This window comes from Vanellus vanellus, assembly GCF_965231255.1.
Source record: "Vanellus vanellus genome assembly, chromosome: 28".
Taxonomy (NCBI): Eukaryota; Metazoa; Chordata; class Aves; order Charadriiformes; family Charadriidae; genus Vanellus; species Vanellus vanellus.
Window position 1 is genome coordinate 338,757 of NC_138933.1, and position 134,876 is coordinate 473,632.

The 134,876-nt window shown below is 56.3% G+C and overlaps 10 protein-coding genes across 16 annotated transcripts in view; 8 read left to right on the forward strand and 2 right to left on the reverse strand.

Moving 5' to 3' along the window:
• Positions 1–12,497: 12,497 nt before the first annotated feature.
• On the forward strand, positions 12,498–25,434 carry GALNT6 (polypeptide N-acetylgalactosaminyltransferase 6; the record flags this gene model as incomplete). Its single annotated transcript, XM_082496417.1, has 11 exons — positions 12,498–12,637; positions 18,475–19,085; positions 19,949–20,121; positions 21,123–21,272; positions 21,362–21,596; positions 22,935–23,052; positions 23,141–23,341; positions 23,821–23,952; positions 24,739–24,840; positions 25,006–25,158; positions 25,321–25,434. The coding sequence occupies exons 2-11, from the start codon at positions 18,598–18,600 to the stop codon at positions 25,432–25,434; spliced, it is 1,866 nt and encodes a 621-aa protein (XP_082352543.1). The 5' UTR covers positions 12,498–12,637; positions 18,475–18,597.
• A 3,113-nt stretch (positions 25,435–28,547) lies between these two features.
• Positions 28,548–30,355, forward strand: CELA1 (chymotrypsin like elastase 1; the record flags this gene model as incomplete). The annotated part of the gene is made up of 8 exons (XM_082496474.1): positions 28,548–28,590; positions 28,692–28,774; positions 28,876–28,976; positions 29,233–29,358; positions 29,444–29,580; positions 29,842–29,987; positions 30,074–30,223; positions 30,338–30,355. The coding sequence occupies 8 exons, from the start codon at positions 28,548–28,550 to the stop codon at positions 30,353–30,355; spliced, it is 804 nt and encodes a 267-aa protein (XP_082352600.1).
• Positions 30,356–31,202: 847 nt separating this feature from the next.
• BIN2 (bridging integrator 2) lies at positions 31,203–36,748 on the forward strand. 2 transcript variants are annotated; one of them, XM_082496420.1, is made up of 12 exons: positions 31,203–31,293; positions 32,419–32,499; positions 32,660–32,714; positions 32,985–33,079; positions 33,256–33,351; positions 33,431–33,538; positions 33,630–33,715; positions 34,420–34,495; positions 34,722–34,804; positions 35,103–35,853; positions 36,050–36,130; positions 36,250–36,748. In XM_082496420.1, the coding sequence occupies exons 1-12, from the start codon at positions 31,216–31,218 to the stop codon at positions 36,349–36,351; spliced, it is 1,692 nt and encodes a 563-aa protein (XP_082352546.1). In that variant the 5' UTR covers positions 31,203–31,215; the 3' UTR covers positions 36,352–36,748. The 2 variants fall into 2 exon arrangements, with proteins under 2 accessions (XP_082352546.1, XP_082352547.1); XM_082496421.1 differs by having other exon boundaries at positions 35,106–35,853.
• A 2,780-nt stretch (positions 36,749–39,528) lies between these two features.
• Positions 39,529–40,779, forward strand: SMAGP (small cell adhesion glycoprotein). The gene is made up of 3 exons (XM_082496443.1): positions 39,529–39,652; positions 40,366–40,443; positions 40,540–40,779. The coding sequence occupies exons 1-3, from the start codon at positions 39,622–39,624 to the stop codon at positions 40,710–40,712; spliced, it is 282 nt and encodes a 93-aa protein (XP_082352569.1). The 5' UTR covers positions 39,529–39,621; the 3' UTR covers positions 40,713–40,779.
• A 712-nt stretch (positions 40,780–41,491) lies between these two features.
• Positions 41,492–46,322, reverse strand: DAZAP2 (DAZ associated protein 2). The gene is made up of 4 exons (XM_082496442.1): positions 46,244–46,322; positions 44,831–44,943; positions 43,652–43,894; positions 41,492–42,921 (listed from the first exon to the last, which is right to left on the reverse strand). Exons 1-4 carry the CDS (start codon positions 46,254–46,256, stop codon positions 42,793–42,795), a joined length of 498 nt encoding a protein of 165 aa, XP_082352568.1. The 5' UTR covers positions 46,257–46,322; the 3' UTR covers positions 41,492–42,792.
• A 14,758-nt stretch (positions 46,323–61,080) lies between these two features.
• On the forward strand, positions 61,081–73,224 carry POU6F1 (POU class 6 homeobox 1). Its single transcript, XM_082496444.1, has 11 exons — positions 61,081–61,279; positions 64,019–64,115; positions 64,940–65,138; positions 66,984–67,105; positions 67,582–67,807; positions 68,560–68,795; positions 69,182–69,310; positions 69,482–69,700; positions 70,901–71,039; positions 71,455–71,629; positions 72,128–73,224. Exons 2-11 carry the CDS (start codon positions 64,062–64,064, stop codon positions 72,471–72,473), a joined length of 1,845 nt encoding a protein of 614 aa, XP_082352570.1. The 5' UTR covers positions 61,081–61,279; positions 64,019–64,061; the 3' UTR covers positions 72,474–73,224.
• A 1,006-nt stretch (positions 73,225–74,230) lies between these two features.
• Positions 74,231–93,534, forward strand: TFCP2 (transcription factor CP2). Of its 4 annotated transcripts, XR_014270111.1 has the most exons (16): positions 74,231–74,637; positions 80,980–81,131; positions 81,767–81,843; positions 82,286–82,391; positions 82,609–82,715; positions 83,392–83,544; positions 85,933–86,043; positions 86,838–86,926; positions 87,434–87,512; positions 87,973–88,066; positions 88,712–88,802; positions 89,778–89,884; positions 91,178–91,320; positions 91,949–92,000; positions 92,132–93,257; positions 93,387–93,534. XR_014270111.1 is itself a non-coding variant. In XM_082496428.1 (15 exons), the coding sequence occupies exons 1-15, from the start codon at positions 74,516–74,518 to the stop codon at positions 92,167–92,169; spliced, it is 1,521 nt and encodes a 506-aa protein (XP_082352554.1). In that variant the 5' UTR covers positions 74,231–74,515; the 3' UTR covers positions 92,170–93,534. The 4 variants fall into 4 exon arrangements, 3 of the variants coding, with proteins under 3 accessions (XP_082352554.1, XP_082352555.1, XP_082352556.1); XM_082496428.1 differs by having other exon boundaries at positions 92,132–93,534; XM_082496429.1 differs by having other exon boundaries at positions 87,434–87,482; positions 92,132–93,534.
• Positions 93,535–102,368: 8,834 nt separating this feature from the next.
• CSRNP2 (cysteine and serine rich nuclear protein 2) lies at positions 102,369–106,365 on the forward strand. 2 transcript variants are annotated; one of them, XM_082496424.1, is made up of 4 exons: positions 102,369–102,810; positions 103,479–103,649; positions 104,861–105,157; positions 105,415–106,365. In XM_082496424.1, exons 1-4 carry the CDS (start codon positions 102,553–102,555, stop codon positions 106,258–106,260), a joined length of 1,572 nt encoding a protein of 523 aa, XP_082352550.1. In that variant the 5' UTR covers positions 102,369–102,552; the 3' UTR covers positions 106,261–106,365. The 2 variants fall into 2 exon arrangements, with proteins under 2 accessions (XP_082352550.1, XP_082352551.1); XM_082496425.1 differs by having other exon boundaries at positions 102,601–102,810; positions 103,390–103,649.
• A 2,535-nt stretch (positions 106,366–108,900) lies between these two features.
• LETMD1 (LETM1 domain containing 1) lies at positions 108,901–116,223 on the reverse strand (the record flags this gene model as incomplete). The annotated part of the gene is made up of 9 exons (XM_082496435.1): positions 108,901–109,938; positions 110,074–110,170; positions 110,470–110,622; positions 111,722–111,823; positions 111,946–112,132; positions 113,969–114,051; positions 114,287–114,402; positions 114,555–114,706; positions 116,123–116,223. The coding sequence occupies 9 exons, from the start codon at positions 116,221–116,223 to the stop codon at positions 109,868–109,870; spliced, it is 1,062 nt and encodes a 353-aa protein (XP_082352561.1). The 3' UTR covers positions 108,901–109,867.
• A 9,767-nt stretch (positions 116,224–125,990) lies between these two features.
• The window catches only part of SLC11A2 (solute carrier family 11 member 2), a 16,535-nt gene continuing 7,649 nt past the window's right edge, over positions 125,991–134,876 (forward strand). For both annotated transcript variants that reach the window (XR_014270110.1, XM_082496419.1), the window contains exons 1-14: positions 125,991–126,072; positions 127,278–127,417; positions 128,143–128,268; positions 129,092–129,211; positions 130,298–130,404; positions 131,078–131,148; positions 131,232–131,299; positions 131,712–131,867; positions 132,373–132,531; positions 132,853–132,939; positions 133,441–133,560; positions 133,802–133,951; positions 134,283–134,356; positions 134,515–134,668. Coding sequence is in view for 1 of the 2 variants with exons in the window: in XM_082496419.1 (XP_082352545.1) it covers positions 126,036–126,072; positions 127,278–127,417; positions 128,143–128,268; positions 129,092–129,211; positions 130,298–130,404; positions 131,078–131,148; positions 131,232–131,299; positions 131,712–131,867; positions 132,373–132,531; positions 132,853–132,939; positions 133,441–133,560; positions 133,802–133,951; positions 134,283–134,356; positions 134,515–134,668 (1,569 nt within the window). In the remaining variant the exon portion in view is untranslated. The remainder of the gene's footprint in view (positions 126,073–127,277; positions 127,418–128,142; positions 128,269–129,091; positions 129,212–130,297; positions 130,405–131,077; positions 131,149–131,231; positions 131,300–131,711; positions 131,868–132,372; positions 132,532–132,852; positions 132,940–133,440; positions 133,561–133,801; positions 133,952–134,282; positions 134,357–134,514; positions 134,669–134,876) is intronic.

Genomic DNA, 134,876 nt, shown 5'->3' on the forward strand with positions numbered 1-134,876 from the left:
CCTTCCTTGCCTGCACGGACAGTAACCGACCCAAGAAAACCGAAATCTGCATGCGAAGGAAAACTCCGCAATGCCCAAACGCCCTTTAGTTTTCATGGGGTTTCAAATTATTCCTTTATTAAAGCCACAAAGGGGACTATCGAATTGCTGAGCTTTGTCTTTGCAAACCCATTGCCGTCATCAGAGTGACCAAAAACTGTTCAAAGAAAAATTCCAACCAAAATTCCAATTTTCAAGTAAAACTTCAAATGCCGCACTGCCCACTGTACTAATAACGATGCATTAACCGCGAAGGCTTATTAAAAAAATCAAGAATAACTAACTTAATATGATTTAAACTGCAAACGCAAAAGGGAAGTCTGCTTTTTATCCCCCAAATTCCTGCTTCGACTGAATAGTATGACCTGCCGCCGCGCGACAGCGACACTCGGGGAAGCGCACGCCTCCCCTTCACCAGTTAATTTAAGGAGCAAAAGGAACGAACGTTCCCATCTGGGAATGAGTTTTTTCTGGTCCCCGAGTACTAATTTCAAAGTCGACTTGTTGCGACCTCCCCGCCACCTCCCGGCACTCGCCCGCGTCACCCGGCAGCCGGATTATCACGCGCCTGTGGCTTTCCCGTCCTCTCTCCGACACCGACCTCCGCCACCCTCCGTCCCTTCTTAGCAACATGTCCTGCTCCCCTCCGGATTTACCGGAAAAAAAAAAAAAAAAAAAGAAAAAACCAACCCAAGCCCAACCTCAGAAAAGGCACGAAAAGGGCTTAATCAAATTGCTTTAAACAGCAATTTAAGTAAAATCGCCACCTAAATACGACCTCAATTTGAATTAAATCGCCATTTAAATAAAATCGCAACTTAGATACAATCCCAATTGAAATAAAATCGCAAATTAAATACAACGGCAAGCTTGAGTGTGTTACAGGGATGTCAGAGTGGGAATAAACGGAGTGATTTGGGCATCACAGCTCCCCAAATCCCCCCCCGGGCAACACAGGGAAAGTCTCCTTCTTTCTTAGAAACCGTTTTGGCTCTGTGCTCCCACCCGCGACACTAAACCTGCCCCCGGCAGGGCACAAAGCATCCTCCCCCCTGCGTCCTTCTCTGCTCTGGCGAAACACCGGTGGGATTTTGGGGAGTTTTCCCCCCTTTTTGGGGAATGTGCCTTTTTGGGGGATGCGCAGCCCCTCGGCACAGCCCTCCCACCTGTAACTCTTCCAGAAGTGTCATTTTGGGACCTCCATCCCAGTTCATCCTCAAGACGGTTACTGGTTTGGGGGGAAAACTGAGCCTCCAGATCAATCAGGGGACCAAACCCTCTGACCGCAGCCCAGTGGCTCCCAGTCTGCACCAACTCCGGTACACAAACAGCGACCGTTGATGGGATCAGACTGTTCAGTGCGACCCTGGAAGTTATTTAAAGCCATGCACCCCCACTACTTTTCCCGCTTGGAAAACTTAGTGGATGGGGAGAAACCAGCTCTATTTTGAGAAAAAAACTATCCAGAATAGATAAATGGGGTGGAAACGCCACATCTCGACAGGATGAAAGGCATTAAACAGCATTTGGGTGTATTTGAAAGCCCAAACTGCCAAAATACCACGTGAGGCGCAAACCATCGGGGAAACGCCCGTTATGGGGCAGCCCTAATTTTCATCAAAATTTCCTGCATAAAATCAGGGCGTTTCAGGGAGGTCTCCCTTCGGCACGGCCTCCGTCCCTTCGCGGCTTCCATAAACCCTCGTTAGCAGGACCAAGTCCTACCGCTGTACGGAAATGTCCAGATAAGCCCCATTTTTTACTCTCCTCGCTTCCTCCAGCTATCTCCAGCCCTACTTTATTTTCCAAGCTGAGCTAATCCGTCATTTCCAGCCTACAGATTCATTTGCTGTAATGAACTTCCTCCCCGGCGCCGCTCGGCACAAAGGTTAACTGCCCCGGCTCGCCCTGAAAGGCGACACGGGGTGTAAAATAACACGGCGAAGGAAGGTGACACCGAGGTCTAATCAGTTAAAATCCCATCAGGATCCAAGCTCGGATCCCCGCTGCTTTTTTATTATTTAGTATTCAAGCTTCAGGCACAAATACAGGAGGAAAGAGGCCAAGTGGGTCCACGGCAAGATGCTCCAAGCATCCAATCGCCCTTCCCGGTCATCGCAGCATCCCCAAAATTGCAGCAAATCTCACACAGAGATGCCACCGAAGGAAAAGGCCCCACTCAAACCCCTCTTTTTCCCGGTTAAGCCACTCAAACCGACTCGAAGAGGTTATTTCATTGAGGAAATCGCTGGAGGATTTAAGGATTTAATAAGCCTATGGGATTTGTGGATCCGTGGGCTTGGGATGGGACGGAGCAGGATGGAGAGATGCATCCAGAAAGTGAATTATCCCATCCCAGGATGGGTACCAGCACTCGCAGATGCTTCGCATTCCCTCTTTGTCCTTCGCCGCCGCTGCCAGGCGCCTGGAAAACATCAAATCATCGAAACTGGGCTGGGAAAGGGGACGGCGAGCTCACATTTGAGTTTGGGAGCAGAGAGTGTTGTTCCACTTCACTATTTTCTAAGCGCAAGGCTCCGGCTGGCTGCTTCGAAGCCGGTTTTGCTTGGGAGGCTGAAAGCAATTATTGCTTGTAAAAATGAAATCAGAAATCGCTGGAGCAAAGGAGAAAAACCCGTTTCGACACGGCTGCGGTGAACCCCTTCGTGTCACGAGCTCAGTGCATCCTCTCCCCTCATCCATCTCAAGAAAACGTCTCCAAATTATTATTTTGCTGCAGGGTTTTTTTGTCCCAGCAGGAGAGAGAGGGATTTTTGACTGTCCTGCCTCAGTTTACCTGTCTCAGTGCAATTCCTCCGGTTAAGGAAGAAAAATCTTTCCCTGGGGAAGCTTTGGTGTAATTGAGGATGAGGAAAAGCACAAAGCAGAGGTTCAGGTCCAGTTTCAAGTCCTCCCGGTGCCGGGGAAAGCCGAAAGCATCACACAAGCAGGCAAAACTCCCACCTCGGCTCCCTCGTCCCGTCACACGCAAGCTGGACTGGCCACCAGCAGCAGGAGGGAGGATTTATGTAATTAACCTTGCTCAAAGTGTAATTAATAACACTGATCCCGGTGTTATAATGGAATGAGGGGCCAAACTGGGCGAACTGCTCTGGTGGCGGAGCAGGAGACCCCCCCTCCTCGCCCCTCTCCATCTCCATCCCACCCAGACGAAGCCACCGGCCCTGTGGCTCCCTCCTTTGCTATCGTGGGGGTCAGCACCGTCGCCCCACGGGGACCCCTCTGGATCCTGAGCCAGGATTAGGGCTGTGACGGGGACTGGACCCAGGAGAGGACACATCTCCGGAGCCCCAAAGTGGGTCTGCGAGGGCGGGGGGGGAACGCAGGTCACAGCTGAGCATCACCAGGACGTGACCGTCATCCCTTGCTGGCGGAGATGTAAATTCCTTTCACTCTTTCCCGTGAGCTGTAATTTCAGGGCAGATTAATTAATTCCCCACCTCTTGTTTGCCCCCGAGAACAGATCCTCCAGCCAGGTCCTATGGGTGCAGTGGGGGGGTGGACAGGCCCCCCCCCGGGCCACGGAGATGCTGGAAGAAGGGGGGACCACCCAGCCGCCTCCCGCCTGCACCCCGACACCGGGCGCATCCGCGCAAGCGCCCGGTGGGGACAATAGCTGAGGTGACCGGGTGGCGTGGGGCTCTGCGGGGACAGTGGCCTTTGTGCCCCCCCTGCGAAGGGCCGCAGCATCACCAGGGGGTCACATCGAGATGCGGAGGAGGGGACAAGGAGGGGGGGTCTGGTGGGGAGACCCCCAACAGGCATCGCCCGGGTGCCTTCCTCCCCTCCTCGCATCCCTCCCGCACCCACCTTGGGTACCCCTCGGCCCCCGCTTTGCGCCCCCACCCCTCCGCCTTGCAGATGCCTTGCTGATGCCTTACACCCCCCCCTTCAGCAGCCTGTTCCCCCCCCCCTCCTTGCACACCCCCACCACCCCATTTTAGACACCTACCACCCTCCTTACCCCCCCCAACCTTGCAGATGCCCTTCACCCCCCCTTTCCACGGCCCTCATAGCCCCCCCCCGCGCAGATGCTTTGCCTCCCCCATGCACCCCCACCCCCTGCTCCCACTGCCCCCCTCCCCCCCCCCCTCCCGCCATCGGAAATGCCGCAGTGAGCAGCCACGGAGCATCCTCCGGCCGCACCGGCGGCACGGCCCGCCCGGGGGTACCGGGCATCCCCCCCCGCCCCCCGCCCCGGTACCGCTGCCCCCCACCTGATAGCTGAGGATCCCATCGGGCTCGTTGCTGCCGGCGGGCATGGCGGGGCCGGGGGGGCCGGGGGGACCCGGGCTCCCCCCCGGGGCTGGGGCCAGGGGGGGCCGCGGCGGGCTGCAGCCCCGGTGCCGCTCACACCGGCTCCACCATCTCCCGGAGCCGGGGCCAAACCCCGCCCCGGGCCGGGAGGAGGCGGCGGGCGGAGGGAGGAGGCAGAGCCGGGGGGGGGGGGGGGGGGGGTCGGAGGGGGTCGGGGAGGATGGGGGGGCGCTGGGGGGCAGCGCCCGGCGAGGGAACTGCGGTCCCGCTTCGGCAGCTCCCCCCCCCGCTCCGGGCCCCCGCCAGCAGCATCATCCCCCGGCTTCCTCCAGCATCATCCCTTTATCTCCCTCCAGCAGCACCCCTTGATCCCCTCCAGCATCTCCCCCCTTATCCCCCTCCAATAGCACCCCCCAGCAGCTCCCCCCAACTCCCCTCCAGCATCCCCCCAGTTCCCCCCCAGCATCACACTCCCTTATCCCCCCCCAGCATCCTCCCAGTTCCCCCCCCAGCATCACACTCCCTTATCCCCCCCCAGCATCCCCCCCAGTTCCCCCCCGCAGCATCACACCCCCTTATCCCCCCCCCCAGCATCCCCCCTGCCCTCCTCCAGCACCCTCCCACCCAAACCCACCACCCCCAGCTGCAGCCAGCACTGGTCCCCATCCCCCCTCCACTCCGGGTGAGGGCTTTGCTCCCCTAAAGACCCCATTGCCCCCGCAGGAAAGGGGCAGAAAAAGGGGGGGGGGGGGGGGGGGGGGGGAATGGACGTTTCCCCTTCCAACGGGCATTTTCCAAAAGTCTCAGCAAACCCTCAAAACACTGCTGTGCCCTGAGCGGTTGAGGGCTCTGGACAGGGTCAGCCGCTCCAATTTTGTGTCCTCTACAACCCTAAAAGAATTTAATATTTCGAGAGAAACTGAGCTCAAATCCCCCCCTCCCTTCAATCACTCAGGTGGGGGGTCGGCAGCAAGGCTCCCCCCACTGCAGCCATCGCCCCCTTCGCCCTTCCCACTAACCCCAGTTGCCTGTTTTTTTTCCCCGAGAAGGGCTTTCAGCAAAAATCTTAAATGATATGTAAAATCCCCTCCCAAAACCATCGGCCCAAGATACCACTGTCAGCTAAAACTCTTCTAGTGACAATACTTGTAAAATCAGTGAATTGCCCGAAAATGGGCATTCTTTGCTCCATCCTCCAGTTTTAGCCTCCTTGAGCTCACGGCCCAATGCAACGGGATCAAGAAACACTTCTCTTCCATCAATGAGAGATGAAAATAGAGGGTCAGTTATCAATTAACTGATCCATTAGCCATTCCCCACCCTTGCGGGTGGCACAGATGGGTTCCTGCCGCAGGTAGGGGGGACACATGATCCTCCTTTCCCTTATTTCCGATGGCAATTTCTAGAACAATCAAGAGACTGGGGACAACCACAGGAGCCAGAGAGAGCTTTTCCTTCGAGAAATATTGTTCTTGCCACAGAAAATGGAAATTTTTTCATCGCTCTCCCATTAGAGGGATTAAATCTCCCCCTCCTGACCCGTTTCTTCTGGCTCCTCGGAAAACGTGGCTCCAAAAGAGTTTGGGGGTGTTCACACGCGGTTTGGTGTGCTGGTACGTGCGCGCACACGTGTGTGAACACTCTCAGGACACCCATGCTCCCCCCAGCACTGGGACAGCCCCTTCTTCCTCCCCATATCTCAAGCTCCTTAATTAGAAAACTCAATGACTGAACATTTTCCACCCAAATCTGGGTTTCAGCCGCATTTTTGCTGGTTTGGGTCCCACTAGGAGCGTTATCACCCGCTCCAGCTCTCTCAAGCCTTGGTTTGAAAACAAGAGCCGAGGGAGGACATGCATAATTCCTGTGTTTGCCCAATGCATACGCCAGCAGCGAGAATTAAAGCGGGTTTAATCCAGTCTCGATTTTCCAATTTCTCCTTACGGGAAAATGCCCTCGCCCAGCTCCTGCCTTTTCCCAAACGACACCCACCAGTGAGCCGAACCTGGGCAAAAACAATAACATCCCACCCACTCTCCGTGGCTGAGAGAAGCACCCTGTATTTAAGGTTATTTAGGAAGCAGAGGCGCGTTCACGCCAATGGAAAGTGCCGGATTAAAAAAAGAAGCTCCTGTGTCACTGTGGACCATCTGGCTGGGAAGGGGGTGACTAATTGCACCGTACAAGGCGACATCTAAAAATATAACGAAGCGCGTCTTGAGAAAGGCCAAGAAGCGAAGATTATTGAACTTCAACTTCTCGACCATCCCGAGTCACCAGGGATGGAGCATCAGGCCGAAATGTCAGTACGGGTGACCCCAAACACGCCCGGTGTGATTTTTCCCATGGTTTCGGGCAATCCGGTGCCTCGGCCAGTGCAGCTGCCTCGGTGCGGCCGCTTGTGGAAACCAGCGCTGCGCCACGGTTGCTTTGAATCTTGAGGAAAGCCATCTGTACTTGCGATTTTTAAATTAAATTTACCGGCCATGCTCTCAAAGCAAGAAGGACTGGGCTGGTTTTCTTCCTTCCGGCGAATTCTGGATGGCTGTTACAATTTTATACCAAATAAATTTACAGTTCTTCTTGCTCCAGTTCGCTTTCTGATCTGGCGTTTCCAGTAACTCAGCACGCTGGGAAATGTTATTTTCTTCCAGGCCCTATAGAAGAGCACAAAACACTATAAAATCATCCCACCGCCTAATTAATCTGAGCAGCCACAGGAGGAAACCCGGAGCAGGAGATGCTGGTGGGAAAGCTGCACCGTGACAGCGGGAAAACCCACTTTGACCTTCAGTGAAATAAAGGTCCTGATTCCACCCAGGGCAGAAAGCAGCTCCAATATCCACATGAATAGAGGAACCAAGCTCAAAGCTGGGGCTCTAAAGAAAGATGTTGTAGGATTTGTCTCAGAAAACAATCCTTGGAGAAACGGCTTCTCTGCCTGCGAAGCCCAGGTCAGCCAGGGACCACGGTGCTGTCATCCCAGCGCCACATCTTGTCTGGAAGGCCGAGATCCTCGGGACACGCAGATGTTTGTCATCAGCTCCGTCGCGGTCACAGCAAATTCATAAACGCATCTCCAGTTCTGGGAAGAGACTTGAGTCACAACTATTATCCGCGCTGCTAAAGATGAGATGCTGGAGCTGGAGATGGCAATTAGCCCTGATCCGTGGAAGCAGAGGAGAATCTGGCTATGGATTTCAATGCCAGTTCCCCCAAAGTCAGGATGCCAAATCCATTCTAGAAGCAACTTGCAAAACGCAAAGGCCTGAGTGAGTTTTTTTTTTAAAAAAAGAAAAGAAAAAAAAAGGCCTGTTTGGGGATTTGAAGCTAATCTCTGCTTCGTGCCTCAGTTTCCCCTCACCTGCAGGTGAATTCCTTTGCGAAACACATGGATGGGAGAGAACTGTGTAACAGCCCAACTACAGGCGCTGTTAATGAACTAATATAATCTTAATTCTAGTCGCATGGATGGCACCCTCACATGCAATCACTTGCTCCTATTATTCAGGACAAAAAACCCTTGCTCGAGGGCAAACCACAGCCCGGCGAGGTTCACCCAGGCTCTGGTGAAGGACCTCTGCACCCTTTGCATCCCTCCCATCCCACCTGCCCACTGCCTCCCAAAAAGGTTTGTTCAAAAGACGTTTTCCCCAAGAGACTTGATAGAAAGAGGGGACAGTAACACACGTGTCAGTCACCTCCCTGCACTGGAGGAGCCCCTTCTGCTCCGCTGCTCTCTAAACACACCGGGAGCTGAGCCAGGAGAGCTGACCCCACGCTGATGGGTGCTGATAAGCCTCTTCCCACCTGGAGAGGGACTCCCGTAAGTCACTGAGCTGGAGCTGATGAGGTTTTAACAGGAGTGAGAAGAGCTCTCTGTTATGCCCTTCCAGGGACCACACTTGGAAGGTGCGATCCGGTGCCCGTCATCACGCCGCCGAGCCTCTCTCAAAAGGCCAATTCAGGTCTAGCGACTATGAAAACCTTGCAATTCTCCCACCAAACCTTCCATGTTCTTGGAAAAAGTCAATATGACTTTTCAAACATCCCTATCTATTTATGGAAAATTCATTTCCACTCAGTTAAAGGTGAATTTTGATAAATTTCTGCTTCCCATTGTGACCGCACCCCTGCTCAGCCCCACACGAGGACAGAAGCTGCTTTGATATTCACAAAGCTCAACAAGCCAAAACACACCCAGAGCCCCCAACTGGTCCATCAAGCAGCACACCAGGGATCAAGTTTGGGAACGTGCTGGATTACACGGAAGAGGACTGCCACCTGAGCTGGCCCCGCTCAAAGCCAGCGGCAGGATCTCGTGAGGGTCCAGAGCCCATCATGTCAGTTGAGGTGCAAATATGCGGATTTCCAATGGTGAAGACAAGTCCTACTTCATATGGGCTAAGACGTGCTTTAAATAGTCTGCTTGGCCCGCCGTGTCTGATGGGAAAATCTCCTGGCAAATGTCACAAGCCTGAGCATCCTCGGAGGCAAGGACAGCACCTTGCCCGAGCGTACTGTCCTCCAGCATCCAGCCCGGCGTCCAGGACATCTGTGAGGAGCAAAGAGGAAAAGCGGTCAGTGGGAACAGCAGAGGCAGCCTCTTTTCATGCGCCCAGCTGTGTCCAGCCACCATCCTGGGGTCTGCCACACCGAAGTGCAGCCACCAAACGAAGACACCATGTTTTTGTGCCCACAGAAAGGTTGGGCTAAGGGCTGCTTCCCCATGCCAGAGTCCCTCCTCGCTCCATCCTCGCCAAAGTCCGTTGGATGATCCTGTCTCCGTACGGCACCTGAGCATCTACCATCGCCCATCGCTTATCCCTCAGCAGTTACAATCACCACCCAAGCCAGAACATGAGAAAAGTGCTTTTGTAAGAAGCAAACTGGAGTGCATTTGTAATTTCCTTTTTGTGCCATTATCATTTAAGTGCTGATAAGGCACATTAGGGCTTTACCAGACAGACACCGCTTCCATTTCTTTCTTTCTTCTCCTTATTCTTAAAAAGAAACTAGCTTCTAAACATAGCCAAGGCTGAAAATCAATAGCTTTCCCCATGAATATGTAGCCATGGCAGTCATGAAATAATTTTTAAGGGCCTCATTTGGAAGAAGAAATGAAAGGAAATGGGCTTGGCATTACGGGGACCCCCACTGGTAAGTCCAGGGTTGGTGTCCCACCCATAACACACACTGTGAAGGCTTACCGGAAAGACTGAGGGGCCAGAGTTTAGGATGTCTTTAGAAATCACCCTTTTGGGGGCATATAAATCAGAAAGAATAAAGGAAATATTTAAGAGCTCATTTAATTTGCAGATCCAAAGGAGGTCAATACAGTTTTTCCCTCCGAGACTGGATCGACTGCTTCAAGGGTTCCTCCATGCCTCGGAAAGGATAGCAGGAGGGATTTCTCCCAAAGTGCATCAGCTGCTGCTTGGCAGCCAGATCCCAGAGGCTTTTATGTACCCAATTCCCCTGGGAAATGGAGAATTAGGTGCCTAGAGACCTTTACAGGATATAACTCTAAGCCTCCACTCTGTCACAGCTGCCCACATGTTACAGCAGGGCTGATGGAGAGGATGCTGAAGATTGACATATGCCATTACACCGGGAAGAGGACACAAAAGTCGCAGACAAAAATCCCCGTCAGCCTCACAATTTACCTTCACAGGTCCTCGGATCTCTACTGGGACTTTAGCCTCAGCAGGCAGAGCGCTTTCGCTGGGAGCATCTTCCCTCTGGAGGGTTTCTGGGGCTTCATAGAGGTCCAGAAGAGTCAGGAAGGAGTCCCCAACAACTGGGTTTGGTGCTGCGAACTCCTGCGGGCTGCAGCAAGCTCTCACTTCTTCTTTGGGTACTTTCACGGTAGGAAGCATCCTACAGGTTTTCAACCACGTGTCTACATCCACCTTCTCTCTCCTCTCCATCTTGTTGCTGCCAAAAGCTATGGCAAGAGCTGCTCCTCCAGTTCCACCGCCGAAGATGCTGCTGTTTGCGGCGCTTGGCTGGTACTTGCCATCAAAGGCGGGCAGCATGCTGGCAGCATGTGGTTGAGCCAGTGGATAAGCAGAGCTCTCCAGGTTGGAGGTGGCAGATGCCGGGACCTCAGAGCATTTCTGGTGACTGCCCGGTGGCCTTTCCCCTTCCTCCGTGACCATATCCTCCGTGCACTGGATGGGCAGCGACACGGGGATATCTTTGAAAGAAAGCAAGCCAGAGTGGTCATTCCTGGGACTTGAACAGCATTTGTGTTTTCCCTTCCCATTGCCTCGTTTTCCTTTTGCGCTTGAGAAACAACTGGGTGCTACCTCCTTGCTGGCAAAGCTCGCCTGTCCCCATCGCTCGATTAAATATGACGAGGCTGGACCAGCGAAGAAAGGGCTTCTGAGGACAGTCAGAGAGGGCTGAGAGTCAGAGGAGCATTAGCTACCTTAGGAGATGTTGAGACATCACTGCGTCCCCAAAAGCTGGGCTGATCCCAGTCATGGCTTTGGTTTGGGTCTTGTTTGGAGACATTTATTTGCGCACAAGCCCCAGGAAAGACACAGAGACAGTGGAGCTGTAGGGAAAGGAGGCAAATGCAGGGGTGGGGAGCATGAGAGCCTGCCCGGCAGCTGGTTTTGCAGCACATGGCAAGTCGTTTGCCTAAGCCAGTCCCTCCTGACCACAGAAAACACCCTGCGGGAGTGATGTGACTGCTTGGGGGGACAGACGAGTGCGCAGATCACGGCCAGGGGACCAGGAGGGAGATTTCTTTGAAAACCAGACAGGCTACTGGGAAGGCAAGAACATTTCCCTGGGTGGTTTCCAGGCTACAGAAGCTCCACTGCCACCCCTGCTTCCCAAAACTGCTCTAGGCAATGGGTACCATCTGCCCCACGCTCCTTCCCCCTCTCCCCAGGGGGCAAGACGTGTGAATAAGCAGTGGCACGCCGGCAGCGGTTTTAACATAACTCTAAGCAGACACACGCACATGTTACTCCACCTTTGATGGAGAAGGCGAAGCCAAAAAGCCACAACAGCCAGCATGGGTTGCAGAGCACGTTTCTGCCTTAAACCAGCTTCACTTTACCCCCATTTTCCACAGCAAACTTCTTGCCAGCATCAGGACAAAGGTTCAAATTACACTTGTCAGTCTGGATCTGTAGTTTCAGCACACCCTCCCTGGCCCCGCTGCTTACCGAGGACGGGTCCCTTCCTGGCGGTCAGCTTCTGGAGGAGCTTGCCCTGCTTGGTGCACAGGTCCTGCAGTCTAGCCACCTCCTTGCAGAGCTGGAGGAATATTTCTTCCATCTCCACCATGCCTGATCAGGAGAAAAGCCAGAGGAAATGACCAGCTGTGTGTTATCCAAAGGCAGCAAGGAGCCACCGAGGTCACCCCAAGCTGGTGGGATGGGGAGGATCAGACTCGGTGGTGCTGCAAGACCTGTGGAGATCCCACGTGCTCACGACCGCAGGACTGCAAAGAAAGAAGCACTCCCAGTTCTCTTACAATTTACACTGAAAAAAAAACTGAAAAGGGAAGTGATTCTGCCCAAGTCAGGGGATAACTGAACGGCCAAGTTGGGCTTTTCCACCCCTCAGCCCACAGCTACCATGAGCTTAGCTCTGACCAACCAAAAAGTCCCATTTATTGAAAAATCTACCTGGAAAAGGTTGCATTTCCCATCCACTTAATACCAAGGGATCTAATTTTTCTGTACAGTGGCCTGAAAGCAAACTCCCAACAACAAACCCATAAAGGGAACAATGTCCAAGCATGGGGGCACAATTCCCCATTCTTGAGGAGCTCAGCCCCGAGCTGCCCCATCTGCTCTCCAAAATACCCGGCAAATTAAAATCTAGCTCATGCCCACACGGTATGCGTTAACCAAATATTGTTACTACAAAGAAAAATCTCTCTGCATTGTGTTCAACACATTTCTCCTTGCTTTAACAGCTGTATTGTGGATTAGACTTTCCCGTTTTACCATATTGCACCAATTATTACCAGTCTGAAAGATAATAAATAAAACCAAAGCTCGATACAAATCTGCAAACCATCTGCAAAGTACGTTTTAATTTGAAAGATTCGTACGATCTCGATTAGCATAAATATGCAAATCGGCTTTGCTTCCTGTCATATTTTCCAGGTTCACTGCTGCTCAGCGCTGCAAATTTAAGCTCCGGCTCTGTAATTAGGGGCTCGACTGATCAGTTTGATGGAGCCTCCTCTGACGCTCAGGAGGATGTGGATTCCCTGGTAGGGGAGAAGGGCAGAAATCCCGACCGGCCCGAAGGAAACACACCCGGCACAAGGAAAACTGCAGACAAAATGGTAAGGTTCGCTTCCAGTGCAGGTATTTCTGCGCTTCTCACACCACTAACAAGCCATAACCATAACTGCATCATATTTTTGGCTGTTTGGGTCCCACTGATTCTTAAAATCCAAGGATAAACATTTTGCACCCTCCAAAGCAGCTAACTCCATAGCTAACATATCAAATTAAAGATTAAGAGGATATATTTTGTCTGAGAGTTATATATAACTATGCCAATTAATTATTAAGAAGTGTGTGATTTGGAGCTGTCATTTCCAAGCGAGCCTGTATTGATTTTGTACGATCCCTGCTGTTTTTTTCAGTAGTTGACTGCTTCTTCATTTCCCCCAAATTACTTTTGTGACACTAGGAGGACGGTTCACCAGGAGATTTTAATCTCCTGCGTAACCTGAAAAGCCTTTCACAAATTGCAATTAAAGGAAGCAATCTGAGAAAACAAAAATTCTGGGGAAATCAGATGCTCAGCGTTCACCGAGCAACTCAGAGGGGCAGGACCTGCCTTCAGCCACGTTCTCCCTCGGTGCCAGGGAACAGGGCTGGTTTAACACAGTGAAAAGCTCGTCCCCACCCCATCCCCTGCGACACAGCCCGGCGTGGACCCTGTGAAGCCAAAAAAGCTCTGTTTTCCTCAAAAACGCACTTACTCTGGCGGGGGGCCCTCCTTCCCCCGGCCGGGCAGCCGCGGTGCGACATCAGGCTCGGCGAGTTGCAGCTGAAAAAAAGTTCAGCAGCAGCAAACTTTGGGGTAGGGAATTTCCCCTTCAGTTTTTGTGCTAAGACCGAAACCTCTGCATGGCGGCGAGGCAGGAAACAAAGCGGCAGTGAATTACAGGCAGCCGCTGAGCAAACCCAGGGCTTAAATTTAGCTCTGAAAAGCACAGGAGATTATTATGAAGGCCAAGGGTGGCCTCATGGCAGGTGAGTGCTGGCTTCTTTCTGCGCCACGCTGGGTGAGGCAGGTGCCTTTTCTGTGACTCAGTTTCCCCCCACCTTTCTCTAGCGACTCGTTAGTGCTGTAACATGGAGGCTGCTGGGTATTTGTGTGTCTGCAGTGCCCTGGAGCCCTGCCTGACTTATCCCCTGTAAGGAGGCTAATATTCAAGCTAATATCCCAATAATCCAAATTAATACTCACTCTGCCTCAGGTCAAATCCCCCAAATCCTCCATACAGCGCAGAAGCCAAGGCAAAATCCTCAGCTGGGTGATTAAAACCTGCCCAGGGTTCGTTCCTCTGGGATTCCGGAGAAGCCGTTGGGGTTTTCCCCGTCGCCCTCCTGTGTGTCTCAACCGCAGCCTCTCCTGGGGTGCGCAGGGGGATTGGGGGCTGCTGATGCCCTTCCTTGCAGGCGCAGAAATCCCCTGCTGAAGGGCTCGTAGCTGTCACATCACCCCTGAAGGGGCTTTGAGTGGCTCTTTCACACCACCAATATCTCACCTGGCTTTTCCAGGGAGTTTTTGTGCGGTGTCTAGCAGCTGCTGATCCTCAGGCTGTAGCTTCATGAAGATACCACCATCTAGTGTTAAATACGGGTCTTGAGGAGACGGGAAATGGGGTGCTGGGAGAGGGGGGCTCGCCCTCTGAGGTTGCGTCCTGGTTTGCCACCGCGTCACACACACAGCGGGGGGGATCACACCCTGTCCCCAAGCATGGGCTCCAGGCGCTGGTGGAGAGCAGCATCTGGTGCAATCGGCAGGTCGCCGGGAAGATCCAGGCTAATAAGGGATGACACAGAGGGATGGCAATAATTAGCAAGTTCCCGTGTTGATAGTCTATTTATAGCGACCGATGTGCTCACAAAAATTATCATTGCATCCTGGTAAAACCGATGGTAAATAAACTCCCAGCCTCGGTGAACCACTGCCCCCGAGGCAGGAAGCTCAGGATGCTCTGCCACACTTGCGCAATAATTAATAAATAAGAATAACAACAATAAACGTGGCACGAAATGAGGGACGGGCATGGGGATGAAGGGCATTTGCACCATGCTGGTGCCTCTCTCTTGCTGTCCAGCAGTCAGGCAGTATAGCATCTATATCTCCCGGCAGCACCCCAGTGCCAGGCCTTTACTGGACCCCAGCACACTTGGGGGCAGGCCCCTATGGCCTCTATAGGCCTCTGTGGCTCCTGACACCCCCAGAGCCAGGCCCTTGTAGCCGCTATGGCCTCTATAGGCCTCGGTGGCTTCTGACACCCCCAGTGCCTGGCCCCTGTAGTCTTTAAAGCTCTCTATAAGCCCCTGTGACTCCCACCACCCCCAGAGCCAAGCCCTTGTAGCCCTTACAGCCTCTATAAGCCCCTGTGGCTTGTGACACTGCCAAAGCCAGGCCTTTACAGGTCCCCAGCACACCTGGGCGCAGGCCCCTATGGCCTCTATAGGCCCTGTGGCTCCCAGCACCCCTGGTGCCTGGCCCCTGTAGCCTTTATAAGCCCCTGTAGCTCCCACCACCCCCAGAACCAGGCCCTTGTAGCCCCTATGGCTCCTGACACCACCAGTGCCGTGCCCTTGTAGCCTTTATAGCCTCTATAGGCCCCTGTGGCTCCCAGCACGCCCAGAGCACAGCTAGGCCCTTGTAGCCCCTATGGCCCCTCTAGGCCCCTGTGGCTCCCTGCCTGCGCCCCAGGTGTCAGGCCCCTATAGCCTCTATAGGCCCCTGCCACTCACGGCACCCCCCGTGCCCACAGCCCCTTTAGACCCCCGTCCCCGCCGGTACCCCGCTCTCAGGCCGCCGTCGCCCCGTCCATGGAGAGGCCGGCGCGGGTCCGGCGGGCGGCGCTAGGACCGCGGCGTGGCTCGCCCCGGGGGTCGGCGCTAGGACCGCAGCGGCACCGCCCCATGCACCTGTACCCCGGGGCGGCGGCAGGTGGCGGCGGTGGCTCCGCCCCTCCTGCCCGCGCGCCAGCCCCGCCCCGCCCCTCCCCGCCCCGCCGGGACGGCACCTGCGGCCCCGCGCGCGCGCCGCCGCCACCGTCGCTGCCGCCGCCGCTGCTGAGTTCGGTGAGCGGGACCGGGACGGGGCAGGGGCAGGGGCAGGGGCAGGGGCAGGGGCAGGGGCAGGGGGGGTGCTCCGGCCCGGTCCCGGTGTAGAGCCCGTGCACCGGGCGTGCCCGTGCGCACTAGGGAAGGGGCTGCTCCGGAGCACCGCGCCCCCCGCCCCGGGGGAAGTGAGTCCGGGTGTCCCGGTACGGAGCACCCCCCGGGGGAAGGGAGTCCGGGGGGTCCCGGTGTGAAACCCCTCCGGGGAAACGGGATCGGGGGTCCCGGTGCTCCGGGGGAAGGGGGTCCGGGGGGTCCCGGTGCAGAGCCCCAACCCCATGGGAAAGGGGTTTGGGGGAGTCCCGGTGCAGAGCCCCAACCCCGGGAGAAGGGGGTCCGGGGGATCCCGGTGTGGAACACCCCACCCCCACCCCCCTAAGTAAGGGGCAGTCGGGGGGTCGCGGTGCAGAGGTCCTCCAGGGAAGATGCCACGGGCACCGGTGTGAAGTCCCCCGGGGAAGGGTCTGGGGTCCCGGGATGGAGCCCCCTCAGGGAAAGGGGTCCAGGCTGGACCCCCCGGGGGCTGCATGGCTCCGTGCACTGCGCCGAGCAGGATCCGGCCCCCTTCCATCCCCATGGGGCATCCCGGCACCCAGCCCATCTCCGGGGTTCCTGGCACCCCATCACCAGGAGTGGCTCAAGGACCCCAAGGGCTCATCCCAAGTGGGGTGAGGCCACTGGTTTGATAGCGGGAGCCCCATGGGACCCCCCACCTTCCCCTTGTGCCCCCCGGCATCACCGGTTCCTAAAACCAGAGCCGTGCCGTGCTCCTCTGGCATGAGGAGCCGAATCCCACCGGCAGTGCCAACCATTTCTCGGCACCACCGGGAAGGAACGCGGCTTTGCCCCCGGCCCAGCCGGCGGAGGGGTTGGGGAGGGGGGGGGTGCAGGATGGCACCCCACTTCCTGTGCTTGGCTTTTTGCCATCCCGACCTCTTCTGACATCGCAGTCGTGGCCGCCGGCTCGCGGCCACGTGGAGCACGCGGCCACGTTGACGGCAGCCGCCCTGTTTGCTCCCGGTGTCGTGTCGGTGTTGATTTGCTTTTATAGTATTTATTTTCCCCCACCTTTCCCCCCCCTCCCCAACCCCCCCCCCCCTGCTGGGGGAGCGCCTCTTGATTTCCACCTCACCCCACCATTCCTTCCTCCCGCGCCACAGAGGATGCCACCAAATTCCCACCAAAACCCCTTTTTCCAAACCCGATGGGCTCCACGGGATGATTTTTGGCATTTTGGGGGGCTGGGTTGAGTGGGAGGGAGCGTCATCGGTTCCTGGGTTTGCTGGGCTGGGAGCGCAGAGCATAAACGCGCCGGGAGCTCGCGCCGCACCTCGGTGCAAAATCCACCCCGGCACTTTTTGGGGGGATTTTTTTTTTTATGGGGGATGGGATATTTTGCTTTTTGGTTTTATTGGGGCGGGGGTTTGGGGTCGGAGCCCCCCCCACCCCCCAGGAGCTTGAGTGTTGCTGTTGTGCATAAACCCGTACCTGCCTGCCGCCCTGGGGTTTATTAGCATCGCATGCTAACGAGCGAGCTTCGTTAGGTTGTTGCGTTGGTCACGGCAATGTGGCAGGAAGGAGACTCTCGGAGAGATGTGGAGATAGTAGAAACGGCGTTTTCCTCCCCAAAATGGGTTGCTCTTCACCACTCGCCTCCTCGCACGGCGGTGGCTCGCACCGTGCACCGAAAGCATCGGGGCTCAGGGGCACAAGTGGGGTGGAGCATCTTTGCCGGGATACGAGCAGAAATTGAAGTGGTTTTATTTCTTTTGTTATTTTTTTTTTTTTTCCTTAATTCTGCTCTTCCTCGTGGAGCCGGTGCTGCCGTGGCTCGGGAACGGGCGGCCTTGGCAGTGAAGCGTGGTCCGGCCATCGGCTTTGATCCCCACAGCTCTGAAAGCGGTGACCCCGGGGACCACCTCATCCCTCCTCCTTTACGAGCCGGAGCTTCCTCGCCCTTGAAGTTGTTGGCAGGTGCCCTTCTCCGCTCCGGGGCCGCACCATTTCCAAGGCGATAAAAAGAAAAGGAGGGAAAAGAAAAAAAAAAAAAAAAAAAAAAAAAAAAAGAAATAAAGGAGGAGGGGGGGACCCCGAAGTGGAGGAGGAGGAGATGCCGGTGAATGGCTCCCGCGGAGCTTCTCCATGCTCCGGCGGCAGCGGTTCACAAAGAGCAGCCGCGGGAGGTTTGCTCGCGGTGGGAAAGCTCAGCCGGTCACAGTGCTTTCGTCGGGTCCCGGCGGAGACTTTGCAGCCGGTGCTGAGCTCTCGGTGGCCGCCGCACCAGTCAGGGCACCAGCCACCGAATCTGCTGCTCCGATTCCGCCGAAACCGAAGCGCCACGGGGTCTTGCGCATGTTTTCCTTCCCAGCGTGGCTGCAGGCAGGGAAAATACTTTTGGGAAAAGCTTTTTCCATACAGCCAAAAATATTTCGGCACATTTTGCGGCTTTATTTTAGCTTGGTTCCACTGGTCCCGGCGTGCACGGGGGGGGTGGGGGGGGGGGGGTAATGCGGCAGCTGTCTCGGCAGCAGGAGAAAGAAACTGTTTGGGATGTCCCACGCTCGCGGTGACCACATCCAGCACGTCTCGCAGCATCTTGCGAACCTCTCTTTTTCCTGGTGTTTTATTTTCAGCGCGAATTTACAGGTCGGAGGGGAGAGTATTGCAGGGGTCTCGCTTGCTCCGTAGCAGGGAATGAACTTTGTATTAATATATAATTAATATTCATTTCAAGGGGATGCACCTGAAGTGCATCCAGTCCGTGCATTAACCTGCGGGTGTTCCTCCTTCTCCCCAGGTCAGCAGAGTGGAGCGGGTCATCATGAAGCACCCTGAGACCTCACATCCCTGAAACGCCCATCACCGCAGGGAGGACCCTCCCGAAACCACACAGGGGGAAAAGAAAAAAAAAAAAAAAAAAATGAGGCTTTTCCGGAGACGTTACAGCCCCTTGAAGGTGGCTTTGGCGGGTGCCGTCTTCGTCATCTTCCTCTTCATCCTGCAGAAGGACGTGGGGAACAAGGACCCGGGCGAGGAACCCTGGTTGAAGAACATCGTCCAGGGGAAGGACCAAGTCCTTGACCTCATGCTGGGGGCAGTCAACAACATCCGGGACTCGATGCCGAAGCTGCAGATCGGCGCTCCGGTTCGGCAGGAGGAACCACCGCCCGACGCTCGCTCCTGCCTGCCCGGCGTCTACACGGCGGCGGAGCTTCGGCCGCTGATGGAGAGACCCCCCCAAGACCCCGCCAGCCCCGGAGCAGACGGCAAAGCCTTCAAGAAGGAGCGATGGACGCCGGAGGAGACGAAGGAGAAGGAGCGAGGATACGAGAAGCATTGCTTCAACGCCTTCGCCAGTGACCGCATCTCCCTCCAGCGAGCGCTGGGACCCGACAGCCGCCCGCCGGAGTAAGAGCCCTCACCCGGAGCCGTGCGGGTCCGTTTGCTCCTGGAGGGGGGAGACAAGTTCAAGGGGTAACAAAAGCAGATCGGGAGCGGGACGTCACCGAGCGTTGGCAGAGAATTGAAAAGAAGGAGGGCTGAAAAAAATCCGTACATTTATTTTATATTTTTTTCCCTAATTATTGTCCTCTTGGGGTTGGTTTTTAACAGCAACGGGCAAAAGCCAGCGGCGGCTCTTTGTGTCTGTGCGTACCTGCTCGCGGCCGGGTGGCTCCGGCATCTTCCCCCCCACCCCTTCCTCCTTCTTTCCCTCCTCTCCCTCTTTTATTTCAGCCGGCTCCAGTAATCGGACTTTTTCTTTTCTTAGCCGAGTGGAACAGCCTCAGACCCCGCTGGGGTCGGGAGAGGGGGGTGAAGGAAGCAGCATAAACTGGAGAGATTTCCTCGCCTGCCTGCCGGCCGCGGGCTGCCAGATTAAAGCATGGCCCCCCCGACCCCTGCCTGCCCCAGGGGGGGTGGGCTGGGGATTTTGGGCTGGGGAGGAAAAAAAGGCTTGAATAGGAGGTAGAAACCCAGCCCTGGCATGGAAACCAGTTCCCCCCGTGCCGGCAGGCGATTATCCGTGCTTAGCAGGTGTAGCGGTGACAATGGGGGGGACACGGGGTGGCAGGAATGCGATTCACTCAACCGGCGGTGGGGGGAGAGGTAGAAATCAATCGAAATCAAAGCGGTGATGAGCTGAGAGCCGCCGGGGCCGGGAGCCGCTCTGCTGCCGTGGGGTCTGGGGGGGGGGGGCCGACAAGGGGTGTTTCGCTTCTGCCGTGCCCCCCTCCCCGCCTTGCTTAGCCCACTGCTTTTCTCTCTCGGAGGTGCATCGACCAGAAATTCAAGCGGTGCCCCCCTCTGCCCACCACCAGCGTTGTCATCGTCTTCCATAACGAAGCTTGGTCGACGCTGCTGCGGACGGTGTACAGCGTCCTGCACGCCTCCCCGGCCCTCCTGCTGAAGGAGATCATCCTGGTGGACGATGCCAGCACCGACGGTGGGTGGGAGCCGGAGGGATGCGGGAGCCGTGACGGGAATGCAGGAGCTGGAGGGATGCAGGGAGATGCTGAGCATCTTTCCATTCCCGGGAGCAACGGTTCTGAGCCACTCAGAGGAGAAGCAGCTCGTGCCGTCTCCGAGCGGCTCCGGATGCATTCGGCAACTCTTCCACGTTTTTTTCGCATCCGCCCAGGAGCGCCCTTGGGGATTTTCCCTTCTCCGGCGCTGCCGTTAAACCCAGCCCTGGAGAAAAAGCGGGCACTCCTCCAGCATCCTGCAAACACCTCATCTGCTGGCCGCCTTGCCTGCCAGGCTCCAATCCTCATTAGTTACACCCAGAGCAAATTAACGATGCGGTTCAGCGTCGGGACGCTGGAGAGGAGCGGACTTTGTCCTTGACCCAGAGATAGACGCTCCCCGTCCACCCGCGGTGTCTGCACGGGCTCCCAAGGAGCAGAAACCCCGGGGTGGTGCGGGGCTTTATCACCCGTGAGCTTGGCTCCCGCTGCGGTGGGGACACGGGTCGGATGCTCCTCAGACTTAGGACGGCTCTTGGGACATCTCAGCTCTCGCTTGGCTGTTCCCAGCTCTTGGCTTGGCCACATCTGCCAAGGAAGGAGAGAAATCCCAATTTGCCAGGGTGGCACCTTGTCCTCTGACCCTTCCCTCGGTGACAGCTCGGTCCTGGTGACGCTTTAGCCGTGGGGCGCGAGACTTTGTCACCCCGTCCTTCCTCTGATCCCTCTTTGGTGGGGGATTGGACGGGGTGGGTGGCCACCTCCTTGGCAAACCCCGCTTTCTTTAGCCAAAAATGCTTTTGGGGTTTGGGGAAAGGAGGTTCTGTGTGTCCCCGGATCAGCACGCGGGTGTGGGGGCTGAGCAGCGGGTCCTGCGGGGGGCAGGGATGGGGTGGGGGCGGCAGGATGGGCTGGTGGGGCGTAGGGACCTCCCTCTCCCCCTCTCCGACGGAACCGGTTGCTCTTTCTCCCCCCTTCCCAGACTACCTGAAGGACGAGCTGGATCGCTACGTGGAGCAGCTCCAGATTGTGCGCGTCGTGCGGCAGGAGGAGCGGAAAGGGCTGATCACGGCGCGGCTGCTGGGGGCCAGCGTGGCCAGCGGGGAGGTCCTCACCTTCCTGGACGCCCACTGTGAGTACCCACCACCTCCCGCGGTCCCCGGGCAGCCGCGAGGGTGAAGTCGTCTCCGCTCAATGCCCAAACCCTTCCCCGCATCCCAGGTGAGTGTTTCCACGGTTGGCTGGAGCCCCTCTTATCCCGCATTGCCGAAGAGCCCACGGCCGTTGTAAGCCCCGACATTGCCACCATCGATCTCAACACCTTCGAGTTCTCCAAACCCGTCCAGAATGGCAAACAGCACAGTCGGGGCAACTTCGACTGGAGCCTGACTTTCGGCTGGGAGGTCATCCCGCCCCGGGAGAGGCAGCGGAGGAAGGACGAGACCTTCCCCATCAAGTAAGCCATTGCGCGGGGGGTGGGGATTTTTATCTGCTTCGGAGCTGCTGTGATGGGAGCAGAGGTTGGACGAGCCCTGGGAATGCCACCTCCGGACCCAAAGTCTGCCAAATGACCCGGCTGAGCGTGCTTTGGGAGGGACAGCTGGGGGTGACAAAGAGCTGGGCGCCCTGTGCTGCGAAACTACCCCTTCCTCCCATTGTTTTTGCTCTTTTTTTTCCAACAAATTAGGGTTTTCCCTGTTGGTTTTGGTGCCTCCAGGCAGGTGATGCTGTCCCTTCCCAGCAGAGTTTCCCCCGTGGCTCTCGGGTGATTTGTGCCTGGGAGAGGCACAGGCAGAGCTGAAACCATCACTGGGGTTTGGCGAATATGAACCTTTTGCAAAAACACCTTTGAGTTGCCCTCGGCCATCTCTCCGCTCCCACAAAATCTCTCGTTAAGGGGTTAATTGCTGTCTTGCATCTTCTCCCTCTCGGATACCCGGCTACCTGCGCACAGGATGGGCACCTTGCGCTGGCCCAGCAGCAAGAAGATGTCACCTCTCAGATCGGACTGCACCAAACCCCCCTTTTTTTACCCCTTATTTTGCACGCGGAGAAAACCCTGAATGGTTTTTACCACTGCACCTTTCCGACGGTGCCCCACGATAAGCCGGGTGATCCCACCGGGAGATACCGGACACCCCGCCTGGCCCCGGCCGCATCCCGTCCCCTGGCCGGCGGCCGGGCTGGCTTTGTGCAGAGGTCACCCGGGAGACGTCCCCGTCCCAATAAAGGTCCCTTTTTACCACGAGCCGGCGGTTTGGCTCCTGGCAGCATCTCATCTCCGCTCGGCAGGAACGCAGCGGCTCAGAGAATCCTTTTCTTTTTTTTTTTTTTTTTTTTTTTTTTTTCTTTTTTTTGTATTTTTCCTGAATAAAAGCAAGTTTCTGTTCCAGCCTCTTCTAAAGATCAGATGGGAAAGATTAGAGAAGCCGGAGCAGTGAATGGGGCGCCGGCCGCTGCGCTCTAATCCCGCCTCCCCCCCCCCTTCTTTTCGGCGATAGGTTTTTGGTAACAATATCCCCCTTTCGCTTTGAGTGGCGAGCCAGCGGTGAGGCCCCTCGGTGTCACGCTGCCACCGCTGCCTCCGTCCCCTCCTGGCAGCCAGGTCTGGCCTTTCTGCTAAAGCCACCACATCTGGGGCACAGCTGGATGGAGCAGGGAGATGGGGGGGACGACACAGCTGCAAAGTGCTCACACCCATCGGGAGGGCCATGATGTCCCCAAAACTCAGATTCCTGCTTTTCTATTTTTTATTTTAACCCTATTTTGCCCCCCCCTTCTCCCTCTCCTGTAGGTCCCCGACCTTTGCCGGTGGCCTCTTTGCCATCTCCCGGTCCTACTTCGAGCACATCGGCTCCTACGACGATCAGATGGAGATCTGGGGGGGTGAGAACGTGGAGATGTCCTTCAGGGTAAGGATGGATCGGCGCCGTCTTCAAAGGGGGTCTTCAGGGATGCTCCTTGTTGGGGGGGCACATCTCAGGTGTCGCCTCCCCGTAGGTTTGGCAGTGCGGGGGTCAAGTTGAGATCATCCCTTGTTCCGTGGTGGGTCACGTCTTCCGCTCCAAGAGCCCCCACACCTTCCCCAAAGGCACCCAGGTCATCTCCAGGAACCAGGTCCGCCTGGCCGAGGTCTGGATGGATGAATACAAGGAGATCTTCTACAGGAGGAACCAGCAAGCTGCGCAGATGGCCAGAGAGGTACCGGGCATGCTGGAGGGCCAGAAGGCCCTCCTGGGGATAGGGGGGGTCTGATCCTGTTTGGAGCTCAGAGCCTGAGCAGAGGGAGGAGGTGGGCTCCACCTGGAGGTGGGAAAGTAAATGCAGGTGGAAAGATGGAGCCAAAAAGCTATTATTATTTTTTTTCTATTTGGCCGTAACGTTTCCTAGTAGAAAAACATCAATTTTTTTTAAAAATAAAATGAAAATGTTTTTTTACACTGGAACATTGTGCTCTGACACCAAAATGTCCCAACCCTCTCGGTGAGCGGCCGGAGCCTGAGGGTACGTGCTGGGGGCTGGGGATGTCTCGCAAGACCCCACCGCTGTCTCTGTGAGGGACGATGACAAAGCCAAGAGGAACCCTCAGCTCTGAGCCCCGGCTCGGGAGGGGGTTTTGGGGTTTTTTCCTTCCCGGCTTTGGAGGTTAGTTTAATTTTCTCACGTGACTTTGTCGATAGAAGACGTATGGTGACATTACAGACCGGCGCAAGCTGAGGGAGCAGCTCCACTGCAAGAACTTCACCTGGTACCTCCAGACCATCTACCCGGAGATGTTCGTTCCCGACCTGACTCCAACTTTTTACGGAGCAGTGAGTACGGGGGAGCGTCCTGCTGGGCTCAGTCTTTGGCTAGAAATAGCCACAGCAGTGAAGTCCCCAAAAGGTTGAGTTTGGGGTTTTTTTGCATTTAAACCAGCGTGCTGGAGGAAGGTTTTGGTGCAGCCACGTCTGTCACCGGCCGGCAGGGCCGGTTGGGGCTCTGACTCACAGCGAGAGAGCTGGAATCCGGCAGAGCTGGTTTGGGGCAAGTTGCGGGGTGGGGGATCCGCGGGGCCGTGGGGTTGGGTTAAATTGGGCGAAAGAGCTGAAAGCTTTCAGGAGCCCCGCGCCCGGCGCTTGGCACGCACCGGGTGGACTTGAAAAACCGAGCTGGGGACGGGCAGGATGCAGAGCGTCGGCTCCATCCCTGGGGATGGAGCTGCCAAAAATGAAAAGAAGAGGGGAAAAAAAAAAAAAAAGGCGCTTTTCCTCCGAGTTGGGGTCCAAGTCCGACCCTCCTCGGCCGGGGCGAGGTGAGAGCAGCCGTTGGATGCGGCGAGGGCCGGGCGCTGGCTCCCCGCCGGGTTTTCATTCACCTTTGTTTCCTGAAACCTCCTCCCGGCGGCTCTCACCTTTGCCTCGGTGGGACGGAGGCGTTGGCACGGGCGTTCCTCGTGTCCTGGAAAGGACAAGTGACCCGGACACAGCACCTAGTACCGGGATCGTGTTTGTACAGCGATAATTAATTGCCCCGCGAAGCCCAAACCCAGGGCGGGTCCCCATCCCGGACCCTCGGAGCCCAGCTCACCCCTCTGCCCCTTTTTCTCCCCTCCGCAGATAAAAAACGAGGGCACCAAGAGCTGCCTGGACGTCGGTGAGAACAACCACGGTGGGAAACCGCTCATCATGTACCCCTGCCACGGGATGGGGGGCAACCAGGTGGGCACCCATCAATCCCCAGTGCTTCCCCTTCCTGCAGCCCCCCCCCCCCCTCCCCCCTCCCGGGGGTCACTTTCTCGGGGTGCAGCAGCGTAACGTCCCCTCTGTGGTCTTTGTGTGTGTGTGTCCTGTCCCGTCCCCCCCCGTCCCCCTCCCTCCCCCCAGTATTTTGAGTACACGAGCCAGCGGGAGCTGCGGCACAACATCGGGAAGGAGCTCTGCCTGCGGGCGGGCTCGGGCTCAGCCGAGCTGGGCGAGTGCCAGTACCGAGGGAAGCCCGGGCGCGTGCCGGCCAGCGAGGAGTGGGACCTGGCGCAGGTGAGGAGATGCGTCTCCATCCCGGGAATCACCCAAGGGGATGGTGGCATCATCCCCCCCCTCCCTCCATGCTGATGCTTCTCTGCTCCTTCCCCTCTGTCACATCCTGAAGTTGTCCACCCCCGTCATCGCTGAGCTGGTGCCGTCTTTATTTTTTGGCAGGACCGGCTCATTAAAAACTCAGCCTCTGGTACGTGCTTGACGGCACGAGGGAAGCACCCGGCGATGGTTCCCTGCGACCCAGCGGACCCCCACCAGCTCTGGTCCTTCACCTAAGGGAGGAGCAGAGCCCGAGCCCCCGGCCGTGCCCAACTGCGCTCAGGAAACCAGATTCCAAAAAAACAACTTTCCCCCGCCCTTTTTTTTTTTTTTTTTTAATTTTTTTTTTATTTAAGAAGCGGAAGCCTTAAATATGCTGCATTTCACGGTTGCCTTGAACTCAGTCCCGTGCCTCCGGAGCGGGAAAGCTCGGGGAGCCGGGCTCGGCCGGCTGTGCCCCACAGAGCCCGAAACACGGCGGCTGTTGAGGTGCCCGAGGATGCTCTTCGGTACCCGTCTGCTGCTCTTCCGTCCCCTCCCCGGTTCCGGCCAGAGACTCTTAAACTCATACTGGGCATTGAAAACCACGGCCGTGCCACCTCGCACATGAAAGTCAGGTGGGAAACTCCGACCAGCGAGGAGGAGGACGGTGACCGGCCGTGGGGCTCATCCCGCAGGAGGGTGGGTCATGGTTTGTGGTGGTCCCCTGAGGGGCGAGGGGATCCATCCCCCTTGCCCCGATACTGCCATGGGGCTGCCAAGATGCGGCGCTCGCCCACTGCGGGTGTCGTGCATCGCCGCTGCTGGGCGGGAGAAGTTGGGCTGTCTGCCTTAGGTGTCAGGCTTGATTGGGGGGGGAAGTTAGATGATTTTTTTTCTTTTTTATGATGATGATGACAATTCCTTGGTGCGATTCTGCTCGTGCTGACCTGGAGGAAGGTTTTTCCCAGACAGCATCACTCGAACGCACTGCGGCATCCTCCCGGAGAGGCTCTCACCGGCTCCCGGGAGCAAAAACTCGTCTCTCCCCTGGTTTTCTTCAAGCCTGGCTACTGTAGCTGCCACTTTCATTGCCATTTCGTTCATAGTGAGGGGGGAAACCCCTCCTGGAAGTGGTGTGGAGGTGGGAGAACCAGTCTTTGGATACACAACCTCAAATAAAAAGATGATTTATTTTACAGACATCCCATCTCTGGTGTCCTCCGAGCTCCCGCCCCTCCTCTGATTGAATTTCCCTCCCTCTTCTTGCCCTGGAAACTCCCTTTTGCAGCCCCAAAGTGGATTTAAAGCCACTTTTGCAATGAGGTGTCAAATTTGGGGTGGTTCAAATTTGAGTTGGGGGGTCCTCATGCCGAGGCAGAGGCTTTGCTGCTGTCCCTCACGGTGTTCCCTTCTGCAGTGATAAAGCAAATAAGTGATTATTTGTAGACCATTTTACCCATGAAATCTCATGTTTTCCTTGGAGATAAGAGCAGAAATGCAACAGGTGTGTTCTTTCGCTATTTTTTTTTTTTTTTGAACTGGTTGAATCCATAATCACCACCGTCACAAATGCTGTTTTCCAGTTGTTTTTCATGAGTGGAGCGAAAACCTTCCTGCTGCAGGTTCACCCCCCAGAACGCCCTCCACTTCTTTTTAAAAGGGGGGAAAAAAATAAAACTGGTTTGGCCGCAAATCAGGTTTTTCTTACAAAACAGCTTGGTGTTTCATTTAATCTCAAAATGCCCCATGTAGGTCTCATCCAGTCCCCACTCCGGTGCCCTCTGTCCCAGGTGGGCTGGATTTTTTTGGAGGTGGTGAAGGTCTTGCCTTGTGTTTGCCTCAATTTCTCCATCCCAGGGGTGATGCGGGGAATCATAGACTCATGGAATGCTTTAGGTTGGAAGGGACCTTGAAGATCATGCAGTTCCAACCCCCTGCCCTGGGCAGGGACACCTCCCCCCAGCCCAGGTTGCTCCAAGCCCCGTCCAACCTGACCTTGAACACCTCCAGGGATGGGGCAGCCACAGCTTCTCGGGGCAACCTGCGCCAGGGGCTCACCGCCCTCACAGGAAAGAATTTCTTCCTCGTAACTCATCTAAGTCTCCCCTCTTTCAGTGTAAAACCATTCCCCCTCATCCCATCACTCCCCTCCCTGATCCAGAGTCCCTCCCCACCTCTCCTAGAGCCCCTTTAGGCACTGGAAGGGGCTCTAAGGTCTCCCCAGAGCCTTCTCTTCTCCAGGCTGAACCCCCCCACCTCTCCCCTCCTGTCCTCCCAGCAGAGGGGCTCCAGCCCTCCCAGCATCTCCAGGGCCTCCTCTGGCCCCGCTCCAACAGGTCTGTGTCTCTCCTGTGCTGAAGCCCCTGAGCTTCACTGCAGCACTGCGGGGGGGTCTCCCCAGAGCAGACCAGAGGGGCACAATCCCCCCCTCACCCTGCTGGCCATGCTGCTGGGGATGCAGCCCAGGATACGGTCAGCCTTCTGGGCTGCGATCGCACACTGCCGGCTCATATTGAGCTTCTCATCAATCAGCACCCCCAGGGCCTTCTCCTCAGGGCTGCTCCCCAGCCATTCCCCTCCCAGCCTGGAGTTGTGCTTGGGATTGCCCCGACCCAGGTGTAGGACCTTGCACTTGGCCTGGTTGAACTTCATGAGGTTCGCACAGGCCCACCTCTCCAGCCTGTCCAGGTCCCTCTGGATTGCATCCCTCCCCTCCAGCGTGTCTACCTCGCCAAACAGCTCGGTGTCATCAGCAAACTTGCTGAGGGTGCCCTCCACCCCACTGTCCATGTCTCCAACAAAGATGTTGAACAGTACAGGTCCCAGTACCATCCCCTGAGGAACACCACTCATCGCTGGTCTCCACTTGGACATGGAGCCATTGACCACAACTCTTAGAGTGCGACTGTCCAGCCAGTTCTTTATCCACCGAGTGGTCCATCTGTCGAATCCATGTCTCTCCAATTTAGAGACCAGGATATCGTGTGGGACAGTGTTCCCATGTTGGATAAAACTCTTGGAAGCATCCCGCGGATCAACGCGCTGCGAGAGCCGCAGCTGGGCCGTCTGTGGGGCTTTGACACCAGGATAAACTCATGACAGTGTTGCCCGAGATGTGCAGAAGAGGGAGGTGCAGGGCATCGTCACCATGGGGAGCCAGGCTGCCTGCCCAAATCCAAGGGGAACTTGGGGTGCACCCAGGGTTTTCAGCCCTGACCTTTGGGGCCCTGTGTGTTTTGGAAGAGGGACCAAGGCTGCTCGATAAGGCCGTGTCACCTGGGTTTTTTTCCCGTCCCTCCTACCCCGTCCCCTTTAAAGCCACCAGCGGCGCAGCCACCGCTGCAGACGAAGCGTCGCCGTGATCCAGGATGATGCTGCAGCTCGTGCTCCTCGCCGCCCTCGCCCTCTGCGGTGCGTCCTCCGCGGGAAGCCGTCGGCCTCGTTAGCTGGTGACGCCCCCCCGGGGTGAGTTAGTGATTCACTCTCCCCTCTCCCCATCCTCTCTCCCGCAGGTCACTGCTCTGAGCAGGAACTCAATGGAGTGCAGCGGGTGGTTGGTGGGACGGAGGCGCGCTCGCACGCCTGGCCCTCCCAGGTGGGTCCTTCCCCGGGGCAGCCGGTAAATCCCATGGGGGTCTCATCCTCCCGGGACCATGTGGTGAGAGCTCCTCGCGTCTCACTTTCCGCCCTCCCCAGATCTCCCTCCAGTATTACTCCGGTGGCAGCTGGCATCACACCTGCGGAGGGTCCCTCATCCAGAGAAACTGGGTGATGACGGCAGCCCACTGCGTGGATCGGTGAGCAGCCACGGTGACCCCCACCTTCCCTCCATGGAAAAGCTGTTTTCCACCAAAATCCTTTCCAAGGAGAAATTTTGGCTGCCCCAACCCAGAGAGCAAAGGTCCTTTAAGGTCTTTGCTGATCCTCCATCAAGGGGGTTACACGGCCCATCTTTGGGAGCATCTTCTTGCGCTGATCCTTTCCATATCAACTCACTCGTGAAATAATCATAACTCTGGGCTTGATCCTGTGTTTTTTTCACCTTCCCGGCAGTAACATGAACTTCCGCGTCGTGGCTGGTGAACACAACCTCAACATGAACGACGGCAGCGAGCAGATCTTGGGCGTGAGCCGGATCATCATCCATCCCTACTGGAACAGCAACAACGTCGCCGGGGGGTAACGCACGCGGGGAGGGGGATTTGGGGGGAGCGTCACTGGGAATGGGGGCGTTTCTTGTGACATTCTCTCCTCCTTTTGCCAGCTACGACATTGCCCTGATCCGCCTGTCCAGCTACGCCACCCTGAACTCCTCCGTGCAGCTGGCGGTCCTGCCCCGGGAGGGATCCGTCCTGCCCAACAACTACCCCTGCTACATCACAGGCTGGGGTCTCACCCGCAGTGAGTGCTGCCGGCTCGCCCCGGCCCTAAATCACCCAAAATCCATGGGAAAAGTGGGGAGCAGAATGATATTTTTAAGCCCTTTTTGGATCCCAGGAGGTATCATGTAGGGCTTTGCTCAGAGCATGGAGTTGCCCAAGGTTGGGTGGGGTCGTGCCGAGCTTTAAGGGGGATTTTATGTGGGAAAAGGGGCTCGGGGGTGGCTGTGGGTCTCACAGGTCTTTGCCGGCACGGCATTAACCGGCGCTCGGTTGCGTGCAGCCAACGGGCAGCTCTCCAGCGTCCTGATGCAGGCGTACCTCCCCGTGGTGGACTACCAGATCTGCTCCAGCTCCTCCTACTGGGGCTCCACCGTGAAGCCCACCATGGTCTGTGCCGGTGGTGACGGCATACGCTCCGGCTGCCAGGTATGGCCCCGGCATCCCATTTTCCCCCTGGCATCCCACCGGCATCCCCATTCCTCCCATCTCATACGGGTTCCTCGGTCCGGCAGGGTGATTCGGGCGGTCCCCTCCACTGCGCGGTGAATGGGCAGTACCAGGTCCACGGCGTCACCAGCTTCGTCTCCGGTTTGGGCTGCAACGTCCAGGGCAAACCCACCGTCTTCACCCGTGTCTCTGCCTACAACTCCTGGATCATGAACGTAAGGCAACAGCAGGGCTTGGGCAGCTGGGGGCTGAGACCTGGCGCAATCACTGCACCGATGCACCGGCTCCATCCCTTCTTGACTCAACTGTTGCCCTTCTTCTCCTTCTAGGTGATAGCCCAGAACTGAGCAGTGGCAGAAGAGCCCAGTCCCCGGCTCGGGTGATGGACATCATCTTGCCCCACGTTTCCATCGGGGGGGTTGAAAACCTGTAGCCGGTGTCAATAAAATCTATTCCTCAATCCAGCGTGCTGTGGATGTTTTCTCCTCCAGCCCTCTGCATCCTTTTCCCCTCCTGTATTCCAGAGCATGCCTTCAGCTGCGTCCCTCCTCTTCCTCGCACCTTAAGAAAGAGCCGCGGGGGAAAAGCAACCAACCCCACGCTCTCGGGGCAGCCGGAAAGTCCTTGGGATAATGGGAAAGGGGAAAATGCTGCGAATCCCCTGAGCGGGCAGCGACGCAGCCTTTGGAGGGACTGGGGGGATCCGGGGGGATCCGTTTGGGATTTTTCCCTGCCGCTAGCTCCATTTCTCTTCCAAAACTGACCTTTAAATGAGAGACGTCGGATTCGGTGGCTGTCACCGCCTCACCCCGCGGCTGCATCCCGGAGGAGCCGGCTGTGCCGCAATCCCACCTGGCAAAGCACACCAGCACCGAAATTGCACCAAAAGCCAAATTTCAACCCCAGACGAGATGCCGGTGGAAGAACTAAGAGGCGGGCGCAGGTTCTCCATCACCTGTTTCACGGAATCGCGGAATTTTCAGAGTTGGAAGGGACCTCTAGAGATCATCTAGTCCAACTCCCAACTCCCATTTGGTTCACCCATGTCTCTGGGTGCACTTTCCGGGGGGCAGGGGGGGGGGGTGGTGAGCATGGCGGGGGGTGCCCGGGTGCTCGGCGGATGCCGGCAGCTGCCTCGCCTCGAACTTCCTCCGTAGCAAACATCAAACCGCAGCGCGCGGCCCCGAGCAGGAACCGAGCTGCAGCCATGGCAGAGGGCAAGACCGGGGGAGCCGGGCTCTTCGCCAAGCAGGTCCAGAAACGCTTCAGCCGGGCGCAGGAGAAGGTACGGAGTGACACCCAGCCACCCCACCCCCACCCCACCCCCCCACCCCCCCAAAAAAAAAAAAATCCCTTATTTTATCTTATTCTTGATTTTTTCTTCCACTGCGGCGCTGAGGGGGTGGCACGACAGGCACCGCTCAGCACCCGTGGGTGCTCGCAGGGTGTTAATTGGGGCTCATCTGGGTCAACGTCGGGGTTGCTCCAAGGCTTTGGGCTTGATGGCATCTCCCCAAAGTCCCTCAAGCTGCTTTGGCAGCCCATGAGTTCTCTAAAAGTGGTGGTTTTCCACCCAAAACACCTTCCGGAGGTTACGGGGGGACCGTGTGCTGCTGGTGCGGGGTCTGTTGGGCTGGTGGGAGGTGATGGTCCCCAGTGGGACCTGGCGTGGGGATGGTACTGGGAACGCCGGCGTAGCCCGCACCGGCCACGCAGGAAGCGAGGGGGAAGGGCTCCGGAAGCGGGCAGTAAACGGGGCAATTCTCAGCTGTTTTGGGGCGGTTTGGGGGTGTCGCTTTCCCTTTCTCTCCCCAAAAAAGCAGGTGGTGATTCCTATTTTGGGGGTGATGTGAAGCTCCCCCCTTCCTCCCCAACCCCACACGGGTTTCCTGGCTGGGGTTTGGTGCTAAATTCGGCTCTCCTGCGGCTGTATCAGCCCAGGCCAGGCTCTGTCCGCTTCCTGGGGGGAGTCAACCTCTTCCCAGACACCCCAAAACTCCCTCCCACACAGTCCCGGCCTCGCCACGCTCCTGCGATGGTGGCTCTGGAGGCCACAGACCATCCTCATCCTCGGCACAGTGTCACCGGTGCCCGGCGAGGCAGCACCCAGGGTTTCTCCTGCACCCGTAATCGCGTGCACGGATGCTTTGGGGCCCATAGGGCTGCACCTATAGGTTTTTATAAGGTAGGGTGCTGAGTTAGCACCCAAAAAAGTCCCCGTTTTCCTATAAAAAATAAAAGCACAGAGGGATACGCCGAAATTTTGCAGACTCCATCCAAATTCCCAGTCAGCTTTGGCTCCACCGGCTCCTCAGCATCCCCCGAAAGGGGCTTTCACCGGCGCTGGCCCCACAGCGCCCAGCTCGGGGCTGACGGCTTTTCCCCACAGCTCCATCTCTCTCCGTCTCAGGTGTTGCAAAAATTGGGCAAAACGGTGGAAACCAAAGACGAGCAGTTCGAGCAGAGCGCGTACAACTTCCAGCTGCAGCAGGTCGCACCGGGGAGCGGGGAAGATGGGGGGCGGCGGGACGGGGACACCCCTACACCAACCCTTGGCCCCGCTGCCTCCCGGGGTCCCTCCATCCCCACCAGGCTGGTGGGAATCACCCGGGGACGGCCCTGACCTGTCCCCTCGCCGCGTTGCTTTGCAGAACGAAGGCAATAAACTCTACAAAGACCTCAAGGCTTTCCTCGGCGCGGTGAAAGGTACGGCCGGGGGGGTCCCTGTAAATATGCTGGGAAAACCCCATGGGCACCACGGAGGAGCCGGGAGGGGATTGAGCATCACTGTGTTTTCTTACCCAGGATAATAAATAATAATAAATAATAATAAATAATAAATAAATAATAATAAGGAATAATAAGGAATAATAAATAATAATAAGTAATAATAAATAATGATTAATAATAAGGAATAATAAATAATAATAATGAATAATAAAAATAATAATAAATCATTTTTTTGCTGGGCCGCAGTGATGCACGAGAGCTCCCGGAAAGTGGCCGAAACGCTGCAGGAGATTTACAGCACCGACTGGGACGGTCACGAGGAGCTGAAAGCCATCGCAGATGTGAGCCCCTGGATGTGCCCCTGCTGTCCCCAAGGGTCCCCTTTGACCAACGGGGGGGCCAGCAAGCTGACCCAGGGGGGTCCCTGGGGATGCAGCCCGGCACGTACAGCCAGAGAGGAGGTTGGGGGGGCAATCCGGACGTTATAACCCCGTCCCCCCCTTTTTCCACCCCGCAGAGCAATGACCTCCTGTGGGATGACTACGAGGCGAAGCTGGCCGACCAAGCCCTGCGGTTGATGGAGAACTACCTGGCTCAGTTCGGGGACTTTAAGGTACCCCCCGTGCACGGTGTCAGGGTGGGGGAACAGGGACGGGGGGTCGGATCCTGGCTCACCGTGCCCCCCTGGGCAGGAGCGCATCGCCAAGCGGGGCCGTAAGCTGGTGGACTACGACAGCGCCCGGCATCATCTGGAAGCTCTGCAAAGCTCCAAGAAGAAGGACGAGGCAAAAATCGCCAAGGTCGAGCTTCCCACGGGACCCCCGCCCGCCGCAGCCCCCCCATGCTCCGGCTGTGTCGGCAAAGCCACGGCCCCCCCTTCCCTCCCCGCAGGCCGAGGAGGAGTTTAATAAAGCCCAAGCGGTGTTTGAAGACCTGAATAGGGACCTTCGGGAGGAGCTGCCGGTTCTGTATGGCAGGTACCGGGGGTGTCACGGGGGCTGGGGGACATTGTGGGGCTGGGGGATGTCACAGGGGCTGGGGGTGTCACAGGGGCTGGGGGACATCGCAGGGCTGGGAGACATTGTGGGGTTGGGGGATGTCACAGGGGCTGCGGCACACCATGGGGCTGGGGGACATTGCAGGACAGGGGATGTCACCCGGGCTGGGGGACATCGCGGGGCTGGGGCAGACAGGTGGCCCCGGGGGACAATCCTGCCCAGAGGCCGATGGCATCCGTAGCCCCCCCATTTGTAAGGGGGGAGGCAAAGGCCACCCCCCCCCCCGACCCCTGTGGGTCCCCTCGAAAAGCACCATCTGAGCCAAAGGTCCCCAAAAAGCCGGTGGCTGAGCCCCTGGATGGCTCTGGGCGCGGGTGGGGGCTGTTTCCCCCGTGGTGGGGAAGAAATGGGGTTTTGTCCCGAAAGGCCACGGGGGTGACACCGCGGTGGCCCTGAGGGACATCAGCCACAGGCGGCTGTGACAGCCGGGAGGTGGCAGCACCGTGGCTGCAGCGGGGTGGCCGTGGGGACAAATGTCCAGGGCCACTTTGTCCTCACCCCGAGGGTCGGATCACCGTTCCCCATCTCTGTGGGGTCCCTGGGGGACGGGTCCTCACTGGATGGGTACTCAGCACCCCCGAATCCCCCCACCATCACCTCCCGCCGTGTTTTCCCTCCCGCAGCCGCATCGCCTGCTACGTCACCATCTTCCAGAACATCTCCAACCTCCGTGACGTCTTCTACAAGGAGATGAGCAAGGTGGCACCCCAAAACACCCCTCCCCTCGCATTGCCCCCCCTCCCCAGCACCCTCGTCACCATCCCCAGGTGCTCCGGCCACACTGATGCCGGCTCCTCGCTGCTCTTTGTTTAATTTAATAATTTAGAGCAGCTTAAGGATGGTGGTGGTGGTGCCGGGTGATGGGGGGCATTGGGGGGGTCCCCTGATGGGTTTCTCTCCCCCTCCCTCCGCCTCCTCCTCACAGCTCAACCGCGACCTCTACGAGGTGATGAGCAAACTGGACAAGCAGCACTCCAGCAAAGTCTTCATCGTTAAAGGCGTCGCCAGGTAAACGAGCGGCCGAGCTCCGACGAGGGTCAAGGGGGGGCTTCAAGTGGCCAAATCACACCCCCATACCCCAAAAAGCAACCCCCAGTCCTGCGATGGGCGAGCATCTCCCGACGTTGGGTTGAGGGCTCTTCGGTGGTGCTGGGTTAATTAATTTGGGTCATTTGCCGATGCTGCCTGATGGGGAAGCATCACCTGCCAAGCCGGGGCGGTGACGCTGTGGTGCCACGTGTCCCCAAGCATGATGCTTGTGGGACCGGCCGAAGCGGGGCTTAACCCCCTCTGTCCTCCCCCCAAGCAGCAACCGGCGCTCGCTGGTCATCTCCTCGCCGGTGAGCCCCCCAGCCATGTTCCCCTGCCCGGGGAAGTCACCCGACTGGCAGCCCGTGGTGGAAGCGGAGGCGACGGCGGCGTTCCCCGGGGTGGGCAGCGGTGCCACCGACGCCGTCTCCAACGGGGAGCTGGGGGCTGCTGTCCCTGGCCCGCCACCGGCTTCGCCCGCCAGCTGTGGGTCCCTATCGGAGACAGCGTCGGTCTCCAGCGAGGAGTCCCCAGAGCCCATCTCCGGCCCCGAAGCTCCATCCCACGAGCAGGGGACATCGGTGGCAGCTGTGGAGCTGAGCACCGGCTCCCCCGGGATCGTGGAAAGCCAAGGTCCGGAGCCGGTGGGGGCTGCCAGCGGGGCGCAGACGGGGGCCGAGGGCATTGCCACCTCCCTGGCATCGCTGATTTTATCCGAGGCGGTCGCCCAGGCTGCCGGCACCGTGCCACCGGAGCCAGATAAAGCCACAACCAGGCTGGAGGTGAGCGAAGCCCCAGCCACCGCAGGTGACCACTATCATTTGGATGGCACGGCCAGCAACGGTGAGGGTCGGGCATGTCGCGGGGAGCCACCGTCCCCATCCTCAGCTGTCCCCCGCGGCGTCCCCGGTCCCACGGTGGAGTCACCGGCGTGTCCGTCCCCGGGTGGCGGTGCCGCGGGTGAGCACAGCGACTCCGAGGAGAGCGTGGAGGTGATGGATGTGGAGCCAAAGGTGGCCAAAACTCAGGTGAGAAAGTCCTGGTGCCAGGAGGGGGGGACGCCGTGGTGGGGGTGGCATCCGTGCCCCACGGTGGCACAGGGGGTGCCCGGCTTGTTCGGAGACCCAACCCGTGCTGGGGGGCAGCCGGTGGGGATGCGGGGACACGGGGCCGGGGGGGTCCATGGGACAAATCCAGCCCGGTGCAACGCTCCTCTGCTGGCAGATGGGGCTGAATCCGACCTTCAACGTGGCGTCAAGCGACTGCATCGGGGATGGCCGCCCCCCCTCCAGCTCCCCAACCGAGGTGGGTACAACAACGCGTGTTGGGGAGATGCTGACCCAGCTCCTCCTGCCGGACTCAGTCCTTCTCAGGTCCAATTCTCCACCTCACCCAGTTCAGCATCACCCCCGTGTCTCTCCCAGGAACAAGGCTGTCCCGCGATGCCGGAGCAGGACACGAGCCAGGACCCCCCACCAGCAGCAACACCCCCCCAGGACCCCACCGAGACCCTCACCTCCCTGTGAGCCCGACGCCCCGCATGGAAAACGGGTGTTTTATGGTGCCACGGGCAGACAATTTTGTTTCACCGTAACCGTACCGCGCTTCCCACCCCCCCATCCCACCCAAAATAAAGGCAGAGGGCAAAAATGGTGTCAAGAGAGGGGCAAAGATGCCGGCGAGGGCCAAATCTCCATCCTGCACCTTCCCATCACCAGGATGGGGGGGGGCACCGTAAGCACCAGGGGGGGTTCCTGCCTACGGCCGAAGCCGGGTGCCAGAGGGATTTGTCATCCTGTTCTGCCCCAGCACCCAACGCCGCTGCCTCGGCGCCTTGCCCTGACTCAAGAAAAAGGCGTCGAGCCGGTTTCTCCGGCTCTGGGAAAATGTGCCCGCCGTGCAAAAAAAAAAAAAAAAAAACCCAAAAAAGCCAACAACCCCCCCAATTTTACCCCGCCGTGCTGCAAAATTGCTCCTCTCCCCCCAATATCGAAGCAAAACCCCGGTGCCGATTGTCGCCCCGGCGCGTCGGTGGTCCGATGCCGGGTGCTGGGCTCTGCCCAGCGAGCGAGGGGTTAACGGAGGAGGGTTTTTCTGGGGTTTTATCATCATCACAGCCAAACTGGAAAGGTGAGGCAGGAAAAGGGCTACGCCTTCGCCGGGGCGAGACTCTCAGCTGCACATGGTGCCGGCAACCGGTCGCCCCGGCACAGCGGGCGCAGGTAAGAGCCGGGATGGGGGGGGACACACAGCTTTTGGGGTGACCCCCCCCCAAAAAAAGTCACCATCCCCAGGAGGTTCGGAGGGGTTCAGCTGCGTCGGGCGTGTGGATTTGTACCGGAGTCCTGCCATGAGGAATGCTGGAGCGCGGCTGGGTTTTTGGGGGAGAAGGCGAAATGTCGGCTGTCGGTCTGGTGTTTTCCGGTGGGATTTCAGGCGGGCGGGAAGGGGAAAGGCCCGATCCTGCTACGGCGAGAAAATCCAGCGGGAACGCTGAGCGGAGCGCGGGGGAGAACGGAACGGCAGCCACAGGGTGACGGAGGGGGTTTGCTCATCCCATCCTCCATCTGCCGGGAATGGGAATGGGAGTGGGAATGGGACTGGGAAAGGGAAAGGGAATAGGACTGGGAAAGGGAATGGGAATGGGAACAGAGCTCTGCCGACGGCAGACTGCGCTTGGAGGAGCTTTTTGGGAGCAAAGCCGTGGGGTGGGGAGGGTCGCGCTGCGAGAACGGCTCTTGAGCAACTTGGCCCCAGAGCAAGAAGGAGGAAGATTATGGGGTTTGTTGGTTTTTTTTTGTTTTTGTTTTTGTTTTTGTTTTTTCTCACAATCCCTGATCCGTAGGGATCCGGGGAAGTGAGTCATCCCCCACCCTCAGCCCCCACCCCCCCAGCGCAGCCCCTGCGGATGCCCGCAGGCTGGATCCCGGCCCAGCGACGGAACCCCACAAAATCGCCGCCGGTTTTCCGTGCCGCGATGAGGCGGCTCCTTCCCGGTCCGTTTTGGATAGTTCCTTCCCACCACCCCCCCGACGGGAGCGGTGAGGGGGTACCCGAGAGGAGCATCGCCCCGGCCCCGGAGAGCTTCGCTTTCCTGACCGCTGACGTTTTGATGCTGAGATCAGGCTTTCCCCCACCCTAAATTTTGGGTGAAACCTTCGGACGGTGCCAGGACCCCATTTCACGGGTGCTGTGAGCACGAAACCAGTTTGTGTTTCCCACTGGCAACGCCAACGGCTTCCCGATCTCCGAGGCACCCGCCTTGCGTCGGCTCCCATTCCATCCAGCGCCACCTTTTCCTCTTTTCCCTTAAATCCCAATCTTAAATTTTTTTTTGGAGCGGGGGGGGAATTTTACCCATTTATTACCCCGAAGCCACCCAAGTTGCAGCTGCTGCTCTGCGGGAAGGTCGCGGTTGGGTTCGGTGCAGCTCCCCAAGGCCCGGACATCGCTGCCGGAGGAGCCCGATGGGCTCGAAAGCAAAGCTGGGTTTAAAGAAAAACCCTATTTAATGCAAGGCTGGGTGTAAACAAAAACCATATGTAATGCAAAGTTGAGTTTAAAGCAAAACCAGGTTTGATGCCAAGCTGGGTTTAAAGCAAAACCATATTTAATGCAAAGCTGCATTTAAAAAAAGAGCATATATAATGCAAAGCTGGGTTTAAAAAAAAAAAAAAAAGCATATTTAATGCAAAGCTGCGTTTAAAAAACCACATTTAATGCAAAGCTGGGTTTAAAGCAAAACCCTGTTTAATGCAAAGCCGGGTTTAAAGCCAAGCTGGGTTTAACGAGTTGGTGGTTCACACCAGCCTGAGCTTGAGCCCGCGGGAAAGGGGTCATGTTCGGGGGGAGCTGCCGGAGGGTCGAGGTCCCGGTGCCTGGGGAGTGGGAGATGTGTCCCATGACCGTCCGTCAACACTGCCGGGAAGGGGGAAAATTGTTTTCGCAAACTCCCATGACTCTGTAAGGCGGCAGGTTTGCACTCTGGTAGCACTCGAAAGCAAAACCTGCTGGTGTAAGGGATGTTTTGCAAACACCCGGCAGCGCTGTGAGTCACAAGGGCACGGTGGGACAACCGGGGCAGGGCCAGATCCCGAGAAATTCAGAAATTCATCCCGCTTTCCAAACTCCGGGAGGTCGCCGGCAAGGTTAGCATCACCCCGTCCTTGCGAGATGCATCCTGTCGGTGCGGCGCGGCGCGGCGCGGCACGGCACGGCCGCGCTCCTGGCCCGTATCCACGCTCCCGCGATTAAATTTCCTCTTTTCTTGAAAAAAGAAAAAAAGATATATAAATTAAATTTTATTTGCTCCTGACATCTAGTGGCACTTCTCCGCAGAGCCGCTGAGTCACTTGTGCCCGCGCACCGGAGCCATTGCAGAATATAATTTGTCTTTTTTGGGGGGGTTTACAAAGGTTTCCAGCCGCTTCGGGCAGCGCCACCGTGGTCGGTTTAGCGGCTGCTGGTCCGGCTGTGTCGTCAACCCCGGGACCCTGATGGGAGGATTTGCAAGGATTTATGAGCAATTTGAAGCTCTCAAAGTTTGAGAGGGAATCGCAGAGTCGGTGGCTGGCTTTTCCCTGCCTTCCCGCCAGCCCGGCATGCCCCAGCCCGCTCCTCGCCATCAGCCCGAATAAAACCCCGGCTGCGTCACCGCCGGCAGCCCCCCTCCTGGCTGCGCCTTTCGGGGTGTTGTGTGTGAATTTATCCCTTTTATTCCTTTTTTTTTTTCTTTTTTTTTTTCTTTTGGGCAGTTCTGAAGGACTCCAACCCTTCTGCTGGAAGGAGCCGATGCCATGGAAGGAGATCAGCCCCCTCTGGCTGCAGGTGAGCGCCCCGGGACGGCTTTGCCATAGAATCGTAGACTCATAGAACGGTTTAGGTTGGAAGGGACTTTGAAGATCACCTCATTCCAACCCCCCGCCCTGGGCAGGGACACCTCCCCCCAGCCCAGGTTGCTCCAAGCCCTGTCCAGCCTGGCCTTGAACACCTCCAGGGATGGGGCAGCCACAGCTTCTCGGGGCACCCTGTGCCAGGGGCTCACCGCCCGCACACTCAACAATTTCTCCCCAATATCTCATCTCAATCTCCCCTCTGCCAGTGTAAAACCGTTCTCCCTCGTCCTATCACTCCATGCCCTTGTCAAAAGTCCCTCCCCACTCTCCTGGAGCCCCTTTAGGCACTGGAAGGGGCTCTGAGGTCTCCCCAGAGCGTTCTCTTCTCCAGGCTGCCCCCCTCCACCACTCCCAGCCTGTCCTCCCAGCAGAGGGGCTCCAGCCCTCCCAGCATCTCCAGGGCCTCCTCTGGCCCCGCTCCAACAGCTCCGTGTCCTTCTGCTGTTGGCACCCCCCCGAGCTGGAGGCAGTACTCCAGGTGGGGTCTCCCCAGAGCAGAGCAGAGGGGCAGAATCCCCTCCCTAACCCTTGGCGAGTCCTTGCCCGGGGCCACCGCATGCCCCATCCGGCTAAGCCTAGCTCGGAGCTGTTCAGAACCAGCCTTACTCACCTTCTCCTCTCTCCTTCTCTCTCGGTTTGATGAAGAAGAGCTAACAACCCCCTCCCTGAAGAAGGCTCACACCCCACCTCTCCATGAGGACGCCAACACCGTGGTCATTGCAGGTGGGGGCTCTCCTTGCCTGATTCACCCCCTTTACCCGCTCGGTACCACCTGCTCGGGGCTAAACACTGCTCCTCTCTCTGCCTTCCCCCTGGCAGTTGTCATCACCCTGGTGTTCCTCACCCTGCTGACCGTCTTGGTGGTGATCATCGTCTACCTGTACAGAAACAAAGGCAGCTACCTCACCTACGAGCAGCCGGCGGCAGAGACCGACGTCTCAGTGCAGATGGAAGATGCTCCATCCAAGGAGAAGGAGGAGTATTTTATCTAAGCCACCCGGCCCAGCACACACCTGACATGCTCAGGTCCAAGTTACCTGAATTTCCTGGAGCCAAGGATCTACAAGCTGCTTTTTTTTTTTGTTCTTCTTGTTGTTTTCCTTAATTTATTAAGCCAACCGTGGAAGGGAAAATAAAGAGGTGTGTGGCGGAGCTTTGCCCATCGCTGCCCAGCGCGGAGCAAGGCCGGGGAGTACGTCAGCTCGGCGGAGAGGGGAAACCCACCACATCTCCCCCCTTCGCCGCTTCCTAATACAGCCCCCAACAAATGCTCAAAGAGTCGCCGTTTTCCTTATCTCACAAAAAACAATTAAGTTATTCTGCCGATGATTTAGGGGTGGGGTAATCAGCACGGCTAATCCGGAGGCTAAGGTTACGCGTGCATGGAAAATAGACGGAGGGACCGCGCGAGTTACAGAAAGCCCCATTGTAGCTGCCAACCGCGGGGCAGCTCATCCCTGCCCCGAGAGGCGCCTGACCTGGCAGGGCTCGGGGACGTCAGGAGCAGAGCGGGTTCCCTTCATCGGCAGAGCTGCCGTTAGCACCGACACAGGGGCCGGTGGAGGCACAGGCAGTAGTTTTCCTCCGTTTTGGGGCGAGGAGCGGCTCCAGCCACCCCTCCTCTGCTCCCTTCGCAAAGGCAGGTCCTACTCTAAATCAAAACCAAGAAAAAAAAAAAAAAAAAACAACACCCAAAAGGAGGAAGTTCACAAAACAGCAGCGAAGAGGAAATAAGCGGAGAAACCCTAAGGCTTGCGATGGGCAGGAGCCAAGGGGTTTTATTTGAGGTCTAATGCAAATTTGCTGCTTTATTCAAATTTTCAAAATAGTCTTTATTCTACTTTTTTTTTTTTTTAGTATAAAAAAATCCACAAGTTAAGTGCACCACAGTGTATACAGAGAGAGACATAATGCTGAACTTTCATAACAGTCAGTTGTATGGTTAAACACAACATATACAAGACACAGATTTAGATTAAACTGAAACCTCAAGATAAAATATATTTGAATCTGATATTTTTCTTCATAAAACAAAACAAAAACCAAAACATTGAGGATCCCTGAAATATTCTTCTTAACCCTACTAAGACTTCATCATACCCAGGTCATTTTTAAAGTATGCATTCATGAAACAACCCATTAACCAAGCTAATTTGTGTGTTGATTGACGGTTGCCACACACCCTCGGACAGATGGTAACCAGCCTCTCTGTTTGAACAACAGCCGTAAGGAGTTTTGGTGTGAAGACACCAGGTTGAGTTGAAAAAAAAAAAAAAATCAGAAGTTTGTTTAATAAGCATCATTCTATAAAGCCTAGTTAGCATTGAATGAAATGTTCAAACATGAGTTGCATTGTGTTTCTGGCACCAAAGCATGGCTTTGATTAGCTCTAATGTGCAAAGAAATCCAAGATTACTTGGAGTGTATAAAAAAAAATCCCATGATACACGCCAGCTGCATACCTTCCTGGAGGAAAAGGACGGGCGAATGTGAGCACGGAGTGCTTCAAGGGCTCCCTCCGAGGGTGAGGGCGGGAAGAAAGAAGCGCCAAGGTGCCCTCCCGGCTGCCAGGAAGCGGGGTTTGCTTCGCTTCGCTACCCAGTGCCTTCGCTGGGGAAACCTGGGTGGTTTGTGGGTCTGGATCCAGCGGACCGGCACGACCGCGAAGGGAAAGTGCAACCGGACCCGCTCCCTCGCCCGCCCCAAAGCCAGCGTGCAGGGAGCCTGTTACCAAAAGCTCAGCGCTGCGGTGTTACTCCAGTGAAAGGAAAGGAAGAGGCAGAGCTGCTGAGCTCACATTCATTTTGGCGAATTAATCCCCCCCCGCCCCCCCCTTCCCCGTTTGAACAGAGGCACCGCTATCGTTAACGGGGTTTCTCGCTTCGCTTTAAAGTGCCTGTAGGGCCGGGCACCGAAGCAGGACGACACCTCGCCGCCCTGCGTCTAATCTGCAACTTCAGGTTAATATGGACTAAAGCAGTTACATCGTGAGAAGTGCTGACAGTATGTGATGTTTCTTTCCTTACACAAATGTAGCCCCCCCCATCTCCCCCCTCCCTTCCCCTTCCTTCTTCACCAGATAGTGTAGCCGCCATCTGAGCCTCCCAGGAAGAAGTTTCCCTTCCGTTGCGTCATCAAGACGTTGGCTCCTTGCATCACGGCCAGCTGGGCGGCGTTGGGGGGACAGCCAGGCGGGGGGGGCTGGAAGACAGAGAAAGGAGGGGTGGGAGGATTAGCTGAGGTCAGTGGCACGGCGGGAGCCGGCACGAAGCCACCGCAGGCTGCGGAGGCACCCCAGAAACCTCCCAGTCGATGTCCCCTGTCGCTTGCTACCGAGCAAAGACTTGAGCGTCAGAGCCCCCAGGAGCTGATGGCAAACGTTTGGTTCCTCATCCATGCACTTGCCCGGTCTTTTTGGAGGCCACAGCCCATGCGGCTGACCCCAGGGCTTTCTGCCCACGCAGAGGAGCCTGCAAGCCGTGGAACAACATCTTCCCATGGCCACAAGCCACGGGGGGAACGTCCGGGGGAGCAGGAACCTCCCACAGCTCCACCGTAGCGTGGAAAGAGGCCAAACCTGTGTTTGGGGCCAGGAAAAGGCAGGTCGCTAACGCAGCCCTACTGGCTTGCCTCCCCCCCCCCGAAGCGCATCACATCACGGCCCCCAGGCCGAATCGCGGCTAGCACTGGCCATGCCATGGTTTTGTTGCGAGCCACAACCACCTGCGAGCCTAACGTGGCTCCAGAGCCGCAGGTTGGCCAGAGGCAGCAAACCGTCAGCATGAAGTAAGAGCCTACTGTTCTCCCAAATGACGGATCAGGGAAGAAATATGTTTTTTCTCAGAAAACAAAGGACCTTTTCTCCTCCACTACCATCTGCAAATCCCTAACGCTGAAGCACGCAGGGTTTTGAGGATACATTTATACTTACAGGGATGCTGGCTGTTCCACCAGCCCCAAACCTCGCTCCAGCATCAAAGCCACCTTCAATGAGGACTGTCGAGCCTGGAGGATAAACCGGTCCCACGGGGTAATATGCCATGGGGACCGACGAGCCAATTGGCCCCACGGCCACAGACTGGGCCATGGGCAGGAAGACGGAAGCGCCAGGATACGCTGCAGACATGGTAGGTACGGTGGCAGCCCCCAGAGGCACGAAGCTGGGACGGTAAAGCTGGGAAGAAAAATAGCCGTGAGAGCAAGTTTAGAGACTTGGACACGAGGCTGTTGGAGAGGGGCCAGAGGAGGCCCTGGAGATGCTGGGAGGGCTGGAGCCCCTCTGCTGGGAGGACAGGAGGGGAGAGTTGGGGGTGTTCAGCCTGGAGAAGAGAAGGCTCCGGGGAGACCTCAGAGCCCCTTCCAGTGCCTAATGGGGCTCCAGGAGAGCTGGGGAGGGACTTGATCAGGGAGGGGAGCGATGGGATGAGGGGGGATGGTTTTACACTGAAAGAGGGGAGATTTAGGTGAGATATGAGGAAGAAATTCTTTCCTGTGCGGGTGGTGAGCCCCTGGCACAGGTTGTCCCGAGAAGCTGTGGCTGCCCCATCCCTGGAGGTGTTCAAGGCCAGGTTGGACGGGGCTGGGAGCAACCTGGGCTGGTGGGAGGTGTCCCTGCCCAGGGCAGGGGGGAAACTGGATGAGCTTTAACTTCCCTCCCAACCCAAACCACTCTGTGATTCTTTAACTTGTCACTCCCCACGCCCAGCTGTTTGCTCAGCTGTGCTGTCAAAGCACGAGCACCGACACAGACTTTCACCCTCCCGCTCACGCACGGGAACCCCCTTCCCTTGGGGTTTACTGTGGGCTGGGGCAAAAGGACATTCTTCCCCACCGTAGAGACAGTTTCCCCCCCGCTGCCTGCAAGAATACAACTAAGAGAGATGATGGTAGATGCGCTTTACAGCTACAAGTGAGCTAAATTTGTCATCTTAACTCGAGGGGAAGCTCGGAAATGTTTATCACTTTGAGTGGATGATTCAGATCTCGTAGAAGAGAAACCGGGGACTGACCGGCGCCCAGTGACACCAGCAGCAAACACAGTCCTCCAGGCAAAATAATAATTAATAATAATATTGCAGCTATAAAACCTTCGGAGAAGCATCCCGCCTACCTCGGAATAAGCAGGAGGTGCGTCTGTGTACGGCGGCGGCTGCGGGAGGGGCAGAGTCTGTGGGTAGACAGCGGGGGACTGGACGGGGTAGGACGGCTGTGGGGGGAACTGTCCTGCAAGAAATAAGGGGGGGATTGAGCCCGAGGCAGGAACCGCACCGGACGGGATGCTGGCGATTTATTTTTATTTTTTTTTTAGAAAACCCCGTTTCTTAATTATCCCGTGAGCAGAAGGGGGTATCGGTGACTGCGCAGGACGGCCTGGGCCATCCCCCCCCGCCCGGACTTCGGCACTTCTGGGCCGTGGCGAAAGCAAAACTGGGAGTGAAAATATCATTTTCCGGAACTGGGAGCAACGGGAAGGCAGGAAGCTCGGCAAAGCGAAAAAAAAAAATATAATAATAATAAACCAAATCATCCCGGGGGGCGGCCCCTGCTCAGAATCGCAAACTCTTAACCCGAATTCGGCCCCTTTCCTCCAGGGTCGGGAGGAGCTCCTGGGGTCCCCCCGCCCACCCCCCAGCCCCCCCCGCTGCCGGGACGGGCCCGTTCGACCACAGCAGCCACCTCCCACCCCCCCAAACCGAGGCCTTTTGGGGGGTCTCAACCCCCTCAGCTGCACCCCTCGGGGTCCCCCCTCACCCCCCCACCCCCGTCCTCCCCCTTACGTCACCCAGGGGGTCCTCAGTGTCACCCAGGGGGTCCCCGGTGTCACCCAAGGGGTGTGTCCCCCCCTCCGATCCCCCCCCCCAGGCCGCGGCCCCCCCCCGTGGTGCAGGGGCTCTCCCCCACCCCCCATTACGTCACCCTGGGGGTATCTCCAGCACCCTGCCATAAAATAGGGTCCCTTCTGACGTCATCTGGGGCATCCCTTACGTCAGCGGGGGGGGTCTCCATCTCCTCAGCGCCCCCCCCCCCCCATCTAATGGGGTCCCCCTTGCGTCACGCGGGGGGGTCCCTCTCACTCCAGCTCCCTCCCGGCCACCTGCTGGGGTCCCTCTTACGTCACCCGGGGATCCCCTACGTCATCCCGGGGGGGGGGGGGGGTGGTGTCTCCCCCACCTCAGCTCGTCCTCCAAGCATGGAATGGGGGACGTCACGCGTGGGCAGCACGCCCCCCCTACTACGTCACGGCGGGGGGGGGGGGAGGGTGGGCACTCGGCACTCACAGGGTTAAGGCGGGGCCGAGGCGCGCGGCGCCATGGCGACCCCGCGCGCCCACCCCCCCGTCCCGCTCCCATTGGCCGCCCGGCCCCGGCCCGCTCGCGCGGTCACGCGCTGCGGCGCCGCCCTTAAAGGCGCCGCGTCCCGCAGCGGGGCCGCCCGGAGGGGGGGGGGGGGTTAACGGAGCGGGGTGGGGGGGAGGGAGGGCTACCGGTGAAAGGGACGCGGGAGGTCGCGGCCCGGTTCTTGCCTTTGCTGTTCATGGCGGCGCTGCGTCCGGCGGCGGCGGCTCCCGCTCTGCCCGCGCCGCGCGCTTCCTGCTCGGTGTCACCGCGGGGGGAGGAGGGGGGGGAGGGCGGGGGGGGGGGCGGGGAGGGGGGGGCGGGCGAAGGGGAGGGGGCAGGAAGGGGGCGCCGTGCGCTGGTGGCGTCATCACGCGCGGGGGCGGGGCCGAGGCGCTCTTAAAGGGACCGCGGGAAACAGGAGGGGGACAAATAGAGACTGGGGGAGGGATGGGGGCTTCGGGCTTCAGGTAGACCCCGAGGGTCCGTGGCAGGGCTAGAGGAGGGGGGGGGGTCCCCGGGGTAGGGCGGCACCTTTAGGGCTAAGGAGGGGGGTGATGGCGGCGGCACCTTTAGGGCTAATGGGGAGGGTAGGCTCCTGGGGGAGACTGGAGTAGTGAAGAGGCCTTAGGTAGGCCCAAGGTGTGAGAGGGCCTTGAGCAAGGCCTGGAGGGACCTGTAGGTAGGCTTCAGTGGTGAAGGAGGTCCCTAAGCAGGGCCTGCAGGGAGCTGGAGTAGTGGGGAGGCCTCAGGTAGGGCTGAGGGGGGGACTTGAGAGACGAAGGGGGACCCTGGGGGGGTAGCTGGAGTAGTAGAGAGGCCTCAGGAAGGCCCAAGGCATGAGAGGGCCTTAAGTAAGGCCTGGGGGGGAGCTGTAGGTAGGCCGCTGTGGTGAAGGGGGTCTCTAAGCAGGCCCGGGGGGGCTGGAGTAGTGGGGAGGCCTTGCGTAGGCCCAGGGAGGGGGGGGGCTGTAGGTAAGCAACAGGGGTGAAGGGGGTCCCTAAGCAAGGCCTGGGGGCTCCTCAGGCAGGAGCAGGGAGCAGATGGGCCCCAGGGGTGAAGGGGGTCCCTAAGTGGGGCGGGGGGGGAATAGAGTAGTGGGGAGGGCTCAGGTAGGCCCAGGGGGTGAGGGAGGCCTTAAGCAAGACCTGGGGGGTGTCCCCAGGGGTGAAGCGGTCTCTGAGTAGGGCTGGGGAGGGGAGTGAGGGTCCCAGGTGGAGCCTAGTGATAATATTGGGATAGGAGTGTCTTTAGAAATACAGAAGAATAAACAGATTTTCTGCACAGGGGGGTGCCCTTCCAGGCCCATAGGTGAGGTGGGGTTCCCCAGCATGGCCTGGGGGCAATGTGGGGTGCCCCAGCAGGACCCCTGCTGCCTGTCCTGCCAGGGCCTGGGACCGCATCAGGGAAACTGGTGGGTGAGGGAGCCCCCGGCTCTCTCCCTGCTTCCTCCTGAATTGCACTCAGCAAAAGAAGCTGCCTCAGAGTTCATGCATTAAAGATCAATGGAAATGGCTGGTAACCTCCAAATATTGTTAAGCTTAATTAAGCCTTAAGGACTGTGTGAAGCAGCGGCAGGCAGAGCTGCTTGTTAATATGGGGACTGTGCTAACAGTTGGTGACTGCAGCCTGAGCTTCGGGTTATGTTGGTTCTTCTAAACTGTGTCCTTGTGGTTGTTAAAAGCCCCAAGTCTGTCCCAGGGCCCTCCTCGGGACCCCGTTTTCTGCCTCCCTGCAGCAGGGAGCCCCTAGAGACCTTCCTTTCGGGGGGGGCGTAAAATCTTGTCACGGGATCTGTTGGCTTCAGCATGGTCTCCTTCAATGCATACAGGGCACATAAAGAACTGGTTCCTTTCCGAAGTGCCCGTCATCTTCTCACCTTGCCCTAAGTGTAGCCAAAACACTGCCAAGAAGCTGAAGATACAGTCAAGCATGTGCGTTTCTCAGCCTTGTTCTTCCCCGCTGTTGCTCTTCATCCAGCAACAGACCTCAGTAGATTTATGGAAATAAATCACCTCTTTGATTCAAGCATTCTTTCGCCTTGTATTTAGGGCTGCTTTTGCAAGAGCAGACGCTCCCCGCTCTTAACACCAGCCCTGGTCAACAGAGCTCCGGCATCTACTGTGGGGTTAAAGGTGGAGAGTGAGGTTATTTTGTGATAATCTTTGATGAATTTAGGATGAATTATGGGGCCTAAATACTGTTATAAAAATCTGTTGTAGGTCTCGCCTGCTGAAGATCGATCTGCCAGAAGGTGCAGTCAGGCGGTCTGGAGCTGTGCATAGGGAAGGTATGACGCAATCTGGTAGTTCTGTGTGTAAAGTCTCGTTTAAAAAGATAACGTATATAGGTGGCCACAAAAGGACCACAATAAAGATACCCCCTTAAAGTGTAAAATTCCCCCTTTTTCAAGCGATTTTGATAAACTTTCTGGCTGCATTTTGGCCAGAGTTTGAGGGCACAACTCTCTTTTTAAAGCTCATTTTTCAGGCATCTCAATCAACAATATCATTGTTCTCTTCCTTGGTTAAGTGAACTTCTCATGAATAATGTAGTGGCTGCCTGATGAATATGCACATTGGCTGGTGTGCCTGGGAGGGCTTCATCAATAATTCATGCCTAGAAAATGTTCTTCACCTTGCAACTGTACAGGAACTGTAAAAAAAAAAAAAAAAAAAAAAAAAAAAGAGAGAGAAAATATTTACCCTTTAAAGTGGGAGAGAAGATGATTTGAAATCTGCCCCCGGAAATGTGGAGTGAGGTGGGTTATAGTTAAACGTGGTGAAAGTAAGCAAAGGGGAAGGTGATTTCTGAGGGACTGAGCCCAGATGTCTTCACAAACCCGACCCTGCAGAGCCCCAGAGCTTGCTGGAACCGCTCGGGGTTAAGCCTGTTCAGCAGCTCCTGGCTTCAGACCCTGATTTATTCTAACAAATGTGCCCTTTTCCACTCTCCTGTTATCATTACACAGAAAACTTCCTTGCAAAGGAAGAGCAGAGATGCTCTGTGAGATGGAAAAGGGAAGGAGAAAGCATTTCCCTGTGGTGGAGCCGGGCTTTTCAGAAGGTACCTGCCTTCAAATCCCTTAGGAATGTTTGTATTTGTATTTTTACCACCGATTACCTTCTTTAAGGGCCTCTTGGGACTCCAATGGGGGGGGGGGGGGGACGGGGACACCAAAAAACTCCAGTAAATATCAAGAAGCTCTGAAAAATTGACTCTTGAGTCATCTTGTGCTGTGTGTGCAGCCCTGAAATGGAAACCTGGAAAAGTTGAGGTGGTTTCTGGCTGCCTGGCTGCGTGCCAGCGGGCTTTGCTTCCCACGCTGGCCGCTTCTGGAAGGCAAAGGGGGGGGACGGTCTGCAAAGAGCCCAGTGCGCCGTCAGCGCTGCGCCAGTAACATGCCAAACAGATAAAAGCATACACGGCTGAGTCTACATTTTCAAGTGAGCAAAGGCCCTGCGCTGAAAGTCCTTATTTACCCGACATGGGGTTATTTAGCCCCTTTTAGAAGCAGAGCTGGCTGGGATAATACTCGTTGTTTGCTACTGAAAGGAGCAAAACTTGAGCTGTAGCGAAAATAAGTAGCAGTAAAAATTCAGCAGATATCAGTGGCCTTACGAGCAGGTACACATTTGTGAAATTTTACTCATGTGAGTAATCAGAAGTGAGAAGTACTTTGAGGCAGAGAGCACCCTACAAGTGTAAGATTGTAATTAATTACACAAAAATAATGAATAAGCAGTTGTTAATTACTGGATGATATCTTCCACCTAGGGAAAACACTCTCCTTCCTTTTCCCCCCACTGAAATTGAGGGGGTTCTGCCCTTGGCTTTGCCGGGGCCGGATTTCACCCAACGCTACGAAGTGGCCTGGAAAATCTGTGAAAATTTTAGACCCTGTTTCCAGCTTTAAGTGGAAAAGCAGGGCAGAGCTGGGATTTATCATAGCACCAACAGACCTGCGTTAAACCCTCCTGCAGTCCTTAAAAAGCACGCGCTTAAGCTCAGGTTTGGGGAAGTTGGTGAGCCGCTGCAGTCTCTTTTCAGCAGAAGAAAGTCCTGGCGCGCTTTTTCCTGCACTTTCAGGCATTTAAGTTCTTGGGACAGCTAGAATAAACTGTTTTTGGGGTATAAATGTTCCTTGCAGCGCTGGAAACCTTTCTGTAGCGAATCAGATGTGCCAGAAACGGCAGGATCAGGTGCAAACCCTCCTCTGACCCATTGCTGCGTGGGATTAGAGCAGCCAAGTCAGCGAAAAGAAGCACAGACAAGAAAACCGCAATATTAATTTGGTCACCTACCAGGAGTTCTCGTGGACAGAGCAAACTGTGGAACAAAGGGCACATTCTTGCAGTCAGCATTTTAGTTTTGCCAGCTATTCCTGTCAAGCGGTTAATTAAAATCCCCCTCCCCTTCCAAACAAGCTATTTTCCTGAAGAAAAAAAAAAAAAAAAAAAGCTTTTCAGCACTCATAAAATCAATTCCTCCTCAAGAAAAATTAAAAATGCGCCGCACACCCTTTTCCCCATATGCATTATATTAACCAGTATGCCAATGTATGTAAATGAGCCTGAAATTCAACTAGATGGAAGTATTTAAATATTCATAATCACAGTACAGCATATGCAAAGCAGGCTCTCAGCAGAATTACGCTACAGTCTCAAATAACAGCTGTACTCGGGCAAAGATGCTTTAATGTATCTAATTCGATTATTAATGAAAAACATGGTCAGCGCTGGCTGCGTGTTCGTTAATATTCGTGCCTCGGCGTTAACCTCTGCCAGCCGTTAAGCGCTTGCTTAATTGCTGTTGAATCTGAGCGTAGGCTGCAGCGGTAGGTGCTAATCGGCACTAAATATTAGCATATTAAGTCGGTACAAAGAGGCTGGGCTAAATGACGTGAATTCCGGAAACCTTTCCCGTGCACGCAGGAGAGGACGTGGGATGGATTCAGCCTCGCAAGAACCACACGCGATGTTTGCGCTTTTTTAACAGGGGTGCCCGTTAATGTCCCTGCTGAGGTCTATATTCCCTCGCCGAAGAGCAGGTGGTGAACATCTTACGATGAACTCCCCCTAAAAAAGTGTGTGACGAGGCGAGGACTGAATTAAGTCCATGAACTTTTTCTGCAAAGACGGATGGTACGATTCTTTCCAGCTAACAGGGGATGGGAAAGAAGTAAAAATAATTCGGCATTATCAATCCGTGCTCGCTTTTAAGAGGTGCCAATAACTGAGATGTTATATTGGAGTTTTTGTCTTTTTTTTCCCCCCCCCCCTTTTTTTTTGCCAGGAGATAAAAAGGAAGTTACATTTTTAAAATTGTGAAAGATATAGAATGCAAGATAATAACATACTCTGCTTCTTTTCTTTTTAATGATTCCAAACAAGCTATAATTGGTCCATAAGTTGGCTTGAAAAGCCGCAGAATTGCACCTGCGCTTCTAATGAGCTTTGCAATTACAGAAATAGTTTTCTTCCTTCTTTTAATTACATAGTGACAAGGTTAAAGTTGCACCTGAGTTCCCTTTATGGCACTTATTTCCTTGCCCTTCACCTGGTCCCCCAAAAAAAGTCCTTCCGAGCTGGCATGCGAGTGCCGGGGACCAGGATTGAATCACAAGCAGCGTGCCTCGCACGAGTCTGCGCGATCACGCCTGGAAATCAAAATTATCGGAGAGTCTCCTGTAGAGTATTGCCTCTTGGAGACACCCAGAAGCGGATCACATCCTCATCTTGTGAACTAATATTGCCTCTTTATTGCTTCCCCCCCCAGAGCAGCCCTGCAGCCGCCCTGCTCGCCGCTCCAACTCTGCACCGTCGAGTTAAGGGCCGCCGGCGCAATCCCCGTTACCGGCCGTGGGCATCCTGTTGTCCCTGCAGGACAGTGCTGCTGCGGACAAGGTGGGTGCTGGCGCCTATTGGCATCCTCATTTTTGGGACTCCGCGGGTGTCCTGAGGTCCTGTCCGTGCCGGGGAGGGAGCTCTCAGCTCTCTGCGTAAATAAATCTCATTTTCAGAGCAGTGGGGTCTGAAGCTCCCTGGACTTTTTTGAGCCCGAAGGTGCGCGTGGCTCTGCTCGCCTCCCCAGGACACACAGCCCCAGAGGGTGGGATGGGGACCTCGCTGCAGCCCGGTGTGGGGAGCAGGATGCCGGCTGGCGGGGTGCGAGCACGGAGGCGGTGTGTGGAGCTCGGCCTCCTGCATATTATGCTGGGAGGCTGGATCTGATGCTAATGCTATGCCGGGAAGATGGAGCGTCTTGAATTATTACTGTGGCTTCCCCGGGCAAAGGCAGGCGCTGCTCCTGCCTGGGCCCCTGCCTCCAGCTCCCTCTTTAAAACCTCCGGAAGGTTTTTGGGGTGGTTTGATTACTTACAGAAAAGCCCCGACCCCTGGCAAGGGAGTGGGTTCGGCACCGGGGCTCTATCCCAAGCTGTGGCCCTGGAGGAGACTGGAAAACGGGGGGGGGGGGGGGGTGAAGGGGAACAAATTGAATCCTTTGTGCTGCCCCAGGGTGGTTCATGTTAATGTGATGATTAATGTATTAATTTATGATGATGAAATGCTGTATTAGGGTTTTGATGAGCCGGCTTGGAGTTGGGGTCAGGAGGGCTGCTCCGGGCGTGATCTTGTGGGGTGGTGTAGAGCTTGGGGGCTCCCCCCTGGCACCCACCCCGGCAAACTGGGGGGGGTTTGCAAAGGGTGACCCCAAAGCTGGGGGGGTTGCTACTGGGAATGGGGCTTTGGGTTTTGGGAGAGTCAGGGATTTAACAGAGCTGAGGTTTAGGGGAGTCTGGGATTGGGGGTTTGGGGTTTTGGAGAAGTTGGGGGTGGGAGGATGGGGGGGCTGGGGGGGGTCCTGGCACTTCAGGGACTGGGTTTTGGGGAGAGGTCTCTGGGATTGGTGCATCTGGGTTTGGGAGCATCCGAGTCTTGTGTGGTTCTGGGATCTGGGGGGATTTCTCCAGGCTTGGAGTGCTCTTGTTGTGGGGAGTTTGGGATTTGGGGGGGCTCTGAGTTGGGGGTGGTGTTGGTCTGGTTTTGTGGAGTCCTGAGCTGTGAAGCTTTGACTTTGGGGGTCTCAGAGCTGGAGGGGGCTCTGGTTTTGGGGGCTGGGGGCTTGAGGGAGGTCTGGTTGCAGGATCTTGGGGCTGAGGGCTCTGAGTTCTGGGGTCTGGGGGGAGGTCTGGTTTTGGGTGCTGGGGAGCTTTGACTTGAGGGGTCTTGAGGCTGGAGGGGGCTCTGGTTTCAGGGTCTGGGGGCTCTGACTTTGAGGTCTGGGGGGGCGACTGTGGTTTGGGGGTCTCAGGGCTAAGGGCTGGAGAGAGGTCTATTTTGGGGATTTCAGGACTGGGGAGCTCCAGTTTGGGGGTCTTGGAGCTAGAAGGGGTCTGGTTTGGGGGTCTGGGGGTCTCTGGTTTGAGTGCCAGAGGGCTGGGGGGTCTCTGATTTGAGATTCTCAGAGTTGGGGGCTCAGACTTTGGGGCCTTGGGGGGGGTCTATGGTTTGGGGGTCTTGGGGCTGGGGGCGTTCTCAGGGCTGGGGCTCTGGCTCTGGGGGGGTCTTGGGGCTGGGGGCTCTGGGGCTGGGATTGGGGGGGGTCTTGGGGCTGGGGTCTCTGTCTCTGAGGGGTCTCTGGTTCAGAGGTGTTGGGGCTGGGGGAGTCTCAGGGCTGGGGACTCTGGGTTTGGCGGGGAGTCTCGGAGCTGGGGGCTCTGGGTTTGGGGGGGAGTCTCGGGGCTGGGGGGGTCTTGGAGCCGGGGGCTCTGGCTTTGGGGGGGGGTGTCTCTGGTTCAGGGGTCTCAGGGCTGGGGAATCTGGCTCTGGAGGGCTCTTGGGGCTGGGGGTCTGGCTTTGAGGGGGTTTTTCTGTGGTTCGGAGGTGTTGGAGCTGGGGGGGTCTTGGGGCTGGGGATTCTGGGGGCTGGGGGTCGTCTCTGTTTTGGGGATCTCAGGGCTGGGGACTCTGGGGCCTGGGGGGGGTCTCTGGTTTGGGGGGTCTTGGAGCTGGGGGCTCTGGCTTTGGGGGGGGTGTCTCTGGTTTGGGGGGCTCGGGGCTGGCGTCTCTGGCTGTGGGGAGGTGTCTGGCTGGGGGGGTCGGGGGGGCTGTGGACTCTCGGGTCTGGGGGGGTGTCTCTGGTTTGGGGGGCTCGGGGCTGGCGTCTCGGGCTGGGGGGGTCGGGGGGGGGGGGGGGTCGGTGCGCCCCCGGCGGCGGCGGGCAGCGCGGCAGCCCCGCGGCTGCGGCAAAGGCCTGCGCATAAATTATGTTCATGACGCAGCAGCTAAAAAATCCCCCCGGAGCGGGGGGGGGGGCGCGGAAACCCCCCCAAAACCACTCAACCCCCCGGAAAAAAAAAAAAAAAAAAACAACCAAAACCACAACACCCCTCAACCCATCCTCCCGCCCGCAAAATCCTGCTACCCCCGGGGGTGTCATCCCCCCCTCGCCCCCCTCCAAACCCGGGCACGGGGGGGTCCCGGGGCCGCTCCCCGCCTCCCGCCCCCCCCCCCCCCCGCTGCCTCCCTCCCCTTTGTGCCGCCGCCGCCGCCGCTGTGAGATGAATTTTTAATTATTCCCCGGCAGAGGAGAAGGCGCGGAGCAGCGCGGAGAGGCGCGGATCCCCCCCCTCGTTCCCCCCCGGTTTCCCTCCCCCCCCAGTCCCGACGGCGCGGTGAGTGCGGGGCCGGAGCGGGGCCGGGGCCGGGGCCGGGCGGGGGGCGGTGGGCCCCGCCGCGGTGAATATGCAATGCCGTAATTAGCATAATTTATATATTTATGATAAAGAGTGATGGGGCGGGGGGGGGGAACCGGCGCGGAGGGGAAAACAGGCGGAGAGCGGGGTGCTGCGCTTCGGGGGGGGGGGGCACCGGGTTTTTTTAGGGGGGCACCGGCATTTTGGGGGGGGTGCCTGGATTTTTTTTTTGGGGGGGAGGTAGGTCGGTGGGATTTGGGGGGGGCATCGGGATTAAGGGGGGCAGTGGGACTTGGGGGGGGGGGGTCACTGTTTTTTTTTTGGGGGGGTAAATTGGGGAGGACTGGGAGGGAGACACATTTAAGAGTGGGGATGCAGATGGGGGGCAGTAAGGGAGTGATGGGGGCACTGGAATGGGGGGAGAGGCGGGACACTAGGATTAGGGGGTGCCAGGGGAGACTACGGTCAGGTGGAGGTCCCTCTGGGGACCCCGGGGCTGGGGGTGTCCAGGGAAAGAGGGGGCTGGCGAGCCCCGGGGTGGGGAAAGGGGGTCACTGCCCTGGGGGTGGCTCGGGGGTAAGCAGGAGAAGTTGGGAGCTGGGGGAGAAGGGGTTTGGGGTGCAGGAGAGGAGAAACAGGGCTGGGGATGACCAGTGCTGGGGGGGGGAGTGTTTCAGGACAGGGGGACAGTGTTGGGGTCCTGCCAGGGCACAGCAAAGACACCCCCCCGGGGCGGGAGACGAGGGGGTGGCTCTGCCCGAGGGGTGCAGATGCTGGGGAGGGGGGCAGGTGCCAGGCACGGATTGGGGTGCCCAGGCGTGCCAGGCGGTGGACAGAGTCCCGGGAGAGCGGCTGCTACAGCTGGGGGGGGTGGATAGAGAGTAGGTCTGGGGGGGTACCAAGGGCATTTTGGGGTGCTCTGGCACAGTGTGTGGCAGGGCATGGGGTGCTGCGAGGGTTTTGGGGGGGGCTGTGCACCCCTGCAGGGGGAGTCACTGTCCTGGGGGCAGCTCCCACGGCTACCCTGAGCCCCTCGGTGGGCATTTTGGGGGGGGACACCGTCCCCGGGTGCTGCAGAGCCCTGACTGGCAGGGGTCCGACGGCACAGGGGATGGGGGGGACTGTACGGGGTATGGTGGATCTCGACCATCGCGGGGGGGGGGCAAGAAATGTGACGGGGGAGCTGCATTTGCCCCTTCCCTGGGGAGTGGAGGGAAACTGTCCCCCGCCGTGGACCCATCCCCAGCGCCTGCAGCTGCCGCCATCTCAGCGTCGGGTTTGTTCTTCAGCCGATGAACCCCACTTTAAAAGCCCCTGAAGTGGTGATGAGGGGCAGAGCGTTGCCCTCCCCGCATTGCATTTCACAGGACTGTAGGCTCGGTGTGGGGGTCCTGTGCCCCCTGAACCCACCGCAATGTCTCTCTGATATGTTCTGGGCCTTCGAGGTGGCTTCCAGTCCCGGGGTGTTGGCAGGACGGGGAGTGATTGATGCTCCGGGCACTATTTTGGGGGAGACAGATGGGAGCTCCAAGTGTACCAGTTTGGGAGATCTGAAATCTGCTCCTGGTTTTGCCACGCTTGTCTGGTGTGACCTTGGGAGGTGAACTTAATCCCGTCTCCTCCATAGCGGGAATAAAAATACTTTCCCGTCTCTCCTGAGAAAGGAGCAGATTCCTGGGAAGTCACCGTAAGCTGATCCGGCTGTTCCCAGTACAGGGCACCGCACAGCAGCCGGCAGGACAAGCTGGACAGGGTTTGCATTGCAAACAGGCGGAGAAGAAGAGGGGAACCCCATCATCCTCGGCACGGCCACATAGGCAGGAGGTTTTATTCAGGATCAGGTTTTTGCCCCAAAAAACACCATGAAGGTGGGAAGTAAAGCAAAGTTGAAGAGATTCAACCGAGGCCGCACAGCACAGCGGTAGCAGAGCGGGATGCAGCACCCTGCGCTCCCGTTCATCTTCCCGTTCCCGCCTGCCCTCCCTCCAGTGGGGGATGAAGGCGTTTTAGGGCCATAGTCACCGAAAGCAGTAAAACCACACCATGGCTGGGATAAAAATGTTTCTTTTTAATGGTGTAAAGAGGATTTTGCAAAATAACGGAGAGAAACCACCAGACTGGCAGGGAAACCCGGTCAACCGGGTTTGGGTTTTCCCCCTTTTTTCAAGCAAGTTTTGGGACACTTCACCAGGTATTTCCTCTCCCTTGCCCAGGCAGCAGAGGCTGTAATGGAGCAATTAAAGGATCACCTGTATTTCTGCTCAGGCTCAGGGTGCTGGAGTGAGCCGCGCTTGCACCAGGGCTCATCCCTGGCAGATTTACGCAGGTTGGGGCCAAATCGGTGCCAACCAACCTCTCCATCTCCCGCTCCCATGCCATTTGCATCTCTCAAGCTAGATAATCCAGGCTGGGAAGCTCCCGCTACGTGTTGGCAGCTCCATTTTCTCCATCGATGCAATGTAATGTCCCTTCCCGAGCCGACTCCTGCCCTGGGAGGCTCTCCACGGCCACACGTCCCAGTTCAACATAACCCCTCTATTTGCTTGGTAAACTTTATGATCAGCCCCGGCTGCACCTTTTCACTGGTGTTAGAAGATGAGTTGGGCCAGTAGATGAGTTTTCTCCGACTCTCCTTCGGGATTCAGCTGCCCCAGCCCTGGCATGGGGTTTTCCAGGCATGAAGTTGACTCAACACTGTGGATGAGGAACGCTGGGGAGCTGCCATGTCTCCTCCAAAAGCCTCCCAGCAGAAAAAAAACCCCTCTGTCTTAAAAAAGATTTCACCGTCCTGACGGTAAGGATGCTGCCAGCTTTCCCTTACCACCCCGATCTTCAGGAATTTTACAGCTGGCTGTAAAACCGTGCTCCGCAAGGCTCAACGTCGGCTGCCTGCAGTCCTGTGCCCGGACCCAAAGCCCTACCGTGGTACCACGTCGGGGGGGGTGGTGGTGGTGGTGGTGGTTGGTACAGGGCCAAAAGAACGGGGACAAAATGGGGCAGAGATTCGATTTACATCATTTTGCTGCTTAGCGGAAAGGTTTGGATTCAGAGGTTGGGGCTGCCCAGTTCGGCTCCTCTCACGCCAGAAGAAAATACCTGATTTTCTTTTTCCTCCTGGCTCACAGAGGATGAGCTCGGGCGCAGGGATGCTCGCCAGGCAGCCCCGGGACGCCTGTCTTTGTCGGAGACGGATGGTTTTGAACTCTGCCGGCAGCAACACGTCGCATGTCACCCCCTGCCTCAGTTTCCCCACCAGTACATGCAGTAAAATCTTAAAAGCAATGAAGTTTAGAAAGGTAAAAGAGGCATTTTAAGAGGGAAGCTGGTTCATGAGGAGGGGAAAAAGAACCTTGCAAACTGCTTGGGTGCGCTTGGGTCTGGGCCTCTGCCACTGTGACACCTACAAATATGAAAAATAATTCCCGCTGATGGCGTCATTCCCAGCCTGGATCTTTCTGCTCCGAATGCAGTGGAAAAAAAAATGGTGAGAGCTGGCGAGACTGCGGCGAGGGATGCTTGGGGCTGCGTTGTTACCATAACGCTCCATTTCCAGGGACCAGGACCACAACCTGGACCTGTCCCCCTTTGCGTCGGTGGCGGCTTTGCCAGGAGGTTTTGGGGGGGGATCTGCACCTCCTCATGCATTTGCACACTTGCCCCGTTGCAAACCCACCTCGGGGCAGGAATCGGTGTCTTATAGGGCTCATCTGCCCAAAGCTGGTGTCTGCTTATGGCGTGTTCAGACTCCTCAGCCTGGGGTCAGAGTGTCCATCCAAAGGAATTAATCCAGGATAACGGCAGCGAGTAATTAGCGAGATGTAGCCATGTCCAAAGTGTCTTCTGCGCCGAGCAGGTTTAATTAACCTCTTAGGGTTCCTCACCTGTGGCGAGTTTGTTCAAACTTAGATTTCCACCCACTTGGGATCCAAGTGTCTACATCTCTGACTCATCAACACTTGTAATTAACACGGCAATTATATTCACAGTGAGACTCGGAGCATCTTAAATTATCTTTCTCTTCCCCCCCCTTTTTTTTTTAAATATTATTATTATTATTATTTTGTGCATTTCATTTCCTTGCCGCCATCTGTTGCGAAATGGCTGTCTTCTTGCTGCGTGCACTTAACACCACCATCTGGACAAATTATTTGTCCCATTAATTGCAAAAAAAAAAGGAAAAAAAAAGTGTGAAGAAGCTAAATGAAATGGTACTGCCGACCTGCCGAACGTCTGCTAAAGGAGAAGGAGCCCACTCCGAAATCTGAAGCACGCCACCAAACTGCATCGAGCCTGACATTATGAAATGTCTGTTTAATCGTCTAGCGCACTAATTGGTCTCTTTGCACGGCACCGAGAAAAAAAAAACACTCTCTCTCTCTCCTCTCCGCGTTATTTGAGTCTTCCCCCATGGGGCAGGCCTGAACAGATCTGCGGCTCGCACGGAGATAAATACAGCGGTCGGAGCGGGGATATTATTGCCTTCTTCAGGCTTTTGCCGCTCTGGTCGTGCTTGAATAAATCTGCAGTTCTGAGAGAGGCTTTTTAGCTCGGGCTGGGATGGATGGGGATGGATAACAGTGAGCTCTGGTGTTTGTATTGGTGCTCCTTACGTCGGCACGCTCCAAGGCTCCGAGAAAAACCAACATGTGCATTAACTTTTCGGTACCACAGGCTTTAGGGGCAGCTTGGTGATTTAGCTCAAGTTCCCAAAGCTCCTCTGCCTTTTGACAGGGACGGGGAGCATTAAGTGAGAATTCAGTTGAGAGGATGGGGATGCTTTTGAGTTACAGAATCACAGCATCCCAGACTGGTCAGGGTCAGAAGGCCCCTCTGGAGCTCCCCCAGTCCCACCCCCCACCAAAGCAGGGGCACCTCCAGCAGTGGCACGGGATGGTGTCCAGGCGGGTCCAGAGTGGGAGACTCCCCCACCTCTCTGGGCAGCTGTGCCAGTGCTCTGCCACCTGCACAGAAGAGAAGTCCCTCCTCAGGTTGAGATGGAACTGCCTATGGTCAAGTTTGTGCCCGTTCCCTCTTGTCCTGTCACTGGGCACCGCTGAAAAAAGACTGTTCCCATCCCCCGGCACCCCCTCTTTAAAAATATTTATAAGATCCCCCTCAGTCTTCTCTTCTCCAAACTAAAAAGCCCCAATTCCCTCAGCCTTTCCTCATCAGAGAGATGCTCCGGTCCCCTTATCATCTCCACAGCCCTTTGCCGGACCCTCTCCAGCAGTTCCCTGTCCTTCTTGACCCGGGGAGCCCCGAACTGGACACAGTGCTCCAGATGTGACCTCACCGGGGCAGACCAGAAGGGGAAGATGACCTTCCTTGACCTGCTGGCCACACTCTCCTTGATGCCCCCCAGGATACCATTGGCCTTCTTGGCCACCAGGGCATATTGCTGGCTCATGGCCATCCTGTTGGCTCCCAGGACTCCTAGGTCCCTTTCCACAGAGCTGCTTTCCAGCAGGTCACCCCCTGACCTGTACTGGTCCATGGGGTTGTTCCTTCCCAGATGCAGTACCCTACACTTGCCCTCGTTGAACTTCATAAGGTTGTCCCCCTCTTGCCAAAAGCCTGGCACATGGGATCCCGCTGCTCCTCAAGGCTTTTGGGGAGAGCGCGGGAACGGGCAGAGCTCGTGCGGGAGTTGTACATAAGAGGTTAAAACCGCTGGTGTCTGCTTATCTCTTGGGCCAGGCCGGCTGGAGAAGCAGCCGAAGGAGGAAACCTTGTGGTGGCAGGACAGTACTGTTTTGGCTAAAGATTGCAGGACTAAGCAGATAAATACTTTCAGCACAGAATCTTGAAGGTCGCAGCGCTCGGAGTGAGACCTTTTGCTTGATTTATCCGTGAAATGAATATTAAAGTTAACATCCTTGAATATTATAATGAGCTTAATGAAGAACATGCTAAACATATATGACCATAGTACTTGACTCTCCACCCAAATCATGTCACCCCAGAGAGGGGAACAGATAAGATTAGGATATAAAGGACACTGGGGAAAGTATCTCTGAGGAAGAGAGGAGACTAGAGGTGTAGAAGAGGGGGTCGACGGGCTGTGCTCCTCTTCCTCCGCCAAGACAGGGACACCGTCTTGGTAAGCGTTGCGCCTTCACCTCGTGGTGAGGAATACCCGGGAGCGAGTTTATTTTTCTGGCGCTATCGTCACATATTAGCACTATTGCAGCTAGTGCGTGTATCAGCAGCAATTCTGAATCTGTTCTACCCGTCGCTTCAATAAATCATCTGTTTTTCAACTTTGCAAAACTGTCTCAGTGACAGTCCTTGGCGGGGCTCTGAGACAGGCAAATGTTGAACTGTGTCAGTGAAAGTCCTTGGAGGAGCTCTGATAGACAAACCTCAAACTATACTCATAGCGCAACAGCTCTGCATTGAGATAACTCTGGTTTTTCTTTCCCTACAGCCTAAACCCGGAGTGCCGCAGCCTGTCCTGAGGAGCAGGACGCAGCAGTCAGCCCCATCTCCTGCCGGGAGCGTCCTTTCACCCCAGAGCAAACAGTGAGTGAGTACTGGACCTGCCACCTCTCCCCGTGCCACCCTGGAGATTGCTGTGGCCTCGGTCATCCCATGGAATTCCAGCTACACATTCCCCACGCAGCAACCCGCTGCTCCCTGTCTGCCCCAGGGTCCGCTCGCCGGTGGGTTTGGGTTGGAGATGTGCCCTGGCGGTGCAGGAAGGTTCTCCCCATAGACTGAACCTTGGCCATCCCTTCTCATCCAACTGCCGTCACTGTGCCTTCACCTGCCAGTTTGGGATCCCAGTTTGGGCTCAACTACCTGCTCCAACGAAGACCCCTATGTGACAGGCATAAGGGGGAGCTGGGGAGGGATCCCTGGGGCAGTGACCGTGGCAGGGAGGTGATGGGATGAGAGGAGGGAGCTTTCCCACCTCTTCCAGGCTCAGGTGTAGGAAAAAGCTGCCACAGGATGCTGGGGGGTTGCTCCTTCTTAGCAAATCCCTAAGGGCTACTCTGCTTGTGCTGGCATCCATCCATGCTGGAGTGGTCCGGTGATGCAGAGGGGGGATAAAGTGATAAAGAGAAGCTACCTGGAACAAGTGCATCACGTCCCATGGGGTGAATTCAGCAGGGCACAGGGTCAGAGTTCCCCCTGTGCCCCCAACAATCCTCCCCATTGCCAGAGAAGTTCAGAAAGCTCCTCTGGAGCGTTTTCCTTCCCTTGCTCACTCTTCTTGCAGTGGGACGCTTTGCACCTTTGTTTTGCTGGTTTGCCTGCACTGCCTGCCCCTTGCAGGCAGCACAGATATCCCTTGCTCCGGCTTCCTCGCTGTTTGCCGGGGTTTGGCTGCTGGAGAGCTCATTAACTTTTAATAATGCCAACTGCTTGCATAAGCCACTCGCTCGTCCCTTGCTCTGTTCTCTGTTGCACTAGAATAAATTGTTAATTAAACTCTGCACTGGCATCCCAAGGTGTTTGTCTGCTCTGAAGTTAAGGCCAGGTTTAAAAATTCACAGCAGCTACCAGAGATCAGTCACCGGCTGCTCTAAAAGTCCTCGCTGAATCTGGCAAGGGTGATGGTGCTGGGTCCTGCGTGAATTTTTGGGCTGAGCCTGGCAGGGCCAAGGAAGAGGGAGAGCTGTGGCGAGCGGCTGGTGAAGAAAATAGCTCCGTCTCTGCTGGGAACCCAAACGTCACTCCACTGCAGATAATAAATAACGAGTGGTGTGTACAAAAGCCAGCCTAAGGGAGTTAGATGCTCAGCCCCTGTTGAGTTTCAAATGAGAATTGGGCTCTTAATTCAATTTAGGCCGCTTTGGATCAACAGGATCCAAATAACTATGTTTACTAATTGCATACAAATGCCAGCTCCATCTCAGGATACGCTCAGTGGCCTCAGCAGGAGCCTGGTGGCTTCTGAGACGCAGAGAAGCGATAAAGGGCTCATAGAACAGCACTGGGGGATGTTTCCTGGGCTGACACGACGTGCCGATGTATCGCAGCGGAGCAGAGTGGCAGGGGATGCCTGCACTGCTCCGGATTCCCTGGCAGAAGTAAAAACCGATGGATGAAATGCACTAACACAAGTTTGGGGCTGAAATTCCCTTTTGGATGAGTTGTGAGCCTGGGAAGGCTCTGCCCAAGCTCTGCCCTGGGTTTAACACACTGGGATTTGCAGAGCTTGCTGAGGGCTGAGCTGGCCGGTCCACGCAGTGGATGTGTGATGCCAGCATCCCTCGTGGGGCAGGGACAGGATCAGGCCTAGTGCAGAGGTGGTCAGCACCCAGGCTGGAGGCGAGCAGGTGCTGCCCAGTGGTTTGGGATGGCTCGGGCAGGGAGAGCTGGGGTCTGACTGCACCTACTGGCATCAACACGCCCCCAGGCTCCCAAGGAGTTACACAAACAAGGACACCTTCGCACATGCATCGAGTAATTTTGAATGTCATCCAGGCTGGCTGGTTAAACGCGTCCCCGAGACATTCCTAATAAAAAATTCATAAGCCTCTTATAAAGGCAATTATGCTTCTGCAAGGCAGCGAGGGGACAATACGTGACCAAATGAGTTAATGAAGGGCGTCAGAAGAGGAAGAGTTGCCTTCCAACAGGTGTGCTGAGCCCCTTCCCTTCGTGAAGGACTCATCTCACCAGCTTAATGAAGTATCCCCATCAATTTAGGTCCCCTCAGGAAAGAGCAAATTGACTCTCCTACTTCTTGTGGCCAGCATCAGGGGCTTGGGAGAGCTGCGAAGTGTCATGCAGAGACTTTGGGGACCTGCTCTGGGCTTTAGATAGGGAGCACCGGCAGTTTCACGTGGGCTTTGCCTGGTTTTGTAGAGTTTTCGGAGCAGGCTGTAGGAATTGCATCCTCATCTCCCAAAGGGAGAGGAGAGGGGGAAAGGCTTGGCCCTCGGAATAACCCTTCCCTTGCTCTGCTGCTTGTGTATTTGATGCTCACCCAATAAATTATACTACCCCACGTCCGTGACCTCTTTGCCAAGAGGATGGAAGGTAGTGGGGAGGTACCCAAGACACCAAAGCCCCCCCCCCGGGGAGGACCGTGCATCCCCACGGTGCTGGGCAGGAGGGCGTTAGCAAGCTCTGTGCTGCCCCAAATTGCAGCTGGGGCCAGCACAGAAGGGGAGAGGTATGTGGTGGCACCAGAGAGGAGCAGGGAGGCGGTGGGGGAGACCAGGTTTGTTCTGCACCCCATGTTGAGCCAGTGTGTGACCCCCGAGCCACTCGCTGGGTCAGTAACAGACCCTCCCCTGTTCCCCACTTGCAGCATGTGGAAGGTCTGAGCTCTCTCCCACCTTCGCTGGGACACCATGGACACCGAAGCCGTGCAGCCCCAGGAGGCTTCGCTGACGGTCAATGAGCAGGTATGGACATTGCTGGCTCCATCCCCGCTGCACCCCACAGCTGGGAGGGCCAAGGACTGGGGAGCTGGGGTTCAGCAGCAGCCCGAGCCCCACTGTATGGGGTGAAAAAACACCTTGTGCCTGCCCCATGCTCACAACCAGCCTGTTTGCCCCTACACTTGGGCACACAGATGTTCCGCTCCACCTTTTGGAGCTTGGCTGCCTCATCTCGGGTGGTTTTTAATGATGAAGAGGAGGCACGAGGTCCTCGTCCCAACAGCCTGGCAAGGCTATGGGTGCAGTTTGCAAGAGATCTTTGCTCCAGGGTTTGGGTGTCTGCAGCCACGGGAGAGCTGGAGGAGGAGCTGGTATCTCTGCTCCTCAATCCCCGTGTGTCCGCAAGTAATGTCACATGGGGGAAATCGTATGGTGATTCAGAGGGCTCGCCTGACCCCGGGTCAGAGCCATGGAGTTGTAGATGAGTGTTCGCTCTGGTGCTGCAGATATGGTGCTGCCAGCGCTGCCGGCGCTGCTGTGGCCACCGACAGCCATTCTTTACCTGCTGAGGATGTCATGCGCCAATGCAGGTGGAGCTGGTGTTATCAGAGCCCAGAAGCTGCTGATTAACTAAAGCAGTGAGGTGCTGGAGAGGCTGCAGTCCCCTCATCCCATCCCTCTTTGAGGGGACAGTGTGGGCTCTGTTTGGTTTGTTTTAAAGGTCACACTAAGACATGTCCTGTGGGATAGGGGGAGCTGCTTCGCTCCGCCCTGGGATGTGTGGATGGGGGACACCGCTGTGGGGTAGGGTGCCTGGAGCTGATGGACATTTTGGGGCACGTTTGCAGGTTATTGTCATGTCCAGCCATGAAACCATCCGAGTGCTGGAGGTCGGTGTGGACACCCCGCTCCCAGCTGAGGAGGACCGGAAAGCCTTGGAGATGCCACCACAGGATGTAGCGCGGGGCTCCCCGGGAGAGACTGGCCACCCGGGCAGAGAGGATGTCCCACCCAGCACCCAGAGCTCCTGCAGTGGGGACGTGGCCGGTAAGACACCTTCCTTCCCCGGGACTCCTTCCCTGGGCTGCCCCTGGTCCGTCCATCCCTGCAAGTGAAGTTGGGCTCCAGACCACTGGGTCGGAGCCGGGAGGATGAGCTGCGCCCGTCAGTGCAGACCCTGCCCTGGAGCATCCCCATCACCAGCTTAGGAGTTAGCAAAACCAATTCCTTCTGCAGGAGCTGATGGGGAAAAGCATCCTGCATCGAGAACAGGCCTCAAACATGTGCTTAAAATAGAGAGGACACTTGTTGCAGAGATGTTTCGCTGGGGAGCTCGGTTTTCCTGCAGTCACGTAGAGCAGGGGCTTGGGTTTCCTCTCCCCCTCGCCACGGGGTGCTGAGCTCGCTGCGGGTGTATCCGTTCTCGCACGGGATTGCAGCTCTGGAAAGCAGCAGTCGGGGAGAACCCGCTTTATTCCTCACTGCTTTGTGTCCAGCACCCCGATCCTCCTGCAGATCCATCCCAAATCCACCTGCAAGTGCCCCTGTCCCATCCCCTCTCCTGCCACTCTTGTGCTTTATTTATTAATAGGACTTTTCTCAGGTTGTCACCTCCATGACACAGAGCACAACCAGATCCCCCTGCTTTTGCCAAAAGAACATGGGCAGGATCGTAGCTTGTTTGAGGCCGGTTGGTAAGAGGAGGTGGCGAGTGTCCCTCCGCCCTGCGGGATGCTCCGGTCCTGCTGCCGCGGGCTGGAGGGGAGGAAAAGCACATCAGAATACACAAAATCCATCAGAGCTGGTGACATCACTGTGCCGTAGCACGGTCTTTGCAATTTGGGAAGTGCTGGGTGTTATCTGTGCTTGGTTTTTGGTAGGAAATTAAAAAAAAAAAACAACCAAACAAGAAAAAAAAAAGGCTTTTTTAAATCTGCCAGACCTGTAGTTATTTCTGGGCAAGGAACCAAACCCAAGGAACGTCTGGCTCTTAGCTGAAAAAAGTATTTATTTGGTGAAACTTTTTTTTTTTTTCCAAAGGAAAAGGCAGGAAAAGGGTGGTTTTTCTTTTTACAAAAATAGACGAGGATTAAGTGGATTTTATACTTGAGGGTTGCCATTATTAGAAGTTGAGCAGAATAAATACAAGAGGTTGCTCAAAAACCAAGTAATTACTTTTGCGAGTGATAAATATGGATTAGGAGCAAGGTTTCCTCTTACTCGGATGTTCGCAATAACGAAGAAATATGAATATATTGTGTGAATTTGGGCAGAGGGTTGGAAGACACCAGCCAAAGCTCAGCTCATGGGAACCCCCCCTGTGCCAGCCGCTGGCCAGGCGACCTCGGTCCCTTCCCTTTCCAGCTCCCCATTCCCGGGTGGGCAGTTCAGGGCCTGACACCGCTTTAATTGCTGCTAATTTTGGAGCCGGCAGCTGGCAGAGGAAAATATCTCCTGCTGGGTTCCACAGCCCGAGAGAGCCGCGCACAGCCCAGCAAACCACTCACACGCGACCGCTCCTTTTTATCCCCTTAAGCTCCCCTATTTCCCACACTTATTCCTCCCCAAATCACCCAAACCTCTCCCTTTTCCCTCCTTTGCCTCCTCCCTAAACCACCCCATGAAAAGCCCCCAAATGCCCTTCCCCTGCATCCCCTCACCTGGGCAGTGACCCACCGTGGGGGGCACTGCTCCCAAGGGTGCCCCGCGCTGGGTTTCACGCTGGCTCCATGGGGCTGTAGCTCCCACGGGACCCCCATGGGAGGGTGTACGTTCCCTGGGTGTGGGTAATTTGGGTGCTCCCCCACCCTCTACCCCCATCCTTTGCACAGTCAAGCTGCTATTGCTCCACCGGCAGCATCTCTCCAACCCATCTCCTCTGCCCTTCCCCAGGCAAAGCCAAACCGGCGACCGGAGCATCCCCCAGCACCGTCCCCTCCGTCGGCACCTTCAGCCACGCCACGAGCCAGCAGCCGCAGACGTTGGCCCCGCTGGCCGTGCAAGCCACCCCGCAGGTAACTACTCCGCAGCCGCGGAGCGGGACGGGAGAGGGGGGAGAGGGCTGGGGGGTGGAGGGGAGGGAAGGGGGGGGACATGGTGGGGACCCCCAGGGAGGCGTCCGCTTGCTGTAGGCAAACCCCGAGGGCAGAGACGAGCGCTCGTGGCGCGGGGTGTAGGACCTACGCCCCGAACCAAGGCGGTTTCCCTCTGCTTGGCGCCCTCGCCAAGGGCCTTGTGCCGCCGAGGTGCTGCCAGAGACGCGTCGGGTGGTTTGCGAGGAGGGGGGCGGGGATCTCCCCCACCCCCGCCCCCCATCTCCCCATGGAGAGGAGGCTCCGCGGAGCTGGGAACCCAGCTGCTGAGATGGGAGGGACCCCGGGCCGCCTGGCCGCCGGGTCTATGCGCCCCTTTACAAAGACTTATGCTCCGCTGATGCTATCTGCAGTGGCGTTGATTTTTGTTCTTTTTTAAATCTTGTTTACTTTTGCAGGTCTTGACTCAGGAAAACTTAGCAACAGTTGTGACAGGAGTAATGGTTCCAGCAGGGACAGTTACTCAACCTCTTCTTATCCCCATCAGTATTGCAGGTCAAGTGGCAGGTCAGCAGGGGCTGGCTGTGTGGACATTTCCTACAGCAACGGTCGCTGCCCTTCCCGGATTGACGGCTGCTTCTCCTACAGGGGGAATTTTCAAACCGCCTATAGCCAATTTGCAAGGTAACCGGTGCTCTTCTGCTTCGCAGCCTCCTTAATTCATCCTCTCCCCCCCCCCCAGCCTCCCAGCTTGTGCCGAATCCAGGCCGTCCTCTCCAGGAGGGGTCTGAAACGGTGTTAAATTTGGGGGGGTTGTTTGCGGCTCCCTGAGTACCAAAGGTGCCGGGAGCCCGGGAGAAGAGGAAGGTGGGATGAGGATGGTGAGGGGGAGGAAGGCAGCACACAGGGATGGGATGTGAGGTCCAGGTTAGATTTGAGGCTCTGGGTATGGCACCCCATTGCAGCGGCTGAGGTTCTGCAAGGGGGGAGAGCTGTGGGGTGTGAGAACAGGGGGATCAGCGCCTCCCAGCGATGCGCGGGGCAGGATTCCTGCCCTTCCTTGTAAAAGGGAATCGCCTCCTCCTCTTGAGCTCCCACGAGGGAAGGAGCCTGTCCTGGGAGTGATTCGTAGACAGGGGAGATGACAGGACCCCGCAGGTGCCCCGCACCCTCTGTGCTGGTTCAGATTATACCCAGCACCCCAGCCAGGGTGGGATGAGTCTTGCTGTAGTGGGGGGGCTCAGCTCTGCCTGTTACACGGGAGCTGGGGGGACATTTTGCTGCCATAACCTGCACCCGTGGAGATGAATCACCTGGTGATTCAGTTCCCTTTGGGAAGGAACAGTGAGCGGGGGGGGGACACACCGAGCTCAGGGTCTCCCCGGCATCCCTGTCCCCCCCCCTGCTCACTCTCTCTCTGTCTCTTTGCTTTGCAGCCGCCGCCGTACTGAACACAGCCATCCAAGCGCCGGTGCAGCCAGCCCAGCCGCTGCAGGCTGCAGTCCAGCCCCGGCCCCCTCTCCAGCCCCCCAGCGTCTTCCCCACTGCACCCGGCCAGCCCCCCATCCTGCCACAGCCCTCCGCAGCACCCACGCCGCCTGTGGCCAAGCCCTTAGAGACGCAGACCCAGATTACCGTCCAACCTGCTGGATTTGCCTTTAACCCTGGCATAGTAAGGAGCCTGGCAGCCCGCAGCGTGGAGCCGGGCGAGTTTAGCACCCCTTTATCCGGTGCTTTATGTGGCCGTGGAGAGCCACAAGAAGTCGTGCTTCCCCGGTGACAAAGCACTCCGGTTGAGCTGTCATCTCCCGGGGGATCGTGCGAGATCCCAACCTCGGTTTCCCCATCCCTGGCAAAGGACGAGTGACCGAGCAGGATGCTTTGCTTGAGGCAAAATTCTGAAGGATTTAAGGATGTCAAGGGACTGTATCCCATCGCGGCAGCAAGGCAGGACTCACCCTGCCACGGGGAAGGGGGTGGCCAGCTGTGCGCGGGGGGACGTGGTGGCCCTTGTGTGCCAGCCCACGTCTCTGACCCCCGGCTTTCGGTTCTCTGCAGATCAGCGCGGCTTCTCTCGGGGGCCAAACCCAGCTCCTGGGCTCCTTGGCAGCCACCCCTGTGATCGCAAACACCATCTCCAGCGTGCAGGGCATCACGGGTCAGATCCTAACCAACGCCCAGGGCCAGGTACTGCTGGGGAGGGGGACCTGTCCTTGCAAACCCACCGCCGGCTGTCCGCCTGGGGTTGTTTCTCCTGGGGGAGGAGGGGATGGACGCAACCAGCGTGTCCCTCCAACGCTGGAGAAGGGTGTTTGCAGGATGCAACCCCCCAGCACTGGCTCTCCTCCCTTCGTGCAGGTGATCGGGACACTACCGTGGGTGGTGAACACCCCTGGGATGGCGGCAGCCAGCCCCGTCCCTGCCGCTCTGCCGGCCCAGAACCTGCAGGTACAGACGGTGACGCCCCAGCTGCTGCTCAATGCCCAGGGCCAGGTCATCGCCACTCTGGCTGGCAGTGCCATCCCGGCGGCCGCCATCAAGAAAACTGGCACCCCCGAGCCCCCCACCAAGAACGAGGTGAGTGATGGGCATGGGGCTGACGTCTGCGTGGCCAAAGGGCTGGCAGCGTCCCCAGCTGCGTGGCTTTGGGAGCACTTGTGCATCTTTGGGACACGGCTGCCTTGCTTTGGGACCCGGCCACGTTGCTGGAGAGCACGTGAGCGTCTTTGGGACTCAACCATGTTGTTTTGGGAGCACATGAGCGTCTTTGGGACCTGGCTGCGTGGCTCAGGGACCCAACCACATTGCTTTGGGAGCACGTGAGCATCTTTGGGACCTGGCCACATGGCTTTGGGACCCGGCCACATCGCTTTGGGAGCATGTGAGCACCTTTGGGATGTGGCCACCTTGCTTTGGGACCCAACCACCTTACTTTGATAGGACATGAGCATCCTTGAGACACAGATGTGTGGCTTTGGGACCCCACCACATTTCTTTGGGAGCACATGAGCACCTTTGGGATGTGGCTGTGTGGCTTTGGGACCTGGCCACGTTGCTTTGGGACCTGGCCACGTTGCTTTGGGAGTACATGAGCACCTTTGGGATGTGGCCACCTTGCTTTGGGTCCCAGCCACCTTACTTGGGGAGGATGTGAGGATCTTTGGGACCCAGCTGTGTGGCTTTAGGAGCACATGAGCATCTTTGGGATGCAGCCACGATGCTTTTGGAGCATGTGAGTGGCTTTGGGACCCAGCCAGGTTGCTTTGGTAGGACATGAGCATCCTTGGGACCCAGATGCATGGCTTTGGGACCTGGCCACGTTGCTCTGGAAGCATGTGAGCACCTTTGGGACGTGGCTGGGTTGCTCTGGGACCTGGCCATGCTGCTTTGGGAGCCCATGAGCATCTTTGGGACGTGACCTCTCCTGCCCCATGGGGCATCCCGCTCTCTGTGCCCACCAAATTTCCCAGCTGGGAGGGGACGTGAGCAAGCCTCACCTTGGCATGAGCAGAGATGCTGGTCATCGCCAAACCTACATAACGGGACACCCCAAACCCAGTACAGAATTGTCACGGCCCCGTTCCCAGCATGGAGCTGGGTTTTCCAGTGTCACATCTCTGTCCCAGCCTGTCTCACCTCCACCATCAGCAAAAGCAATGCGGTGGTCGCTCTCCTGCAACCGCGCGGATGGAACCAGTGGGCAGGGAGGAGCCCGCCGTGGCGCTGGAAGAGGGGGATCCCCTGCACTGGGGGTGCTGACTCTCCCCTCTGCCCCAGGTCCAGCCCATCCAGCCGGCCCCGGCACTCTCCCAGCCAGCTGTGGTGATGGCAAACCCCGTCCCCGCGACGAAGGCTTCCTCCACGCCCGTCCCCATCACCTGCTCAGAGACCCCCACTGTCAGCCAGCTGGTCTCCAGTGAGTCACAGCAGGGGATACTGGGGGAATGGCGGGGACTGGGATGCCCTGGGAAGAGAGATAATGGGGTCTGGCATCCCCTGGGATGGGGAGACAATGCTGGGGATACTGAGGGGGGTAAAGGGGAGATGCCAGGGTCTGGCATCCCCTGGGAAGAGGGATACTGGGGACTGCACTTCCCTGGGATGGGGAGAGGATGCTGGGGATACCGGGGGGGATACTGGGGGGATACCGGGGTCTGGGATCCCCTGGGATGGGGAGAGCATGCTGTGCACCCGCACTCTGCATCCTTGGGGATGACTGTCGGCACGCAGCCTTTGTTAAGGAGCCTAACGAAGGGACGCTCGTTATGGCGGGGTGGGAGTGGCAGCTCCATGGCCGTTTCACGGCAGCCCCCGCATCCTTCCACCGGCAGAGCCCCCAGTTCCCAACAGCAGCACGGAGGAGGACGGGATTAACCTGGAGGAGATCCGGGAATTCGCCAAGAACTTCAAGATCCGACGTTTGTCCCTCGGCCTGACGCAGACGCAGGTGGGACAGGCCCTGACGGCCACCGAGGGACCTGCCTACAGCCAGTCAGCCATCTGCAGGTACTGGGGGGCCGGCGGCTGCGTCCGTGGGGTCGCTGCAGGGCCCTCCTCCGGAGAGGGGAATCAGGGAAAAGGAGGGAAATCAAGGAATGGGAGGAAAAATAGAGAAAGGGAGGAAAGTGGGAGAAAAGGAGGGATGTTGGGGAAAAGAGGGAAAATGGAGGAAAGGAAGGAAATTGGAGAAAAATAGGAAAATTGGAAAAAGAGAGGGAAGTTGGAGAAAGGGAAGAAAACTGGAGAAAAGGAGGAAAACTGGAGAAAAGGAGGAAAACTGGGGAAAAGGAAAATTACAGAAAGGAAGGAAAATGGGAGGAAAATAGGTGAAAAGGAGGGCGGGTGGGATCGCTGCCCACGAAGCCCCTCACCGCAGCATCACTCCCCACCGTGGTCTCGCCCACCGAAGGCAGCGGTGCCCCCAACCCTATTGTGGGGTGTGTGTGTCCCGGTGTCCCCCCTGTCCCCACCATGTCCCTGAGGGTTTCTGGGTGCCCGCTGCAGGTTCGAGAAGCTGGACATCACCCCCAAGAGCGCCCAGAAGCTCAAACCGGTACTGGAGAAGTGGTTGAGTGAAGCCGAGCTCCGAAACCAAGAGGGGCAACAAAACTTGATGGAATTCGTTGGGGGGGAACCATCCAAAAAACGAAAGCGCCGAACCTCCTTCACCCCCCAAGCCATCGAGGCTCTCAACGCCTACTTCGAGAAGAACGCCTTGCCCACCGGCCAGGAGATCACTGAGATCGCCAAGGAGCTCAACTACGACCGCGAAGTCGTCCGCGTCTGGTTCTGCAACCGCCGGCAGACCCTCAAAAACACCAGTAAACTCAACGTCTTTCAGATCCCCTAAATCGGGGAACGGGGACGGGGCCATCCCCCTCTCCACCCCCCAGTTGCCCACCCCGACCTCCTGCCATCAGCACTTTTACCACCGACTTTGTCCCCCGGCCCCGCGGTGGGTGCCGGGAGGTCTCTGTCACCCCACCATACCCGTAGGTGTGTCCGTGTGTCTGTCTCTCCCATTTCCTCCACATCACACATGACCTAAGCGTTTTCACGTCGGGTGTCACACCTGCCTCATGCCTCCTCTTGCCTGTAACGTGCGTGGTGACAGACCCCCTGCCTGCACGCACTGCCTCTCCTGCCCCTGAGTGTTGTCCCCCCCCCCAAAAAAAGGAGTGATTTTCATTTTTTGGCCATTTCCCATGTTTCCGTGGTAGCGTGGCAGCTCGCTAGGGGTGAGCCCTAATTTAATTCCCCCCGCCCCTTTTGATTTCTGCGGTCCCCCACCTCTTATCCGCTGGTGCAAGGGGCTTCTCGGTGCCACCCCCCAACCTTGGGGACATCGTGGTGGTTGGGGACTTCACCAGCCTCCCCACTGTCCCGAGAGGGTTTGGGGGGGGGCAAAGCGCAAAACGGAGGCAGTACCCCCTCCCTGCCTCCTCCCACCCCGAGCTGGGGGCCAGGAGGGCTGGGGGGCTCCATCCCTCACCCCCCCTGCGGCCAGGGAGTGATGGGAAGAGGCAGCGACTGGAGAGGGGAGGTTGGGGGGAACAGGAAGGGGATGCCGAACACGGCAGACTGATGCACTTGATGTAGTGATGTGAAATAAACTGTATTTTTCTTTTTTCTTTTCCTTTCCCCTTTTTTTCTGGGGAGGGGGGTGGTGGGGTTGTCCCGACTCCCTCTCCCTGGTCCCAAACCCTGGGGGACACGGAGGGAGAGCTACCCTTGGCACCCGGGTTTTGGGAGAAGCGGCTCCAAGGATGGAATTGGGCCGCCATCGTTCCCTCCATCCCCAGGAGGGAGAAAAGCGCCGCCGCCCCACCCCGGTCCGCTGCCGGCTGAGACCCGCGCAACTCATCGCACCGATGAGCCGGGGCCAGGACTCGAACCCTCGACCCTCTGGGAGTCGCCTCACGGACCCCAGCGCCCCACCCCGCGCCGCTCACTTCCCGCCTCCGCGACCAATCACCGCGCGGCGGGCCGGGTGCTATGCTCTCTATTGGCTACCGCCCACTGCGCGTCACCCCGCAGCGCGTGGCTTCCATTGGTTGGACGAGGAGGCGGGGCGGGGCCGCCTCCCCGCTGGCGGCGGGGGCGGGGGGTCCGCGGCGCCGCCGCCTCCATCTTGCGGGGGCCGCGGCCCGGGGCCCTCGGTGGGGCGGCAGCGGGGCTGGGCTGGGCTGGGCTGGGCTGGGCCGGGCCGAGCCGGGGGGACTCTGCAGCGGGGGACGGGGGGCGCAGCCCCTCGGGAGGGTGGCCCTGGGGGTAGCGCGGGGCTTTGGGGGCGGCCGCAGGCAGGCTCGGAGGGGGGTTGGCCTGTGAGGGGTCGCAGAGCCTGAGGGGTCCCCGCGGGGGGCAGCCCCTGGTGGGGGCTAAAGGGCTTTGCAGGGGTGTAGGGCCTGGGGGGTGTGGGGTCTGGGAGGGCTGTAGGGCTTTGAGGGGGTATAGGGCCCGGGGTTCCTCCGGAGGTGCAGCCCCTCGAGGGGGGGTCAGTAGGGCTCGGGGTCCCTTGGGAGAGGGGCTGAGGGTTTTGGGGGTCCCTGGAAGGTGAGGCCCCCTGGGGGGGGGAGGAGGGAGGTCTGTAGGTCTTGGGGTGTTTGGGGCTCGCGTAGCCCCTGGGTAGGGTTTGGGGGGGAGTGTCGGGGGTCCCCAAAGTGGCCACCCCAGGAGGGGGTCCCCCAAGGGGCGTTGGGGGGCTGGGTACCCCCAGGAGACAGGGAGAGCGCAGCTGAGCCCCCCCCTCGGGCCCCCAAGGAGTGAGTTTACCTCTACTGTGAGGGGCGACGTGCCAGGGCACCCACCGAGGAGCCCCCCCCACCTCTGCCCTCCCCCACGGGGGACGTGGCCCCCTCGCCCGGGGCCTGTGCCCCCCGCCTGTGGGTGAGGATGGCCTGGGCCCTGAAGCTGCCGCTGGCCGACGAGGTGATCGAGTCCGGGCTGGTGCAGGACTTTGACGCCAGCCTGTCGGGCATCGGCCAGGAGCTGGGCGCTGGGGCCTACAGCATGAGGTAGGTTGGCTGCTCTGGCCACCCTAAAGGGCCCATCCCACACCTGTAGAGCGGGGTTGGCCTTCCCGGGGGTCTCAGGGTAGGCTGGGGAGCCCCAAAATACACCTAAAGATGGGGGGCTGAGCTGCTCACCAGCACATTTGGTGGCCATGGAGATGGTTCATTAGGTAGCCGGGCGCTCAGCTCCGGCACCAACCCTGGGTCGTGGTGGTGGCCGCGTGAAGTTGGGACGGAGTTGCAGTTGCAAAGAGCCCATTGGATGCTCATGGCTTCAGGGGGCTCGCTGGGCAGCCCTTATGGCGAATGGATGCACTCGAGGGTGTGGGGCTGTGCAGCCCCTGCGCCGCTCTTGCTTTTTGGCCTCTTGCGACCTCAAAGTGCAGCGGAATCACCCAGCGTTAGTCCCACATTTCTCTGCTGCTGGTTGAAAGAGCCTGCGGCCGATTGCTTTGGTTTTGTGCAGCGTACAGTAATCACCCCAGGAGCAGTGCTTTGCCCTGATTAATTATCCCCCTGGAGGGACACTAGCGTGTTTTTTATTGGGTCAGACCAGCTCTGTCCTGACTCTGAGCTAAACTAAGAGCAAAGGGGAGGACCAGGACCCTCAGGGCATCAAACGCCCCGTGTGTGAGCTCAGGGATTGGGACCTTGTAACGTCAGATGCTCAAACTGCGTCGCACGAGTACATGGCCCGTGCTTTGGGCCCAGCTTGCTTCGCTGTTCAGCCGAGCCCCTATGCAGTGGTGAGGCCAAAGTGCTGTGCTGTGCTCTACATTTGAAACCCGTTAACACCTCATTTCTGGCTGCGTGAGTTATACTGGGGAAGCACTACAGCCCATGGATGAGGGGTTGGACTGGACGGGGTCTGTTGAGTCGGTCTGTGAGCAGCCACACACTTTCCCCGCTGCCATCCTTGGTTAATTAGCTCCATCATGGGCCGGTGCAGATCCAATGCCATCTGTGAGCGAGCTGCCTTAGTGTAATTTGGGGTGAGAGCTTTATTGGTTCAAATGCAACTTCTGTTCCACTTGTGTTCATCCTGGGACCCCCCTCAGCTGGAAGTGAGGAGGTAGGATGAGGTGGATCCCTCCCCGCAGACCTGAGGCAGGCGCTGGGGACGCAGGTGGGCGGTGAAGGACAGTCTGGACGTTGGGGCTGCAGTGAAGCCGTCCGGGAGGAGGATGTCGCAGGAGGATGCCTTGACACCAGACTGGGGCTGTCTGAGGGGGCTGCAATTGGAGATGGTAAAATTCAGAATTAAAAATGACCCATCTGGTGGTTGCTTATGGTAAAACAGGCTGGAAAATGACTCCCGGCCCGCTGCCCTTTTCCAGGAGAAGAGGAAGAGCAGTTCTTCTCATCCCTCTGTCGCTCCTGCCTTCCAGGGACGAGGGGAGCCAGCACCTCCCCGGAGTTATCCCTGACCGCCGTTAGGATCCATCACAACCTTTGGGGGTTGTTTAATTGGAGTGCTTGGGGAAAAAAATCAAAGCCCCAAAGATGTGTGAGCTTGGAGGGAACGTGTCCGGCACCTCTCCTGGCAATAGCAATGCCAAGTGCTTTTTGGAGGAGGGATTCCTCCTTTGATGGGGAGGGAGGGAATGAGTTTCCAGGGTGCGCAAGGGAGGTGGAGCTTTGCTTTGGAGGGGAGTCGTAAAGCTCCGAAGCTCTTTTTCTTCCCTTTCTGCTGCCTTTTGGGGAAGGGGTCCTGTGCACAAGCGCTCCCCTCTTGGACAGGGCAAGCAAAGGTTTTGTGGATCATCTTAATGTGTAGAGTTGCCTCCATTGAGCTAAAATCGATTGGCCGTGCATCAGAGTTTGAATTGCATGAGGAAGTGTTGCAGCTGTGAGCTTCAAAGCATTTACATCCTTTACCTACCACAGCTGACCCAGGTGGGCACTGGTTTTCAGCACCGGAGGTTTCCCAAGGCTGCGGCTCTGAACCAAACTGGCTGCAAAGCTTTTCCACGCCAGTATTATGGGTGCAAAAGGGCTTTGGGCTCCGTGTCGGTGGCGCAGTGGCTGTGCCGCTGCTCTGAGCCCAACCTGCTGCTGAGCTGCACTCTCTGCGGGGCTCTCTCGGCCGTCTGAAACCCGACTCTCTTTTTGGGAGACTTTTCTTGCCCGTAAATAGAGCGTGTGGCCCCGTAGGTGAGCGCGCCGACCTTCCTGTCCTGACATCTGACATTTTCTCTCTGTATCGCAGGAAGGGGGGAAAGGTTTCAACAGGGACCTCGGGTTTTGTGGGTGTTTGTGGCTTTTCTGTGCTTTGCCCTTCTCCGTATGGAAGAGGCACGGTACTACCTTGGGAACAAGTGCTGGTAGGTGGTGGTGGAGGATGAGGGTTGTCGCTCGGGCTGGAAGCTTTTTCTTGTTTGAATTGCAGGGTAGGATTGTGCTTTGCATTTGTTGATGAACCTGAATTCTTGGTGTTGCTGTTGTTCCCTGGAATTAGTTTTTTAGAAGAGCAGAGGTGGCTTTGGAGGCGATCATCAGGCATTGGCTGAATACTTCCATCCGCAGAGTTTTTCTGTAATTATTTTTTTCCTCTCTTTTCCAGGAGATTCTCTCCCACCCCAGAACCAGAGGCCTTAAGTGAAGTGTCTTTCCCCAAAAGCAGGTTAAATTGCACAGTGAATTGTTGGGTTTTGTTTGTTTGTTTTTTTTTTTTTTTTAAAGAGAGCTGTGTCCCCAGGAGTTGCAGGAACTTCTCCGGGTGCCTTTGGAGCAGGCAGGACCACGTGTGGGGTTGTCTAAAGAAAAATCTGCTGATGGCTGCTGGGTTTGGCCACACTGAGCACAGCGGGGATGTCACAGGGGGCTGCTCGTGGGACATCGGTACCTGAAGGAGTCCCAGCTTCCCAAAACAGCCCATAAAATGGCTTCTTTTGAACTCAGCAGCGATGGCAGGCTGGGAGACAAGCAGGAGGCGAAATAACAAAGTGCTTTCTGTGCCGCCGGGAATCGTCTTGCAGGTCGCGGCCGTGGCCGCGGCATTTTGCTGCTGTTTGCAGGTGGCTGAGGTTGTCCTTCCCCTGGAGATGCCATGAGGACACTGGGCATGGGGGCTGCTGTGCTTTCCCTTGCTGTTTTATAACCATGCCGTATCTATAAGTATTTAACTTTTTATTGCACTCTGAGTGTGTAAAGCTGACTCAATTCCCAGGGTGCTGTAGCACAGGAACATAATGGTGTCTGACTGACCGGAGGTCCCGGCCGAGGGCTCTTAGCCAGACCCGTGGCGATGGCGCAGGATCCCTCCCTGCAGACTGAGGTGTCGCGGTGATGCTCCTCTGTCCGTGCATGCAGATTTGCACCAAGAGCAGCCCTGCTTCTCCAACAGCTGCTTGCAAAAGCAAATTGTCGTTTGCTTGATGATTATTCCTGATTAATTGGGTTGGGCTCTTGTTCCAGAAATACAGGGATGCCACTACCCAAAGTTATTGCCCCTTTTGCAGCTCGAAATAAAATGTGGGTTTCAGGTTATGGTTATGCGGAGTCTTAGCGAACACAAATCTAGAGGCTGGATTTGGGGAGGTTTTGTAGGGATGGCTCTGCCGTTCCTTTCAGCAGGCGTCTGAGTGCTATTAGTGGCTGTGTGGAGCTTCTGGAGCCCTGAAAAGCAGCTTGTGATTTTTCGGCAGACTGCTGTGCTGTGTAACAGTGATCCAGCGTCGCATGAGAGCTCTGCGTACGCGGGAGAAGGGAGCGAAAGCCAGGATGACGGCGATGTGCTGGCTCTCTGTGCAGGGAGGTCACAGTCGAGCTTTGCCTCTGTCTCCCCCAGACTGGTTTTGTGCGAGGCAAAGCAAAAGAAAGAGGAAAACCCGGGGTGTCGCGAGGCTTCAGAAGTGGGATTGAAGCATTGCCGTGTCAAAGCCTACGAGGAAAACGAGCGCTTGTGCGTGCAGGAGAAGCGCATCCTGCATTCTTCCGGCTGCCAGGAGGATTTGCGCAGGGTGTAGCCTTCAAATTAATTTTCCTATCTGTCGGGGCACAGCAGGTTAGTGCTGGTCTTCCCCGTCCTCGTGTCTTGTGCTTTCTTACAGGGATCAGTAACATCCGTGCTGTGTCCTGCCTCAGCCACCTGCTTGGGCGAGAAATCCTTCTGCGGGAGGAACCACCGTTCCTCTGCTAATGAGATGGAGCTGCAGGGAAGTTCATCCTCTGGGTTGTGTAATTTACCTAATTGTGTACACGTGCCTCAATGCCGAGACTGGGGCATCATCACGGCTCTGTGTAATGTCTGAAAAGTTGGGATTTGGGTGAGGATGGGCTCTCCTGCTCAGGTTTGGGCAGCAGTGATAGGCATTATTTGCACAGCACTGGAGGAAGGGTGCATATTTGGTCCCTTGAGACCAAAGGGTTAAAGCCCTGTCACGGTGGGAGCTGGTATTTGGCCAGATAAGTCCAGTTTTTCCTTGGGAAAGGTTTTTAATGTTCAACTAAAGGAAAAAAAAAAAAAAAAAGCTGATTTAACTCCTTCTTCCTTGCACTCCCCTGAGCATCCAAAGCCCAGGAGCCTGTAGGAATGGAGGCAGGTGACCTGACTCTTCATCAGGGCTTAGTCCTTCGCTACTGCCCTTTGAAGGGACCCGAATAGCTCTGCCATATTTCACCAGGGGGTGGTGGGATGGTGCTGGGTGGCCCTGGCAGCCAACCCACAGTTCTGCAGTCCCATCCGTGCTCAAGCGCGTTTGCCGGGGCTCTGCTTTTGCTCTGGGCTCTGCTCGGATGGATGGATGGGTGGGAGATGTTCTGGTTTATGCACTACAGAATAATTGCTCTTGGCCATTATTATGGCTTAAACCAACTGCTGAGAGTCAGCTTCTGAAACAATTTCTATTAAATACGTGTCCATAGGCTCAGGGGTATCACTGATGGATTTTAAATTAACATTATTCAGGAAGTTCTTGTTGCCATGTGGACTTTTGAGTATAGAAAAGCATCTGTGATCACAGGGGTGTGGAGACAGCGAGCTTTTTGCATGATTGCAAAGACCTGGAGACGTCCTTCTCCTGGGAAAAGTTGGTAGCATGGCGCTTGAACACCCTCGCTTTTCCCAGCCAGCGCCAGGAGCGGCATGGCAGCATCCAGAGGATGATGATCCTGAGCTCATGCCAGCTGGAGCAGCTCCATGCTGTTCTGTGGCATGGTGTAGAGCTCCCGCAGAATTCATCTCTTATAACCTGATAGCCAGGAAGGTGCTCAGGCTGGTGCAGGTGGATGGTTTGTGGTGAAGCTATCCTGATGGCTCCCCAGGGCAGCTCCTCCTGCCGTTAAATGTAGGCTGGGCAGGAGCCCTGGTGGCATTTGGCAAGAGGCAGTCCTGTAAGGTGTAAAAGAGGTGGCTGGGGTGGTCTCAGAACCCTGGGTCTGGTTTCTCCTGCGTCCTGTGGCGCAGGGACCCACGGCGTGAGTTGTGCTGCCAGTGACATGCAGCATCTTCTGACCTCCATGGGCATCCCAAGCTCCTGGTTTGGGTCAGGGCTGGCTGGCTGTGTGGTGCCCAGCAAAAGGGTTCTTGGGTCTGGGGGCTTGTTGATGAGTTTGGGGTAAGTTGGGGGTCCACCTCGTGCTGCTTTCATGCTGGAAGGGCTCTTTCCATGTTGGAGCCCACAGGATTTGCTCCACCGAGATGTTTGTATGCATAGTGCAGCAGGTTACAGCAGTGGGAGGGAGGGTTTGCCGCTCCAACCATGCGTCCCCCCCCGTCTGATGTGTCCCAAGTTCTTTGCCTCCACTTGTGGCTGACACCCCTGTTCACTGGGGGGCTTTTCTAAGCACAGAGGAGACTATGGCAAAAAAAATGGTGACCTTGACCTCAGCAAGACTTCAAATTCCTGCCAAGCCTCTCCTGGAGGGTAGACGAGCTCCTGGCCGCTCTGCTTGGAGCAGGGGAAGGGGTTAGGGGCCGCTTTGCTGGCAGAGGTGAGTGGGCTGGTACCCCGGGGAAGAGGATGGGCCTTTATCGGTGCGATACAGATGTCCTTCTGCACATGTCTGTCTTTGCAGCAGCAGTCATGCTGCCGGGGAAGCTGGGCTTCAGTCTGCAACACAAACTCTGTTGTCTCTTAGCTTTGAAGCAAGAAATATGTGGGGTTTGGGTGGATAGGGAGGCTAACTTGAAAAAACCTTTAGCAAGAGCAGGTGTCAGGTCCTCTTCTCAGACTACTCGGTCTGCTTTAATGCTCCTTTGCAGTTCTGCAGAGAAATGTCAGCGTATGTGAGGGTTTTTAACTAAAAAAAGCTCAAAGCTCTTCCTAGGAGGAGGAACTAAATACCAAACACATCACATCTCCATAGCCAGAGCTGAAGTGAATCTGACCAATTTTTTCGCAGCGACGTCCTTGCCCTGCCCATCTTCAAGCAGGAAGAATCAAGTTTGCCCCCTGAAAACGAGAACAAAATTCTGCCTTTCCAGTATGTGCTGTGTGCCGCCACTTCCCCTGCCGTCAAGCTCCACGACGAAACGCTCACCTATCTCAACCAAGGTGAGAGAAGCCCCGTGCCCTCCGTGGGCTGGGTGTGCCTCCTGTAAAGGCCCTAAAAATAAAATTCTGCTTTTGAAAACTTCCCCTTGGGAATGGAAAGCGCCTCAATAGTAAACCCCAGATTGCTCCTGTTTGGAAGCGCCACTTTCCTTCACCTTGCTGCCTGCCCTCTGCTTATGGTGGTAAATCGCCTGTAGGATTTAACCTAATTAAAATCTGAGTGTTGTAAGGTGGTTAACTGGTGTATCTGTGCTGGGGTGCTCTGCAGTGGGTGTGTTTTACAGGTTCAAGCTGTACCCGGTGCTTTCGAATAGAACTGGAAGATCAGGGTCGGCGACCAAAGGCAGATGAAGCTTGTGTAATCGATTTCTTCCCTCTTCTTGATCTTGGGTTAATAAGGGTAATTCCTGGAAAGTCCTGCTGCAGGAAGGGGGAGGACTATCTCTTCCTGGAGAGGGGTGTTACAGCTGTGGCTCCAATGGCTTGTGCTCCTATGACCCCTCGTTTAAACATGGCAAGAAGATCAAGTGGCATGTCTAGCGTGGCAGGAAAAGATGCCAGAATGCCAGAGGAGGGGTGACAGCGAAGGTCCATCCCTGACTAACCATGAGGTGCCCATGTCTTCTTTCACCCAGGGCAGTCCTATGAAATCCGGATGCTGGACAACAGGAAAATCGGGGAACTGCCGGAGATAAACGGGAAGCTGGTAAAGGTAAGCGGAGAGCGTGGATACGTGTGTCCAGCTGGGGCCATGCCCTGCTGCAGGGAGCAGCAAGCGAGATGTCCTGCATCCCTGCGGCAGCCCCTGTGACAGCGTGTGTGGGATAGGTCTGTCTTGCTTGGGGATTTATTTCCCCTTTCCCCCTCTCCCACCTTGTTGAGACCAGCCTGGCTGGTGGGTCCAACCAGTCTCCTGGGGTCAAGACAAGAGGCGATTGTTGATTGTTTAGTGTTCGGGAAGGATAAGTTGCAGCCTTCATTCTTCCATCCTGAGGGTCTGTCTGGGCTTTCTTTTATTTTGGCTTCTTTGTGAAGCCTTCCAGCTCCTCTGCTCCCCTCCCTGCCCCTTTTCTTGCACTGGGAAAAGCTTCGCAGCTTGAAGACTGTCAGGTTTCCTGGGGCAGCTCCAGGCACTGACTGTTCCTCCCCTCTAGAGCATATTCCGGGTGGTGTTTCATGACCGACGGCTGCAGTACACGGAGCATCAGCAGCTGGAGGGCTGGCGGTGGAACAGGCCTGGGGATAGGATACTGGACATCGGTAAGTCCCCGTGGCAGCACCTTGGCTGGGCTGGAGGAGATGTGGGTGCCTGAAGTGCCTCCAGCCGGGCTCCCACTCCCTTGACTGTAAGGAACAAAGTGCTGTCGCGATTCTGCACTTTGAGAGACACAGTTGGTTCTTCCATATGTCCCCTGTGAATGTCTTCCTTCTCCTTCTACTACAAACCACAGCTTGTTCTCTGTATGTGCCCCTACAGATATTCCAATGTCCGTGGGCATCATCGACCCTAGAGCAAACCCAACCCAGCTCAATACAGTGGAGTTTCTATGGGATCCTTCAAAGAGGACTTCCGTATTCATCCAGGTACAAAAAGAGAAGTGGGGAAACTCCTGTTGCAGGAGTCTGGGAGGAAAAAGATGAGTTTTCCAAGGGAGGAGAAGATGGGTTTTTTTAACTCAGAGCACAGAAATAGCAGCCAGGTGCTACAGTGGTAGAAGGATGTCAACTAAAATACACCCTACCTCTTGCTTCAAGCAGTGCAAGAGAGCAGCAGCTCATGTGTTAGCAAGGCACAGGCACAGTTGACCACCACTAAGTTGTTTTACACACTTTTGTGGTGGTTTAGGTCCCGCTGGTTTTGTGATTTGAGTCTCTATCTTGCTCAGATGCTTTTGCACATCTCGCCAGATGCCTAAAATACCTCTTGGAATTCTGGCCCTCCTGCCTAGAATAACAGGCTGCAGCATGTGGAGGCTGGTGCAGCTGAACTCTCTGCCCTGCTGATCCAGAGCTTGCTCGTAACGTTAAGAGGTTGCAAAACTTGTTGAAAGAATGTGGCTCCACCTCTGCTGTGGCATCCCCTTAACTCCTTAATGCTGGGGGTACTTGGTGTTGTCCCATCCCCGCTCTCTATTTTGCCTTTCTCACAGGGCTGCCCTTTACGTGAGTGCTATCCTGGCTCCCACGAGGGGAATGGGAAGTGTGTGGTCAGTGGAACGTGGCAGAGTTACTGACCACGGGATGCCTTGCCTTCCCTCAGGTTCACTGTATCAGCACGGAGTTCACCATGCGGAAGCACGGAGGAGAGAAGGGGGTTCCCTTTCGGGTCCAGATTGACACGTTCAAGGAGAACGAGAACGGGGAGTACACGGAGCACCTGCACTCTGCCAGCTGCCAGATCAAGGTCTTCAAGGTACCTCAGTCCATGCATGGCCTTTCCCCATTAGGAAACAAACTGGGAACCGGTCCCAATTCATGCTGCAGCCCCAGTGAACATCTCAAGTGCAGGACCATGGCCGAGCTTGCCTGCAAAAGGGCCTCTCGGTCCCTCTGGTCTTGTGCTGCTGCTGTCTCCCTCGTTACTCTCTGTCAATCAAGTCCGGATGCCATTGAGGCTACAAAACCGGTACAGGGAGAACATGGGTTGTGTTGCCTCTGTCTGAAACCTCCCACATTTAGTCTTATCAGCTTGGGAAATCCTCCAAGGAGCTTTGGTGTCTGTCTAAACTCCTCGCTTGATTATTACCTGTTGCTGATGGTCCATCTGCATCTGATGGTCCGTCTGCGTCCTGCCGCTCCAGTGGTGCAGGTGTCTGGTTCCTGTTGCAAATCATTTGCAGAAACCCAAAGCCACGATGTGGTGGCGGTGGCAGCTGCGGTAGCACGATGGCGTAGGTGGCTGTGAAGTGCCCAGGTGCCATGGGGGCAGCTGTGCAGGGAATAAGCAGGGGAACACTGTGCCCACGCTGTCTGGTACGCTGAGGTTGCCTCTGGTGCCCTGTTCTCCCTGTAACACCTCACAAAATCTTGTCTGTGGCTTTTCTCTTCTTCTCCCTTTAGGGTCCTTGGCACACAGCAGGGTCGGTCGCCCAGCCAGGCGCCTGTGCTGCTTTGCAGTTCTGCTGCGAAGTTGCTGTGGGATATCGGGCAGTGTGCCCCGCTGCTGTTAACTTGGCATCTTTCCCCTTCCCTCTCTTCTCTTTTGCCTATTTGGCATCTTTTCCCTTCCCTTTCTTCTGTTTTGCCTATTTGGATTATAACATTTCGAAGGCAGGGGTGCGATTTGTTAGGGCCTGTTTGAGCTCTGGCTGGTATCTCGACACGAATAGCCTGAGTGGATTGCTGCGGAGTTGGGAGTTAAGGGATAAGGCTGGTCACACGCAAGCACCCGGAGGATAGTGAGATTGCGAGGCATCTGGCGCCACATTTCTACTGAGCTTCAACTCTTTGTGCCAGGGAAAGGGTTGTCATTTCAGCTCTCGTGACCTTGAACCAGGAAAAGCCAAAGCAGTGAAGCTGTGGCTTCAGGGCACGGTCCCCCTGCCAGAGGATGGGCTCTGATGGTGTCCGCCTTATCTCCTGCTCCTTTGACGCAGCCGCTCTCCTGGGGTCAGGGCTGCTGTCTGGGCCGCAGACTCAACAATGCGTGTGTGTTTCCCTGTGCCTGCATGAGATCTGTTCACCGCAGGGTGTCCTTTGTGAGTTAACATGATTTGAGCTCCTGTCCTGCTCTTCCCTTTCTCCCCTCTGCCCCTCAAAGCCGGTGCTTTCAAAATAGCTGCTGACAGCCTTACCCACGCTCAGCAGTGTCTGGAGCGCAGGTCCGTTCTGGCTGCCAGAAGCAGCAGCGCTGACCATGGAAAGATAAGAGCAACCATTAGATTTTTCTTGGCAGAAACTGTCTAATCAAGCCACAGCTAAGCAGCACCTCCTCCCCGCCTAGCTCTGAGCGTGGTGGTGGCTTGTTTTGCTGTCCAGAGGAAAAGAAATTTGGAGCTTGGAGGAGCGGGATGGCTGTAGTACCCAGCTGGATTTGCAGTCCTAAAGCTTCCCCACCGGTGCTGTGGATGTGCTCATCCACTCCGGAGGCATCTGCGTGTTGGCAGGCAGCTGTGTTGGTCCAGTAAGGCCAAATTCCTTCCACTTGGGAGTGCAGGCAGAGACCATGCAGAGCAAAGTTTTAAGGGAATTTCTCTTGGGTTCTGCCAAGGGGAGCACCAGGGTAGCTTTGGTGGTTATAAAGGCGCTGTCTTATTTGCTGCTTCCCCCAAAGCTTTTGAGCATTTGATAAAGGCAGCAAGTAAAATCATCTTAATCTTGCATATGAGAGAGTGCACAGTTTTTCAAGGTCTTGGCAAAGGCAAGGACATAATTGAGCGCTCTCGTGTTCTGGGGCAGTTTGTGCCACAGAAATACCACCTCTCAAAGTGGTTGATGAAGGTGCAGAAGACACAGCTCAGATACGTGACACCAGAAACTGGCCTTGGTCCCCTTAGAGCCAATGTATGCTATTGGGAGAAGTTCCTTCCGAAAAAATGTTTCGCCTTCTTGTTCAGATGTTCTGGGTCCTTTTTCAAGGGTGTGGGTAGATCAGGGTGTTGGGGTTGTTACAGAAGCGATGCTGTCGCCGTAGTTAATCCTCCACGCAGGTAGTCCCAGCCCTCTTCCCTCTGTAAAGCAACAAGGGGGTGAGTAGAAGGACGAGTCACCTTTTCTGGTTCTTGCATTTCTTGCGTATCTATCCAGCCATCGTCTGCCACCCTCCCAGGCTGTTCTTCTAACAGGAATATCTCCTTTCCAGCCCAAAGGAGCTGATCGGAAGCAGAAGACAGACAGGGAAAAGATGGAGAAGCGAACGCCTCATGAGAAAGAGAAATACCAGCCTTCCTACGAAACCACGATACTCACAGAGGTGGGGTGCTCTTTCATGCAGCAGCTGGCATTGTTGTTTTAACAAAACCTGGGTTACCTCGCTCGCAGGTGGCAAGGAATGGGCTGCTCTGCTGTGAAACATTTGGCCAAGTTGTTAATAGCTGCAAGACAAAAGCAAGATTAATTTTGTAGGCAGAGGAGGTGTTTCTTACTAGACCTGAAAAAGGGCTCTTGTGCCTGGAAACGTGATGGGTTTTTCCCCCACTGTAACAGAGGATCTAATAAAAGATTTCTACCTCTCCCTGTAAGCTTTGTTTTGCCTGTGTGGCATCTAGCCGCCGAGGTTGTGAGTTGGCAGAAAACCCCATTGTTTCCTCCCTGTGCTAGTGGAAAGTGTCAGTCTATTAAAATGCGACTGTCTGAGGGGTTGGTGCTGAACAGCTCTGGGGAAGGAGCCCTTGTCCTGCCCTGGGTGGATTCAGGGATGCTTGTCGGTGCCTGATTTGGACTGGATCCGCTGCGTGGCTTGCTGCATGGAGCCACCCAGGCTGGCGGCCACCGTGTGTGCCAGCCCAGTGGTGGTTTAGATCCCAGATCTCACTGCGTTTTGAATTTTGTGACTTTTGGACTTTTGAGATTAAGAATGGCTAAATCTGAGCTTTGTGACCGTCTGCAATGAATTAGCATAGCTTCTTTTAATCCCCTACTTTATTCTTTAATTCTCTTTCCTAGTCTGTTGTCGGTCAGCAAATAGCTGTTAACCTGTGCTGACCAGAGCAGATGTGTGCGCTTGTTCAAAGCAATGCTGTGACTCTTCTGGCTTTTCCTTTTTAGTGTTCTCCCTGGCCAGAGATAACGTACGTCAATAACGCGCCATCCCCTGGCTTCAACAGTTCCCACAGCAGTTTTTCCATTGGCGAAGGGTAAGTCTGGAGAAGAGGCTGCCTGGCTATCAATTTTTTTTCACGAGAGATTGATGTGCCTGAGCTGGCAGTGACCACTAGCGAAAGGAAGATCCTGGTCCCAAAGTGTACAGGGAGTGGAAGCAGCCTAAGAGGCTGTGTCAGCAAGAGAAAATCAAATTAAAGCCTTGAAGCTGAGCGCTGTTACCCCTCCTGGCTGCAGCAAAGCTCGGCTCTCGCACAAGAAACCTGTGCGCATTTGATCAGCAGTTTTCCCCCTGCACTCAGATTCCAGCCTGCTTCGCTCTGCTTTTCCGCATCACGATAATACTCCAACATAAGCCATTCATTCTTGTGTAGTATTGCGTTGCAACGATTATGGTGTTGCTGCTGTGCCCCTATGTTTCAGTGCTCTTGGTTATGGAACTGGGAGGGTGGTGGTTGCTCCCTGCTGGGATCCCATGCTGGAAAGGGAAGAGCGGCACTAACTTTGTGTTCTGTTTTGTCTGGCTCTTTTCCCCAACCCAGCAATGGCTCTCCAAACCATCAGCCCGAGCCACCCCCTCCGATCGCAGATGTAAGTCACACCTCAGAGCTTATGCTTGTGGTAAGGATGGTGCACAGGTCAGAAAATGGGATTTGGGCATGGAGCGGGGGTGGGTTTGTGGGTGGCTGTAGTTTGTTGGGGAAGAGGCTTGGTGGAGTTACAACTTCTTTTTGACTCTTCTTTGGAAAAAGAGGTGGCTGGGTGAAAAATGTCCAGTACGGAGATGCAGAGCTGTGAGCAAGCCTTCTGTAGCTAGCTGTGACCTTTACTTATTGCCTTGATCTTCACTGTACCTTTCCCCTTTGCTTCCTTCCTCTTTCTCTGTCCCTCTGAAAGCTTTTTAAATCAAAACCTGTCCAGGCTGCAGCCTTTATTGTGTGTGTGTGCTGTGAGCCTGGCACACTCGGGTCTGGATTTAAGACTCTGATTATAAACACTGAGCTGAACTGTGCTCATTCCTCGCTGGAAGTGGCTTCTACATCACCTCTGAGGCTGTGATCCTTCTTTTCCTACGTTGCAGAACCTCTTGCCCACCAGCACGCCCCAGGAGGCTCAGCAGTGGCTGCACCGAAACCGCTTCTCCACTTTTTCTCGGCTTTTCAGAAACTTCTCAGGTAGGTTACAACATCCCCTCTGTGTCTGTCCCTTCTCTGTGCCGAGTCGTTCTGCCTCCTCTTGCTCCTGAGGCTGTCTTCGTGTTACTGGTGCAAATATAACTGTTTTTTAAAATCTTGTCTTTTTTTGTAACTCAATAAAACTTGGCTTCCCGAAAGCTGTGTTCTTCGTTTCTCACCTCGCTCTCAGTGGGGACTGGGGTGGTTTCTCTTCCAAGAGCTTGCAGCACCCTCCGATCTTAAAACAAGCTGAGAAATGCTGATCTGGGGGAAAGCACAGTGTGTAAAGAAATGCTTCGCATTTATTTTCCTCTCCTTTCCTGGTGATACAGTCTCCGTTTCCCAGGGTCACCGAGGCGCTGGATAGCTGGCTGTAAATGATAAGGCAGGACACAGGGTCGTACCGAAACACACTCTTGCAAAACCAGTCTGGAAAAAAAAAATAAAGATCTTGCAAGCGTCCTTCGGGGGGGGAAGCAGGGGGAGGTTGTTAGAAGAAGGCAGAAGCGATTTGGGAATGGGGTGGGCTCTGTGAGTGGGAGGAGGGGGAGCTGGCACAGCTGTGGTGCCCAGAGACCCCCTGTCCCGGACACTTTGGGCTGGATTGTGTGACTTTTTCTCCTTTTGATTTTTTAAAAACTGTAGGTGCAGACTTACTGAAGCTGACCAGAGAAGACGTTATCCAGATCTGCGGCCCTGCAGATGGCATCAGGCTCTTCAATGCGTTAAAAGGACGGTATGTTGTTTCCTTAAAAGCTGATCGTGGATGGTAGATAAATGGTATTTGTTTTAGCCTGTTTGCTTGGCTCTTGCTATAAGAGAAAACAGAGTTTCATTAACCTCCCTGAACCTCTTTCAGTCAAATTTGGTAACTTAGCCAGCAGGGTAATGGCTCCAGAGACAATTCGGGGAAGAAAATCCATGTGGGAGAGAAGCGTTAGAAATGATCTTACTCTTTGAGTGTCAGAGAATCCAGCCATAAGCCAGGAAGTCCTGCCGATACAGTACTTGTTCCTTCTGTCCTCTGAACAGTCTCTCAGTGGAATTACTTTCCCAGAAAGGGAATATTCGTTTGCACTTTTCCCTGAAGAAGCAGGGACTGGTGTTTAACTGAGCTCTTCTGAGCTGGAGCATTTTGGAAGGCACCACTGCAGCCGGGCGGAGAGGCACAGGGTGGGCTGGATGCCGGAGGGAAGGTCTGGGGAGACATCAGCGCCCATCTCTGACATGGGGCAGCAAGAGCTGTGCGGGTGGGAAGCATTCCAGGGGGTTAATGTACTGCCTCTGATGGCTCAGGAGATAGCGGGGAAATGTGGTCGGGCTGTGCTAGGGAGAAGGGCATGAAGGACAGGAGACTCTACTGGCTTTTGCACTGCAAAATGAGGCTCTGAACACGAAGGAGCCGTGGGTGTTATCAGCAGAGCTCGGTCTGACCCGTGGCTGCTCTGTCCTTGGGAGTGAACCGTCCAATTTAGCCGCTCGGTAGCCAGCTGGCACCATGTCCACGTGCCAACTTCATCCCCTTCTTGCAAAAACCTTTGCTGCATCAGCAAGGTGGGGATGACCATGATGGTTTTGCTTCAAGATGAGTTCGTCCATCTCCTCTTTTCCTTCTGAGGATACTGGGGAGGGAAGAGCACTGGCAAAGTGTCGGGACCTAGAGGTGTCCTTCAGCAAATGCGGTGGCATTCACTCACTGCTCTGTCCATAGGATGGTGCGGCCCAGACTGACCATCTACGTGTGTCAGGAGTCCCAGCAGCTGAGGGACCTCCAGCAGAAACATGAGGACGGGGACACAGTAACCAGCACTTTTTTTGGTAAGGGCTTCGAAGCCTGGCTGGGGGCACGTGGGCTCGGGTTGCTGCCGACAGTGTGAGGGGGCAAAAATAACAGCCACGGGGTTCAGCAAAGAGAAATGTGGTGGGGGCTGTTTCCAGCCCCTCTGCTGCTGCCCACATGTGCTGAGCACCAGTTGCCTCTCATCCCTTTGTCCCCATGCCACTGCCCAGTGGGTTTTGGGCTGACAAAAGGCGCCTCTCACAGCCAGAGCTGCCTGTGTGACCAGAGCCCACTGAGCCCGTACAGCAGCTCAAAAGAGGGTCTGCGGCTTTTGCTTTCAGCTGCTACGCCTCGTGTCGGCTGCCGTCACTTTTGTCTCTTCACTGCAAGGAGGCAGTGAGCTCACGCGCGAGCTCACCTGCAATCTAATGCAAGCTCCATACACAAACGGAGGGGTTTTGCATGCTTTCCTTTAGGGTAAGCACCCTTAGGGTAAGGCCAAAAAATCACAGGAGACCCTTTACTTGCCTTGGTCCTACCCAGCTGATTTTTTTCTCCTTGCCCACCAAATGGGTGGCTGCAGAATGTGACTGTCGGCATGTTGCCTGCTCTGAGCCGACAAATGATAGCTCCTGCGAGAATCCAGCATTGCCCAGACAACAATGAGTGACCTACATTTGTGGAGCAGCCAGACGCCGGTTTATCCACCTCCGTGATTGGAGCGGCAAGTGCAAAAGCAAACGGCTCGTTCTCTCCTTGCCCCGCTCCAATTCAGATCCTCTTGCTTCCCCCCAGGACCTGCCTCGTGGGAGTGGGGGAAGAGGGGGAGCTCTGGGGAGCTGCTAGGGTGGCATTTCCATCCCGCTGGGATGGAAAACAGCCAGGAATGGTACAGAACGCTTCTCGGCTGATGCTAGTTGAAATAGAAGCTTTTTGGGGCAAGGACTGCATAAATACAGAGCAAGCATTGCAGGATGTTGATGACAGACAAGTTACTGTGGAGTTGATGCTTATGTAGCTCCGGGCACGCTGCGGATACCAGAGACACACTACACGTAGATTTAGCAGCTTGGGCTTGGAAAGATGATAGTCAGGTGCAGCAGAGCGGGTGTTTAACCTGCCGAAATGGAACACTCAATAGATGGGCTGTGCACAGTCCCTTCCCAGTGGGGCTGTGATGTTCCTGGGCAGAGAGCAGCCTGTTTGCGGTGCTCCTCTAAGCATCCGCTCCCCAGGCTAGTGTACGTGGCACTAGCTGAAGTGTCTGCGTCCACAGTGTAGATACCAAAGCTGTGCTTGGTGTCTAGCTGTAATAGTTCTTCTCCTCACAGTGTACCACGCTATTTATCTGGAGGAACTGACGGCAGTGGAATTGACGGAAAAGCTGGCCCAGCTCTTCAGCATCTCTTCCCAACAGATCAGCCAGATTTACAAGCAAGGTCCGACGGGGATACACGTGCTGATCAGCGATGAGGTAACAGCCTCTGGGTGCTCCTTATCTTCGACCTGTTGTGCTGGGTTGCTTCAGCTGCTTCGTGTCTGATTGTGCTCTGTGCTCCACTGTGGAGGTTGTGGGGGGAACCGGTCCCCTGGGCAGGTCTTCAGGAAAGGACCTGCTCAGTCGCCTGCAATTCCCAAAGGATTGGGGGTTAATCATTGAAGTCTGGGGACGCTGCTCTGCTGCTAGGGGCACCTCACTTTTAAACCCGTGAGGTTTATCAGGTGTGAACAGCTCTCCCTGAGCTGGTCCAGGCTGTGCACACACCTTCCTCCTTCGTGCCTGGGTTTCATCTAGCTTTGCTGTAAAAACAGGGAGGGGAATTGGTGTGGGAGGACTTTGCTGTCAGACCCGCATCCCAGAATCTGATGGTTTCTCTCTTGGCTTGCTGGTTCAGACCTTCCGTTCTGGAGAGCTGGAGGAAGGAATAAATATTAATGGCTGGTGCCTTTCCTACCTTCTAGAGCACTAAGGTAGTGCTGAGCAGCTTCTAGCCCTTTTGGTACTCTAAATCTATGCCCGTCACTGAACAGCAGGATACAAAGCCTTCACTTTGGGTTTAAATACGGCCTCAGACTAAACTCGCTTTTGTGGCATCTTTCAGATGATACAGAACTTCCAAGACGAATCCTGTTTTGTTCTGGACACCATGAAAGGTGCGTAAATGCCCGGGCTCCGTCTTGTATTTCCCTTCCATACTTCTTGGGGAGCTCTTGTGTCAGATCCGCTCAACCCAGCGGATTCCTTTGCTCTTGTGGGTGGCTCATGAGTTTTGCTTCTTTTGCAGCTGAAACCAATGATAGCTACCACATCATCTTAAAATAGAGAGGATGGGATGAGGAACACCTGTGATCCTCTCATCATGCATGAAGACCCTTCACTTCCAGCACAAGGACACGAGCAGAGATCTGGAAACTCCTGGGCACCCTCTGGAAAGACGCCGAGCTGTTGGTTACTGGGCTGTCTTTCTTGCAGGGGACCTCCTTGCTCTGACGGTATCTAAACGGCCGTTGATGGTAACATGCTGCTTAATTGCTGGAGCTCTGAGGCTTGAAGTTACCAGGTCGCACTCGTGTAGCTCTCGGTAGAAATTTGCCACCGGGACCTAAAACCTGCGTGAGGGCTTTTTCTACGGCAAGCGTACTCTGCTTTTCTGAGAGGCATCAGCTCCTGTGACGCTCACAGACTGGCAAGAGAACATGAATTAAACTGGCCCAACAAAGCCAACTGGCCCTTGGGCACGTGCTGAGCTGAGCAGGTCTCAAATACGCTATGTACTGTGCTGATGGAGTGGTAGGCTAGGGCTGGGGGGGGGATTTTCTTAAAAGATTTTATTAAGCTTTCATTTAATATTACAATGTGTCTGTTAGACAAAGGTGGTGACTTCGTTTTTCTCCACCCACCCCGAAAATGGTGTTGGCTGTGTGTGTGCGGGTGGTGGCTGCGGTGCCATCCTGCTTCCCTTGCGAGTGTGTAAGGTCGTCAGGAACTTTATATACACATTTAGTTGTATAAAGCTGGAGCGAAACATGGAGTGAAGCAGAGCTGGATAAAGAAATAGCTGACTAGCTTGGGTCTGTGGGATTCTTTTCTGCGTGTTTTAGAGAGAAAAAAAGGCTTAGCTATCTCTCCTGAAAATTTTGAGTGTTGTCTCTCTGCTGCCTCATTTTCTGCTCCCGCATCCCCCTGCCCAGCCTGCGTAGCTGCCCCAACGCTGGTGTAGCCCTGTGTGCAGTAAGGAGGAGGCAGACAGCAAGTTCCGAGGGTTAGTGAAAGCTGTTGGACTTGACGGTTACCAAAGTGCCTCTGTGCAGGTTTGCAGGACAGCAGGGAAGTCTCCGGGGTGAAGGATCTGCCCTGCCATGATCCGGTTCCCCATCCGTAAGATCCCCCAGTAGACACTGAGGTGCACGGTGTAATGCCTGCCTTGAACCACTGGCACCACCAAAGGACTTTTTCAGCCAAAAAATAGGGGAAAAATACAATGTAAAGCAGGGCTTTAATTTTTAAATCCGGCTGCAATGAGATCCAGCCCAAGGCAGGTGATGCAGGTGCTGGCTCGGGCTGGTGAGGGCCCATGGGGTGAGTGAAGGCACTGGCGGATGCGACAATTGCAACAGCAACATCCCTGCTACTGGAATACTGGCTGCTCTTCTGTGTTTGTAAGCCATAAAGGATTCTGTTCCCATCTTCCTGGGCCAGCTGTCGTCTTCTTGGAGATGCAGTTAAGATACCTGACACAAATTAGAGCTGTTTCAGTCCTGGTCAAGGTTTCCCATCCTTCACTTGCACTGGCCAAGCTCCCGCGGCCACTGCTTGTGACTCCATCCTGGTGCAAACGGCCCCGTAGCGTCCCCGTCTTCCTTCGGCATCCCGTGTGATGCTGCTGGGCGCGCTCTCGCTCTGGCACCAGACGTAGGTCAGCAGCTCCCCAAAACGTTTTTTCAGGACTGCGGTGGTTCCCCTTCGCCCCCAAAATCGCCTCCCAGCTGCATCCAGGGCTGCATAGGGTCAAGGTTGGCGAGGAGCCAGAGGATCCAGAGGTTCATCCTGGGAACAGTGGTAGTGGGTGTCCAGGATCCTCCACCTGGGCTTATTCACCCCATACTGCATGAACTCAGGGGCCAAAGCCTCTGGCTGGTAATTCCAGCAGGGAGGAGGTGGCTGCTTGGTCTCCTCGCCTAGCTTTGAGACAGCTCGCTTCTCTAACACCGCAGTAGAGCTGTGAGCATGTCCCGAGCCGCTGTGGGTCCTGCCTTGAGCTGCCAGCGCCTCGTAAATTGGTCAGGGGTAAAGATGCCAAGAAAAGCCATTCAAAAAATGGAATAATTTTGTTCGCTTCTCCCCAAGAAAGCATAGGGGCAGCTGAACTGCTGGCTCCGTGGGCAAAGGGGTTCATGTTCAGCCACTCGCCTTTTGTACGTCCTTTGGTACCTCCAGTGATTGGGAAGATGCGTGTTTTAATCCTGTTTTTTTTCCCCTTAGTATACGAGAAACGCGATGGACTTGTACAGTCATGACGTGGGCTCGCTGAACTCTTTATATTGATGTTGCTGGGTGCGTGCGGCCGATTTTAATCTATTGGATGAGGAAAATGCCGAGGAAGTGCTTTGTGGCACGTGGCGGCTCTGGAAGGAGGAGAGCCCCCAGATGGAGGGTGTAGCCACAGGCCAGTCCTTCCTCCAGCCCCGGTTGCTGGCTGGAAACAAGGGGAGAGATAAGGGGGTCGTACGGGGGGAGGAATGAAGAGGACTTTTTAATCCTATAACTTGACCTGCTTATTAGTTAATAACTCAGCTAATCCGTAATCCGGGAACGGGGGGAAACGCTGCGGCAGCTGGCTGAGCTCTCCTGAGGAGGATCGTGTTGGAGGGGCTGCTGAGGTGAGTGTGGGGAGACCCCCAGGAGCAGGTCCCTCTCGGGGAGCCTGGGGAGGAGGAGGAGGGCGCAGGGGGCTGCCTGCCTGCGAGGGGTCCCCCGAGGCAGGACAGGCCACAGTCAGCTCCCCCCATGGGGAGCTGCCCTGGGGGGGCTCCCTGCTGCCAGAGCTGCAGCTGCTCTGTTATTGCTAAAATAAGGCGCTTTTAGCCTCTTCCTGCTGTTTCCAGCCTCGCTAATCTCTTGTCTAGACTCCTCCAGCCGGGCCTGTATGGAGGGCTGCGGCCTGCAGCCCCCCACACCCCGCGGAGACGGGTCTGGGGGGGCTCCCCCTGCCCCCCCAGGCACTTCCCCAGCCTTGGGGGGGGGGGGGGGGGGAGGGTGAAGCCCCCCAAGACCCTAAGCTGGGTCCCGCCGGGGGCGGAGGGCACCGCTGCGGGTCCGGCCTGGCCCCCGCCTCCCCGGACCTAAACCTGCGGCCTCTCCCCTCCACTTCCGCACTACATTTCCCGTCGTGCCCCGCGGCTGCACCGCCCCTCCCACCCCGCCGGACTCGCTTTCCCAGCCTGCTCCGCGGCGCGGGCGGTGGCGGGGACGGAGGAAGGAAGGGGGCGTGTCGGTCACGTGACGCGGGGTATATAAGGGGCGGTGCAGCGCCGGCGGCCCCATTGTTGTCGGCGAGCGGCGGCGGGGCGGGTCCGCGCGGCCGCAGCCCCAGCGCGCGCCCAGCCGCCCCCGGGAGCCGCCCCCGCCCCGCCTGGCCCCGCCCCGCCCGGGGGGACCCGGTGAGTTGGGGGGGGACACACATGGGATGGGTGGGGGTCCCGCCACACCGCCCCTCCCCCGCCCCGGCGGGCTGGGGGGGGGGGGGCGTGGGGTATGTGGGGCCCTACACCTGGAGGGGGCTTGTGGGGGTTGTGGGGGCCTTTTCTTGCTGAGGGGCCTATAGGGGATGCAGGGGCCTATAGGGGTTGTGGGGCCTTTTCTAGCTGGGGGGGCCTATAGAGTATGTGGGGGGATGTGGGGGCTTTTTCCTGCTGAGGGGCCTATAGGGGATGCAGGGGCCTATGGAGGATGTGAGGGCCTATAGGGGATGTGGGTCCTTTTCTAACTGGAGGGCATGTAGAGGATGTGGGGGCCTAAATGGGATACAGAGGCCTGTAGGGGATGTGGGGGGCCTTTTCCAGCTGGAGGGCCTATAGAGGATGCAGGGACCTATAGGGGACGTGAGGGCCACCTTTTCCAGCTGGGGGGTTTATTCGAGATGTGGGGGCCTTTTCTGGCTGGGAGGAGGAGATGCTATAGCGGATGTAGGGGCCTGTAGGGGATGTGCCCCCCCCCTTCCAGCTGGAGAACAAATAGGGGATATGGGGGACCCTTACAGACGAGGGCCTGCAGGGATGGGGGGGCTTATAGAGGATGTGAAACCCCTACAGCTGGGGGCCTATAGGGAATGTAGGGGGCCCTTGCAGCTGGGGCTCTCCCCTCTCCTGGCTTTTGGGGGCCTGTAAGGGGTGTGGGGAACCCTTATATTTGGGGGGGGCTATAGGGGATGTGGGGGTCCATTGGGGCTGGTGCTGTCCCCTCTCCTCTACCGGGGTGGGGGGGGGGCTGTGAGGGATATGGGAGGACTTTTATATCCAAGGGCCCTATGGAAGACATGGGGTGCCCTTATAGGTGTTTTGTCCTCTAGCTGGGGACCTGGTATAAGCTATAGGTGGGGGACACAGAGTGGGGGGGCTACAGAAGTCGTGCTGGGGTGGAGGCAGGGCTGGGGGGGCCGTTCCGGGGGTCCCTGAGAAGCCCTGTAACGGTGGGTGGTGGGACGCATTGGTCTGGAGGAGAAGTTGTCATGGAGGTGCTGGTCTAGTGTCCCCGATGGCGGGGAAGGGCTGTTGCAGAGGGGACCGCTGGTGCTGGGAGGTGAGGAGGGGGCTGGGAGGGTCCCCCCTCTTGGTGAGCGGTGGTGGGACCTCCACCAGACCACGGTGGATAAGGTTCCTCCTTGCCCAGCCCTCGCTGTGCCGTGGCCCCAACCCTCCTCGGGGTTATTGCGGTGGGAGCCGAAGTCTGCATGGGGGCAGAGGTGACCCCGATGGTCTGGAGTCCCACGGGTGCTCCACAGTCACCTCGTGGCACGATGACCAGGGCCTCCAGCTGTCCTTAGCTATGGCCACTGTCTGGAGGGAGCCCAGGAGCCCATGTCAGCTGGCACATGAGGTCTTGCCCCTCTCACCGAGGTGAGAAGAGCATCCAGGAGCGAGGGCTCAGCTCAGCAACCCCATGCTCACCCTCAGGAGGAGCTGGACCAATGGGACAACCACAGTGATGTTCTCCTCCTGCCCTACCCTTGCCCTCACCTTCAGGGCCTCCCTTGCCCTCACCTTCAGGGCCTCCCTTGCCCTCACCTTCAGGGCCTCCCTTGCCCTCACCTTCAGGGCCTCCCTTGTCTTTAGGGTCTCCCTCACCTTCAAGGTCTTTGGATCAAGGTGTTCTGTGGAACCACCAGGCGCGATGTGGGGTGGACCCACCTTTATGACTTGATTGTGGTGATGGGCAAAGGGACCAAGTGGGGGTTTTGGGGACCAGCCTTTTCCGTAGCACCTGCCTGACTCCCACCAAAGAGGTCGGGCAGCGGCGGGGGGAGATCTGCCCCCCTTCAGCAGGTACACCGAGGTGATTCGGGGCTCTAGGACAACCCAGCCCCATCACTGCCGACTGAGATGCTGGTTGTGTAAGCGCAGGCTCCAGTGCCGTTGGTGTTTGAGCCGTGGGAGCTGTAGCCTAGATTTATTCGTTAGTCGTGTTCGTTAGCGGCAGTGTAGAAGAGGAAACCAAACCTTCTGCTGTTTCTCATAAAAACCCAAACCCGGTTGCTCGCAGACGTGCCGGTGGTGTAAGGACCGGCCCAGGCTGGACTCGGCTCACCGGTGTGCCGACTGGCTGCAGCGTCCCCGAACCGCAGCGCAGCGGATCCATTGGCTGCAGGGGCTGATCCCAGGGGAAAAGCCTCCGACCACGATGGCTAATTTGTAAACGAGCTGACCTGCTGAACTCTTCCTGGTGGCCAAGCAGCCGGCCCTTCTGTCCAGGGTGGAAATTATTTCATCTCATTTCTGGGCTCCTCGATATGAGCTTCTGCCCTAATTCCTGCCCCAGGATAACACCAGATCCAATGGGAGAACGGGCTTGGAGTGGTGAGCTCTGTGCTGGGGGGCGAGCAGGTGGAGGTGCCCCCACATCCGAGCACTTTTGCTGGCTCCTGGTTTAATTCTGCAGCAATTATTGAGCGTGAGCTTCATTTTTTTCCCCTTTGGAGCGGGTTTGCCATGCTCCACTGTGTCCGGCCATGTGCTCAAGTGCACCAGACCCTTCCCAAGCGGTGCCGAACCTGATCCGAAGCCCTTCTGCCACCCTGGGAGGGTGCCACGGGGGCTCCCCATCCTGACGACCATCCTTGAGGAGGTGAGCGGCTTTATTTGCTCTTCAGAGGAAGTGCGGAGTGAGGGTTTGGCTTCCCTGTGGGTTTCTCTTTGCACTCCCCTCGGCGATAAACCCGCTGTTGCCCCATCCTCGGTGGGGTCAGGGCTGTGCTGGATGCACCGGGGGGGATTTTGGCCGACGGTGGGAGCTGCTTTTCCGCTGCTTGGGGAGTGCCGAAGGGTGTTTCATTCTGCACGACCATGGGGCTGTGGCGGGTGGGGGGTGCTGGGCACCTCGGCGCGTCCCCCCGGCTCCCCAACGTCACAGTGTGATGCTCTGCAGCGATGCTGCCGTGTCATCGCGGCGATGCTCATCCTGCTGCGTAACGGGTAATGAGGGAGAGAGCCGAGCAGGGAGGCGACTGCCGGAGGGGGAGCCCCTTTTTGGGTGGGTTTCACCCTGGGGTGAGACATTTTCCTGTGTAAATCACTGCTGAGAGCCATCCTTATCTCCGGAGCCGGGAGGAATATGAAATTGCAGCCTGGCTCCTTCCAGCTGCCTTTGCGCTCCGGCGTCACCTTCCCGGGAGATGCCGGGTGCTGCGACGGAATAAAATGGGTTCCTTTGGTTATTTCTTGATTATATTTTTCTGGCTTTATTTCACGTGCCGTGAGCTGCTCTTATATACACCCGTTATCAACCAGGACAGGGTCGGGATGCTTCTCTGATGCCCGGTGAGCTCCTGGTTAGCCCAGAGGTCTCTCCCTATATATATATGTACTTCCTTCCTTCTTGCATATCATTCCCACCCTCTCCTTGTCCGGCTGCTGAAATAATCCCACGTCCCTGCATTCGACACCTCTGATACCTCGAAAGCTTGGGAGGTTTTGTCAGGCTCTGCTTTTGGCTCTTTTTTTTTTTTTATTTTAAAGGCAACTTATTTCAACCGGCCTCCTCCCAAAAATGGATGCTCGAGGGATGTTGTTAAAGCAGTTTATAAAGGGGAGGAAATATGCAGAGGAAATTTTGAGCATCCTCTGAGTTACTCGGTCCTGGAGCCCTCCATCCATGTGAGATTTTCAGGAGCAATCACAAAATCCATTGGATGCCCGGAGGATCACGAAGTCTGCAGGATGCTCACCTGGTAATCACTAAGTGCTCTGAATATCTGGAAATCAAACCGCTCGTTGCTCTGGAATTGCTGTTTTCAGTCTCCGCCTGGACAAGCTGCGAGGGAGGAGCAGCCCGGCAGCGCATCAGACAGGGATCAAGGAGCATTGGAGGTGATGCCGGAGTCACAGGAGGCAAAAGGAAACTCATTAGTGGGAGCTGGACCCAGGGCGGCGGATCCTTCGGCATCAGCAAACGGGAACTTCGGAGCATTTCCCGCCCTTCCTCTGCTCCCAAAAGCTGGCAACCCACAAACCAGGAGCGTGGGGTTGGTGTTGTGGGTTTGTTTTTTGGGTTTTTTTTTTGCAGCGTGATAGTGTTAATTACTTGTGATGATCTGGGCTCGTTAATCAACCTCGGATGAGCTTCGAGGCGCAGGTTTTCCTGATGGGATCTTGGAGTGTCGTGGCTGGGCCGGCTCTGTCTCGGGAGGCTCTTGGCATCCGTCATCACAGGAGTCCCATCTCTCTCCGGAACCGCCCCCTGCTCCCAAAGGCAATTCCAGCAACGGCTGGCATGGAAAATATCAATATTTTTAGTTGAGCTCCTTTCAGTGTGGTTTAATTGCAGAAAGAAGAGGAATTGGGGTCACATGGCCCTTTCCTCGCAATATTTGAGTCAAATATTTTCTTTCCCGGTCCCAAATCCCCTCCTTGGGGAAAAACTGAACAAAACCTGCAAATGGTTTATTTTAATTTCACCCCCCCGCTCCGACTCTTGCCACTTTCAGTAATAGTTTTATTCTATTATTTTTGTTTCCTTGGCTGTGTCTTTGATGGAGGGGGGAGGAGGAGAGGCTTTCCCTGCGGGATGAGGCCGGGATGAGCATCCCTGCCGTAGGGATTCCCCCGCCGGCTCTTCCCCCTTCTCTCCTTAAACCTTCACTTAAGCCAGACCTCAAAAGTAGGGAGTTTTTATTGCAAAAAAAAAAAAGAGTGATTTGAGCTAATAAACGAATTAAACTGGCCTTTGCGGCACGTGGGGGTAGTTGCCACCGCGCTGATGGAGGAGGAGGGGGAGGAAGAGGCTGCCCACACAGGCAGAGGAGCTTCTTACCATGAAGAAATGAGATGAAAACTTCCTTTTTCCGGATGCCTCATCCCGCTCCCGGCTCCTCATCCTCAGCCATCCCTGGGGGCAGCCCCCGGGGTGGGTGCCCACCTCCCCGGCTTCTTTTCCCCCGGCGCAGCGAGTTGGACCTTTATAAGAAACACAATTAATAGGAACCGTAGAATCATTTAAGTTGAAACAGACCTTTAAGATCATCAAGTCCAACGTCTCCGGATGGATCCATCCAGGGAAAGATCCCGGCTCCAACCCTGACCGGAGTTTGATGCCACAGGTGGCAGTGTCCGCCTGGACGCCATCACTGATTTTCCTCACCGTGAGTGCCCCAGGGAGAGGATTTTTAGGTGGTATTTTGAAAATTTGATTTGGAGGGAATGGGAGAAATGGCAGAGACTCTCCTCATTAATTAACGAGGCTGATAAACTTGGCTGAGCCCTGTGATGAGCAGCTCCCACAGGAGCCCGGCCAGGAGCCACCCAGGCATGGAAACAGGGCGGTTTTGGGGCGATGGAGGTGGGAAAACAAAGTGGGGGGGTCAGGGACATGGTGGCAGCGATGCTCGAGTGGGTGTTTTCTGCCTCTGCTTATCCCCTGGGATCGCGTGTGGGATCGGTGTCCTTAAATCAGCTCCTGAATTAGGCTGATTCTTACGCTGCTTCAACAGATGCTCTTTATTCCATTATTAAAGAATAATATTCTTTATTATTGAGCAATTTACCTACAAATAAATACCCCAAAAAGCCGTGTTTAAACCCAAGCTGGGCTGGGAAATTGCACCCTGCTTTGGGGGCTTCACCACCGCCGCCCCCGTGCCGCTGCGGCTTTGGCACCGGCACATCCTTTTGGGGGGAGAAAAAGGGCACCGGCGCTTCTTTTTGGGGGGAGAATAAGGGCACCGGCGTTTCCTTTTTGGGGGAGAAAAAGGGCAGTGGTGTTTCCTTTTTTGGCTTTAAAGAGGCTGGAGGGGATGGGAGCCCAGCCCAGAGCTTTCCCCGGGTGCGGGCAGTGCCTCCTGCTGCCCCTTCGCCCCAAATCGCATCCCAAGACCCTCCGATCCCCGCCGGGGCCGCCGTAGCCCTGGGTGCCGTAGGGGTGCCCTCGGCTGACATGCTTTTTTTCGAAGCCGGTTGTTCCGTTGCCATGAGAACGGCAGTTGGAGCGGAGGGAACACAAAGCGGAGAGGAGATGGCACAAGCGGGTGGGTGCTGGGCTCCCCGGGGGGAGGGGTACAGGGCATCCCAAGCCCTGGGGACGGGGACAGGGACGAGGGATGTGCCCTGGGCTTGGTTCAAAAGCAGAAGCCACTGGTGTTGCGGTGGCCCGAAAGCATCAGGAGTACAAGGAGCGATGCTCGCCGGTCTTCCCACCGCAGCATCGGCTCCCAAAAATTCCTCGCTTGAGCTGGAGCTGAGCGTTTCCCGGTGTCCCGTGGGCAAACGGCCTGTTTTGGAGCATGGGGGCTTTAACGACAGGGCAGGAAAACGCCGGAGACTGTCCCAGTAAAATCCCACGGGGGCTTATTCCCTCCCTACAGCTTGGATGGGGCCGATGATGCTGTGTCTGCGATGAGTGGGTAACCCATGGTGCATCCCAAAGTCGTTTTAAGCTTTAGGGTTGTTTTTTTTTAGCGAGGAAGTTAGCGGGAACGCCGAGCCGCCGGCAAAGGTTATTTCACAGGTGAAGCGTGCGGTGGTCGGTCCCGCCGGGGCGGCGCGAGCTCCTTTCTTTACAAAAATCGTGTTTCCTTTTGCTTGGGGATTAATTTGGTGCCAAATTGGTTTAGAGCAGAAGAGTTTGGTTGGAAGGGAGCTGCAGCCGTCACCCTGCCCAACCCCCTGACTCCTCTGGGGCTGCCCAAAAATGAAAGGATGTTATTTAATATTATTTAAGAACGGTGCGCAGCTCCCTCCTGCAGACCAGGTGTGGGGAGGACAGGCTTGACTCGGAGATCAGAGGCTTTATCCTGCGCGGGGAGGGAGAGAAGCTGCTCTTGAGAGCCAGGGAACCCCAGAATGGTGGGGGTTGGAAGGGACTTCTGGAGTTCATCTCGTCTTGCTGTGGGGACGCTGTCCCCTCCTACAGGTCATTGATGAGTATGTTGAACAAGATCAGACCCAGTACTGGCCCCTGGGGAACACCGCTAGTTACCGTTCCTGGTTATGCCGAGTGATGCTGCCTCATCCGGAATGCCGTTACATCTTCTTGCCTTCCCTGCAGGAAGGCGCTGAGCCCGCCGGCAGCTCCGGTGACCGGCTCTCCATGCGAACCACGGCCAAATGGATGCGATCGCGAGTGCCGGCCTCAAGAGGAAGTGTGAGGATGCGGACGTGGGCTCGCCGGGCTCCAACTCGGACGACGAGATCTCCAACAGCGACAGCGCCGATAGCTGCGACAGCGTCAACCCCTCCAGCTCCACCGGCTTCATACGTGAGTGCTCGGGGACAGTCACTGGCCGTGTCCCCAGCCTCCGGGTGCCTCTGCCATTGAGGACGGGGCACCTGGATGTGGGGCTGGCTCTGTTTTTCCCCGGGATGTGGGGCTGGCTCCACTCTTCTCCTCTTCATCCCTTCTAGCCCGTTTGGGGTGACAAGCAGAGATGTGCTCGCCTGTCCCGTGGGTATGGGTCATGCCAGACCCCACAGAATTCCAAATATTAGTCCCCAGATTGGTTGTCTGAGGTCCATCCCGGACCTTTTCTGTCCCCTCCTGGCGTTTTCCCCTGCTGAAATATTTTCGTGTCTGAATGGGGTGACGATGGTGTAGGGATGTGGGGATGAATGGGGTTGGTCTCGGTGGCATCGGAGGTAAGAGCACAGCCCGTGCGGACACAGCTGTCACCCAAAGCCAGCTCAGGGCCACCAGCACGAGCTCAACCTGCTCCTGGGAGCCCGAGGGCTCAGGGGCTTGCAGAAAAGCCGCTTTCCAGTAGGGCAGGAGGTCTCCATGGGAATCTCGAAGGGGTTTTTTGCTCTTAACAGCCCCTCTCTGTCTTTTCATTCCCCGCAGCCACCTCCATCCTAAAGCGGCAGAAGCAGCTTCGCAGGAAGAATGTCCGCTTCGACCAAGTGACCGTCTACTACTTCGCCCGCCGCCAGGGTTTCACCAGCGTCCCCAGCCAGGGCGGCAGCTCCCTGGGCATGGCCCAACGCCACAACTCCGTCCGCCGCTACACGCTCTGCGAGTTCGCCCAGGAGCAGGAGGTGAATCACCGGGAGATCCTACGGGAGCACCTCAAGGAAGAGAAACTCCACGCCAAGAAAATGAAGGTATTGCCGGGGAAGCGGGGTGTCGCTGCTGAAATCCCGGCTGGGAAACACCTCCCTGAGCTTTGGTGGAGCCACGTCGGAGGAGAGAGATCCAGATTGCTATTTCACACTGACTGGGGAAGGATTTATCGCCGCTAAACTCTTCCTTTTTATTTCTTTTACCTTTTTTTTGTGTCGATGCTGCACCCGCACATGGGGCCGGCCGGGCAGCATCAAGCTGTGCCAGGTTGAGAGCTGTCGGCCCAACCTCGCCAGGTCTGTGCCAGTAGAAATTCCAGTTTGGGAGGAGGCAGTTGGGCTGCATCGGGGGAATGAGACGGGTCATGATGAGGATCTCGGGTGGCTCTGCCTGTTTCCCAACCAGTCCCCAGTTTGCCGCTGCTGGGTCTGCGCCCTCAGGCGTTGCCTGGAGGGTGGGCTCCTCTCAGCGGGACGCTGGCTGCGATCGGCTCCCGCTGCCATGACAGCCTGCTTTGGCCAAAGGGATGCAAATCTAGCTGGCCACATCTTTATTTTCTAATTTTTTTTTTTTTTTTAAGCATAGTCTTTTCCACAAGCTCCTCGGGAGGCCATGGACCCTTCCGTGCCTCTGGAGGTGTTGGCTTTCAGAGGGCTGAGGACCCCCATTTGTCCTCGGTGCCAAGATTTGGGGGGATTGGAGTGCGTGAGGGGGAAGGGAGGTTGAAGGACCAGAACAAGGAGGTGAAGGCACGTTGGAGGATCCAGCTCTGGCCCCGCTGTTGCTTTCAAACCTCGTTTTACCCGGGGGAAGATGCTCTGCAGCTCCACTGCTGCCGCTGCTCTCCCAGGCCCCTGATATTTTGAGCAGTGGTGACCTCCTTTCCTCCTTTTATCTCACTATTTGCAGGGCGCCTTAGCAGAGGAAAGACAGGAAAGGGATTCTCTGCTCTGAATTCTTTTATTATTTAAAATCCCCCCCCCCTTCCTTCTCCTATGAACTGCCACGAGCCCTCCCACGGTGTGACTTGGGGGGGGGGGATCGCACAGGGATGGTTCTGTGCGGCGCTCAGCTCACCGTGCCAGACCCTGCTCGGTGCTGGGGGGGGCACAGAGAAAGCTCTGAGCCGGGTGGTGGGTGGTCGTTGGGGGACCAGGAGCCAGATGGAGGGATGTATGTCCTTCCTCCTGCCTCATCGCTGGGATTTGGTGTCCCCCCGGCTGGGCACTGACTCTGCCCCGCCGCCCCGCAGCTCACCAAGAACGGCACGGTGGAGTCGGAGGAGGCAGACGGCCTGACGCTGGAGGACGTCTCGGATGATGACATTGACGTGGAGAACGTGGAGGTGGACGACTATTTCTTTCTGCAGCCGCTGCCCACCAAACGCCGCCGAGCTTTGCTGCGAGCCTCCGGCGTTCACCGCATCGATGCCGAGGAGAAGCAGGAGCTGCGGGCCATCCGCCTGTCCCGGGAGGAGTGCGGTTGCGACTGCCGCCTCTACTGCGACCCGGAGGCCTGCGCCTGCAGCCAGGCGGGGATTAAATGCCAGGTGAGTCAGGGAAGGAGGTGCTGGTGGCGAAACCGGGTTGCCGGGGCTCGTCCTGGTGCCAGTGTGCCCATACTGTCCTCGGGTGCTGGCTGATCCGGGAGGTTGCAGCCCCAGCCTTGTTTTGGGAACACCTCCCAGGGGGAAAAACTTCCCCCACGGTCAAATTCCCGGCGTCAGGCAGCACCAGGGTGGATTTTAGGCTCTGGGGAGGGATTTTCCGGGATTCTGGAGCTGCCACGTCTCCGTCTCCCTGCCAGGTGGATCGCATGTCCTTCCCCTGCGGCTGCTCCCGGGACGGTTGCGGTAACATGGCCGGTCGGATCGAATTCAATCCCATCCGGGTGCGGACTCACTACCTCCACACCATCATGAAGCTGGAGCTGGAGAACAAGCGTCAGGGCGGGCGGCCACCGGCGCCGGAGGAGGAGGCGGCCGCTGCCCACGGCTCTGCAGGCGACTGGCTGGGCCCGCAGCCGGCCGAAACGCAGGACTTCCAGGAGTTCATGGCGGAGAATGAGACGGCCGTCATGCACCTGCAAACGGCGGAGGAGTTGGAGAGGCTGAAGGCTGAGGAAGACTCCAGCAACGGCTCCAGCGTGGAGAGCTTGGGCGTTTGCATCCTGGAGGAGCCCCTGGCCGTGCCGGAGGGTTTGTGCCCGGGTCTTGCCGCCCCCATCCTCATCCAAGCCCAGTTACCTCCGGGCTCGTCTGTCCTCTGCTTTGCCGACGGCTCAGAGCAGGCAGCCTCGGCGGTGGGCGACCAACCCTACTTGAACGATGGGCCTGTGGTCTACTACCAGGTGGAGCAGAGGCCGGTGCTGGGCGCCAAGGGCGAGAGCAGTCCGACGGAGTCGCCGGCATCGTCCTCCTGCCCGGGCGAGAAGGACCTCGGCGTCCTCCCCATCCCCGTGGTGACTTGCAGCCGAGCCGCTGCTGCCGCTCCGAGCAAAGGGGAAGCATCCAAAAATCCTCCCTCGTCCCCGGAGGCTGCCCCGTCCTCTGAGGGCTGCCGAGCGGTGGCTGCTCCCTGCTCCCCGTCCCCCGTGCCACTGGAGCCACCCTCTGCCGAGGAGTGCTCACTGGGGCCCGTCCTGCCCGTCTGAGCGGCCCCCTCCCCCCACTCAGTGCTCATTTATTTATTGACAATAATATTTTATGGACCGGCAGCGACCGCGGGTGGTTATTTAATTGCAGGGGAGGGAGGGGGGAGAGCCGGGGGCTGCCTTGTACAGAGGATTTTAAGCGGCATCCCCTCGCCTGGAGCCAAGAGCCTTTCACTTGCCCAGCAGAGACGGTTTTCACAGCTCAGCCGATGCCGGTGGCCGCTCGGTTGCCACCTGTGCGCCGGGACATGCCGGATCTGGAGCCTCCTGGTTCTCACGGCAGCTTCTTCCCATCCTCCTCCTGCTCAGCTGCCCCCACCGCAGCCCCGGGCTGCCAGCAGACCTTTGCCCTCTTTGGTTTTTAACAAAAAAAAGACCTTTATTCCATTTTTTTTTTTTCCCTTTAACGAATGTTTACCAGGCTGTGTCACAACCCAGCACCTCCGAGTGATGCTCTAGCCCCTTCCCCACGGCACTGGCCCACTGGCCACCACAGCCGGCCCAGGGGGCTAGGATGGATTGGGAAGGACACGGAGCTGACGGAGAGGCTCTAATTGCACAAGAGGGGCGAGACCACGGCCCGCAAACTCTCCTAGGGAATTTCGAGGGGGCGTTTAACCACCTGGATTTGAAGAGTTTGAGCCCTTTGTGGCCACTGCATGGCTGCGATGGAGCCCCGCGTCTGTCTGTCTGTCCCCGTGCTCCATGGTGGCCTCGAGGAACGGTCAAGACAACTGGCCAGGCAGGAAAAGCACTTTCCATACCCCCTGGGCACCCCCCTGGCTCCAGCCTTATCCCAGCCGAGGGGAAGCGTCTCCACTCCGTCCCCCACCGTTTACCAGACTCCGGATGAGCAAATCCGCTCTTCTTAAGGAGAGAATCAAGAGGAGAGGAGGGACTGAAGAGCCCTCCCCATGCCCACGACCTTCCTCTGCCAGAGAGTTCAATCCAACACAGCCCCATGGCTGCTGCATTCGCTTCTCCTCGGAAAACGACCCCGGAGCTGCTCACACGAGATCGTGCTCCCGAGGGAATCATTCCCAGCTGGTGAGCAGGGGAAGCCGGGGGAAGGACTGCGATCTGACCAAGTGCTTTAATTGTTTTTTTTTGGGGGGGTTGTTGCGGTTTAAGGCTCTTCTCACGCTCCTGGCAGTTGCCTCCCTCTGCCGAAAGGTGTTTAAAGGGGTTGAAACCCCCTTTGCTGCTCTCGCCACCTCGGCGAGCGGTTCCAACTGAGCCTTAAGCCTGGCAAAGCGGCTCTTCCCCACCTTCCCCCCGCTCCCCACCAGGACCGAGCCCTGGGGACACTGTCCCCTTTTCCCGGGGCCGAGCGGAGGGGGAAGGGGCTGGTTTTCAAACTGGGGGGGTCTCGGTGCATGTTACCGGCTGGCGCCTATCCCAGTGGCAGCTCTCCTTGCCCTCGGCTGGCACACAAGGGCTAAATTGGGGAGGAACAAAGCCTTATCCCTTGTTGGGCGCTTCGCTGGCAATGTCCCCACGTCCCTTCCCAGCGGGGAGCTGCCACTGTGCCAGTGGCAGTTTGGCTGTGGTGTTTTTTTATTTTTTTTTTTCAGCTCCCGCACAAACCGGAGCAACTACAAGCTGCAAAACCGGAGCAAATGGTGACACTTGAATGGGTTAAAGTCTTTATTTCCCCCCCTTTTGTTAATTTTCAATGGCCTCCGCACTCCCTCCCCAGCTCTGCGTGCCAGCCCTCGGCCACCGCAGCCAGGTCAGGACCCGCTGGTGCTGGGCTGGGGCTCGTTAGGTGAGCCCGGAGGCTCCGTCAACTGACAGAATGAATCCTAAGACGCTGGTTAGGATGGGTGCTTTCACAATAAGCAAAGAACTAATAGGATTTATTCTATTTTTACAAAGATAACTATGCTGTTAATAGTGCAATGAAAGCGCATTTCTGCCTTTTCTTGGGTTTATTTTTTTTGTTGTTGTTGTTTGGTTTCGGGTTGGTTTACACATACTCACTGACACTAATGCTGGTTCCGTGCTGGCTCCTGTTCGATTCGTCGCCATGTAAGAAACCAACCAGCCCATTCCCTCTCTGGTGCTACTGAGCTGCCGCGGGAGCCGTGGCACTATGGCACCGCCAAAATCCAGGCATTCCCCGGCTCCTCGTCCTATTTAAACAGTGACTCTGCGACTCCCAAACCTCCCCAGCTCACACTGTCTCCAGGTGGCTTTTTATTTTTAATTTTCCAGTGTGAATCCAAAGCTTGTCCTCTGCTTTTTTTTTTTTCCCCCCCTTTTTTTTCCCCCAGCCTTTTATGTTCTTTTCATGGTGACAATGCTGTATTTAAAGAGAATATTTAAGTGTAAAAATAAAGAAATGCTCAAACTTGCGCTGCTCGTGTCCTAAAGGGAGTTAAACCCACCCTGGGGAACTCCTCGTGGTGAGGGTCTCGAATTCCTGCAAAAACAGGGTAGGCAGGGCTTAGGGGAAGAGGTTTCTTCTCCAAGAGGTGAGGGAGGAGCTCGGAGCTGCCCTGGTGCACAGGTGGGTGATTTCTACCCTTCCTTTATACCCGAATAACACTTAAAAAAGGAACTTTTCTAGGTGTTAGCGCATCCTGTCTGTGGGTGGAGGAGCTGGGGGTGGGACATGGAGTATTTCACGGCGCGGGAGGCAGGGAAGGGCCTCCAGAGAGACGCCAGAGCTGTTCGTTTGCTTTTGTCTTTATTAAAACACTTACTTAAAGTTGGGTTGAATTCACCCACCAGCCGGACGTTTCTCATGCAGTGACTGGGGCGAGGTGAGACACGGTGGGTTTGAACACCTGAACGCAGCCTGCAGAGCGGGGAGCTGCCCCGAAAGCCGCCAGTGCCGCCTCCACCGAGCGGACAGCACAGGGCTAAGATCTAATTAGGCCAAACTTGACGAAGGCAGCCCACGGCCTCCGCTGAAGGCGTCAGTGCAGTTCACCGCTGCCCCTCTAACCCCATTTGTGGCAGCAGCGGTGTTTCCAGCCTCCCCGGGCGAGGAGCCGTGATGAGGATGCTCCAGGAGGCAGCCAAAGCCGAACAAAAGCACAGGAACCCCCTCGAAGCTCCCGGTAAGGTCACATGGGGATCTGGGGTCTTTTCTTAACTCTTCAGGGATATTTTTATATTTAAGACTGCTCAGTGGAGTAAAGAACCAAAGTAAAACCCTCCGTGCGAGGCACAGAGCAGCAAAACCCAAGCTGAACAGAGCCCGCTACTACAAGATACTAAGGGAAGTGTCCACAGGCAGTGGAGACGCATGTTCTCCCCTCCTGTAGTTAAAGTGACGCAGTTGAGCTATAACAGCAAAGCCGCCTTCCCTGGACGCAGACGGACGGGAGGCAGGGACGAGACTCAGCCCCACGGCATCGCCAGCCCGCTCCGACGGCACGAAGGGGAAGAGAAGAGCCGGCGCTGGCACAAACCTCGGAGGGAATTGCATCTTCGCCCCCGCAGCAGCATCGGGGCACCTCTCGCTGACCCCGGGCTGTGGTTTCACATCACCAAAAGGTGGGATTGGTGGTTCGTTTTTTTTTGCGGCACCAGGCTGGGAATCGCCAAATCGGCGCGCGATGCCAGGGGTGAGGGTGCGCAGCCGGCGGCTCGGCCATCACTCCTTGGCCCTGACGTAGTTGAGGGACAGCAGGACCATGCTGTTTGCCAGGAGGGAAGCTTCAGAAGCTGAAAAAAACACAGTCGAACGGGGTCAGAATGGCGCTGCCCCAGAACTGACGTTCCCTGTGCCCAGAGGAACTCAAGAGGCCCCCAGGTCCCCCCTGCCCCACCAGGCAGGAGCTGCCCCTCGGCCGCCGTTACCTTGCAGCTTGCAGGAGAGCCCCAGCCACTGCTCCAGCCACGCTCTGCACTCCGACATGCCAAGATGAGTGGAGTTCAGGCCACGGAGGTAACAAGCCTGTGGAACAGGGGAGAGGAGAAAAAAATACAGACACATTCAAGAATACGAAACGCCGTGCATCGCGCTGTAATCCTTCATCAGCATGAAGCAACGGTGAACCGTGCCCCGGTGTGGTCCCAGCATGGGAAATGGGCTCAGAAAATGCCTTCCCAAAGGAGAGCGGCCGCAATCCACCTCGCGGTGGGTCTGGAGGAACGTGCTGTGCCCCGACACAGCTCTGCTAACGATGGGGAGGGCCAGGATGACGCAAGCCCAGGGTAAAGCAGCCAGCGTGGGGCCAGAGGAGGTGTCCTCACCGCTTTCAGCTCCTCCTCGGACAGCTGGCCCAAGCCCAGGCGCAGCATAGCACGGTCCAGGTGCCGGATCTCCAAGACGTGGCTCCGCAGGCGATGCCTCAGGAAAAAGGCTGGCAAGTGAGGGGTGAGGAACAGGACCCGGCTCAGGGCTTTCTGAGAGGGAAAAGCAGGGCAGGGTTATCGGTGAGGGCATCCGACCCCTCCAAAAATGGGTGTCTGACCCACTCAGGCACAACTTCAATCAGACAAAGCCTCTCCTGCTCCAGACATGCCCCATATTTTGGTCCCCTTTAATTATCTGCCTAATTGTTCTGCCCAAGCTGAAACCCTGAGCTGCCCCTGGCAGTTCTCGTTACGCCCAGCTCGGCTGCCCGGCCCAACGAGCAGAGCAGGGAGCAGGCGTCCAGAGAAACAGGCTCTGTCCTGGGCTGGACACAGGTGCCTGGGGTGAGCTGAGGTGTGTGTCTCATTCTGGGGCTGTTTTCATAGAAACAAAGAATGGTTTGGGTTGGAAGGGGCCTTTAAAGGCCATACAGTGCCACCCCCTGCCCTGGGCAGGGACACCTCCCCCCAGCCCAGGTTGCTCCCAGCCCCGTCCAACCTGGCCTTGAACACCTCCAGGGATGGGGCAGCCACAGCTTCTTGGGGCAACCTGCGCCAGGGGCTCACCGCCCTCACAGGCAACAATTTCTGCCTCATATCTAGTCTGAATCTCATCTCTTTTAGTTGAAAGCCATTGCCCCTTGTCCTATCGCTACAGGCCCTGTCAAAAAGTCTGTCCCCAGCTTCCCTGGAGCCCCTTTAGGGACTGGAAGGGCCTCCCCGGCGCCTTCTCTTCTCCAGGCTGAACCCCCCCAACTCTCCCAGCCTGTCCTCCCAGCAGAGGGGCTCCAGCCCTCCCAGCATCTCCGGGGCCTCCTCTGGCCCCACTCCAACAGCTCCGTGGCCTTCTGCTGTTGGCACCCCCCGAGCTGGAGGCGGCACTGCGGGGGAGTCTCCCCAGAGCGCAGCAGAGGGGCAGAATCCCCCCCCTCGCCCAGCTGGCCACGCTGCCGGGGATGCAGCCCAGGTTGCCAGTGGCTTTTTGGGCTGCGATGGCACATTGCTGGCTCATGTCCAGCTTTTCATCCACAACTTGGACTGGTTTTAGGGCACAACCCTCTGTTTGGGGCACAACTAAGTGGATGAGCACCTCAGCGCTCTTCAGGAAGAGCCAACTCTGAGCTGGCAGCAGGAGAAAAGCCGCACTCACCACATGAGACACCTGGAGCTTGTTCAGTCCCAGCGGAGAGCCCGAAAACAAACTTCTCACAGCATAGAGTTCGGCCACATGAGGCTGGGAACCTCGCTGCACCTGAAAGAGCCACGGTGCACATTGCCGTCACCTCCGACGGGTGTTCATCATCACCAGGCAGGGCCAAGGCGGCAGCAGCGGCACAGGCAGGACGGGCAATACTGGCCACGGTGTTGACGTACCTCAGTGCAGAGCTCCTGCAGGCGTTTTTGGAGCTGCAGATCAGGCAGGGAACGTGCTGCCAGGGCTAAACTCTTCACCACATCCGGATAGGAGTCTCTCCGGATGGTGTCGTAGGCTTCCAGAAACTCAACCTGCTGGCTGGGGGTCCAGAAGTAGCGGATCAGGAGCTGGCGTGGGAAGAAATACCTTGGAGAGAAGAGGAGAGAAGGATTCAGGGAGGAAAACTGCACACACGAGCCAGGGCAGTTGGATTTCATGCTGCTGGAAAGAAACGACATCTTGTGCCAGGGCAGCACGTCTCACCCCGAGGAGCTGCAGAGATTCATTCCTCCCAGGGGGTGAGCTCAGGAATAACAGAATTGTTTACATGTGAAAAGACCCTTAAGGTCATCAGGTCCAACCGTTAAGCCAACACTGCCAAGCCCACCACTAGACCATGTCCCTAAGTGCCACATCTACATCCCTCCAGGGAGGGTGACTCCACCCCTGCCCTGGGCAGCCTGTTCCAGTGCGTGACAACCCTTTCAGGGAAGGGATTTTCCCTAATCTCCAAACTAAACATCCTCTGGAGCAACCTGAGGCCATTTCCTCTCATCCTGTTCCAGTTCCCTCCTCTGCTTCTCATGAGACTTGTGCTCCAGACCCCTCACCGGCTTCGTTGTTCTTCTCTGGACACGCTCCAGACCCTCAATGGCTTTCTTGTTGTGAGGGGCCCAAGACTGAAGATGGTATTCAAGGTGGGGCCTCACCAGAGCCAAGTCCAGGGGGACGATCACTGCCCCAGTCCTGCTGGCCACATTAGTCCTGACACAGGCCAGGATGCTGCTGGCCTTCTTGGCCACCTGGGCAGGCTGCTGGCTCATATTCAGCCATCTGGCCACCAACACCCCCAGGTCCTTTTCCACCAGCCCCTCTGCCACACGCCTGGAGCACCGCAGGGGGTTGGTGTGACCCCAGTGCAGGACCCCACAGGCGGCCGTGTTTAACCTCACACCACTGCCCTCAGCCCATCGATCCAGCCTGGCCACAGCCCTCTGCAGAGACTTTCTACCCTCCAGCAGGTCAACACTCCCACCCGACGTGGTGTCCGTCGGCAAAACGAGGGTGCACTCGATCCCCTCACCCAGATCATCAATAAAGATACTAAAGAGAACCAGTCCCAGTACTGAGCCCTGGGGAACACCATTTGCGACCGGCCACCAACTGGATTTAACTCCATTCACCACCGCTCTCTGGGCCCGGCCATCCAACCAGGTTTTAACCCAGCGAACCGTACGCCCGTCCAAGCCACAAGCAGCCAGTTTCTCCAGGAGAATGCTGTGGGAAACAGTGTTATGAATGAATCAATCACATCTGAGAAGGTAAACAACATCCATGGCCTTTCCCTCCTCTGCTAAACAGGTCACCTTGTCAGAGAAGGAGATTTGCTCCTCCAAATGCCACAGCGAGCTCGGGAAGGAGCACTCCAGGCGATCGGATCACTGCCATGCGTGGCTGGATCTTCTCCGCTGCAGCCGAGGCTCAACACAACACGGAGATCTCCACCCTGCACCATTTTACGCAGCAGGGCTCTCTCACCCACCCACAGGACACAAAAGCCAGGGAGCAGAATTGAAAAACCCAGGGATTTAGCCCGGATTTAGCTCTGGCAGCAAGACAGCTGGCAGGGAGAGGGACGTTCGAAGTGCTACTGAGACAGCTGGGAGGGAATTGTGCAAGGAGGTTTCTCCAGCCAAGCACGCACAGGACTGTTCCCTGCATGCCGGGGATTATTTCTCTGTGTTAGAAACCGAGAGCTGGGTGGGTGGCTGGCAGGCAGGAGCCGGTATTGCAAAATAATGGCTGGGCTCGGTAGGCTACTGGTATTTTTTATTACAGTGAGAGGTGAAGAGAGACCATCTGGCTGGATTTATACTCTAAAAAAAATCCCCAATTCTTTGAAATTTAAGATATCAGTGTTAAGGAGCCCAAAGATCAGGGCCACAGCTAAGCCCTGGAGGTCACCACGACGCCAGTACTCACATCAGGACGATGACCAAGAAGTTGGCGAAGGGCGGGATGGCGATAACTCCGATGGGAATGGCCTTGATCACATCCCTGCGAAACTGCCTCCGAAATTAGAAGAGAGAATCAGGATCTGATGCCAAACTCGCAAAATTCCGTCAAAATTAACAGCCCCGACCTCGGCCACAACTTCCAAACCCTGTTTTAAGGCAGGCAACGTGCCTCACCCAGAAGAATCGGCCTCTCCGATCCCTCATTGTAGCCCCACATACGAACTCGAGCCCCTTTTTGCGGATCCAGGTGGCATCAAATTGCGTCCCGAGTACCATGTCGTACCTGCCGCAGTCTCTCCATCTCCCGGTAGGGAAGCTGCTGAACGCTCAGTCTCTGATGGGACATTTTAGATTTGATTTTTCTTATTTCTTTGACTTCCACGAAGAGCGCTTGGATTCCTGCCAAAACAGAGAGCACATTCAAGTCTTGATTCTCAGGCAAACACCTCCAACAATGCTGGTTTTAGCCCTGGGAAGGGAACAGGCAGCACAGCCAGCTTCCTCCATTCTCCCTGGAGAAAAGGAAATGTCCCCTCCTCCTTGGGACCCACCTTTTGTGAAAGTCGCGTACAGCACGTAGAAACGGGGGAAGGTCCTTTCCAAAAACCTCTCGTACCTCCCGTTGATGTGCTTCACTTTTGACGCCAGGGCAGCGAGGACGGACCTGGAGCCAGCCTTTGCGGAGAGGCAGCACACTGGGGACCTGCAGCGAAGCAACCCCCACAGCAACTCCCGATTATTTCTGTGAAGGTTTTGTGGAAAAGTCTGGCTCGTGCAAACCTCATGAGGTTGAACAAGGCCAAGTGCAGGGTCTTGCACGTGGGTCGGGGCAACCCCAAACGCAGGCACAGGTTGGGCGGATAATGGCTGGAGAGCAGCCCTGAGGAGAAGGATTTGGGGGTGTTGGTGGATGAGAAGCTCAGTGTGAGCTGGCAATGTGCGATCACAGCCCAGAAAGCCACCAGTAACCTGGGCTGCATCCCCAGCAGCGTGGCCAGCAGGGCAAGGGGGGGGATTCCACCCCTCTGGTCCGCTCTGGAGAGACCCCCCTGCACTGCTGCCTCCAGCTCAGGGGCTTCAGCACAGGAGAGACACCCCCACCTGTTGGAGTGGGGACAGAGGAGGCCACCGAGATGCTGCGAGGGCTGGAGCCCCTCTGCTGGGAGGACAGGAGGGGAGAGTTGGGGGGGTTCAGCCTGGAGAAAAGAAGGCTCTGTGGAGACCTCAGAGCCCCTTCCAGTGCCTAAAGGGGCTCCAGGAGAGCTGGAGAGGGACTCTTGATCAGGGAGGGGAGCCATGGGATGAGGGGGAAACAGTTTTACACTGAGAGAGGAGAGATTTAGGGGAGGTATGATGAAGAAATTCTTTCCTGTGAGGGTGGTGAGCCCCTGACACAGGTTGCCCCGAGAAGCTGTGGCTGCCCCATCCCTGGTGTTCAAGGCCAGGTTGGATGGGGCTGGGAGCAACCTGGGCTGGTGGGAGGTGTCTCTGCCCAGGGCATGGGGGGAAAACTAGATGATCTTTAAGGTCCTCCCAACTCAAACCATTCTTTGATTCTATGGAAGTGGGGGTTGACCCAGTGAGGGTTGGAACACTGGACTTTGGGCCTCTCAACCCCCCCAGAGAGAGGAGAGGGTGCTGGGACCCCCCCTGCCCTGCGCAGGCTGCCCTGGCTGGTCCCAGGCTGCTCTTGAGAAGAGCTCAAAGCCATGGCCAGGGCTGGGGAGGGGCGGGGGGGGGACGACGACGATCAGGACCAGGGTCCAGCAAGGGATTGGGGGCTCCCCCAGTGCCTGGGGGGGCTGTCCTTGGCGCTGGGGGGGTCAAGGTGGCTCAGGCAGCTTGGGGGGCAGGGTCGGTAATGGGGGGGGCACGGGTGGCGCAGAGGAGCACAGGGTGACACGGGAAAGGGACGGGACACCACGGTAAGTAACGGTAGGCGTGGTCTCGGGGGCAAAAGGGGCTGCGGAGCGGGTGGAGGCTACGGCCAGTACCTTTGAGCACTGGGGGGAGGACAAGGCCGGGTCGGGGCTACAGCAGGAGCGGGTGGTCCCGCCGGTGCCGGGGGGCGATGGCTGATAGTGGGGAAGGATGGGGGGGGGGGGCGGTCCCCGCTCACCTCGGCGCTCCCCGGGCGCGGCTGAGGGCGGCGACGGCGGGGCCAGGCCAGGGGCCGAGACGCCAGAGCGCCCAGCGGCAGCCGGCCCTGGACAGCGCCATCTTGGCGGGTCACGGCCGGAGGCTAAAGGGCGAAGGTCACGGAGGAGGGAGAGAGAGCGCGAGCGCGGGGGGCTGAGCGCTGATTGGCTGGCGCGCCGGTGCCCGCGTGACGGCAGGCGGAGGTTACGTGAGGCTGATCATGTGACCGCAAGTGGAAGCGGGACTTGGATCGGGCCGAGTTCCCTCCCCTACCGGCACCGGTGCCCTGGGCCTGCGGGCGGGTGTCGGGCACCCCCCAGAGCCCCCTTCCCCTCACCCGAGCTCGGGGCCGGGCCCGGGCTCCGCCAGGGGTTCCCCCTCTTCAGCTCTGTTTTAAAGCCCGCGGAGCAGCGGCGGAGGGAGCCGGGGCTGCCCGTCCCCTTCCTGGGCCCTTGGCTTCCGAGCAGCGCCGGGGACTTACATGTTAGGGTAGTGGGTGCGTGAGGTGAGGTGAGCTGGGCCCCCTCTCCCTCTTTACCTGCCACAGTTGGCACTGGAGCTGGGGGCCAAACCCATTCAGTGGCCCTTTGAGCACTGGAGCCGGGGGCCAAACCTGTTCCCTGGCCCTTTGAGCACCGGGGCCAGGGGCTAAACTTGTTCCCTGGCCCTTCGAGGGGTGCTCCTGCCTGTGGTGGGTCTGTAACTCACCCTCGGCTGCCTCTGCCCTGGCCCAGACGTGGTGGGGAGGCCGAATCCCCACTGCAGGTCCTCAGTGAGGGTCAGTGTGGCAGCAGAGGGGCCGTGGTCCTCGCCCAGAGCCCTGCGGTTCCTGCCCTGGGTGGCTCCCCCTGCTCTGCTTCAGCTGCTCTGCCCTGCAGCTGGGTCCAGACCCCGGAGCCATGCAGGACACCTCTGTCCGTCCCTCCCGTAGACAACTTGTGTGCTGAGTGACCGAACCAGTTCTGCAGCTGCCTCGGGGGTAGTTCCGTGTGGGTCACGTTTGCTTTCTCAATTCTAAATGCCACAAGAAATGGCATTGAAGAAACAACCGCTGCTTGTACCCCTGCCCGTGAGGTCTGCTGGCTCCTTTCCCCCCAGGCATTGCCAAAACTAGGCACTATGTTACCTTTTTCCAGGTCTCCGGCAGCTCCTCCATGTTCCATGAATCCTTGGGGATGCTTTTTGCAGTCAAGCCCCCTCTCCTTTCTCTGTCTGGACCCCAAAACCCCCCTGCTCCCCTCCAGCAGCCCTGGCAAGCTGGAGTGCGTGGTGCTGGTCACGCACGCTCATGTCTTTGCCCTCCTGCCTGGTGAGTCTTGGAAGTGTTGCACATTCAGCTGTTGCTTATCAGAAAAAGGCACTGAGGGCCCTTTTGCAGAGAAAAAAGAAAAAAAAACCCGACAAACCCCAGGTTATCACACTGCCTCGGCGGGTTTTGGACCAGCGGGGATCGTTGATAATAGATTGTATTGATCCAAGCCGGGAAGGGATCGTGTCTTATCAGTGCTGCACGTACCGGTGGCTGGAAAATGCCCTGTAAGTGCCAGTTTGGGCTCTAATCTGTCAAATAGCTCTGGTGGAGCAGAGTCCAGGCCATTGCATGCTAATTACTGGAGCACATCTGATGCTCAACCAAGCGGCCTTTTAATTGAGCCTCCTGGGTTGATAATGTGCCCTGGGCAGTGCGTAACCCACCTTTCCCCCCCAAACACAACACTGCTGCTCACCACGAGGACGAGGCTGTACATCAAAGCATTTGGCCATCCTATTAACCCCCCCTTAACTCAGTGGTTTTTATAGTTATTTAATAAATGATAAGGCTGAAGCAGATGCGGTTGTTTTCGGGAGACTTTGAATTGTCTCCTCAGCTCCCCTCGGGGAACTCTGCACCACTGGCACGGTGTGGGTGCTGCAGGCGGAGGAGAGAGGGAGGGGACCCAGGAGAGGGAAGGGTGGGGACACCTCTTATATAGAGAGAGGAACGCTGACCGGGCTGCCTGCTCTCAGAAACAGCCGAGAGAGAGAGAGAGAGAGAGAGAGAGAGAGAAGCGGCAACGCCATGCCCAAGAAATACACCCTCAAGCAGAGCTCGCCTAGCTGCGAATTGGGTGAGTACCACCAACGCTGATGCCGGTGAGCTCGCCATCCCTATGGCATGGTCTTGCTGATGGGAGGCATCACCCTTATCCCAAAATACCCTGGGATTTGGGGAATAATGTAAATTTTCCAGCTTCAGGCTAAAAGCTGTTGGTAAACCACCTCCTGCGAGGTCTCTCGCAGCTGTAGGTGCTTTCGGTGAGGCCAGGCGGCGTGCCAGCACAGTGTGGGTGCCGTGCTCGCATTCCCACGCGGGAGAAATGCTACAGTTTGGTTTTAATTTCCCTCTCCAATGCCCACACTGTCAGGTCAGAGGTAAGGTTAAATCCGCAACAGCGGAGTCTCTCATCTGTCAGATATCTCCTCTTATTTTTCCAGGATTTGGATGTTTCAGCAACATCCTATGATTTTTTTTGTGTGTGTGTTTAAACAATAAGGAACATGGGTTCCAAAACCTCCACATTTGGGAAAAGCCAGGAGCTGCCCTCCCCGCTGCCCGCAGCTTTGCTCGGCGAAGGGCTCTTATTTTTAATAAGCGGCTTCTCCAGTGCGTGTCGGGGTGTCCCGCTCCGTTAGCCCGGATCCTCATGCACCCTCCCGTCTGTTCACGGTCAGGCCATGCTTCCAAGCAAGCGTTCTCGGCGATCTACCAAGAAATTAAAAGGTGAGGATGGTGGAGATAAGAACACGGAGTGCTTGTGTGCTGCTGGAAGCGATGCTGTGGTGCTCCTGTCACGCACTGCTTCCCAGGCTAGCAGGTATTCCTGGGATTATCACCAATTAAATCTGTTGTTTTAGTTCTCAGGAAGGGGTTGCTTAATCCTAAATTTTCAAGGGAGTGTACAGACTAAGAGGAATTCCGTGGAAGAGCAGTGTTTCTCTCTGGAAAAAAAAAAAAAAGACAAAAGCAAACAAAAGCCAAACAAGACTCTTCTCCCCCAAAATACAGAGTATTCTTTGTGAGATACAGCTGCATTCAGGAATAATTAACACATAACTGTGTCTGCGGCCATTTGCAGGCAGCCAGAAGTCTAGCAAATTGGGGTTTTGGCATGAAAAGTGCTGCTGAGGTCAGTGAGGTCGTGGCGGAGCTGGCTGGCTCCTGACGGATCCGCGTTTTTTTGGGGCGGAATAAGCCGCTGTGAGGAAAAATACCTCAGAGCAGGAACAGGGCCCGGTCTGGGCTGGGGCTCAAGGAGGGGACCGCTGTGGTCGAGGTGTCCCTCTGCACCGGAGCCTGCAGCGGGGCCTGGTCTCCCCACGCTGGCCCCACGTCTCCCGTGTCCCCGGTCGCGCTGAGCCACGTCACGGGGCGGGCTGAGCCGCTGGCGGCGGCAGCAGCGCGGGCCTCGGCCAGGGCATGAGGCGGCAGCGAGAGCAGGGGCTGCCGGGGACGGCGGAGGCGGTGAGCGGCAGGGGCTCGGGGTACGCTGGGGACTGGGGAATGGCGGGGGGATCCCCCCTGGGTGACCCCTGGGCGTGCTGGGGAGGGAAATCCCCCTCTCAGGTGATCCCTGCGGGGGGTTTCTCCCTTGAGTGATCCCTGGGGGGGTCCCCTGGGTGTACTGGGGGGTTCCCCCCTGTTGAATGATGCCTGCGGGGTGCCCTAAGTGTTCTGGGGGAGATCCCTGATCCCTGGGGGTCCCCTAAGTGTGCTGGGGGGGGGGTCCCCCCACTTTGAATGATCCCTAAGGGATCCCAGGGTACTGTGGGGGGGGATCCCCCTTCAGATGATCCCTGGGGGGTCCCTTGCATGTGCAGGGTGGGGTGGGGGGAATCCTCCCTCAAGTGATCCCTGAGGGGATCCGTCCCCATTGAGTGATCTCTGGGGGTCCCCTAAGTGTGCTGGGGGGGATCCTCCCCATTGAGTGATCCCTGAAGGGTCCCCTGAGTGTGCTGGGGGGGATCCCCCCTCGGTTCATCCCTGGGGGTCCCCTGGGTGTGCTGGGAGGGATCCCCCCCCCCTTGAGTGATCCCTGGGGGGTCCCTTGCATGTGCTGGGAGTGGGGGGGAAATCCTCCCTCAAGTGATTCCTGGGGGATCCCTCCCCATTAAGTGATTCCTGAGGGGCCCCCTGGGTGTGCTGGGGGGGATCCCTCCTCAGTTGGTCCCTGGGGGGGGTCCCTTGCATGTGCTGGGGGGGTGACAGTTCTTCCCTTAAGTGATTCGTGGGGGATCCCCTGGATGCGCTGCAGGATCCCGGGTCAGTTTTGCAAGGGGGTGCCATGGAGCCGCTGCCCCCAGTGCCCTGAGCACTGACCCCCCTCCCCATTGCTGGGGCTCAGGGACCCCCATGAGCCCGGGCTCGCTGGGTGCTCGGTGACCTTGGGGGATCTCCTGGCTCTCTGAGTATGGGCTCCCTTCGCCCCACCAAAGCCGCTGGTGGCCTGGGGTCCTGTGCCCCTGACTCATCCTCTGCCTTCCTCCCCAAGGGCCAGGTCAGACATTAATCCTCCGGCGCGGGGACCTTCCCCTGGGAGTTTGGGATGAAACCTTCACACGTAGCCCCAACCTTGTCCCTTGCATGTGTGAGGGCTTGACGGTGTTTATATATGAACTTCATAGCGGGGCTTGGCGGTGCGACAAGAGGATGGCTCTTAAAGCCTCAGCTCGCTCGGCAGCTGTCCCGGGGAGCTCTGCCTGCCCGGGCTCAGTGATCCTGGACACGCATTTTGTGCCCTGTTATTGCTGCAGAGCCACAGCCGAGCGTCCCCGGGGTCCTAACTGTCGCCTGCCTCAGGTTATTGTGGTTGGGAGGATGAGGATGGCCAGTGGCGATGGCTCCCGGTGCGGTTCTGCCGGCTGTCTGATGCCGTACTGAGCTCAGCGAAGGTCAGTGTGACCCTGGCAGGGATTCACGTACCCAGTCTCAGCCTCACCCTCCGAAGGTGCAGTCCCTGACCAAAGTCCACGCATGACTGCAAGCCAGAGGTTTCCTCTGAGGAGGAGTATATGATCTCTCCTGGGGTGAGCGCAGCTCATTAAACGGGTAGGGGGAACCGTCAAACCAGCTCTTGAGCACGTGAGTTTGTCGGGAGAGCAGGATGCTGTGGTCGGTGATGAGATAACAGCTCTGTGTTCGATGTGGGACAGGCTTGGGGCATCCAGGGCGATATGTGGTGGCTCCACAGCTTAGAGCGTCACTTCTCATCTTCATTTTTTTTACCCCACTTTACAGGACTTCTTAACCAAGGTTTCCACAGTCTCAGGTGCTGCCTTATGTTTTTTGAGGGCGTTTTTAATTTCCAAGCCTCATGGCTGCTGCTAGAATAGAGCTTTTCAATCAGTTTGATTTATTACGTGTTGTGAAAATACTTGAAGTCTCAAGTGTGCGTTAGCCCCCCGCTTTCCACACTTAGAGAGCAGCGGGGAGCAGCCGCAGGGGCTGGCTCCTAATTCCAGGAGCCTTCGAATCGAACAGGCTGGGGAAGAGAGCTGCTCCTTGCTCCCAGGTTGTTGTTTCCCAGCTGTTGTTCTCCCTCTGTAGAAATAAATACATCGTGCTGTGGCTTTCTAGAAGGAGAGCGTATTTGGGTAAGCAGCATGGGCTCGTCCCCCCAACACCCTGGCTCCTGCATCCAGGGCATGTCCCAGCTCAAGTGGAGCGAGTGGGCGACCCTGGGTGAACAATTAGCAGGGAACGAGCTCGTCTGACCCATTTAGGAGTCAGCTGGGTGACCTGCCTCAGCGCAGCCGAGTGGGGACTTCAGCGATGGGAGCGAAGCCAATGTCACAGCCTTTTCTTCACCTGCTTTTATCATCTCTGGTCATCAGCAGGAGCGTGGGTGAGAGAGGGAGGAGGAGTCCCATGGGGAGAAACGCTGCCACCCAGGAGTCTCCGCCAGGTCCGAGCGGAGGAAGAGGTTTTTCCAGGGCTGGGACCTGGCAGTGCCAGGGCCAGCAGAGCAGTGTGGGCGTCTGGAAAGCAGGCATGGGGGTGACCTTGTTGTGCTGGCAAGGAGTTACCCCTGTTGGGATGGCAAGTGATTAACCGGGTTGTCTGCCCCGGTTTTGGTAGGTGTGTTGCGCTCAGGGCTGCCCCTGTTTGACTCGTATAACATGGGCTGGAAGAAACGGGGTCGAGTTTTCGGTGTGACCATGTAAAGGGCTGCCTGATGCGGCCAGCCCATGGGAGTGCCTGTGTACGAACAAAATACCGCGCTAAAGAAATGTGGGCCCCGAAACTGCTCTAAAAGAGTTAACGATCGTGGCGTGCCCCACAGGAACCAGAGTTCAAAGCCTGACATCAAATGCAGAAATCTCAATCGCAGGAACCGCTCCCAGCGTGAGACAAGACGTGTCTAACAAACCCCCATGTCTCCACGCTGAGGACGAGCAAGCAGCCATTGGCTCCTCGGCTTTCCCCTTGTCGGCTTTGCTGCCTTTCTGGCTGTCAAGAAGAAAAGACCCATTGGACTGAGGCTTGTATTTTCATCAGTGAAAAGGGAGGGTGTAGATGGAAGAATGATCCGTTGTCCACTCCGCGGGTATTGAAGGTCTAGACAACAGCGCTAGTGTCTTTGCTTTTTTGGTTAGAGCAGCTTCATGATATTCTGCTCTTGGCTTTTTGTCTTACTTCAAGGAATATTCCTCCTGGGAAGGCGGCTGCCTTGCCAGAGGGTGAATATGGTGTATAAAGTCAAACCTAGCAGCGGCCACAGAGAGTGCTTACTTCCAGGAGGCAGAACGTGGCCTGGTGAGCCCATGGCTGGCACTGAGGAATTGCTTGAAGATCATAGAATCCCAGAATGGTTAGAGTTGAAAGGGACGGTAAAGCTCGTCTTGTTCCAACCCCCTGCCCTGGGCAGGGACACCTCCCACCAGCCCAGGCTGCTCCAAGCCCCGTCCAACCTGGCCTTGACAACCTCCAGGGATGGGGTAGCCACAGCTTCTTTGGGCAACCCGGGCTAGTGCCTCACCGCCCTCACAGGCAAGAATTTCTTCCTCATATCTCATCCAAATCTCCCCTCTTCCAGTGTAAAACCGTTTCCCCCTTGTCCCATCGCTCCCCTCCCTGACCAAGAGTCCCTCTCCAGCTCTCCTGGAGCCCCTTTAGGCACTGGAAGGGGCTCTGAGGTCTCCACAGAGCCTTCTTTTCTCCAGGCTGAACCCCCCCAACTCTCCCCTCCTGTCCTCCCAGCAGAGGGGCTCCAGCCCTCGCAGCATCCTCGTGGCCTCCACTCCAACAGGTCTATGTCTTTCCTATGTTGGGGGCTCCAGAGCTGGAGGCAGTGCTCCAGAGCTGGAGGCAATACTCCAGGTGGGATCTCCCCAGAGCTCAGCAGAGGGGTGGATTCACCTCCCTCGCCCTGCTGGCCACGCTGCTGGGGATGCAGCCCAGGTTGCTGGTGGCTTTCTAGGCTGCGGTCGCACATTGCCGGCTCACATTGAGCTTCTCATCCACCAACACCCCGCACAGCTTGGTGTCATCGGCAGCTTGCTGAGGTTGCACTCCATCCCACTGTCCTTGTCGCCAAGAAAGAAGTTAAACAGCGCTGGTCCCAGTACCGACCCCTGAGAAACGCCACTTGTCACTGGTTGCCACTTGGACATCAAGCTGTTGACCACAGCTCTTTGCGTGCGGCCACCCAGGCAGTTCCTTATCCAGCCATCAAATCCATGTCTCTCCAATTCAGAGACAAGGATGTCATGCGAGAGGGACAGTGTCGACAACTTTGCACAAGTCCAGGTAGATGACATCGTGATGTCACAGTGGTTATGGGTAGAAAGAGCGATAAATCCCAACTTTTTTTTATCCTGCAGTTTCTTTATCCTTTAATTTCCTCTGTATTGAGAGCAGCGGCAGGGTGTCGCTCTTCTTTTAGAAAAGCACCCAGGCATGGAGTCAGAGTGGACAAAAAACATCCCTCAGATGCGTTTTCACCGTCTTTTGACAACTCTCCAGTTCCCAGCTGGGCTGCAAGCCTGCAAAGCTGCGCGGGCAAAATATTCGCATTTGGCTATGGTCCGTGGCTGCTCTTATTGAAGCTCTGTGGGAGAAGGATCCGTGGGCAGCATTTCCAACCTGGCACACGTGGGAAAGCTGTCCCTGCATCGGGTCATGAATGGGCGCGTCACGAGCTCGGCGGCTGCCAGCGGAGATAGGGGAACCAAATTCGCTCCCACCCAAGCCGGGATGTGTTTTGCAAGGAGATATTTAGGTCAGTCTCGGACCGTAACGAGTGTTCACCATGTGATCATCTTCCTCTTTGCCTTTATTAATGGAGTGAGTGTTTCCTGGGACTTGCTGCCAGGGTAAGCGCCGTTCCTCCTGAAGGAATTAGATTTGGGGGAAAAGTTTATTGCTAAACTTTAGCTTTTTTTTTTTTTTTTTTAATGAAAGCCCTGAGGCTTGGTGCTTTAGAAAGGAGCCTGTAATGAAAGAAAATAGTGTGTGTGACAGATAAAAGCTTTGCTCCAGCCTTGAGGTTGTCCCTGTCCAAGCGGGAGCTGCTGGAGGGAGCAGTCTCCGGCAGAGGCACCCTCGCTATTGAGGCTGCAGAGGTGGCACTTGTCCTCTCCGTGGACCGAGGTGGCAGGAGGTATTGACTTATTGTTTCTCCCCACAGAAGGGAGGGGATGTTTGTGGCCCCAATGTGTTTAAGATCTCGGTGTCACAGCTCTCCGCGGTGGCATCTGGTGTCTCGCTTCCTTCCAAGCCATGCTGAAGGAGCAGCAAAATAAGCGGGATGGGAAATCTTACACTTGAGATTATTTGCAAAGAGGTGGAATAAGCAAACTCCTGACCCGAGCTCTGCGCCTGGGCAGGTTTGTTGGCAGGCGCGAACGGCGAGTGGAGCGGAGCTGGAGTGTGCTTTATTTATCCTGCTGCCCCGGAGTCAACACTTTAACATCTTGAGTATATTTGGATAGATAAATAACAATGGTAGCCTGCTTACAAGAAACAGTATCGCTCCAGCCCTGCCTGAAGTAACCCTCTCTGGATTATTTTGGCATGCCTGGCTTGGTTACAAACCACCTCTGGAGCTGGTTATGGAACCAGGGAATTCATCTTTGAAAACCTACAATTGGTTCAAATCACTTAAAATGAATTCCTGGCTAATGTTTTCCTTTTATGTCTTCACTGAACCAATATTGCCTTGTTATAAGGAGATCTCCTGTTAATATACAACGGGCTTTGAGGGAGATTAAGTGCTTTACATACCAAGCGTATATACTGTTGGCACTTTGGCTTGTCCTTGAGGGGTTTGGGGGGGTTGACCTTTTAAAGGCCAGAGGACGCCAGCTTCATCCACAGTCCCGTACCAGATCCCAGTTCCTTTCTGCGTGGGTTAGATTTAAAAATACATCGCAATGAAAGAGTTACGTCGTGCCCTTAAAAGAAACTTCAGATGCCCTGTAAAGGGTGCGGTGTAGATGTAATAACCGTGCCTGGAAAGGGAGGGATGGCATGTAAGTTTTACACATAAAGGAAATTCCACTCTTGTTTCCTTAGCTAGAGTTTCACAACAGGCTCTGTCCCAAGCCTGGCCGCTTGCAAACACTTGTGTCGCCTTGGTTTGTCCGGTCGGTCCACTCATCACTTCTTCGTGTTGTTGCAACAGGAGTTTCCAAGCAGGTCCTGGCCAAAACACTCCTCTCCTGGCCCTGCAAGGTCCTTCAGAGCTGGAAAAGGGCCGGGGAAGTAAATCTGTCCCTGCCAGGAGCTGTTGGTTTGGTCAGCTCTCTTGTAGGTTTTTATTCTCCTTCTTGACAAGTTTTTTTTTTTTTCCCTCTCCTTTACAGCCAAGGTGGCCAATCTAAACCAGTTTCCAGGCCACCGGAAGGGTTCCACCATGGGGAACTCCGACATGGACCAGAAGGCATCCTACGGTAAGGCTCGCTTCGTGGCACAGCAGATTTGCTCTCCCGCATCCCCCTTCCGTTTAATGAATCCCTTTGTCCTGGAAAAACCACCCCAAGGATTCGTTGTGCCCATTTACCACCCTGTACACTTGATTATCATAGTGGATGCAAACCTTTGTGGTTTTGAGATGACTCCAGGAGGAGATTTACAGTTCCTGGGGCTCACTCAGCCTTGTTTAACGAGATGAACAAGCCGGTCTTGTGCAGACGGATCTCTCTCCTGACGGCACACACACAGGTCGCTCTAAATCCCTTATGTAAACGGGTCCGTCCGCAGGGCAGGCAGCCCCGCTGTGTTTGGGAGGCGGGGGAAAAAGGAGGAGCAATCAACTTCCATTTACTCTGATGATGCAATAGGAAACTCGGTAAAAGAGCCGGCCTTGGTTTCAGTCCTCTTCTTACACAGTCTGGGCGCTGGGGACACATGCTGCTCTTCAGCTCTTAGAGCAAAATGCCACGTAGGGAGAGCAAAAGTGAGTATTGGGGAGATCGGGGAGAAGGGGCTTTTTGCTGAAGGTGGGAATCGGGCGGCATGACAAGTTTTAACACGTAATCTGTGAGAATGCGCGTTTTCATTGCTGGAATAACGCTGCGCACCTTCGTCACGGGTTAAATTTAGAAACTGTCCTGAAAATTCATCAAGGCTGGCTCTGCCGCCTGCCTCTCATGCTTTAGGAAAAGGGAAAGTTGTCAGGCAAGCTCCTGACTGTCACTTGCTTCCAAACAAGTGCTGCATTGTGCGTTCCCTGCAGTCTGCAGGGGAGCAGGATCCTTCCAGGACTAAACTTCTCGTGAACGGTCTGTTCAGCCCGGAGTGTTTGCGGTAATGCTCTCTGCAGTGGAGCAAAAAGAGCCACGGGTTTCTCTTGGATCTGGCTTGTTTGGTCCCAGTTAATCATTACGGTAATACAGCGGGACTGCTATTACATCGCACAGTGCTCCATGACGGCTCTTTTTAAAATTAATCTGAATAAATAAACTGCCAGCTAGTTGGCCTCCTCTCACCGTGTGGGAGAGAGAGAGCTCGGGCAAGGTGGTGTGATCTCCTAGGGTGGGTTTACAGCAGGGCATGTTATTTTCATTTGATTGTCTCTTAGTAGCCTAATGAGCATTAGCTGCAAGGGCAGAACTTGCTCATTTTTGCTCTGCCTGTGGGTCTTTCCCCCCTGCAGAAGATGCCTCTGGGGACCATGGGGAGGTCGTCAGCACCATTTCCAGCAGCATGAACCCCCTGCAGCCTCCGGATGCCTCCTCAGAGGAGCCTTTTACCACCTACTTTGACAGCAAGATCCCGATTCCTGAAGATGAAACAGTGAGTGCGGCTGAGTCCTCCTCCCCTTGTTCTGATAGGAAAATTCAATCGGAAAAATCTGCGAGTGCTTGGTACCCACGCGAGTCATTCCCTTGGGTGCCGGTTCCCCTTCTTGCCCAGTCTGGGGACGGCAGCCGGGCTGCTGGATGGAGAGCTGGAGGAGAAGAGGGTGCGGGATCTCCTGAGCTTGCCGAGGAGTTAATGATTCATCACTCAGGATTTGTCTCCCAGCGAGATCTGCTTAAGAGCAGAAACATGTCTTGTAGCCCCAGGGGAAGGGACCTTGGTTCTTTGTTCCCTTATCAAGGGAGGGGAGCAAGAGTGCTTCGCTGGCCTTTGTGACAGCGTTGTCCCCTTTGCAGCAGTGCATAGGTGCCCTCTTTGCTTTTGGTTAAGCAACAAGGCAGCATTTTTAGGAGGATTCATCCCCCACCTGGGTTTACACTGTATGTCCTTGGCTGTCCCAGAGTCTGGTCCTAAACTCTTTAGATTAGGACCAGAGATTTCTGGAGAGTTTAGGATCGGGTGAGAGAACCGGCTGATCTGGCCAGTGCCGCTTTCTGCTGTGGCAGAGAAGAAATTAAAATCAAATCCCAGTTGTCTCTTGCCATTTTTTATGCCTGATAGCTGGGGTGGTTCATGGGAATGATGTGTCCCCTGCCTTAGGAGAGGGTTCCGCTGCAGGGCTGACCTCTCACATCTCAATCCTCTCTCCCCTTCAATAGCACTCGTGCTTTAGTTTCCGCAAGCTCTGGGCGTTCACGGGGCCGGGCTTTCTGATGAGCATTGCCTACCTGGATCCAGGCAACATTGAGTCGGATTTACAGTCCGGGGCTGTCGCAGGATTTAAGGTCAGTGCAGAAACCTACAGATTCACACTGAATTCACCTACAGATGCACACTGTAAATTGTGCAAACCGTGTACCCATCCATGGTTTAGGGCAGGAGTCCTGATAGTGCTGTTGCTGCTGTTGAGCTGAAAACGCCCCAGAGAAGGAGGAGGGGAGCATGAGGCTCTCATATCACAGAATAACAGAATGATCGGTGTTGGAAGGGCCCTCTGGAGCTCCCCCAGTCCCACCCCCCGCCAGAGCAGGGGCATCTCCAGCAGTGGCAAAGGACACGTCCAGGCGGGTCTGGAATGGCTCCAGAGTGGGAGACTCCCCCCCTCTCTGGGCAGCTGTGCCAGTGCTCTGCCGCCCGCACAGGAGAGAAGTCCCTCCTCAGGTTGAGATGGAACTTCCCATGGTCACGTTTGTGCCCGTTCCCTCTTGTCCTGTCACTGGGCACCACTGACAAAAGACTGTTCCCATCCCCCGCCACCCTCTCTTGAAGGATTGATAAGCGTTGATAAGATCCCCCCTCAGTCTTCTCTTCTCCAGACTGAAAAGCCCCAATTCCCTCAGCCTTTCCTCATCAGAGAGATGCTCCAATCCCCTCATCATATGCTCTTTCTGGCAGTGATTCCTGGCTTTATATGCATTTGGATCCTTCCTGTGCCAGCTCTGGGCACATAAAATGGCCTCTGAATGTCAATAATGTGTATTTTAAAAGGCCTGTGATTCCTAAAGCTGCATGCAGGGCACAGGCATCCTAGGGGACCCGGGACCTTGTTCGCAGCCGTCATTTCTTACTGCCCCAACACACCCACTGCTGCCTTCATATCTCCCTCAGCTGCTCTGGGTGCTGATGCTGGCGACGATCATCGGGCTGCTCCTGCAGCGGCTGGCCGCGAGGCTGGGGGTGGTGACGGGGCTGCACCTCGCCGAAGTCTGCAACCGGCAGTACCAGAAGGTGGGTGACATCTCGGTCCTCAGTGGTATAGAGGGGCTCTTCGGATCGTCCCATGGGTCTGGGTCGGTGTGGTTCTCTCACCTGGGGCCGGCAGGTCGCAGGGGACTCGTGAAGTGTCACTGCTGCACGTTAAGTGCCAAAACCTCCTTAGGAGAAAGTGTTCTGGTTGCCAAAATATATTTTCAATGTCACATCTTGCTTTACTGTCCAAGAAGCTGGGGGATTAAGTTGATTTCTTCTGCTTTGGCTCACAATTGGAAGAAAGGCAGATTTAGAGGAAGATTTTAATTGTAGCCCTAATGTAGCAGCAGTGAAGGGTTCGTTAAGAACGTGTGCTATTAGAGCAGATGGGGGACACTTCAGGTCCCGCTGGTGTGTTCCCCATCTTGGAAAAAGGAAAGCACAAGGAGGGAATATCCTGGCATTTGCCAGTGAATTGCAGACGGACTCAGGAATAAAACCCAGGAATTCAGCTTTTCTGTTTGGACTGCTGCCTCCCAAAGTTGAAATACTCTTTGCTTAAATAAGCTCAAGGAATTATCAGGAGAGAAATGTGCCTTTAGAACAAGACCATTCCATGGCTGTTACATTTCCCTGCTTAAGAAATCTTTAAGGCTTGTGTAAGAAAGGGCTCTGCGTCTCGTTCAGCTGAAGATGAGTGAGGCTGTGCTTTGGGAAAAGGCTGTGGGGAAGTTGGTGGTGTCCCCAACTCTGTGCAGTTGAATGTTTCTCATCCAACACCTGAGACTTTGTCATGGGTCTGACAATGTGAAATATCTTCGGATGCTCATTTCCAGCGCCTTGGTATGCAGAAACGTCCAGTTTCTCTCTCACAATGAGCAAAATGTATTGAGGCAAGTAATTTAGATTGTATAAGTGACCTGGGAACCTCCTCCAGTGATTGCCACAGGTAACCTGGATGTCTGCTCTGGACCAGCCATAAAGTGGCAATCGTCAACTCGTTTTCCGCACTAGGGCCAGGGAAAGGAGACGCACGATCGCCACAACCCTGTGCTTATCTAGGAAATTAAAGGGAGAAGACATTTTCCCTCTTTTTAATGGTGTTGGATATTTCTTTACCTCTAGGTTCCTCGGATTATCCTGTGGTTGATGGTTGAACTTGCCATCATTGGATCTGATATGCAAGAAGTCATTGGCTCGGCGATTGCTATTAACCTCCTGTCTGTGGGGAAGTAAGTTGGGTTTGTCGTCAGAGGGCAGCAGGAAATGAGTGCTCCCCTCTAGGATTAAGAAAGTGACACCACGTGTGCCAAAAGGCTCATTTATATCTTAGAAATCTCCTGAAATAAGCTCTTTGTAGGGGGTGGTTCATCTAGGCTGTGCTAGCTCTTTTAGATGACTCAGCCTTTGGTGCCTGTTGCTTTTTTTTTTGGCTGTAAGGAAAACTGTGGGTTCTGGCTTTTATTTTAGCTGTAACTGATACACGCCAAAATTGGGCTGCAGCTTTCCTGGCAAATTTTATATTCCTATTAAAGGACTCCCAGAAAGATGTCCTCTTGGGCCAGGAAGATTGGAAATGCAAACGTAACAGGAAGCTACAATTTTGTACCAAGTAGCTCTTAAAAGTCTTGCTCACTCCTGTCATTCACAGTGTGGACATGGGATTTGCTGTCGAGATTTGAAGAGAGAGCTCTCATCTGAGCTGTTTGTGCAGAAAACAAACCTACAGTCCCTTGCCCAGTGCAGCCAAACCTCTTGTCAGACTGCAAACAAACCCTTGGGGTTCCATCCCCAAACAAGTGCCTTAAATAAAAAGAGATTTGGGACTTTGAAGTGTTGTTGTGGCTGGTGCACGTGGTGGAAGTGTTTTGTAAGCTCACGTCTGCTCGTGCTCATCTGTCACAGGATCCCGCTGTGGGGCGGCGTGCTCATCACCATTGCCGACACGTTCGTGTTTCTCTTCCTGGACAAATATGGTAATTTCTCCTCCTGAATTCCAGAAACTAAATCTGAGATTCAGCTTTTCTCAGTTTGCTGATGGTTCTTTATCTTCTTGCAGGCTTGCGAAAACTGGAAGCATTCTTTGGTCTTCTGATTACCATCATGGCTCTAACGTTTGGATACGAGGTACCTTCACCACCTCTCCCTGCCTTTCCACCACCACTGCTCGGTGACACGTTCCCTCTGCCCCCATCACTACTGCTGTGCCCGCGCAGTGCCAAAACAGGGGGGTGGACACTTAAAATTAAGGACATTTGAGGCTGAGTCCGTGTTTCCGATGTGTGGCCGTCATCTGGCTCATACCCTGGCCACGCGTGGGCTGCACTGAATGCTGCCTCTCCGGTGCGGAGAGCGGCACGTACTGTTCAGCACAACATTCCCAGTTGTATTAGACAGCAGATGATGGCACATTGTGGTTTTGCTTTTTACCAAAGCAGCCACATTTTGGCTTTCAAGCATCTTCAAATGGGCAGCCTAAGTGGCTGTGCGACACGCGTCACACTAAAAACATCCGTGTTTCTTTTGTCTCTGTGCCCAGTATATCACTGTAAAGCCCGACCAGGAGAAGCTGCTACAGGGATTGTTCATCCCCTACTGCCAGAACTGCGGCACGGCCCAGCTGGAGCAAGCTGTGGGAATCGTGGGTGCTGTTATCATGCCACACAACATGTACCTGCACTCTGCCTTGGTCAAGGTAAGCAGCTGCGCTGGTTAGTGGGAGCTGTCCCTGCCCGTGGCAGAGTGGTTGGAACTAGATGATCTTCAAGGTCCCTTCCAACTCGAACCATTCCGTGATTCTGTGATTCATGGGGATGGCGCACTGGGAGGCCTGAAACGCTCCAGGTCAAAGACTCTGGGAGTCTGCTTCAAGCATTTACTTCAGGTGGGGACAGAGCAAACCCCCTGAAGGAGGCTGGTGGGGTCCCTGGCGCAGGGAAAGCCACGAGAGCTTCGGGGACATGTGTCCTTTAAGTGTGGATCTGGGACCAGAAGCGCTCTTGGCTGTGCAGCCACTCTGGCAAAACCTGCCATTGCTGCTTCTGCAAATGCTGGGGTTGGCTTTTTCTTCCCTCCTGCATGTTCTTTTCCTGTCCAGTGACCTGTGTCCCGCTGTCTCATATGGTATAATTACAGATATAAGTAATATAATAGAGAATTTCTGTTTCTCAAGCCTGTTGTTGTCACCATCCCCTTTTCAGTCCCGGCAAGTGAACCGTGCAAACAAGAAGGAAGTACGAGAAGCAAATAAGTATTTCTTCATTGAGTCCTGTATCGCTCTCTTTGTCTCCTTCATCATTAACATCTTCGTTGTGACCGTCTTTGCCGAGGCTTTCTTTGCGAAGACCAACGCCGATGTGGTGAGTTGGGACTTTGCTTATCGCAAACTGGCTGACACCGAACCCTGGGGCTGTTGGAGCAGTGACGGGGACCATGTGAGCAGAGGGGCAGCTCTGAGCCTTATGGGTGCCCCTGGGTCAAGCAGAGCCCATATATTCTGTGCTTAAAGGGGGGAAAAAAGAACAGAGGTGATGATTATTTCCGTTTAAACCAGCCTGAAGAGGCACTCAGCACCTTGGGACCTCCAGCACCCACTGCTCCTCACGGGCAGCCTTTTCTGCTTATCCTGGCGTCTCTCATGCTGAGCAAACCCAACCTCCTGCCCCTTTGTGTTGTTGCAGAACGCCGTCTGCATTAACACCAGCAGCCCACACTCCTCGCTCTTCCCAAACAACAACCAGACACTGGAAGTAGATATCTACAAAGGGGTGAGTGACCCGCGGAGCAGGATGGCCTCATCTGTGGCAGCCGGGCGTCCTTCTCTGGGAGTGGCTGCTGCTTTTGGGTAAACAGAGAGTGTTGAAGGCCGGGACCTGTAATGGGATCACCGCAAACAGAGCTGGAGGAGACCCCTGGGGATCCTTGAGCCCAGCCCTTTAACCAAGCCAAGTTATCTATCCCTGCAGCATCTAACCTGGCCCCAGAGACTCCCCGGCTTTCTACTCCCCTGTTTTATTAGCTTGGCCGTGACAAAGTTTTTGCTTGCATCCATCCTGAATCTGCTTTGTTAAAACTGCAGCCCATGAGGTATTGCCTTATCTGCTGCCAACATGGGGAATGCTTTTCCCTCTCCTACAGATGGATTATTCCTTCTCTTTCAACTCAACGCCCGTGATTAATGCGGTCGCAAGGGAATTCACTTACTTTTTCTTGTTCCTGCTCTCAGATGTGGGACTGAACTGATGCGAGACTGCAAATCTCTGTTCCAGGGCGTCGTTCTGGGCTGTTACTTCGGCCCTGCTGCTCTCTATATCTGGGCGATCGGGATCCTTGCTGCCGGCCAGAGCTCAACAATGACGGGGACGTACTCCGGGCAGTTCGTCATGGAGGTAATTAGCACTCTTAGTGTCTGCCTACATCCCCGTTCTCTCTATTCCCAAGCCTTTAAAGCTAGTATTGATGATTTCCCTTCCTTAGACGCACAGCTCTTGCTGGAAGCCCCATAAAACTCCCCGATGTGCCTTTCGAATAAATCAGCTTTTAATCCTGCCCCGAACTCCCCCTCTCCCTGCTGCGCCTGAAGTCTCCGTACAGTTTTCCCCCAGCAGCTGCTCTGTGTGTTTTCTGTAGGGCTTCCTGAACCTGCGGTGGTCCCGATTCGCCCGGGTGCTGCTGACTCGCTCGATCGCCATCACCCCCACCCTCTTGGTCGCCATCTTTCAGGACGTCGAACACTTGACCGGCATGAACGACTTCTTAAATGTTCTTATGAGCCTCCAGGTGAGCAGCAGTGCCCGGTTTGGGTGTCAGGTCTCGGAGAAAAACATCTAGTGCTGAATATTTCGGTTTGTGGTGCCTGAGGGTTTGCAGGAGCAGCTGAGCAGAGCGAATTACTGTCAGGAGATGTTGGTCTCCTGAGGGGAGGTGGAGAGGATCAGCCAGGGACTGAAATTACTTCCTTCTTCCAGCCAGGGGAAGTCCCTTTGACTCACTTTACAATAGCTTTGGGGAAATGCTGTCAGATATGAGCAAGCCTTGGATGTTTTTCTGTGCTGAGATAATCAGAACAATTTCCACTCTTTATTCTTCTCTATTTTCTTGCTTATTCCAGCTTCCGTTTGCTTTGATCCCTGTCCTGACGTTCACCAGCCTGCCCAGTGTCATGCATGATTTTGTCAACGGATTGTAAGTACGAAGGGAATCACCTCCAAGCGGGAGACGGCGTGTTGCTGACCTCAGGCACACGTTTCATTCCTCCCCTCACCTCCTGACCTAGAGCATCTCCTCCAAATGCAAGAGTGGCCCCTCCGCCTCACCTGGTTTTGCTCTGACTGTGTTCACAGGTTCTGGAAGATTGCCGGTGGCGCACTCATCCTCCTGATCTGCAGCATTAACATGTACTTTGTGGTGGCCTACGTCAAGTCCCTCAACCACATGGCTTTGTACATCGGGGCTGGGATTCTCAGCGTCATCTACCTGTCCTTTGTGGCGTATTTGGTAAGTCTGGTTCAAGCTGAGACTCCTTGTAGGCAGAATAAGCCGATAGATTTATTTTCTCACCGTTATATTAACTTTAGAGGCATTAGAGTTGGCCGCAGGGTCAGAACAGATGGGGAAGTTGAGGCTTTTGTGGCCAGATTTGCTTGGGAATCTGTTCTGTGCTATGCCCACCCACATGGCCTTTTCCCTCCTTTTTTGACCATTT

Coding starts and splice junctions, on each gene's coding strand:
- TFCP2 (XM_082496428.1), top strand. CDS start 74,516: ATGGCCTGGGCCCTGAAGCTGCCGCTGGCCGACGAGGTGATCGAGTCC. Junction 81,132..81,766: donor GCTCACCTATCTCAACCAAG/GTGAGAGAAGCC, acceptor TCTTTCACCCAG/GGCAGTCCTATGAAATCCGG. Junction 81,844..82,285: donor TAAACGGGAAGCTGGTAAAG/GTAAGCGGAGAG, acceptor CCTCCCCTCTAG/AGCATATTCCGGGTGGTGTT.
- POU6F1 (XM_082496444.1), top strand. CDS start 64,062: ATGGACACCGAAGCCGTGCAGCCCCAGGAGGCTTCGCTGACGGTCAAT. Junction 67,808..68,559: donor GCCTATAGCCAATTTGCAAG/GTAACCGGTGCT, acceptor TTTGCTTTGCAG/CCGCCGCCGTACTGAACACA. Junction 71,630..72,127: donor AGCCAGTCAGCCATCTGCAG/GTACTGGGGGGC, acceptor TGCCCGCTGCAG/GTTCGAGAAGCTGGACATCA.
- SMAGP (XM_082496443.1), top strand. CDS start 39,622: ATGGAAGGAGATCAGCCCCCTCTGGCTGCAG. Junction 39,653..40,365: donor TCAGCCCCCTCTGGCTGCAG/GTGAGCGCCCCG, acceptor GGTTTGATGAAG/AAGAGCTAACAACCCCCTCC. Junction 40,444..40,539: donor CAACACCGTGGTCATTGCAG/GTGGGGGCTCTC, acceptor TCCCCCTGGCAG/TTGTCATCACCCTGGTGTTC.
- CSRNP2 (XM_082496424.1), top strand. CDS start 102,553: ATGCTGCCTCATCCGGAATGCCGTTACATCTTCTTGCCTTCCCTGCAG. Junction 102,811..103,478: donor CAGCTCCACCGGCTTCATAC/GTGAGTGCTCGG, acceptor GCCCGCCGCCAG/GGTTTCACCAGCGTCCCCAG. Junction 103,650..104,860: donor TCCACGCCAAGAAAATGAAG/GTATTGCCGGGG, acceptor GCCGCCCCGCAG/CTCACCAAGAACGGCACGGT.
- DAZAP2 (XM_082496442.1), bottom strand. Junction 43,895..44,830: donor CACCTCCTGCTTATTCCGAG/GTAGGCGGGATG, acceptor TTTTCTTCCCAG/CTTTACCGTCCCAGCTTCGT. Junction 42,922..43,651: donor GTGGAACAGCCAGCATCCCT/GTAAGTATAAAT, acceptor TCTGTCTTCCAG/CCCCCCCCGCCTGGCTGTCC.
- BIN2 (XM_082496420.1), top strand. CDS start 31,216: ATGGCAGAGGGCAAGACCGGGGGAGCCGGGCTCTTCGCCAAGCAGGTC. Junction 33,080..33,255: donor AGCTGAAAGCCATCGCAGAT/GTGAGCCCCTGG, acceptor TCCACCCCGCAG/AGCAATGACCTCCTGTGGGA. Junction 33,539..33,629: donor ACGAGGCAAAAATCGCCAAG/GTCGAGCTTCCC, acceptor CCCTCCCCGCAG/GCCGAGGAGGAGTTTAATAA.